The sequence below is a fragment of the Dermochelys coriacea genome, chromosome 13, assembly GCF_009764565.3.
Source record: "Dermochelys coriacea isolate rDerCor1 chromosome 13, rDerCor1.pri.v4, whole genome shotgun sequence".
In the NCBI taxonomy this organism is placed as follows: Eukaryota; Metazoa; Chordata; order Testudines; family Dermochelyidae; genus Dermochelys; species Dermochelys coriacea.
Genome location: NC_050080.1, coordinates 13,443,745 through 13,587,923, shown reverse-complemented (window position 1 = coordinate 13,587,923; position 144,179 = coordinate 13,443,745). Strand labels below are relative to the sequence as shown.

Below are 144,179 nucleotides of genomic sequence, written 5' to 3'. Positions count from 1 at the left end.
GGACTGATGGCCCATCAGTGAGGACAATGGACTTTGAAAAGCTTGGCCTTCCTGCTCCATACTGCCACTGACTCATGGACGCTGTGATACTATAGAGTCAGATGGTCTTGTCACCAGATACTAAACATTACCTGGGACTTCTTGTAACTTTCCACTGGAAGGGAAGGGGAGTCAAGTTTGGGAAACAAAGGATTCCTGCCATATGTAAATCCTATTTAAGGGTGGGGAGGAAGGCAAACAGGACTCCTCCTCTCCATGGCCTATCTGCCCAAGAAGAAAGACTGCAAAAGCCACCTGAAGGGAAGGCAAGAGGGAGTCCAGACTGAGATGGGGTCCAGTCTGAAAAGGAATATAACTGGAACTCTGAACCACAGAAACTTTCAACCTGCCTAAAATGACATTTAGGGTGAGAATTTATATTTTGTAACCTGTTTCTTAAGTATATTGAGCTTAGCTTACTTATTTTGCTTTATTTGGTCAGTAATCTGCTTTGTTCGGTCTGTTATCTCTTATATTCACTTAAAATCCACCTTTGGTAGTCAATAAACTTATTTCTTTATAATAAAACCCAGTTTATGCAATTTCTAACTTGGGGGGCAAGAAGTGTGCACATCTCTCTTCACATTGAGGAAGAGGGCAGATTTTTATGAGCTTGCGCTGTGCAGATTTTTCTGTATAGCGCAAGACAGTATTGTTTTGGGTTATCTCATGAAAAGTGGTGTGCACGTGAGTCCTCACACAGAGCTGACTTCAGGCTGTGCCTGCAGTGGGGTGTGGCCTTACCTGTGGGTGTGTGCTGCAAGAGGCCAGAGAGCCTAATTCAGCAAAGCAGGGAGAGGGAGCCCAGGCTGATTGAGCAGGGGAGGCTCAGTGAAATCCCAGTACATCAGTTGGCATCCCAGAACGGGGGGTCCAACCCATCATACTCCCAGCTCCCATTGAGGACAAGGACATTGATCTGCCTCCAGCTAACTGGTCCTCTATCACAAGCACATCCGTGCCTTACTACATGACATTTAATTCTACCCACAAATACACTGCATGTGGGATAGAGAACTTGTCTGAGACTCCTCCCCATATATAACCCAAAGCAGTTCGATAGGCAAGCCCAAGTCCTAGGGCTAGCCCTACATTTACCCTGAATGCTTTTGTTTCCTTATGGAGAAAGTTTTGTGGATATGTAAATGGGTGGGGAATTTAGTACAGTCTTTTACAGTATTTTTAAATATGTTGTCATGCTGGTGACACACCGAACAAATCTGCCAACCAAAGAGATAAAGAGCCTGTTTAGTTAAAGGCATTTTTTCTTATATTTTCACATTCATATCCATTCCTGCATTTACATGTAGTTATGATGATTCTATACACAACCTTTCTGTCTACACAAGTGTGGCAATTGCATGCAGAAAATTCGGGGTGCTTATTTTAACACACAAGCATTCATATAAATCTCAGGTCTCTGTCAATTTGTAGCTGGCCGATATGCCATCATGTCTGCTTTAAAGGGTATACAAGAGCAAGACTTGTGCTAAACTCAAAACATCTCTCTCAAATTACATTCCTTCTATAGTCCTCACCACTTTTACTTAGGGTGAGCCCCAACCCTAGAGCTATACTCAACATAAATCAAATCCATCACAATAATGTCAATGGGAGTTATTTATGCCCATAGAGAGGAGGATACCCCTTCAGAGGTCTTCTCATGCACAGAGAGATCTTAAATTATTATTTTTAATGCTTTGATTGAACGACACATTTCATTTGTGTCATCAGAGCCCTTTCCTCTTGCCTCTTCTTTCAAACTGTACAACTCTGTCAATGCTTGCTTTAGGAAGAGTCACGTGGAAAGCAGTGTGGCTTTGGGAGTATAAGTGGGTTTTCTGACCAAGTACAATGCTTTAGCAATGCCACAAGGGACAACAGCTTCTTGCTGTGAAAATAACACAACACAAAAAGTCTCCTATTACAAGTATTATTTTGGCGTGGGCCTTAATTTTGCTACTAGCCAGAGTTATGAGCAAAATGGCGACACTTCCATTCTTCACTGAGTTGATTCAGAAAAAGATTTGCTTTTTCATAAAAACAGTGGACAATATGGTCCCTTGGTTGGAGGAGGAAGAAAATGGCAGTCTGGCTCTGACATTGACTTGCTGCATGACGTTGGATAACTCATTCAATCTGTGTCTGTCTTCTCATTTGAAGAAAGGGAATGAGCCCACCTATAGATGTTGGGGCCCTTTCTTGCTCATTCAGTGCTACTGGTAGTTCTTGTGGCTCCTGACACAGTGTTCAGGGAATGCAAGGAGCTATGTTATGGGTATAGAAAGAATGAGTTCCATATCCTCTTTCCAACCTGCCTATTATGTGTCTATACAAATCCATATTTTAACTTTAAACAGGTATTTGTACAGATTACTAAAGGCCTAATCCTTTCTTGCATTGTATGGGGTTATTGGAGGGAAAGAGGTTTGCTTTGAGTCATCCTGCCCCAAACCAATGAAATAGCTCTAAGGGCAAGATTTACACATTAGCATTATTGAAGATGCAGATAGGTGCCTAATAGGATTTAAGTGCCTGCGCAGGTTAGCACCTAACTCCCATTAATATCATGCTTACTCAGTGATAGCACTGTTCTAGTTCAAACTCTCTTCCTCATGCCGCTTCACACATTTGACCTACTACATGGATAGGGTGACCAGATAGCAAGTGTGAAAAATCGGGATGGGGTTGGGGGGTAATAGGTGCCTGTATAAGAAAAAGTCCCCAAAATCGGGACTGTCCCTATACAATCATGACATCTGGTCACCCTATACATGGAATATTGCTCCAAACTAAATTGCTAACAATATAATTAACGTTTGCCTTCCCCATCACATGTACATGGTATCTTTATAGCAATGATGCTTAGTGAGTCAAGAGTACAGTCTACACTTCCTTCTACTTTGCAAAATCTAGGCAGTCCCCATTCCTTTCTGCAAATTCCAACTAGCTGTTGGCATCCAGGTTACTCTATCCAGCCTTGAAAGCTAATCATATTAGCTGCCCCTCTGTGAAAATCCTAGTGACAGTACTAGTTTCATTGTCTCAGATAAGAAAAATGTGACCCTGATGGATATTGTCCACCTCCTCTATACGAACAGGGTAAGGTAGCTCTGTTATTGAGACCAATATAAACAGCTTTTGCTTCACAATCTTTCATGAAAGAGAATCGGCATAATGAAATAAATCAGTATGGCAGCAGAGCAGCTTTCTGTTAAACCTTTTATTTGCATCATTGTGATATGAATCTCTATCTATTTGCTCTGATAAATATTTCACTCGCTCCCTCCCTCCTGCTCTAGTTTCCATTAGCACTATCCCAAATCCCTCACATTGTATTACAGGATGTTTTATTTATAATTAAGCAGTGGTGCAGACATATATATTGTTGCATTTGATAAATACTCTCATCTCCCTCAGTAAGTTGGGGATTCTAAACAGAGTGCATTAAGGTTAATTACCTAGTAATTTACATCACAAAATGCATCCTCAGACACTTTGATTTTCACTAATTGTGGCATTGAACAAAGTAAACAAGAGTTTGCTCAAATTCCAGTAGCGTGAATGTGTTGAAAGGAAGCTTTAAAGGAATTTGTGATGCCCTTTCTTTGTCCTTGAGTGCAGTTGCACATGAACAGCCTTCTGTAGGGCATGAGCTAGAGTACTAGAATCTCACCATATTGGTTTTATAATGATGTTATTTTCTTAATACAATTCAGATGTCAAATATAGACCAACTAAATGCTATTGCGTTTTAGTATATCAAAAATGTCAATCTACAAAAGCAATACTAATAAGGTTTGATGATAATTCCCGGGGTCTCAGATCTAAGTGGAAGGACATACAAAAAAGGAGCTGAATGGAAAGAATGCTGAATGGCAGGATCATGCTTACTGTTCTGTTAATCTGAGACTTTGACCATGAGCCAGATCTCCAGCTAGAGTAAACCATTGTAGCTCCATTGACTTCAGCAAAATGTTCAACATACTAAATGTTACAAGAGAAATGCTTAATGCTGGTAATATATCTGTGTCACTCAACCTGTAATTCCACTCGTCATAGTTTGTTTTATATAACTAAATAATTATTTCTGTCAAATAAAGGCTGAGGGGCCCAAATCTGCAGCCTTTGCTCCCATGAGTCTCACTGAAGGCAAAGTAATTTACTCACAGGACCAAAGGATTCAGGTCAAGCCTTAAGGATTCAGTGCACTAGCAATCACATTGGTCTGAATTTTCCAAGGAAAGCAAAATGGGTGTGGCTTTTGCACCTGCAAAAGCATTAATTTGTATGCACAGACATGCATTTGCACATGCACCCTGGATAACTGCACACTTAACCACTCTCTTTTTCTAACATGTATGTCTTGCATGGACAAATGCCTGTTTGTTGGCACAACAGGAATGTATTCAACTATAAAGGTGCACCTACTGCTTTTTTCCTCTAACATCCTATCCCTTAATGTAGATGGGTTGTATGTCTAGTAATCAGTCACTAGGAGATATGCAAGTGACTTCAATGGGGCCAGGATTTCATTTTTAGCTTCTAATTCCAGCTCTGACACTGCCTTGTTGTGCAATCTTGGTGAAAGCATCTATCTTCTCCTTGCCTCAGATTTCATATCTGTTAAAATGGGGCTGATTCTTACATTACTGACATATCGGGAAAATTGTGAGGATTAAGCAAGCAATTGTTGTGAACTGCTTTGATGGATGGTGATTAAAAAAAAGGTCATGTTATTAGGCTGAGATTTCTCAGTGCTTACGGGATTTGGATACCTGATTCTCTTTTAAATGGTATACAGTATTTAAAAGACATAAAAATTATAACTCATTTGCAACTGGAACTAATAGTAGAATTAAGAAAAACCTTAAGTCCCATCTACAGTTTTGTTTCTGTGTGGAAAAAAATCCCATATTACAGTTTTTTTCAATATCCATATGAGCACAAAGGAGTTTTTGCCAGGAAATTATATATTGTTTGTTTTGAGAAGCAATTAGGAAATTTTTTGTATGGGTTATAGAGGAAATGGATCTGAAAATCCAAAATGTCAACTCTTTGTTTCTTTCGATGTCAAACTCAGAATGCATTATAATCATTAATTGTGAAAACCATTAGATTACTGTACAGCTTAAAAAAAAACACCAAGTACAATGGAATAGAAGTTGAGAGCAGAGAAAAAAGTTAAAGTATTAGAATATACGCCATTAGACATGGAGAACACCACAGCTGTTCACTCTACTACAGAAAGGGTATTTTTCCACTGGCCAAGGTTTATCCTAATGGCAACAAGATGATTCCAGGTAGGCTTCAATGGAATACTATCATAGGAGCCCAGCCAAAAACAAGCCCGATGGGTACAGAAGCAACTCACCAGCCAGTACCCTCTTGTGACTGTATGTGGGGTTCCTGGGCCTTCCCCTTGGTCGTTGCCTCCTGTTGGTCACTCCATCTGGGTCTTCTGTGGCCAAGCCTTCCAGCCAGGAGCCTTAAAAGTTCCAGTCCCCTTCCAGGGTACAGGAATCCCCAACTCTCCTTCTGGAGCAGGGTGTACCTTAACCAGCTAGAGGGCCTTAGCCAGCTTCTCCCTCAGCAGGCCTCTTTTCCCCCAGTTACTCTTAGGGTCAGAGGATTAGGCAGCCTTCTCCTGCTGGTATCTGTCCCACTAGTAGAAAGGAGGCAGCATTTATACTGGTCCCCTTGTCCTAGTTTGTCCCCAGTTGGTTGGGTTAGAGGGGAGCCTTGCCCCACCCTCTCTGCAAGGATCTAGGCTCTGGGCACAACCGCTAAGCCCTTAAGGGGCAGACTAACCCATCACAAAGACAGTTAATAGATAAATGAATAATATTATTAATATTCGTCACTGCATTTATATTGCATACTTTCATCCATGGATCACAAGGTGCTTTACAAAGGAAATAAGTATTGTTTCTATTGCTATACAGTATATTTTGCAGCTGGAGTTCTTGAAAGAGAAATGAAGGGACAGATTTTTAAAGGTAAGAGATGCAGATATGTGCTGGTGGGATTTTCAAAAGGGCCCAGGCACTTTTGAAAATTCCACTGTCTCTCAACAGCTTTAGGCATTTAAAAACCTTTAAATATCTAGCCCAAAGTGACTCATTGAATGCCACAAGACAGTGAAGGTCACAAAAGAGTGTAAAGTAGATCTCCAGACTATAGCTGGGCAAAGTTTTTTCAACCAAAATTTTTTTTGGAAAAAAAGCAGATTATTTTTCAAAAGGAAAAAAAACTTTTTAAAAATTCTGAAAAAATCAAAACATTTTGTAAACAAAACATTTCAATTTTTCCATTCAAAATTATACTTAATTTTGACATTTCTTTTAATAATCATATTTTTTAAAATAAAAAAATCTTAAAAAGTGCTTGAAATCACAATGAAATGTTTTGTATTGGGTTTAAGGAAATGTTTCCTTCGACTCAAAATGATTTTTTTTTCAACTTTTTGATTTCCTGAAAATTTTGAAAAAAATTTTCAGGATGACACAACATGAAATTTTGATTTATTTTTTTTCATTACCAGTGAACCAAAAAAGCTGTTCACTCAGGTCTGTTCCTGATTCCCATACCATATCCTCTTTGCCATAAGGCTGCCATTTAAACAGGGGAAATATCAGTATATATTAACTGTCTTACATGTAAATTAAATGACCTTATTTCAAAGACACAGATTGCATTCAGACCTTGACATAAAGCCTCAAGACTTTTCTGTGAGTTTCAAATGGAAAAATATTAATCTTTCCTCATTGGATAAGTGGGGATTTTAAGTTTACCCTCTAGATACGGCACTATCAAATGCATGCTAGAGATATAGAGAATACATTACATTAAAGGAAAACTCTTTGTACCGAGGAAGCAGCTATAGTCTAAAAACTTGGAAATTTAGTTGTACTGAATATGAAATTGTTTTACTATAAAGTTAATAAATAGATTAATGTATAAATTACCAAGGATGATGGCTGAAGCAAAGATTATGAGTTATGAGAGGGAGTGAAATTGATATGCTGAATAAACATGGAAAGATTAAATTAAAATCATCCCCAAACCATGTAGGCTTTTCTTTAACTATTTATGCATGCCTGTTCTTTTCTTATTCCCGTATCATTAGCATTGAAAAAGAGAGATCTTTGCAGAAGAATTTATTTCCACCTCTATGAAGACCATTTGTTTACTTCTTTATTTAAAAATAGTGGACCAGATTCTCAGCAAGTATACATTTATTAACTGACCCATTAAGTCAACATTCAAGGAAGTAGCAATTCACAGGTTCTGTTCTGCCTTGTATCATTTTTTGGAATACTACTGTTCATGATAGACTTCCTGTTGCTGCTTTACTTAACTTCTCTACTGAACTGCACAGTAAATAATTCATCTATATCTATATGTAGATATAAATTACATGAGTTTCCCAACATTAAACACAGACACAATACATAGGAATGATGTAGATTATTTACAGATTCCTGTGAACATACTACATTAGTCTTTGGAATAACTGTGGGAAATCTATATTGTAAACGATGGTAACCCACTGACCATGCACTACTTACTATTTGTGCCATGCTATCTCCACAGAAATATTCAATAATTCATGTCACCATGGTAAATATTTATATCTTATCCTTCAGAAAGTTGATATTCAGGCTTCATCATTTAACTACTATTATTTTTGATTTAGATCTTCTCTGGCATTTTCCAAAATGGTTTTTCTTTACTAAATTCATTGCTTTATATTCCCTCTATGTATATTCTTAATGCTCCTTGGATGAAAATCACCCCTGCACAGATTCCTGCATCTGCCTTGTACTAGCACTTAAATTCCTTTCAATCCTTCCCTCTGTACAGGGATGAATTTCACACAGTTACCAGATGTTTTATAGCTAACTTTTTGTGACATTGACTATAATAACAGTCTGACAATCCATTAAAATACAAGAAGGGAAAAGTAGCTTATTATTCTCTAGGGTTAGATAAAACAATTCATACATTTTTGACAAATCTACAGATTTGAAATCACTTATTTCAGGTGTAAATTGGAAGCGAATGCATTAATTGCACTGAAGAATTCCTCTCCAGCTTCCCAGAGTTCTTTGACAATGGTATACAGGACATAGGTGGTGAAAGAACTACCCTGCACCAGGTATGTCATCCTATATCTAAACAAAGGATAAAAAGACCAAGCACAGGCACCTGCTTGTAAAAGGATGCTACAACCAGAGATGACTGAACACTGTGTTTTCTTTTTCCCATGAGAAAATGTTTTCATTCCATGTTCATTTTGAAATTTTCCATGAAAAAATTTGAATGAAAATTTTTCACTTTCACAGCAAATTTAAAAAAAATGGAACAGTAATTTTAGTTTCATTTTTGTTTGTTTCAACTTTAATAACAAATTTGGTTTCATTACAATTTATGAAATCTAAAAAAATTAGTTTTTCCTTCAAGTTTTGGATTTTTGTGGGGGACAGGGGTACCTCCTGTCTATCCCTGTTTTACTTTTTTCTGGGGGTGAAGCATAAACAAGTACAATAAAATGGTAAAACCACAGTTTTTCAGACTTTTTTACCACTTGAAAAAGTTGGGGGAAAGAAAAAATCTTCATATACATTCCAGTTAAAAAAAAGGGGGGGGGAGAGAGAATCATCAAGAAAGTGTTTTTCCCATACTTTATCAGACTTTTTTCCCCAAACTTTTTCCAAAGTGTTGAGAAGAGAAAGTGCTTTTTTTCACATTTCTTAACTTTCCCAGCCCACCTTCTTCCAGTGAAAAAAGGAAGGTAAAGTGAAGAAAGGAGAAAGTAAGAGGGAATAAACCCAGAACAAAAAATTGAAAACTTGAGATTTAGACAAAAAAGAAAAAAGGAAATAGTGCAATTTGAAACTAAACAAAAAAAGTTTTTATTTCAAAATTTTCTGTTGAATAATTAATCGAAAATTTTCATTTAAAATGACATTTTTGTCAAACCCTCATTTTTCAGTAGAAAAAATTTCAGCCAGTTGTAGTCACTACTCACTTCCTCCTCAAAGCAAGGGTAGAAAATACGAGGAATTGTGTCCTTTTGAGTCATGAGATCTTCCTGCTACATGCTAACCTTATAGCTCAATCTCTCCCACAGTAAGTTCGTGGAAAAGCTGGTTATAGCATTCATGAATGAGTGCCGGGCATTTCTGAGTTCTCACACCATCTCCGATATTGACTTTTTGTGGCTAAACTTACCACTTAACCTTTTGTACCTCATTTTTCTCCATCTTTAAAATAGAGATAGTGCTTAAGTAGCTACTTCCTTCAGAAAAGTGTTGTGAATATGAATTAATCAAAGCATATACAGCATTTCACGGATAAAAGTCATAGATGTGCTAAGTAGTAGTATTACGAGTTTGTTTTCCAGTACTGTGCACTAAGCATTAGACCTCACTCTTTCCACCACACACATGCATACACTCAACATGAACCTGATTCCATAACCCTACTCACATTGAGCAATACTTCCTTACCAACTAAACTCAATATGACTACTTACATAAATGTTACCCAAAAGTGTGAGCATAAGGTCCTAAATGCGTACATACAATATTGGACCTGTACAATTATGCTTTAATTAAAAGAAAGATCATTAGAAAAAGAATATGTATACATTTGGCATTGCAAACTGATTAACTCTTTCTTTTAACACATACTAAAGTTTTCATTATTAAAAAGCAAAAAGACATTAATTTATGAAGAGACACAAGGTGGGTGAGGTAATATCTTTCACTGGAACAAATTCTGTTCATGGAAAGGACAAGCTTTCGAGCTTCACAGAGTTCTTCAGTACTGGAGAAGAAAACTAGTGACCAAGCTACATACAAGGTGGGACAGATTATTAAGCAGAAGGTGTTCACATATGTTGTCAGCAACTACTTGAAGTGAAATAAAACAGTATTGTTAAACCAAGGGTGATTTATTAAAGAAGAGGCCTTAACGAACCAGGCAACATCTTTTTCTCAAAGATACTGTTGTTGCAACTGGAGTTGAACTGTGCAGTCTTTATATTCAAAGGAAAATCAGTGTAATTGATTAAACAAAATAAAAGCTGCTCCTGAAGAACCTATTATTAAACCTGTCCGTTGAAATAACACTGTTTTTAAATCAAACTGATAAAAATCAATGACAGTTTCGTATGGCTAAACATGATAACTAAAATGGACAATGGAAAACAGAATTACGCATTTTATGAAGAAAACATATGCCACGAGTTTGAAAGAGCTTCTTATGTTACTGCTTCTTTCACATGTAAACATCATCTCTGAAGTGAGCAATTTGCTGGGGGCCTTTAATTTACTGTAACATTTTAATAGATTTCTTTTTCTTTTTCAGGAGGATGTATGCAGCAATCAATCAAATTATCATCAAAGCCCTATGCACAATAAAAAATGTCTGGCTTAGAATGGTCTTTGATGGCACAGCCCACATATTTAGTTTTGTACACCTTTATAGTGCAGTCCTTAATACTTCAACCTAATGCCAGGAAAGAGCTAAAAGGCTATTTTTCAATTTTAGTAGCACTGTTCTAGCCTGGCACTGAATTTCAGTTTTAATAGTATTATCAGTCTTACAAAGGCTGACATTAGATAATTAAATTGGCATCAAGATCACCAATGTAAATGTACAATAGAATACTTGAAGGCATGGAATGAACTAAATTGTGCCCTAGCCTGATGTAAAACATTTTTTTTTATGACAAGCAGAGTTTCTGCTGCATAGATTTGTTTCAGATTGTCTTTTTAAGAATACCATCATTTAAAAAAAATCAAAGTAATTGTCAAAAATACTATTAATTTTACATTTTTTCCCCTCTGGTAGTCATGATAAACATGCTGTTTTAAACATTTTCACACCTGCTAATAAACTCTTTGGGATTTTCAAGCAGAATTAATTGTGGAAATTAAAGAAAGGATTTTTAAATTGAAAATATGGGTTATGTCATTTGTTATTATGGCTAAACTCTATGTGGCTTATGTCATAATTAAACCCGGGGTAACATTTTCAATACATTATTAAGATTTTCATTAAACCTCATGTAGGGAAATATGTACAACAAAAGCTAACACTTCAATAAAAATTATGATGTAGTTCATGATTATGAAACAGTAAACAGTAAAACTCAGATGGCTATCTCATAAATATGTTTCCTTTACATTTGCCAGAAGAGCTGATTAAATGAAATTTTAAATGAAATTGAATGCTGTACACTTTGTGAAAGAATAACAAAGATACCTGCATTTATTAGACAGTCAAAGCAAAGTATTTTTGGTCCTGATTTATAAAACAATTAAATGAAATTAGACAGTTGCAAGGCGAGAGTTTGTTCTGGCCTGATATACAAGACTGTGCATGGGGGGGCTGGGAAGATATTCCTGAAGTTGTCATAGGAGACTTTGCTTGTTAATGAATCACCCCAAAGGATCTCAAGAGTGAAATAGCATAACGTGAGAGAGCTGTTACATTATATTGACCTGTCTCTGCTTCAACAGATGTGAATGCTGCTGTTGCTTCTGCTCCGCCACATACAATAAGATGCATTTTACTAAGGTCTGGAAAAGCTGCTCACTGATAATAGAGGACTAGATCCTGAAGTTCTTACTCAATTATTGATTCAGTTTCTTACTCAGGCAAAACTCCCATTGACTTCAGCAATTACTGAGTCAAAATGAAGTAAGGACTTTGAGATTTGGTCCAGTATTTGAAGGCGTTCTTAAGTAAATAGTTAGACGTCACCAGTCAGTGTTTTTTGACCTATGGGTTAGAGATGTCTACTGATTTTGATTCCAATAAGCTTTTCAGCTACATCCCTAGGCTGGTCTTCTTAATAAAAAGTTCTGAGCTACTGATCCCGCATTTTTCTTCTTTCACTTTTAATTCATTATTTCTATTCCTTTAAGTCAGTGTTCACATAGTTTTTGTATTAGTATAACTATGTCTGTTAAGGGTGTGTTATTTTCATTGTATAATTATAGCAGTACAACCCCTAGTGAGGTCACAGGTATAGCATGGTATAAAGGTGCCTTATGCTAGTTACATTTAGTACCCTTCCCAGATGGGAGAAGTTATACCACTCTAAAGCATTTTTATACCTGTATAACTGTAGCCACATAAGGAAGATTGTACAACTTGTATATGTAGATTAAAACGTAGCACTTAGAAGCTAGCTAATTCCCAGCTATCTATCTGCTTGGTACAGGCTCGTTATTAGGGCCTAGATCCTCAAAGGTGGTTAGGCACCTAATTCCCATTGAAATAAATTCAATTAAATCATTTCAATGGGCGTGGCATACCTAAATACCTTTGAGGAGTTAGGCCTAGAGTCCCATTAACTAGGGCTCCATTACTTAAAGTTAAGCCTATGCTTGAAGTGCTTTCCTGAATCAGGGTCTATTTTTTGGCCACTGGAGCCACTATCACAGGGAGCAAGGAAGGAGGGATGCCTAAATTTGACTGTTGCCTGGAGTGAGTCACCAATATCTTACTTCTTCTTGCCAGGACGCCATCTGACTTGCCTTCCCACGTGTCTTGTCTAATCCCTCTGTTAGTCCCAACCCATTCTTCAGGCTGAGAACCAGCAGGTGGGAGGCCTTAGTCTTTGTGGTTTATACGGTACAGTTTGATGTCTTATTCAGTTACCTGTTTGGGACACTGACTGTATTTTCAGTAGCACACCGAGCATGGAGGAAAGTGGAAATTATAAATACAAATATTGGGACAAAATCTCTAGACATCGCGCTCACACAACTCGGTTTGGCTTTTGATTTTGATATTTATCATTGCAGGAAACTCACTGAACAACACTCCATTCTCAAGAGCCATCAAACTATCTCAGCTTTATGTTCCTATTAGTTAGCAATGTGGATTTCCTATGCCCTGACCCTATCCTGGGTGTGTAGCGTGTGGTTTCTGATCCCTATAAGGCAATCACTGTGAGAATAATAGAGCTTTCTTTGTTGTCATCTCATACGAACCATAAGTGTCTTCCTGAACACCCACTGTAGAGGTGGTCTTTTACAAGCAAACAGGTTGCATAAGCCAAACTTTCTTCTCTGTGTCCTTGTTTGCAAAATCCATACCCTTGATTTTCAGTGGCACTGCCAGGAGTGAACCACAGGTTCTACAGGTTGTCATAAATATAAAGGGAAGGGTAAACACCTTTAAATCCCTTCTGGCCAGAGGAAAAACCCTTTCACCTGTAAAGGGTTAAGAAGCTAAGATAATCTCGCTGGCACCTGACCAAAATGACCAATGATGAGAAAAGATACTTTCAAAGCTGGGGCTGGGGGGGAGGGGGACAAAGGGTTCTCTCTGCCTCTGTGTTGCTTTTGCCAGGACCAGAGCAGGAATGCAGGTCAGAACTCCTGTAAAGAGTTAGTAAGCAATCTAGTTAGATATGCGCTAGATTCTGTTTTGTTTAAATGGCTGATAAAATAAGTTGTGCTGAATGGGATGTATATTCCTATTTTTGTGTCTTTTTGTAACTTAAAGTTTTGCCTAGAGGGATTCTCTATGTTTTGAATCATGTCTACTCTGTAAGGTATTTACCATCCTGATTTTACAGAGGTTTTTCTTCTACTTTTTCTTTAATTAAAATTCTCTTTTAAGAACCTGATTGCTTTTTCATTGTTCTTAAGATCCAAGGGTTTGGGTCTATGTTCACCTATGCAAATTGGTGAGGATTTTTATCAAGCCTTCCCCAGGAAATTGGGGGGATATTTTGAGGGGGAGATGTTTCCAAGTGGGCACTTCCCCTGTTATTTTTGTTAGATACTTTGGTGGTGGCAGCATAAGGTCCAACATAAGGTCCAAGGACAAAAGGTAAAACAGTTTGTACCTTGGGGAAGTTTTAACCTAAGCTGGTAAAAATAAGCTTAGGGGGTCTTTCATGCAGGTCCCACATCTGTACTCTAGAGTTCAGAGTGGGGAAGGAACCTTGACACAGGTCTTAGCCATGCAGAAATGATATTTACCCAAATAGCAGAAATGGTATGAGAAAATATCCATATTTTAGAGGTGGACCAAGGAGGAACGGTTCAGATCCAGATAAGGTATAGGCTGGGTGTCAAGAATAAAACAGAGATAAAATTCTGGTGTAGATCTGATTGCACCAAATTCTCACATCCTTGTGAAATTTCAGGTCCATATCATGAAAGATTTGGGGCTGAAATCTACTGAGAATAACTCATGAGATTTCAACCACAGGGGTATGAATCTACCCTATTCTAGCCATGTTTCAAAGAGGACTAGATCAAAGCTTGTTAGCAAACTGTTAATGCATGTCAGCAAGATCCACATGGACATTTAGTCCATGGCAGGCTAGTGCAGGGTAGGTTCAGACCCCAGCTTGCAGCAAACTAATTGTGTAGACAAACCTTAAATCTCCTACTCCTGCACTAATATGTGACAAAGAGAGGTCTAGTACATTTAGGGCAGGAAGTGGGGGCTATGTATTAGTGGCTCAAATACATATATTTGTTGTCAAATACCCCATTCAACCAAAGTCTCTCAGAGCTTTGCAAAGTTTGCAAATACTAACAGGTTTGAATGAGTCAAACTTAAGCCCCAGTATTTATGAAATGTTCATGATTTTTTTCCCAGTAGCTGACCATCTTTAAAAATAATTCCATTCTAATTTTGATATCACTTGTATCAAGGCCAAAGGGATGAATTTGGAGCCTGTGAGTTGAATCCAACTCCACTATCACCTAAAATGTGAAATTCAAAATTCTGGCTTGACCCTATCTTTCTCTTATCGCTGTCACACAGAATGCTTTCTAGTGGAAGTTTTCTATTTCGAGACAGAATATTGTATTTTAAGACTCTGCATGTCATTTAGATCATCCTTTGAGTGGATTTGTTCTGGACAGACTATTATAATACAGCATAAGGTTTCTTGTTAGTGCTTCTCTAGGTCACCATGCAGAAAAAGGTTAGCAAAGGCACATTTTCCCTTATTCATACATTTAGTTGTCTTTATTTCAGCGCTCAGCCCTGTAACTCAGCCTGATCAGCCAGACAGCCAGCCCAGCTCCTCTGATACACAAAGACCCTGAGATCTGCAAATTCAGTAACCAAGGTGATGCTGAGACCACCACTTTACTGTAGTCCCAACTAAGCAACTGTTGATTTTCCATAGTCCCCCTCACACTGCAGGTTTTTGAAGCTATCAGTTATTCAGCATTGTGCTGACGGGGATGCTTTTGTAGTGAAGTAGAATATTGCACACTGATTCTAACGTATATAATCTCAGAACCTCAGTATATACAAAATGCATTAAAATATATTTATTTAATGTATTTATTGGCATTTCTATAGCCTATGGCACCAAAATAATGAGAATAGGATGAGGCTAAAATATGCATAACTGTACTGTAGAAGGCTCTCATATTTTTATAAAGATAGTGGAAAGACAGCAAGACTGGGAACTAGGAATTACTCCATCCTAATCCTGGCTTTGATACTGAGTTATTCTGTGACCTTAGATGAGGTGTTTAACCTCTGCTTCCTCAATTTCTCGAACTTCCAGAAGAAGCATAATACTTACCTTTTTCATATGGCTATGAAAACTAGATTCTGTGTCCATTTCTGATATTGACTCACCATGTGACTTGAGGCAAAATCAATTAGCTTTTCTATGGCTCAATTTCCTCTTCTTTAAAACAGAGATAACTCCTTCTGCCTTCTGCACAGTGTTTTGAGATGTTTCAGCTGCTAAGAGCATTAAGTATAGTGTTGTTATTGTCATGTCTCAATTAGGGAGAGTCTCGTTTCTTTAGAACCTGTTCACCTGTTTGAACCATTTACACAGAAAGAAATAAGAGGGTCAAAACACCTACTTTCCGTCTGCTAAAAGGAATCCTTTCTTTTTCATGTTTTTTCTAACCAAGTGTATGTAAAATGATACTTTTGCTCTGAAACACTAGTTACTTTGCTGTAACAGTCCATTTCCCAATGTTTTGTCAGAACAACACTTTTATTCCCGGACACAAGTATACTACATAAATAAAGCAGCTAAGATTTTCTTTTAGGGAGTGGCACATCTGGTGGTGGTATCCAATGGCATGGCAACACACTGCTTACCTCAGTGAAGACATGTCTTGGTGCTGTGGCAGGGATGCAGGGTCTCTATGTGAGGAGAGTGTTAGAAATTCTGGCAAGCACGAACGTTAAGGATATTCCCCAGTTGTGTAGGGAGTATCTAATGCAAACCTAGTGATGTTGCTCCATCCAATCAAACAAACAAACAAAAAAACACCAGCACAAGCACACACTTAATCCTAGAGAGAATATACTAAAGGCCAGTTTCTAGAAGGCTTCTGGTGGGATTTTCAGAAATGCTTCAGTGATTTAGCACCCACTGAAAGTCAATTGGACTTATGCTTTTGACAATCCCACTTTCGATCTTCCCTAAGTGTGGGCTTTGAACAGAGGAAGAAGGAATAATTGTCTTTACAGACAGATTCCTGCTGGGGATTCTGCTACTTCAGCACCACCCTTTTCACAACCCCTAGAACAGGAAAGTTACTGAAAATGGGAAACGGAATGGCCAGAAGGTAATACTCTCCTCAGGAATCATCCCCCAACTAACACAAGTTCAATCAGCCCCCAAGAACCCATGTGGTGGGCTGCCATTGCAAAGAATTAAAGTTATAGAGCAGACACAAAAGGACAAGTTCTGTCTTACAACAGGATCAAGTTTACCTCAAAAAATGGATGGCATTGTAGCTAAAGTGTTAATGTGCATGTAGATTTTGGATTAAAGCAGGTTGAATGTATTTTTGCACATCATGTTTCCTGGAAAGACGGTATGGTTCAAATACCCACTCCCTGACCATATGTGTACCTTCAGTAACATAGCGTATGCTCATGTATCAGGGTTTCAGCTGGTCATCGGTAGGGTCAGGAAGGGATCCACCACACACAGTGAATTCTGGTAGGGTTTTTAATCTCCTTCCTTTGAAGCATCAGGGTTGGCCACAGGTGGAGCTGGGACATTGGGCAGGGTGAGCCAGGGCACCAATCATTCTCTCTCTTCATTTCAGGTGCTTGAGTGGCTGGTTCTTGATCATATGCTCAGGCTCTGACTGATCTCCTTGTGTGGGGTTGGGAAGGTCTGATTGCCAGTTTCTTCCTCTGCAGCATGTGGGTACAGGTCACTTACCAGGATTATCTGTATATATCTCATTTAATTATTTCCCTGACTTTGTGGGGGTCTCGGGGACCGGTTCACCTCCATCCCTCCTATTCACTGCCTGTGGCCCATAATTGTCTAATGTCCTGTGGGTCTCATTTACTTTGATGTCGTTTCAGTTGTTGGGTGTAGTGTGTGGGTGCTGGGTGGCATTGGTGGCCTGGCACAGGAGTCAGACTAGATGACTGAATGGTCCCTTCTGGCCCCTCTGTGAGGCGTGTTGCTTATACCTGCCCACTCATGCAGTGTATTTTGGTCCAAGGTGGAAGAGCAGGTGAAATGATACATTATCCAGTCAATTGGCTATAGATAGCTGCATTTTCAGAATTAGCACAACTCCTTTAAACGTGGCCACACACAGATCATGAAATAGGGCACTCCATGTATTTTGAAGAGGCAAGGACTGGAGTACAAATATTTCTACAGACCTTTTTGCACATGTCTTTCTTCTGTATACACAAGTGTATACAGTGAGCCAGGAGTCTGCCTGACTTACAAAGGCTCCTGCAAACTGGGAGAAGCCCTTCATCTTTGAGGAATGCTCTCAATTTACCACAGCTAATGATACGATGTTTATTGAAATTAAAATACCAAATTAATTTCAAAGGGCTATGGCCAAGTCCTGCAAGGCGTTGCTCATGGGGGTAGTCCCATTTAAATCAATAAAAAAAAGAGGACTACTTGTGCCATCTTAGAGAATAACAAATTTATTTGGGCAAAGCTTTTTGTGTTTTTAAATCCATAACAGTGCATGCACGGCTTTAAAGCATGGAATCAGCCCCCATTAAAATCAATGGAACTATTCCTATGTTCAAAGATATACAGATGCTTAAGTGTTTTGCTGGATCTGGGCCTACTTATGTGTGTAAGGCTTATTTGTGTACGATACTGCAAGATCTGACCCATAATTTTAACTAGTTATGAGTTTTTACATTTCTTTACTGTCTTCCACTCATACTCAAGAGATTACCATTCACATAGGAATTCCTCCAGTAGGCTTGTTTGCCTTGCAGAACCCAAATACCATAAATAATGTTTATTCTTTTCAAGTTAATTTCAGTTGGAGTTGGTATACTATCAGTTCAAATCTCTCTCCCAAACTGAATTAATCTTTATTCAGTTTTAAAGTGTGCTAAATTGTTCAGATATTCTAAAATGCCTCTTCCCTAAGACTTCTGAGTGAAATACTACATTTATTCAATAAAGCAGCCTGGATTTACTAGACCAGTAGAGGTAAGCACTTTTTACTTTCCTCAAGATAGATTAGAGGTGACTGTATACTTTTTTTTTTTTTGCTACAACTGCACAAGTTTACAAGTCACAATTGAATTACCAAACTGAGGAAAAGAAAGATTATTCCTGGGGGTGCTGTGCAGGTTGCAGACTTGTTTTCTTTTTTAAGAAGAGTTTAAAGAATTAGCAATAAATGTTATCAACTGCAGCTAGAAAATGATGCTGACTTATTACTTTGTGTGGGCTCTAAGGGGGGTCATGAAAAGCAAATTCTTTAGCTGAGCTTTCCAAAGGAAAGCAGAATAAAATATAACATATAATGACTATGAACATCTTAAACTCAGATGTATTATATAGTGAAAAAGATCAAGCTCATAGAAGTCTGTGGCTTGACCCAGGAATTACATAACTCTCCAATGCTTAAAGGGTTAGTGATATTTTTTTAACCCTCATGTTTTCATTTTCACTAACAACAAGGTAAGGACTTCTATTGACAATACTTCATAATACTGGAAAGCACCAGCTCTTCCTCCTTCCACCGGAACCACTGTAATTAAATTATATTAAATTATTAATATAAATAAATATAAATAATAAATATAATATATTAAATTAAATTAAATTATATATTAAATTATACTAGGAAGGTGCCCAACTTTATTTTATAAACACATTGGTCAAATTCTCTGCTGATCTGGGCTGTTCTGAGGATAAATACCTTAAAGACTGTGTGCTGCTTTGACACTCTGGTGAGGGAATAGTGGACTTACACACACGTATATTTTCTGTGCTCTAGTGGCAGGCCTACAATGGGGAAATAACCCCTCAATGGCAATTTTCCTTTAGCTCAAGTGGTAGAAACCCGTGCTTCATGAAATAAAGATCTTGAGTTTCATCCCCTAATTCAAATACATGAGGTAAAACTTGACAATGTAGCCCATAAAAACAAATCAATTAACATTCCCACTGCCAAGCTTAACCTTTTTTCCTCTTGTCTGTTTCCTCGATTCTACCCAGGCTATCTAAGACTCCACCCAACCTCTAATACCTTTATACTTATTTCCTGGCCTTTTATGATTCATGATCACTCCCTTGTGCCCGCCCAGTGTTCTTGACTTTTTTATTTTTTCCTGAAAGCTAATAGTCTAATAATCAGAAAACATAGCACAAATATTTGTTTGAGCTGTTTACTTAAGAGTTAGAAGTAAACAGTAGAGCTGGTTGAAAACATTTTGATGAAGCTTTATTGCATCAAAACCTAAATGTTTCATAGAAATGTAGACTTTCTATTACAATTTTGTGAACAAGGTTTTTCAGGTCCAGGATGAAATCTGAAAGACTGAGACCTAGCCCAGGATAGCCAGTAGCATGAAGGTTAGGGAACTCACTTAGATGCGTGAAACCGAGATTGACGTCCCTGCTCCAAATCAGGGACTTGAATCTGAGTCTCCTACATCCTAAGTGAGCAATCCAAATTCCACCATGTTGCATATTATATGAATGCACTCGCTCGTGTTTTTTCATTAACATTTTTCAAAAGGTGTCTTTTTCATTGAGCATCAGAATGAAAATAAAATTTCAAAAATCCCTCCGCCCAAAAAATATCGCAAACCAGAATTGTTTTCTGGACAGTTCTCGTAAACAGGTTCTGCACACTTTGAGTCTCTTAGAATATGTAAATGATAAAATTTCTTATATCAGGCTGGGTATTTTTAACAACACATCCAACCTTTGAACTAGGTTGGGTTGCTACCTTGAATGATATCACTACAGGAAACCCCATTTTACAAAAGCTGTGGTTTTTTGCAGTCAAATGGACACTAACATCACTACCAGAAGTGCACAGCCTTTTGCACAGTTGTTCTAGTAGATGTATATGCACGATAATGTGCGGTGTTCAGTATAACCTGGATAAATCATGGGCTTGGATCACAGATGACCGGGGAGTCGGACATCTTAATCCCCCCACACAAACTGTTTCTAAGATTATCACTCAACCAAAGTTATATGGCTTCAACTATCTCTCAGTAACCTAAAGGAAAACATCTTCCATACTCATTCAGTTAAGTAATTCTTTTACAAAAAATACATGACAGCTGAATCATGCCCAGTGAATCACTGTTTACAACAATCTAAACCTAGACTATCTTACTTATGTTATGTTGAATTTGAGACAACTAAGATACATGATCTTGGAGTTATCTTCTTCAGAAGATTTTATTATTTTTTGTAAAAATTCATTTAAACAATCAGGTCCACAAAAATAGAAATGCATGATGCCATTATAGAGTTTATTTCTCTTATACCACAGTGCCTGTCCGAATCTTCCTGTATTCCAAGTAATCATTCTTCCAGTCTTTTAGTTATTTGGCTCATAGATTTGCTTTCTAGAAATAAACCAGAGCTTCTTTCCCCCTAAGAAATATACTGTAAATTAGGAGGTGTTCTTGAAGCCATGAAATAAAGTTTTTAAAAGGTATTTTCTTTTGCATAATTGACTATAAATCTCTGTCACATCAATAGCTGACAATCTTTGGCACTGACAATAATGCCTGGAATACCTACTCTGTGTTACTAAATGTATGTCTATTGCCAATGGAAGATTCAACCTTCATGGTTCTGAGTATCCTCAAAGTCCAGTTTTTTATGAAATTTTCAGCACCAGAGCAGTTTTGTGAGCACTTACAATATTTAAAACAAACAACTGTGGAATAACATAACATCAGCTAAGTGAACTGCCCACAGAATAATAATGCACACAGCAGTAATTGCTGCACTAAACCCAGCCTATTGGTCAGTATTTCAAACCAGCTCCACTCCCCAACTACCTGCTCCCCAAATGTCTGAGAAAATAATTTAAGATAATGCTTCCTATTATACTAGAAAATGCTCTGTGCGACTGTATATACTGCAAAAATAATGAAGTCTCAGTAATGTGAGCCCTTACTACCTCACTCTGCTCCTAGTTCCAGAAATTCACTCATTCTAAATCAGCTCAGATCCATTGACTGAGACAGAGCCAGAACAGTTAACCCCAGCTGAGATTTGTCCCTTTGTTCTTTGCTAAAAAGTGTGGAGAGATCATTTGATATCATTATTATTTATTTGTGTAACATTAGCACCTAGAGACCCTAAATCATGGCCACTGTGCTAGGCATTGTACACACACTTAGTAAGATACAGTCCTGTTTCAAAGAACTTACAGTCGAATAGACAAGATAGATAAAAGGTGAGAGGGGAAATATAGGCCCTGAGAGTTGAAGTCTTTCCTGAGGTTACACATCACACTGTTAGTTCACCCTATATTTAATTTTCCATATAGTCTGTATGTAGTGTTGATATCAAGTACACTTTGCTACAACGAAGTGTAAGTTAAAGGAAGTACATAATGGTTCTGGACCCTAAACTCAACACCATGTAAAGCTATAATTTATGTAAGTAGAAGACCATGACTTTCCCATTTAAATTATGTGAATTCAATATTCAGCCAGCTAACAATCTGGGGAAGACATGGAATATCAAAAGAAATAAAGGATTTCAGTCTGCAACCTCTCACTAGTTCTTACTCACATGAGTGTCAATGGGACTAATCATATCAGTATGAAATATTCATGTGAGCAAGGGGATTTGCAGTACAAAACACTTATTAAGAATGCCCTGTAAGAACGAGTGAAACGTTTTATGCATTTTAGTTCCAACAACCAAGTGGATTTATGTTTACAACTGTAAGGGATAGACATTGGTTTTCTTAACTGAAAGCTTGCATTCTGAAGAATCTGAATCGTTCATGGTACCTGGATAAATACATAAAGTGGGCTGGTTGTTTAATGTTAGGTGATTTGTAATAAACAAAAACAGATTAAGTTAAAGGCCACAGTTTTCTATGCCAAATACAATCATGCGTGCCTTTCTGTTATACCTCCTGAACTAAAAATTGCACCTGTTTCTGGAGTGGTTTTGTGATTCTGTGACCCAATAGCCAGTAAAGTCTTGGAAGAAATGGGCAAACTCATTTTCATTTATTAACTATATGAGAATCAAATTCAGGTTCCAAGACAGAAACAGTTGCTGTACTGAAAGTTTTGCACCACTAAACCCTCCATTAGCAATCATTTCTGTTTCTATACTCCATAAACTTAATGGGTGCCTAGATACTAAGGTCAAAAATATAGAAGAATCTCAAACACAAGATGTAAATTGCTGAATTATAAATAATATTTCATAAATATGCAAGATGTGGATTATGAGCCAATATCTAATTGTAATGTTGATTACTTTCCTGGTGATATGTAGCAATGTCTCAGGAATAAAACAAATACTGACCAATTTTTTTGCAAACAAAATAATTGTCCCTTAAACCTTTCTCACTAGAGTTTGTTCTTCTGATCCTATTGTAATTCCAAATTCCCACTAAAATCAATAATCCATACAACATATACTACAGTATATGTGTGGGAAGAGAAAGATGTGGGAAGGAGGAAGCAATTAGACTTCTGGGGTACCCAGAAAGAGAAAACATATGCACTAGTAGGGATGGGCAAACTCATTGTTTCTAACTTTGCACCCCCAGGAACATCAGTTCTGATAATGACATAAGCAGTTGAAGTAACTGCATGCACAAAATGCACAACTAGGCATACATTTTTGCATGTATCATTTTTCTAAATATTTGGGGCACACTTCATGGAGCCCTACTATCTCCATGTGGGTACAGAGATTACCTCATTTCAGGAATGGGGGCTTATACCATATTGAAACATCCTCACCACTGCAATGTCCTCCCAAGCCCAAGCTCAAACATTCCAACACTCAGCTGTCCTCCACACCAGGGCACCCCCAAAGGGATATATGTTAATTTGGGGTTTGCAGTATCTTGTGGGAGTAAATCCAGGCACACGCATTGGCAAAGGATTAGTGGTCTTTTATTTTCAGAGCTCCAGCAAACTGTTCTACACTCTTACAGCTGCTTTCTTCCAGCACCACTGGGGTGATCTGATTACAATATGGTGTCCATGTAGGGACCATCATTATATCATTCACTGTAGAAAAATATTAAGCATACATATTACTATATATCTAGTCAATCTACTGCATTTGACAATAGGTCAAGAATGTAGTGGGTCAACTTGAGTTGCATGGTATAAAGCGTTTATACTTGTTTTTCTCCCTCCCCCCTTCTTTCCCTCATCAAACACAAGTAAAAAGATTTACTCTGCACCCCCCCTTTAGAAATGAAATTTTTTTGAAGATTTAGCTCTGTTTATGATCACATATTCTTACAGCTAAGCTGAACTGCAAGGCAAAAGAAAAGAAAAAAGAAAAGAAAGAATCTAAAAAAAAAAATGCAACCAGTTTTTCCCTCCCCCAGACTGTGAAGATTAAAATAGTGATTGCTTCCATCAAACGCCTTAGATCACAACTTTCACTAAACAGACTATTCAAGACAGATTTCCATTATTCTCATCATCACTTATATAACAGTGGCTGATTTTATCACCACTCTTTGTATGCTTTTCCCTTATGCTTTAGAGTAGGAAGGATATCTTCCCCCCCCCCATATTAACCAGCAACAGATAAATAACTTCTCAGCCCAGTGTCTAAGACAATGTGTTTTCTCAAAGGAACTCATTCAGTATGGACAAGAATAGTGCAAAATATATGCTGATATAGCCTGTGAGAAACCATAAATTCTGTCATTGGGGATCTTCTTTTATGCATAGAGCACCTTCTGTTTAACATTGTCTTTAGAAGACAAAGAGTTTCAATATTATAAAGATATGTTGCTATATGCAGAGTAACTATGGAGAGAACTGCTAAGGTAAAGTATTAGCAACTCAGGCCCGGATTCTCAAAGATATTTAGATACCTAACTCCCATTCATATGAAAGTAAGTTAGGCATCTAAATACTTTGGAGGATTTTGCCTACAGCAACCCTTATAAAAAGGGTAGATCATATCTCATATTCTTGTTGCAGACTATATTTCACGTTAATGGGTCAGCTACTTGTTGTTATTATGACATACTGCTTCTTGCATTTATCTTCTCTATCCTTAATCCTGTGTGCTAAGAGTACTGTCTGCACTGCATATATATCATTTTTAAAGAAAAGAGTTGATAACTAATTTTTAATTTCTCTAAGTACTTATAGGCAGCATAACCTAGAGCACTTAATTAGGAGTTAGGAGACTTGCCTCTATCACTGGCCTGTTGGGTGATCATGGCAAGTCATTTCAACTCTGTTTTCCCACCTGTAAAATGGGGATAATGATATTGGCCTCCTTTGTAAAATTCTTTGAGATCTTCTGACGAAAACCACACTATAAGAAGGAGGTATTATTATAACTGATCTGTTTCAGCTGATTTAGCTTTCTGGACACGGAAGTATAGATGGTATAAAGATGAAATACCCCTTTATACCATTCATTCTGACACTGTCCTTTAATGAAGAATGCATTAACTCAGCAAGGGGTGATCCAATGAACTGAGCATGGGACTAGAAGTAAACAGCTGCCAAGTTCTAAGCCCAGCTTTGACACTGATCCCCTGTATGGCCTAGGGCAAGTTTTTAAACTTTGATGCCTCCATTTCCCAGCTATAAAATGAGAATATCTACACTTACCTACCCACCTCCTAGGGGTTCCTGGGAGGATGAGTTAATTGGCACTTGGAAAATGCTTTGACATTGCTAGGGTACAATATGAATGTAAAACATTGCTTCAGAGCAATACAGAAGTTAATGCAAGGAATTACACTTTGATCAAGTTTTCATTTTTCTTTTTGATACCTTAAAGTTAGTTTAACAAGTTTTTTCTGTGAAAAAGATAAGTAAAATTTACAAATATCCACCTAAGTGATTTAGGAGCCTACATCCCATTTTCAAAAGTGATTTAATAACAGGTGCTTTTGAAAATTGTATCGTTAAACTCATAAATCACATAGGCATTAGCCCACTCACTCCTCCATCATAATGGAGGTGCAGTTGGACCAAATCTGAGTGGCACTAAGACCCCATGCACCATGTCACAATGCCATTTGCTCAAATTTAGCTCACCCACCCCTTTGTCATGATGGAGGGGATGGAAGGGCCAAATTTGAGTGGCATGCAGGGTGCCAAACTGAAGAGTTGCCTAGGGCAGCAGATTGTGTTGAGTGGCCTCTGCTTGGAACCGAGGGATAGATACATTAATCACATATTTCTCAGTGTTTATGACAGATGGGCAAGAAAGCTCTCCAGAACCCTAACATGCTCAGACTTTCTATATAAGCAATCTGACTATAAAATGCATATTTGTATAGAGAGGGAAGATAGGGAATACCAAGCTTAAATTCCTACAACATATTGCAGCTTGGTTGCATATATAGGGTGAAATTCCAGGGTATGTCTACCCTGCAGTTACAAACCCACCACTGACCCATGCTAGCTGCCTCTGGTTTGCAAGGCTTGGGCTAAGGGGCTGTGTAGACATTTGGGCTTGGGCTGGAGCTCAGGCTCTAGGACCCTGCAAGGTGGGAAGGTCCCAGAGCTCAGGCTACAGCCCAAGCCTGAATGTCTACACAGCAGTTAAACAGCCCCTTAACCCAAGTCAAAGTCAGCTGGCATGGGCCAACCACGAGTGTCTACTTGCAGTAGATATACCCCAGTCTCCGTGAAACCAATGAGAGTTTTGCCATTGATTTCAATGGGATATCGCCAGAATATCACCCCTAATCTTTAATAGACAGCTCAATACAGCATACACTATAGGACAGATTCATATTTTCTTCCATAACCAATTTTTGCCTTTATTAAAATGCAATATTTGAAAGCTTTAAAAAAATACTAACCTTAGATAACAATTGAGCAGAGACAGTCTGTCTCTTTATCTTTTTTTCTCAACAATATAAACATTAAGATGCATGTGAAAGAAAAAAGAAAACAGTAGATGCTAAACTCTACTTTTCATAGACTAGACCACTACTCTGAATGCCTTTTTCAGTCAAAGCTCCCATTGATATCACTGAGAGCTTTGTGAAAGAGCTGAGTAAGGCCATCAAGACTGGGACAATACTAAGAAAACTTGATAACTTTATCCTATCCCAGTTTTTAGACCCAGGACCTTAGTTATTTCCAGTTGATAAAGATGTACCAGGGTTCTGTGCCCTAAAAGGTTTTTCACAATTGGCCATTTTTTATTACCACTTTGGCTATGCTGCTAAAGTTTTCATTGCTCTTGTTAAATTATGAAATATGTTCAATGGTCCAATGTGCACCCTTCTTCCATCAGTTCAGAGGCCACCTTTGAGTTCCTCAGATTATAGATCATATAAAGATAGATGTGTCTACACTGGACAGGTTTTAAATAAGAATATAGTAGTAAAAGTAGGTTTTCTGTGTGCATTATTTGGAGCTCGGAGAGGAGAGTACAGGAACATCTCATCAATACATACCTCCATATTTTAATAACTGCTTGGACTTCCTCGTTAAATTTTAAATGACTGCTAATGACTCTGATGCAGTTGGAAATGTTTTGCCAAGAGGAATTATTTGTATATTAAGGTGTTTTGGTATCATTGATGAATGCTAAAGGCAGCCTTAAGAAATCATCTGTTCATAAATTAAAACAGTTATATTTATACAGGGTCCTTCTCAAATAAGGTATTGGATGGGGTCTAAACACCAGACTCACTTTACAGCACATTTAAATGCATACTGCCAGTTTTATCCTTATTTGTTGCATAAATCTGAATGCAGTGTTTTCCTTTATATTATTTATATAATGATGGGTAAGATGAACGTTCAGATTTTGCAGATTTTATTCAAAATTTGTATGTACCTCTCTGGAAACTCCTGTTGCAATGAGACAAATTACCATTCCCATATTCCATACAAATTAGGCACTGCAGTCCCACTTTTTAATGAATATATATACTTGTTTTATGTGGTGATATATTCTGATTAATTGTGATGACAAATATGTTCATATTTTTACTAAATGTAAATCAGATACCTCCTGGCCATATCTTCCATATCTGGAAACACTTTACCATCCCTAAAAAGTGATACTCTACACACACACACACACACACACACACACACATACACACACACAATCTTGAATTGTGTATATGTTGGCATCACTTCTGAAAGTATTTTACATTTATGCACAATCTTGTTCCATTAAGACAATGGAAGTTTTATCAGGGACATTAATGGGTTTTGGATTAGGCCCCAAAATGAGTGAAATTTCTGAAATGCCAGGCAATGATAGTAGGGAAAATGTGACATTCTGTACAAGGTGGCAAAAGATTACTCTAAGGGAGAACCCGATTTAAGTCAATGGGGCTCTTTTCCTCAACTTCAATGGGCTTTAGATCAGGACTTCAATGCCTGGACATTCTCATGTTCATGAATACTCTTATGTTCATAGTGTTTCTGCATTCTCTCTCATTTTGGGTCAGATGCTGCATTCCATGCAAACTCAAAATTCTCACTGAGGTCAGTGGGTATTTTAGGTGCACAAGGAATGCAGGACTGGGAGCTTTACTGACAGCCTGTGTAAAAGCACTTCCACTAAGAAGACCATACACTCTCTTATTCATTAGATTTTTTGTGTGACTGCATTGGCTCTTACTTCACAATGGTAAAATCCCACTACTAAGGCCTCAATTCAAAACGCACTGAAGTCAGCAGGATCCATTTACTTCAATGGGTTTTAGATTAGATTCTAAGGGTGAAGTCAGTGGGACTTTTGCCATTGACTTCGATGGGGCCAGGATTTTACTCTAAGCCCTGGTCTACACTAGACGTTGAGCTCGAATTTAGCAGCGTTAAATCGATTTAACCCTGCACCCGTCCACCTGATGAAGCCCTTTTTTCATCTTAAAGGGCTCTTAAAATTGATTTCCTTACTTCACCCCCAACAAGGGGATTAGCTCTGAAATCAGTTTTTCTGGGTAGAATTTGGGGTACTGTGGACGCAATTAGACGGTATTGGCCTCCGAGAGCTATCCCAGAGTGCTCCATTGTGACTGCTCTGGACAGCACTCTCAACTCAGATGCACTGACCAGGTAGACAGGAAAAGGCCCGTGAACTTTTGAATTTCAATTTCCTGTTTCGCCAGTGTGGCAAGCTGCAGGTGACCATGCAGAGCTCATCAGCAGAGGTGACCATGATGGAGTCCCAGAATCGCAAAAGAGCTCCAGCATGGACCGAATGGGAGGTACGGGATCTGATCGCTGTATGGGGAGAGGAATCAGTGCTATCAGAACTATGTTCCAGTTTTCGAAATGCCAAAACATTTGTGAAAATCTCCCAGGGCATGAAGGACAGAGGCCATAACAGGAACCTGAAGCAGTACCGCGTGAAACTTAAGGTGAAGGAAACTTAAGGAAACTTAAGTTGAGGCAAGCCTACCAGAAAACCAGAGAGCCAAATGGCCGCTCCGGGTCAGATCCCCAAACATGCTGCTTCTATGATGAGCTGCATGCCATTTTAGGGGGTTCAGCCACCACTACCCCAGCCATGTTGTTTGACTCCTTCAATGGAGATGGAGGCAACATGGAAGCAGGTTTTTGGGGACGAGGAAGACGATGATGATGAAGAAGTTGTAAATAGCTCACAGCAAACAAGGGAGAAACCAGTTTTCCCGACAGCCAGGAACTGTTTCTCACCCTGGACCTGGAGCCAATACCCCCCGAACCCACCCAAGGCTACTTTCCGACCCGCCAGGCAGAGAAGGGACCTCTGGTGAGTGTACCTTTTAAAATACTATACAAGGTTTAAAAGCCAGCATGTTTAATGATTAATTTGCCCTGGCATTCATGGCTCTCCTGGAAATACTCCCAAAGCCTTTACAGAAGGTTTCTGGGGAGGTCAGCCTTATTCCATCCACCATGGTAGGACACTTTACCACTCCAGGCCAGTAGGACGTATTCGGGAATCATTGTAGAACAAAGCATTGCAGTGTATGTTTGCTGGCGTTCAAACAACATCCGTTCTTTATCTCTCTGTGTTATCTTCAGGGCAGTGATATCATTCATGGTCACCTGGTTGAAATAGGGTGCTTTTCTTAAGGGGACATTCAGAGGTGCCCATTCCTGCTGGGCTGTTTGCCTATAGCTGAACAGAAATGTTCCCCGCTGTTAGTCACACGGTGGGGGGGAGGCAAAATGCGACCTTGTAACGAAAGCACATGTGCTATGTATGTAATGTTAACAGCAAGGTTTACCGTGAAAGAGTGTACCCATTGTTCTATAAAATGTGTCTTTTTAAATACCATTGTCCCTTTTTTTTCTCCACCAGCTGCATGTGTTTCAAGGATCACAGGATCTTCTCCTTCCCAGAGGCTAGCGAAGATTAGAAGGCGAAAAAAACGCACTCGCAATGAAATGTTCTCTAAGCTCATGCTGTCCTCCCACACTGACTGAGCACAGACAAATGCGTGGAGGCAGACAATGTCAGAGTGCAGGAAAGCACAAAATGACCGGGAGGAGAAGTGGCAGGCTGAAGAAAGGGCTGAAGCTAAAAGGTGGCGGTAGCATGATGAGAGGAGGCAGGATTCAATGCTGAAGCTGCTGAAGGATCAAACTAATATGCTCCAGCATATGGTTGAGCTGCAGGAAAGGCAGCAGGAGCACAGACCACCGTTACAGCCCCTGTGTAACCAACCGCCCTCCTCCCCAAGTTCCATAGCCTCCTCACCCAGATGCCCAAGAACGTGGTGGGGGGGCCTTCGGCCACCCAGCCACTCCACCCCAGAGGATTGGCCAAGTAACAGAAGGCTGGCATTCAATAAGTTTTAAACTTTTAAACTTTTAAAGTGCTGTGTGGCCTTGTCCTTCCCTCCTCCACCACCCCTCCTGGGCTACCGTGGTAATTATCCCCCTATTTATGTGATGAATTAATAAAGAATGCATAAATGTGAAGCAACAATGACTTTATTGCCTTTGCAAGCAGTGATTGAAGGGAGGTGGGGAGGACGGTTAGCTTACAGAGAAGTAGAGTGAACCAAGGGGCGGGGGGTTTCATCAAGGAGAAACAAACAGACCTTTCACACCATAGCCTGGCCAGTCATGAAACTGGTTTTCAAAGCTTCTCTGATGTGCACCGCGCCCTTCTGTGCTCTTCTAACCGCCCTGGTGTCTGGCTGTGCGTAACCAGCAGCCAGGCGATTTGCCTCAACCTCCCACCCCACCATAAACGTCTCCCCCTTACTCTCACAGATATTGTGGAGTGCACAGCAAGCAGTAATAACAGTGGGAATATTGGTTTCGCTGAGGTCTAACTGAGTCAGTAAACTGCGCCAGCGCACTTTTAAACGTCCAAATGCACATTCTACCACCATTCTGCACTTGCTCAGCCTATAGTTGAACAGCTCCTGACTACTCTCCAGGCTGCCTATGTATGGCTTCATGAGTCATGGCATTAAGAGGTAGGCTAGGTCCCCAAGGATAACTATAGGCATTTCAACATCCCCAACGGTTATTTTCTGGTCTGGGAAGAAAGTCCCTTCCTGCAGCTTTTGAAACAGACCAGAGTTCCTGAAGATACGAGCGTCGTGTACCTTTCCCGGCCATCCCACGTTGATGTTGGTGAAACGTCCCTTGTGATCCACCAGTGCTTGCAGCACTATTGAAAAGTACCCTTGCGGTTTATGTACTCGCTGGCTTGGTGCTCCGGTGCCAAGATAGGGATATGGGTTCCGTCTATGGCCCCACCACAGTTAGGGAATCCCATTTCAGCAAAGCCATCCACTATGACCTGCACATTTCCCAGGGTCGCTACCCTTGATATCAGCTGATCTCTGATTGCGTTGGCTACTTGCATCACAGCAGCCCCCACAGTATATTTGCCCACTCCAAATTGATTCCTGATTGACCAGTAGCTGTCTGGCATTGCAAGCTTCCACAGGGCTATTGCCACTCGCTTCTCAACTGTGAGGGCTGCTCTCATCTTGGTATTCTTGCACCTCAGGGCAGGGGAAAGCAAGTCACAAAGTTCCATGAAAGTTCCCTTATGCATGCAAAAGTTTCGCAGCCACTGGGAATCATTCCAGACCTGCAACACTATGCGGTCCCACCAGTCTGTGCTTGTTTCCTGGGCCCAGAATCATTGTTCCACCGCATGAGCCTGCCCCATTAGCACCCTGATGCCCACATTGCCAGGGCACGTGCTTTGAGAGAAGTCTGTGTCCATGTCCTCATCACTCTCATAACCGCGCTGACGTCGCCTACTCGCCCGGTTTCACTTTGCCAGGTTCTGGTGCTGCATATACCGCTGGATAATGTGTGTAGTGTTTAATGTGCTCCTAATTGCAAAAGTTATCTGAGCAGGCTCCATGCTTGCCGTGGTATGGCGTCTGCACAGAAAAAAGGCGCAGAACGATTGTCTGCTTTTGCCCTGATGGAGGGAGGGGCGACTGACGACATGGCTTACAGGGTTGGCTTACAGGGAATTAAAATCAACAAAAGGGGTGGCTTTGTGAGAAACTGAATGGCCCCCTCAAGGATAGAACTCAAAACCTCAAGGGCAGAACTCAAAACTGGGTTTAGCAGGCCGTTGATTTCACAGAAGAAGGGAGGGAGGAGAAAATGAATACAAAACAAATCTGGTCTATTTCTTGTTTTGAGCCATTTCATCTATCTTTATACATCTTGCTGGCAGTAGACTGTGCAGTACGACCACCAGCCATCGTCACCTCCTGGATGCTCGACAGAAGATGGTGCAGTATGACTGCTGGCCATCATCTTCTGTTGGCTGCAGATTAAAAGACAGTGCACTGCCAGTAGGACTCAATCGCCATGCGACAAAACAAGGGAAATGACCTGGCTGAGTCACTCCCATGTTTGCCCAGGCACCCAGTTAAAAGAGCACCCAGGACTACGTCAACGACGGCTACCAGTCATACTGCACTGTCTGCTGCCAAAAGGCAATAAACTGCTGCTGTGTAGCAATGCAGTACCGCGTCTGCCAGCACCCAGGAGACATACGGTGACAGTTAGCTGAGCGGGCTCCATGCTTGCCGTGCTTCGGCGTCTGCACAGGTAACTCACGAAAAAAGGCGCAAAACAATTGTCTGTCCTTGCTTTTACGGAGGGAGGGAGGGAGGGAATGGGGGCCTGATTATATTTACCCAGAACCACCCGTGACAATGTTTTAGCCCCATCAGGCACTGGGATTTCTACCCAGAATTCAAATGGGTGGTGGAGACTGCGGGAACTGTGGGATAGCTACCCACAGTGCAAAGCTCCGGAAGTCGATGGTTGCCTCAGTACTGTGGACACACTCCACCGACTACATGCACTTAGAGCATTTGTGTGGGGACACGCACACTCAACTGTATAAAACGCTTTCTACAAAACCGACTTCTATAAATTCGACCTAATTTCGTAATTTAGACATACCCTAAGTGTTTTATTTGTAAAACACATAGGTTGTTTCTAGCTAATGCAGACTACCTTTAGGATTCTGCCAGGCAAAGCTAACTCACCTCATAGAACAGTTTCTGTGACTCCAAAAAGCTTAACTTTGCATATAATAATTATAACTAATTAAAGAGAGCGTGTGAGCGTCATAGTTTGAAAACCCAACCGTGAAAAAAATCCAGCTAATATATTAACTTTTATTATGTAATGCAACATAATAAATAAATCTATGAATTCATATGACCTGTACAAAAAGACAAAAAAGTTAGATACCAGCTATTTGGATGGAATATTTGCTAAACAGATGATTTATAATTATATACACATTTGTGGAGTTAAGGCAAAAACATATGATACCTTTAACAAAACAGAAGACTTGAAAAATAGACACAATTAAAAACAAGGGGTCTTATCTCCAGCTAATAAAGTAGTTATGTCTAAGGAAGGCAACCCTTTGGTTTTTAATAAAGTGGATATTATCAATCATGTTAATTAAAGTTGAAGAACAAATGGGAGCTTTCCTGCAGGGCAAAGCTGTTTTGCAGAGATATGCTGGACTGATCACTTTTAACCCTGATAAGCACTTTTTTAGTATTATAATCTGCACTATATGTCCAATTAACATACAACTTCTTAGCTTTCAGTAGGGTAGTCTTCATTATGATCATTGACTGAGAGTAAATATCTTGGTGAACCATCCAACCCCACTACATGTAGAGGAGAAATAAAGTCAATCACTTATCAATAATAATTTGAATAAATTATGTCTATAGTGTCCAAAAGAACAAAAATATGTATAACCAAATATATCAATATACAGTTCTTTGGCAGCAACACACTAACTCTTGATTGAAGTCTAAAATCAAAATCTCCTAAATTATAGACCCAGTCGCCAGTCTTTTAAAAAGAAAAGAAAATCCGCTTCTCCCACGAATCCAATAAGTCCAGTAAATGAAATCTGAATAAATCTTGCAGGCAGCTTTAGACTGTAACATTAAGCATAGATATTTATGGTCTGCTTTAAGTCTTAATCCAAATATACTGTATTTAAACACACAAATTCTGTGAAACTTCATAGTAGTTCAGATAGGGCCAAAATCCATAAATAGAATCCATATTCACCCATGAGAAACCAATAAAGAAACATCAATCCCAATGATGATAAAATGATCTTCAAATAACAGAGGCAATGACTGGTCCACACCTGGATGGATGTCAGAGGGAAGTTGACTTTTACAGAGGGAAGACCAGAAACCCAGAAAATGTAGAGTACTGCCATCCACCAACCAGATTACCTTTCTCTAGTTTCAGGTAAACCTTATCCTCCTTGTCTAGATAGAGCAGGACTCCATTAGTTGCAGCTTCACGAGTGACATCTTTGTCCCCAGCAAAGGCAGAAATTACTGGTTTTCCATTTAGCATTAAATTAACCTGCAAGAAAAAAACCCACTGAGAAGTTGTAGTTAACAGAGAAGCATCTGATGACATCAAGTATCTAAAGGATGGTGGGGCCTGGTTAAAATGCCATTGTGCAGCATGTATACTTTATTTCCTTTCAAATGAATAATTAAAGTTAATATGATTGTTTGCTCTTTTGTCAAGTGTATTATTGTTTATGTGCCTATTGCAAGCTCATTGGAGTCAATGGGATACTGTCAGTGAACTTCAGTGGGCTCTGGCTCAGATAATATGCTAGTTCCTCTAAGTAATGTGGACTTTCAATTCATGATTATATACAGGCTTTATTTTTTAAAGGTCTATAGGAGCTCCCTATCCACTGATTATGATCTGGGAAGGTGACACTGTAAGACACTTGCATCACCATAGCCCTCTTTGCATGCCTGGATTGCATAGGTCATTTAGATATCTAACTGCATGTACATATCAGTAGAGTAGACAGATTTTCAAAGTATTTAGGTACACAAAGATGCAGATGATGGGATTTTTCTAGTGGGATTTTTCAAAAGCCCTAAGTAGGTTAGGCATCTAACTCCCACTGTAATCACAATATATGGCTCTTCGATTTTTGATTGCAATTTGGTTTTAAAATCTAGAACAAATCATCATCTTTATATGCCACTCCACTGTATTTCAGTATTGATTCTATTCAAACCTTTGTCATTCACAAATGCCTAGGCTTCTGAACCTACACAGATGCAAAGCTGGTCAGAAAATGGGGGAGAAAACACAAATATTTTCTAACTTTTAAATAAATTGGAGAAATGTATTTTTTGCCAAAAATTAGAACATTTCTTAGAAGCCTTAACCGTAATGCAGTCACAGAGGGAGAGATTATGAAATGATTGTTCATATTAAGTATTCCCTCCATTAATTTTAATAGGAGCACTTGTAGAGTAAGGCAGCAGGATCTGACCCTTAATTGGGATTTGCTTATCTTGGAAATCCACTTAATCAGATGTCTCCAGGGAACCAATTTCACTCTAATGATACTTAATGGCACTAACAGATGTTTCAGGGACGTGGTAATTCCAGTTATCTGGGAAGCCTACCGGTGATTTAGTGGTGTTCAAGTCTGTGTGGGTCTGAGACTCAAACTGGTTTAGTCTGTTAGTGCTGCTGCAATAGCATCCAGTCCCTCCTTAGCTGTGATACATGCAAAAAGTGCATGAGGGGTTTGATCACTGCCTGTTCCCTGCTACTATCTTACTCCTTGTGCACTAGCTCCCATATTGGGCATCTCACAGGTGTCCTTGTCACAGTACTGGAGAAATAGCAGGTTTAGTCCCTATCCCATTGGAGATAATGCGTCCTTCCAATTATTTGGACTTTTAACATGAAGGGCTTATTGAAGTTCAACAGTTGCCTTGGATGCCAGCATTATTACTGGCTTAAGAATGAAAGGCCATTTACCAGTACAACCTGATTGAAAGGGTCTATTGTATTTAATTAAATAGAGCTAAAAAAGCAGCTATGCAAAAGATGCAAACTTTGGACCTGTACTACTCATACTTACATTGGTATATGTCCACTGGATTTAATGGAGCAATTCCTGATCTAAACCCATGGAAGTGAGTGGAGAATCAGGCCCTATCCATGTAAATATCATAACATTATTTTAAAGTGATAAAAAAGAGATATTTTAAAAAGTGACTAGTGATTTCAGGTACCTTCGCTTTGGGTTGTGCTGTTTGAGACACCTCAAAAAGGGATCTAATTTTCAGAGAGTGGGAGAATTTCAAGGGATCTCAGGTTGGGCATCCAAAAATTGGGGCACTCAAAATCTCTAGGCACTTTTGAAAATCTTGGCTTCAGAAATTACTCCTAAATACATAATTTTGTTGTGTTTCACAGTTGCAGGCCTGAAATCCTCAGTTCTGAGATTTTAGCTCATATACATGAAAAAACATGAAACTATGAACTGAAACTCCATGGGAAACCATGCTACAATTGGCCCTGCATTGTCCCATAACAAAATTTACATCATATCTCTTCCTTTGCCAACAGGTGTGTTAAACACATAGAACATTAATGGCACAGTGATTCTAGAACACATTTAATCTTCCATCAAATACACATTTAATAGGGTAGAAGAACAAAGGTATGAGCTAAATATATAGCCTTTAAATAGATTATGGATGAAATCCTGACCCCACTGACGTCAATGGGAGTTTTGCCATTGACTTCAGTGGGGGCCAAGATTTCACTCCATATCTTTAGGATGAAATTCACTTGTGATGCAGAGGATTCTTGCACCAATCTGCTCCATTGAATCCTGCACAGGGAATGTACAGGCAGTGTACAGGCAGAGCAATCACCCAAAGGTGCCCATGTTTCATACACATGCTGCAGAAAAGTCTCCCCGCTCTCACATAGGCCAGTACAGAAAGCCATGTTCAGGGAAGACGAGAGTTAGAAAAAAGGCAAATTAAAGAGAAACCACAGCTCATGTTCTCCATGGATCCAGTGGTCTCAATGGAAGCTTCAGTCACTATTCCAGCCCTGGCATATCAGCTCTGTGATGAGAGACTGCACTGTAGCCCCACAGTCTGACCCTGGGATGAATTTCACTCTTTAGGAGTTTAGCTCGTGGCTTAATGGGAGGACGCTCAGGATCCTAGAAGTTGGTTCTCGGGGCTGGTGTGTATGTCAAACTATGAGCTCAACATTGCTATTGAACTGCAAAGAAAAGTATAGTTTTCTGTGTTTTTCCAACATAACACAGTAAAATAACTGCAAACCCCTCTAAGACAGTCACCACCACCACCATCACTGAAGATTTATAATATTATAGTCATGGTCCAGTGAAGTTAACCTAAATAGTCCTGGCCCACAGTAAGGCCATTTTTTAAACACCTACCTGATGTCATCATGTGGTTTCTAGAAGTTCAAGTTAGAAAAAATTACCAAAAATGAAGATGACTTATTTATACAGAATGTGTCCCCAGAAAACTAGACATCATTGCAATGGATTGCACCTAGTTTCTAATTAGCAATATAAGATTGTTATGAGGGATTCACTCAATTGAATTAAATTAAATTAAAAAGTGTATTTTAGTCACAGATGACCTTTATATTTATTATTTTAAACAGTCTAGCCCAGATCTTCATCTGGTGTGAATGAACAGAGCAATGGAGCTATGAAGGTTTACATCAGCTGAGGATCTGGCCCTACGTTTTTACATCCATTAATTTCAGATGTATACACTATACTGTATAATTAAGGAATGTAATACAATAAAGTCACTGGGTTTCTAAATGAACCAAAAAATGCTCTTTTTATGTGAACTGTGTGTAATAATATTTTGTTGTCATCATTTTAGTCTCATTCTAGAATGCAAACAATTTACATATACATTTCTCATATTAAATCAACATACCTGGATTGTTTGACTCTGATAGACTTTAATTACATGAAAACTGAAACTGTAAATTCCTTTTCTTGGTGCTACAAAGACAGACTCCAATGTGAAAAAATTGCCCACATTTACTAGGATCTACAAATAAAAATACGTAATGGGAATTAATACAATTATTCAATATAAAAGAGCAAAGCATCCAATCACATTTTTCTCCATCTAACTGCATGACTTACAGAATTCTGTTTTTATTCCTATATTCACTGACATTAAAATATGGCATTTAAAATTATGGGTTGGTTTCATTTGTAAGTCATATTTATCAGTATAACTTAAGTAAAAATCAATTGGCATAGAAATATGTGTCCAACATGGCTGCCTGTAGATATCTCCAAATATTAGACCTATCTGTGGGTATAGTAGATATTAGGGGGATGGCATATCTTCCCATTAGTCCCACAATACCTACTCAAAACACCAATAATTCCCGGAGTAACATATTATCATTGGCCAATCAGTACTGGTCAAGGCAATGCCATCATCCCTGAAAGTATCAAGCTATGAGGCAGTATGTATATGAATGACATAATTCATGACACTGGGTTGAAGGTGGATTGAGTTGCCAAAATACCTGACCTACCTATTTTAAACAACCCTGGATTTACAAATATGTGCTGTTTCTCTTTTCTGTTGTATCTCTAACTGTAAACACTCTTCTAACACCTTAGACTTTCTTAAATGGCTAAAGGCAAGTAACCAAGGAGAAGACATTAAACAACTACAGCCTTCACATTTTAAATATCTTCTATAATGAAGTGTTGTCCTTCTTCTGAATTATTTATCCTTTATTTTAATTCATATTTTCAAGTTCTCTTAAAGAAACAGACTTCTCAAAGAGTCAGTGGGAATAACCAGGAAGTTTGCTTAATTCTAACATTCTAAATTACATTATGTGAGGTATCTTGATATGACATAGTAAGGAAAATAACTCTCAGTCTCAATTATTTTGGATCTGCTCTACCACAAGGCTGTTATATGAAATAGGAATGCAGATGTGTGTGTATTCATAGGTATGACTGAGATGAAAATAGTAGTATTACAAGTTGTGGATTTTAGAGGGGAAAAATCATTTGAAATTTTGTGAACTAATACCCAAGAATTAATGAAACAATGTTGAAACTTTGAGTGCATCAGCTGCATCTGAGAAAACACCTTTTAACCTCTCCCTGTCTTTCCTTTCACTTAAAAAGGGCTAACTCTCAGATGCTTTGCACATTTCCAAGTCTCCTACACATCCCCATAGCTCTTTCTGTATCCTGAAAAGATTATTGACAATGTGGTGAATAAAACTCAAGAATTCCAAGCACATTTTGTCTTTACTTTAGTGCAGAAAAGCCTAGTTATTGCCCATCTCTAGGCTGAGTATAGGAGTCTGTGGACCTTAAAAAGAGTAATTTAGTAGGATCAATTAACCTAGCAGCTAATCATTCCAAGAAGCAAACTAGGCTTCATTAACTATTTTATATACTATCCAAGGGCTGAAATAAGTCTTTCTGGTTCCAGAGTGGGAAAGGCAGCTCACAAGACTTAAAGTAAATTTCTGAGTGGAGTTGACTTCACATAATGACTATGTCTATCTCAGCTATATTTATCATTTATCCTAAGACACTTATTTAAATTGTGTGTGCTCAGATTTCTGTGAAGGAGACCTCCCTTCTTATAGATAACTGACACAAAGGTTCTAGAAGAACAGCATGATCTCTTTTAAATCAAAAACCCCACAGTGTTTTGTGTTTGTTTCTGGTTTTTAATTTAAGAGGAATTTTTTCAAATATGATTTTATTTTGTCTGCAAAGACTGCTCATCCACTGAGGGGTTATGTATTTGACGGGGGTCATTAGGGTTGTAAAATATTTAAAAATTTAGACAAATGATTTTAAATATTGTACTGATACAACTAAGATGTGATGGGTATTTTAGAAAACTATATATGTGTCCTGTGTTTTCAGTTTTAACTAAATGTAATCCATACAAATGATAAATTATTGGCACTGCTTTTCCTTTTCACCTTCTCTACTGCACATGTATATTCTGAAATAAGGGGACCCAAAAGCTAGTCTGTTAGGGGTGTTATTGAAACTGTAGGTAGGCTGCAAACCTCAAGGTAGCTCCCAGTCTCCTTGAATACTCCCCTCTGGCTTTACAGTACTAAATGAAACGATGTTTCATAAACTTAACTGAAATACCACAGGATCATAACATTTGAAGATCGTCCACATCAACAATGCGAGCTGAAGGCTTTTTAAAAACGTGAATAAAGTCTCGGTTCCCCCCTCAGCTATCTGAAAACCTGCTGCTTGTCTACATTGCCCTTAGTCGAGCCTTGAGAGACATGCAACTTTTTAAAAGCACTTGAAGGCTCAATGCGAATTAGTCTTGGCTGCTGCTTTGGACTTCAGAGCAAAGCAAAAATACTCCTGCCTGGCCTGTGCCGGGCTGGCATTTAAATGAAGACAATCTTGATCGGGTGAAAAAAGAAAAGGAGTACTTGTGGCACCTTAGAGACTAACAAATTTATTAGAGCATAAGCTTTCGTGAGCTACAGCTCACATCCGATGAAGTGAGCTGTAGCTCACGAAAGCTTATGCTCTAATAAATTTGTTAGTCTCTAAGGTGCCACAAGTACTCCTTTTCTTTTTGCGAATACAGACTAACACGGCTGCTACTCTGAAACCTGTCATTGATCGGGTGAGATGACTAAAGTATCAGACTCCAGGGAGTGCTGGAGACCCAGAAAGTGCGGGTTTGAAATACACAGCAATGGCCAAGGCTGCCCCCGAGTAACTTTCCAGACGCTCACTTTCAGCGGGGACCCTGGATTTTAACAAGTTCGCAGCTTTGCTCGCACCTGTTGATGAGCCCCTTCATTAGCCGCTGTCTAGATCCCGGCTGCCTCGCAAGTCGAAGTGGGTGCACCCTTGAAGCAATGGCTCCTTAACACTTGGGCAAACACGGGCTCCCTGTCGCCTCTCCTCCCCTCGCCTGCTTGGGTGGGATCGATTCAAACCACGCGCGCCCCGCAACCACGGCGCGGGGGGAGAAAGTTCTTTACCTGGTCGAAGTAGATGATCCGGGTTTTGTTGCTCATTTCCGAGGGCTCGTGGTTGGTGCTCCTCACGGCCGAGAAGGCGACCTTCGAGTTCGCCGCCCGCACCGAGATGCCCAAGGGAGAGGAGGACGATCCCTTGGCATCGGCGGCCGGGTTGGAGTCACAAACCACCAGGCATTTCCCTTCCAGCACGATGGGCTCGGTGTCGTTCTGCGCCCAGACCGGCAGGCTGGGGAGCGCCAGGGCCAGCATCACGGTAGGGACCATGGACAGCGCCCTGGTTGGAGCGCCCATGTTCAGCACCGTCGGCAGGCAGCGCAGCCTCGCTTGGAGCGCCCCAGCCTCTCCTTGCACCTCTCCACACGAGCCCAGCGGCAGCGGGGGAAACCAGCACCAGCCGCACCGCCCGCAGCCGCTTCCCAGGCGCGCGTCCAGCCACGCTGGGGGTGAAGTCAAAGTCTTCCCAGCTGCCTTTTTAGAAACAACCAACAACCAGCACCGCCGCCGCCGCCCCCCCCCCAAAAAAACCCAACCCCAACCCCCAAACCTTTGTCCTTTAACGGTCGCCTGAGAATACCCCAGCAAAGCGAACAAACACCATCCCCGCTTCCCAGCGCCCTCCGCCCGTTTGGCTTCCCCACCTCCACATGTTAAAAAAAAAAGCCCGCAGGTGAATTATTGATGAGCGAGAAAAGCGCGAGAGATCACGAAGAAATAAAAACATTTGCCGTGGCCACGATTCCCTCCGTCCGACCCTGCTCGCCCCCCCTGGCGCTGCTGGAGGCGGAACGGGGCTGTTGATTCCCGAGGCGGGCGCTGACCCCCAAAGCTGCCCAAGATTCGGTGTCTGGTATCACTGCCGGGCCGCTGGCAGCGCGGAGCTCTCGCTCTCTCTCTCTTTGCCACACTTCCCAGAAGAGTTATGGCATAATAACCCTGCCCTGCTACCACCTGTCGGAACAGAGAGACTACGGTAATACATGAGCCACACACACACACACACACCTGTCCCAGACCTAACTTCTTTCAAGAGACTATGAAGCTTACGGGAAAACAATAAACATTTGACACCCCTTGAATACGTGCAAGGTATTTTTATTATTCGTTATTATTATTCATTATTGTTTTCAAAGGGAGAAAGGGAAACTATTGACCTCAAAAACAATGAAAAGCTTCCTGGAATACAACTTCCAAAGAAGGGGGGGATCCGCCAGGGCAATGGTCAAATGATGCTGTGAAAGTGCAAAAAGAAAAGGAGGACTTGTGGCACCTTAGAGACTAACAAATTTATTAGAGCATAAGCTTTCGTGAGCTACAGCTCACTTCATTGGATGCATTTGGTGGAAAAAAACCAAATTTTCCACCAAATGCATCCGATGAAGTGAGCTGTAGCTCACGAAAGCTTATGCTCTAATAAATTTGTTAGTCTCTAAGGTGCCACAAGTCCTCCTTTTCTTTTTGCGAATACAGACTAACACGGCTGCTCCTCTGAAACCTGTGAAAGTGCGGTGGGTCAGGAATTTATAGCACAATGGCATGACTTGATTTTCACGAGCATCCTGGAGTGCACGCTTCTGGCGAATACACCAGGCAGATGTACACACACTTCTTCATCGCAGCATGTGAAGGAATGCAGCCCTACTCAAAAACAAATGAGGACAAATGATGGGCTAGAAAATTAACGTATTCTTTTGTATTTCCCATCTCTGAAGATTAACGTCCCTGGATTTTACTTGATGGCGCTGCCAAGTGGCTCCTTTTGGTAATGTTTTTATAAGAGACACTGCATATGAGTTGAAGGGTATTTCTTTTTAGTGTATCCTGAAAGGATGATCATAGGGATGCTAGAGGAGTAGGCATTGCCTCGGATTCCCTATTTCAAGGTTGTTTTAAACCTGGCTGGGTTTTGTTTCCTGGAGCACATATTTCCTTGCACTTTCCTGCAGCAAATATTTCCTTCGTTGATATTCTAACTGCACGACCCCCTACCTATTCTGCCCATTGTTTTTTTTAAAAAAAGTGCAGTCCTTCTAAAAGCTGAACATGATTAAATAGATTTTCTTCCATAACAATAGCACACAAACAGTGGCCATTGTGTATAAGGTAATACAGAACTATTTTGAGAACATCGGCACAGCGTATTTCTATGCACTTAACATTATGGTAGCACACCAGTCTTTGATCAAATTGTTATAAAACAATAGAATTCATTCCTTTCTTGTTCAGTAATAATATTTTTTCTGGCTCCATCTTTCCTATCTCCTAAATGCAGGGGACCCCTGGATTGGATTTTGACTCACATGTCAGTGGAAGATTTGATGCCATTGTGTTGAGCAAGATGGTTGGGAAACTGACAGCTCAGCTGTTGGATCAGCTCAGTTTGCAAGCAGAAGCTGGCTACATTCTTGTGACAAAAAGACAAAATAAAAGGGTTCAAGAAGCAAGAAGCATTTCAGGAGTCTTAAAAAGGATTTGCTGAGAAACCTTCCTAAGTCTGAAAAACTCACTATCTGCTGAACCTTAAGGTCTTCTCAGGGCAAACACTATGGAGCAGTGTTTTAGGAAAACATTTTGGGTGTATTGAAGTCAATGGGACATTAAGTCCACAATTGTTTGCAAAGTCTTTGAAAAGCCATGAGCATATAAAATGCTTAGATTTTATACTCCTGAACTTTAATAGCCATCCAGGAATAAATGTCATTCTTCATAAACTACAGAAAGCAGGACTCAGATTTAAAGAAGTCTTAGCGTTATTCTTTTCAAACCACATGTGGATACCTTTTCCTTAACCTGACACTGACAGAGATGAATAGGACAGTCAAACTGAGAAGAGCCAGAAGCAGTAAGAGACAAGAATGAAAAGGAGATGAAGAAGACTCATACTCTTTATGTACAAAGTGTGCCTGCAGCTAAAAGGTTCTTACCACATGACATCATCTGTGTAGTAGATTCTTTTGCCAAATACTAGAGCTGTGTGAAATATTTTTTCTGTGAAATTATGCACATGCAAAAAAAAATTACAATTTCATTCCACACCATTTCACCACTCCCATGAAAAAGTTATCTACTTCATGCCAAAAACAATGTTGTAGTTCAGGAACATACAGAACTAGTCAAAAATATAGTGGAAAAGTTGTGATTTTTTTCAAAAAGAAAGCTATTTTTAAATTCTGAAATTTCAAAATTTTGAAAAGTTTGAAAAATCCATCAAAAATTTCCAAATATTGAAAAAATAGGAAAATATCTTCTTTTTTTCCCATTGAAAATCAAAATATGTTAACAATAATTTCCATTGGAAAAAATCAAATTGAGAAAATTTTGACCAGCTCAAATGGAGAGATCAGAAATAGGAAAAAGGGTGGACAGAGAGGAAACCTTGTTTATTGTACTGGTCAGCATAAGTAAAGACATCAAGAGAAATAAGAGAGTGAGGAAGATAAAATATGACCCAACATTTAAAAAGTTGGTTTCCTTTTCCTTTTCTGAATCTGCAAGTTGCAGGCACAAATATTTGGAAGCTCAATTTTGGAGCCACAATTTTCAGATTTAGCATATCTCACCTTGGATGTCTAAATACGTAATCAGACAGAGACGAGCAAGCACAAAAAGGGAAGCTGGGTTAAGGTTGATCTGAAAAACATAGGCATAATTTACCTTCTATATTGGGGGGGCAGCTCCGGTGAGGCCAATGGGGCTGTGCATGGGGAGGGGGGGAGAGAATTCCATGCCTACCCGAGGCTTGCAGAGCTCGGCCTGCTATGGGGTCGCCACTGGTCTGTGGGGCCAGGCACCTGCCCTGGTGTTTGTTCAGGTCTCGCACACAGACACGGGGGGATTTAACCAGGACCATAGTATGGTTAATGCAAGAAGCCCCCAGCTGTGATGGAAGGTGGCTTCAAAAGACATGGCTGGAAATCATGCAGCCTCCAGGGGCTCGGGGCAGTGCTGCCTCACTGCTGTGTATGGGTTTCCTTTTGATTTAGAGCTGGCCCCATGCTCGGTCACATGATGCCACCGGGCCCCCTCCCTGCACGGCAGCTGGCAGAGCCAAGCCAGTCGAGTGACCTTGGAGACCGGAGGAGTTGTGCTACAATCTGCACCCTGTGGGAAGAAGCAGGAGCAACAACTGGGCACTGCAGGGAGGTGCCACTGCTTTTCAGGAGAGGAGACTGAGGGCAAGGAGGGGGGTCATTGCCTGGGGGCAAGGGGGCATGACTCGAGCTGTTCAGTTGGTGGCCAAACCTTTAAATTGTGCCCCCCCACACACAATGTACACAGTTTGAGAGTGCCCCCTCCCACCTCATCCGCCAGGCAAGCGAGTCACCTGGCTAATCAAATGGGAAATCAGGCAAGGAGCTGCCGAGCATGCAGTCTGGCCTCTTCGGGCCCCCACGCATCCACCTGGGACAGGGGCCCCACGGGGCATGTGCAGCCCCACACCTTAGCAGGGACCAGGGCAAGCAAGAGGGCAAAGAGGTCAGGCCAGTGCCACAGCCAGCCATCACCAACACCCTCCACCTCAGCAGCCTGCTGAGTGCCTTGAGCTCATCACCTGGCAGCCCTGCCCCAGTCACCCACCCAGCACCCTGGGGTGCCTCACAGGCACCCCTTGCCCAGGAATGAGGGAAGGGCCCAGGGGCCCTGGTTGCCAGTGCCAGGCAAAGGCAGGTGCTCAGCCTGGGCCCAGCCATTACCTGATCATGGCATTGTCCAGGTGGAAAAGGAGCAGCACCGCTGAGCCCCGGTCCCTAGGACCCATACTTCAGGGGGCCCAATAGCCACAGATCATGAGATGAAGCAGCTCAGAGCAGGAACGGCCATGAACCCTCCAGCCTCCTCCAGCTGCACTGGGAGCTGCCACCTCTTGGCACCGGCCTCTTCTCTTCACCTTCCACCTGGTGACTCTGCTTCGCCTGCTGCCACCTGACACTACACCACCTGTGTGGAGCTGCTGGCTGGCTCCCAGCATGGGACTCCTCATCACTGACCACTTCCCAGTCAGACGTGGCAGTGGGGTGGGAGGGGGTCTGCCTGGGGGGGACTGACTCAAGCTGTACAGGGAGCAGCTGAACCTTTACATTACCCCCCCACACACACACACACTAACACTGTATACAGTTGCAGGGGGGCAATGCCCTCCCATGCCCCCCCCCAACACACAACTCCACCCAGGCTGAAAAGCAGGCCTTACTGGTCTTTTTTTTTTTTAATTGTGCCTATGTTTTGTGCATGCAGATATCTTGATTGCACATGCAAATCAGTAGCTGATCGTGCAGATAACTAATTATGGCAATTTGTGTGTGCAGTTATCTAATTTCACTACCTAATTGTGGTAAATATAAATGCAAATTAGGAACATCTTGGATATACTTTTTGCATGCACAGCTATATGCGTAACTTGTTTAAAAATCAAACCCTTTATAAAGTGCTTCAGTTCACATAATCTATTCAGAAAGAATCATCCAAAAAAGTAACAAAATATAGCTAAAACTGTTTCTCAATTTGCACAGTAAATTCCAAGTAAGAAATATACTAATAATTGATTTTAAAGCCCTTATCAGTTCCTGTCGTTTTGTGGACAAATAGTGAGACATCTAACTTCAGTTTCATATTTCACTTGAAAGATGGCACCTCTGGCATCATCAAGGCTGTTACAGACCCTGGAGGTGGTGGGGTCTAGTGGCTCGGCTGTTAGAGCCCTTGGCTTTATTCCTGGCTCTGACAACTGGTGTGTGTGCATGACCTTAGGCATGTCCCCTCAGTTTCCTCATCTGTAAAACGGTTCTGATAGAATTTACCTGGCTATATGAAGCACTTAGCGATCTCTGGCTATAATGTGCTATTGACTTCAATGGGCATTGGATCAGACCCTGTAACAGCTCATTATTCTGAGCAGTATTTCATGTCACTGGTAATATATTGACTCAGTAAGAAGTATCAACCACCACTTCCTACAATACCTGGGTTTTCCTTCAGAGTTTGCAGCCCACTACAGAAGAACCTCAGGATTATTTATCTTAATCTGATAAGATCACAGCCAGGAGTTTTATTTCCAGTTAAGAATAGAAAAATACTAATAAGTTTTCAAAAAAGTACTCTGCTAATAAAAGAGAAAGTGAAATATTGATGACCCAAGTAACATTACTGAATAAGACAAATTCAAGAGCTCAGGACCAAAACTAAAATCTTTTTTTTAATAATATCCCACCTGCAGGGTGGAAAAAGGGGAAAGAGGAGAAAGGAGCAGAATAGAGGACCAAAAAAAAATTCCCACATGGCAACAAAGCTCAATAACTGAAGGAGAAATGGTACCTCTAATGTTTCCCCTACCCCAGGCAAAACAGTGGAGAGGTCATCCAGGAAACTCTAGTGCAGAACAGTAACATGAAGTAAAAGTCAAAATGCAACATGACGCTTTCTGATTTTTTTTAATGTTTCCCTCTAGGAAAAAATACTAATCAGGTTAAGAAAATGTTGATACTAGTGCACTTGGCAGTGCAAAAGCAGATATAATATCAACATCATCAACAAAACAAAGCAAACTCTTTATTATTTCAATATTTGCTCACGGCACCAAGACCCTCCAATTTGGCACTCATGCTGGCAGTTAAAATAGATATTTGGGTGCCTAAGAACTAATCAGCCCATCTAAATGTGGAAGTGGGCACACTAGTTTAGATTCACAAGTTTCAGAATTGGGCCTTTGTTACTTTGACCTTCATCCTGGAAGTAGTTCTATGCAGGCAGACTCTTGCATTCATACTAAGCCCTGCTGACTGCAAAGGGACTCCATGCCAACACCAGGGGCCTATTTTTGAAGAGCTGCGAGCTGGGTCACAGCCTTTGAGATTCTATGAACATTGAAAGTATTCCCATGATGATCTATTTAGTTAATAAACGACAATTAGCATAATCCATCCTCCTATACCTATCTATGAAGGTGCTTATTTGAGCACTCTATCACCATGGTATTGCAATCACTCCCACAAGAATCAAAAGACAAAGATACTCTCTTTCTTCTAGCCCAGCCAGTAGGGAGCAAGCTTAAAAGTTATTGGTAATTGTAGGATGCTGGTTTGGGTGTTTTTTATTTAGTAACTGTCTGAGGTATCTCTGAGGTGGGGTTTGCTTTTAGTTTTGAAGCAGTAAGGTCAGTGGTCATTCTTATTTCATCTGGCAGGGAGTTGCTTAGTCATGGTATAGCTCCCTCTAGCAGGGAGTTTTTTCTCCCTTAAAAAAAGAAAATTAATGGCAACAGCATTACAATAATGGAAAGTCAGTGAGACTAAGCGAATTTATTATATAGAGAGAGAAAGGCCAGCACCCATCTTTAATTAAAACCAACAGTGCTTTAGAGCTCTTTGCACAATGATTTTTCTCTGCCAGATAGGGCATGCTTCATTAGTCAGATGGAAAGGAATGAGCTAAGGATGGAATGGCAGACTTAACTTTAAAATCTTTCTCACAAGTTGTCTTGTAACCTTACATTAAATATAGCTTGTGTCAATACTGCACACAGTCTATTCCAGATCACTAGGGAAATACCGGTAACTTTGAATAATTACTTTCTTTGGCTTACAACAGGGACAAGGAATCCACCCAAATTTCTTCTCTGTATTCTGAAGTGCTAATTTGTTCCCAGAGGTCCTAAGAATCCTGCTTATCTTTGGATAACTGAAGCCTTACTTTCTTTTACCTTTTTATTAGCTACACTTGCTTAATCTTTATAACATTTTTTCTTCTATCAATCTGTAGCTTTCTGGAGTTGCTGAATTTTTAACTTTGTTTTGTACATAGTTGGTTGCTTGTCTACTTAGCCACCTTATAGGCTTAATAGTCTGTCTTTTGTTCTACCTATTCTTCATAGTTTGTTGATTTTAAGATAATGGGCAGCCATATAAAATTAGATTTTTGGGTAGTGAAACAGAGGGCTATAGATATAAGAATGGAAGGTGGAGATGTAAGAATGTAGATGGTGGCTCTAAAATATAATGTGATGGCTCCTGTTCTAAATGGCTAATTCCTTTACTGGCGGACAGACTCTCAAGCTAACTAGACTACTGACAGACTTGGCTCTTTCCCTATCTGTTGATTGGCTCTTGTACAGACTAACTTGTCTTTTAGACAACTGGCCCTGTGGCTTTAGCTGGATAAACATTTTGTTGGCTGAATCTAAAACTAATTCAACTGACTAATTATGAGCTTAATGGTTCTTTTAAAAAGTCCATAAATACACAAGCAACTTCCTCCAGAAATTCTGCAATATTAACAACCTCCCTCAGAATACCATCCAGAATTGCCACCATAGAGGTTACTTCCCTATACACCAACATTTCTCACGATAATGGCATCACTGCACCAAATATCTACAAGACAATGGATAACAACACTTAGATATCCACCCCAAACTTATCCATTTCATCCTCACCCATAACAATTTTACATTCAACAACAAACACTTTGTCCAAACCATGGGAACAGCCCTGGATACTAGGATGGCTTCTCAATATGCCAACCTCTTCATGGGCCACAATGAAAAAGAGTTTCTGGACAAATGCACCAGAAAAATCAATGGTATACCTGAGATACACTGATGATATTTTCATCCTCTGGACAAATGACCTAAACTCCCTCACAGATTTCCACCACAATTTCAGCAACTACAACCCATCCATTAAACTCTCTCTCTCAAAAACTCCCAAACCAGCATCAACTTCCTGGACACCACAATCAGCTTCAGCAATGGAACCCTACAGAAAACTATATACAAGAAATCCACGGATCACCACACCTTTCTTCATAGATCCAGTAACCACCTCAAACACACCAAGAACAGATCTTAATATTTTGGGCCAAATTCTGCTACCACTTATGCCAGTGTCAATCTGGAGTTACTGCATTGGTGTCAGTGGAAGTACTCCAGATTTATACTGGTTATAGTGACACCAATAGTTATTTTGGATTTATACTCATGTACCTGAGAGCAGTTTGTGACTTATTTCCTCCTGGCTTTAAGACCTGGGTGAACAACAAATAACAAATGCGACAAATAAATGGAGTCATTGACTTTCATCATTTTTTCCAGTTTGTGGAAAGTTCATAAATAATTTGAGATATTTTTAAATTTAAATTTGAGATATTCAAAATATTTCAGCTAATTTCTCACTAATTTACATAGTTCACTATTTGTAAGGTCAAAAACTTTGTTTGGGCCAAGAATGTAAAATCAAACTACACATTAATTGACGTTATAAATTGTAGTTAATCTTGTTACAGAACAAAATGCAATTCCCTTTTACATTCCACCTCACCGTTAATTTTTATAAAAATAAAAGTCTCCTTTCCTTTGGTCTTTACAACTAAATTTTACCTGATACATTTCAAAAAGGTCCATGAAATAATTAACTTTGTGAAGTGCTGGCCATTTTGCCAGATTACACAGTGGAGACATTTTACATGACATTTTAATGAAGGAAAAATGGGAAGTTTCACCCAAGTGTAACTAAAACAGTTGGTGCTGCCAAAAACAAAATCAGGCAGGACAAATACAAAACCAGCATGGGAAAACCATTTCCTCTCAATATAGCATAAGGAGGAGCAATAGGCTCCTCCTGCTTGGATTGCCTTTTGCTACATGCTCAGAGACCATTTAGCTGAGCAATGTATGTGCCATACACTCAGAACAGATTCTGTACGGACCCTAACTCAGCACTCTCTTGGTCAATTTAGTTTTACTTCTTGAATACGCTGGAGGATTCTATACACTACCAATTCATTGTCAGGGAAAACAGTTGATATCAGAAGGCCAGATGCTCAGCTGGTGTAATTTGGCATAACTCATTTGACCCTGATGGAGTTATGCAGATTTACAACAGCTGAAGATCTGGCCCAGATACTGCTAGAATTCAAGTTTTTGCATAGATCTCTCCAGAAGCTAATGGTCACATAAACATTGTAATGGTAACACTTGCAAAAGTGTCATCCTCAACGTGTGCTAAAACTCCAGAAGTGGGGATATGGAATTAGCAGCACATATACTGATCCTAATGCTTGACGGATATTTAAAAAGAAAGACGCTGTGTAAATCTTCCATCTTAGAAGAGTAATTTTGAGAATATTCAGAAGGGAAAGCCCAGGAGGAATACTCTGTCTTACGTTTTTTTGTAAACCCGCATTGACGTATACCAGGGGATCAATTAAAAAAGAAGTGAAAAAATGAATGGTGAATTTTACAGCTAAATACAGTGTACAAGTCAAAATTCACATTTGAAGACTATTAGATCATTCAAGATGAAAAAAATAGTATCCTAGGTATTTGTACTACTGACTGAATCAATAACGGATGCATTTTAATAGGCCATGGACGTGGCTGAAACAAATTCATTTCCAGATATCAAAGGAAAGGTTTTTTCATTGCTGATTAAGTTCCACCAACAATCAACACATCTGAGATGGGACAACACCCAGTCCTCTATGGACCAAGGACCACAGGGTTTTGTGTGTTTGTAGAGCACATAACACAATGATTATGATTGGATACTGCTGTAATTCTAGTAATGATAAATATCAACACAATAAATCTCATTTGGTCTCATTTTAATTTCTGGGTTTAATGTGCAGGTGATGGTGGTGGTGTGATATAGAGGGGGTGACGCTACATTGGGCAGGTCTATGCTACCTCTCATGTCTATATAACTTACGTCGCTCAGGGGCATGAGAAAGCCACTTGCTTGAGTGACGCAAGTTACACCAACCTAAGCACTATGTCGGCAGGAGACACTCTCCCACCAACATAGCTACTGCCTCTCATGGAGGTGGAGTAATTATGCCAACAGGAGAGTTCTCTTCCAATCAGCATAGAGAGTCTTCACCAGACTTCTACAGCAGTGCAGCTGTGCTGATGTAGTGCTTCTAGTGTAGACTAGCCCATAATCTGGTGGCCCCTTCTGGCCTTAAACTTTGTGACTCTAAATCTATTTTCTAAAGCATTAAGAATAGTAATGCATTATATGATAATGTTTCATTTGTATTATAAGCGGTCCATCATGGACTAGGTCTCTGTTGTGCTAGGTGCTATACAGTCCAAACACAGAACAGCCCCAAAGTATTCACAGCCTAAGTAGTGTGTGAGAGTGATTTTTTTTAGCAAATATTAACTTTCTTTAGCAATTGGTAAATTATGGAGCAGGTGTCTTTAATATACACAACTGATCATTCTCCTTTTTTTACATCTTATTATTTATAGTAATAATTTTCAGCCAATAGGTTAGCAACATTTTTGGACTAAAATAATAAATATTAATAAGTAGTCGAAACTTTGTAGCAAATAGAAAGTGAGAGTCATCTGGTCAAATATTGTAATGACTTTTTATGAAAGCAAAACAATGTGAGATTTTTTTTTCATGGTTTATTAGCCTCTGGTAGACCTCAATACTGGCAGCCCTGCATATCACTAGAACAGAATAATAATAGAAAAAAATACCTTTCATTTAGTGCCAAGGCAAATATTATGCATATTTGAGCTTTTCATCCATATGCTCCCCCTACAAACTTTCAAAACTCCTCTACTGATATAAGGACTTTGGTGAGAAGAGCCGGGAGGATCACTTACAATTTTTGCTTTTTCACAGAAAGCAGCAGTTAAAAACTCAAATATAAAACAGCATTTTGATGTATCCCTGTTGAAGTATATTATGTGTCCTGGATGAAAAAAGGTGTACACAGATTCCGAGGCCTGAATTAAATATGAAGAAGGTCATGCTAGGAACGTCCGTATTATTTAGCAGCTTCACCCTATTTTATGACACTGAATAAGGCACAACGCCATGTGGACTGCTTTTCTCCTGTACTGTGCCTACATCATTTCCTTGGCAAACGTTATAAGAGGTATTTTTCTGGCTTTGTTCCTAAATCATTTTACCATTTAAATAGTGCATCAGCAGTACATTAGATAAACCATGTTCCTAACATGTCTTGCCATTCCAGTCTATAAACTCAATAAATAAACTCCAATCATTTTTCATTATTATTTATAGACTACTGTAAGGATTTGTGACACTTTACAGACAGACCCGTGGTAAATGTCCTTGGAGCAAACAATTTACAATCGAATTCCAACCAAGACAATACAAACAATGATCAGCCACTCTAATGGAGACAGATACTGTACTGGAGAGATCAGTAGTGAAAGGCTTTGAAGAAGTGAGCTTGGAGGAGGAATTTCAATGAGGACAGGTTCATCTCAGAAGACCCCAAAACAGTACCAAATTAACTATATATAGTGTAGAATGCTTCTCCTGCTACTTAACTACAGATCCTGTTGAGATGAAAAAAAAAATAGCAATTTAACAGCAATTTTCCATCAACTTTGGATAATTTTACCAAATCTTCCATTCTGTAATTTTCATGCAAACCTTTCTAGTTCAAAGAAAAAGCTGCCAAGTACAACAAATATCTGTTACTTAAACTGTGAAAATATATGCTTTTAAAAGGAACAAGGAGGAAAACAATAAATTCATCTAACAATTAAGTAGTGTAATGTTTCCATTCATTCAAATACTGTCCATCAAAATCACTAATTTCTATCATTCAGAGGACAGACATCTTTGTCTACTGATATACCCTAGTCATTTTTCTTCTCTTAAAATGTCTGTCTGAAGATTTATTGAAATACAGATCATACAATAGTTATTGGTGTATTTTATGCGGATACCCAAATAGTAAAGACAAACTACTCAAGAAAGAAAGGAGTAGAAAGACTAGATCCAAATTGTGAGTACTTCTGAGGATATCTGCACTGGATTTACAGGGAGAAATCCTGGTTCTGTTAAAGGCAATGGAAAACATCCCATTGACTTCAGCTGGGCCACTATTTAACTCCTACAGTGCTTAGAGCAGGGGTGGCCAACCTGAGCCTGAGAAGGAGCCAGAATTTACCAATGTACGTTGCCAAAGAGCCACAGTAATACGTCAGCAGCCCTCACCCCTGTCAGCTCCCATCCCCAGCGCCTCACACCCAGCAGCAGCCCCGCTGATCAGCGCCTCCCCCTCGCTCCCTTTCTCCCACCCTCCTTCCCAACGCCTCCTGCCCGCCGCGATCAGCTGTTATGCGGTGCGCAGGAGGCTCTGGTGGGGAGGGGGGGAGAGCGAGGGCATGGCAGGCTTGGGGGAATGGGTGGAGTAGGGGCAGGGCCTGGGGCAGAGCAGGGGATTGAGAACTGAGCACTCCCTGGCACACTGGGGAGTTAGCATCTATAGCTCCAGCCCCGGAGTCAGTGCCTATGCAAGGAGCCGCATATTAACTTATGAAGAGCCGCATGTGGCTCCGGAGCCACAGGTTGGCCACCCCTGGTTTACAGGGTTTGTATAGGACATGCTCAGCATGTCTGATGCTGCTAAGGAATTATCTGAACCCCAGTGGCCTAAATAAGATTTAAAAACTTCAGAGAACAGAGTTTCTTGCATGATTTCAACACGTCTTGTAAATCATTCAGAAACAGACTTTCTGGTGATAATATGTCTACACTTGGTCCCACTCTAAATCAGGAAGGGCTAAAGCATATACAAGCATCCAGAGGTAGACAGCACTAGATACCTACTCCTTTTTGCTCTCTACAGGCCTTCAGACAACAGAGTAGGACGTCCGGTTGTATTACATGGCAAGACTCCAAATAACAAAGCTCAATTTCAGCATTAATGACAGACTGTTATTAGATGATGGGAGTTAATGTTTTGAAGAACCATTGAAGAGTCTAACAAATTTCTATTTTAAATCACTTTTGTGTTTTCTGTGCTAATTCTGAAGTAATGTCTTAGGCAAAATTTAAATTAGCTACACAGAGAGTTTTGCCTGAGTAAGCACTGCAATATTTAATCATAGAATCATAGAAGATTAGGGTTGGAAGAGACCTCACGAGGTCATCTAGTCCCTGTTCAAAGCAGGACCAACCCAACTAAATCATCCTAGCCAGGGCTTTGTCAAGCCAGGCCTTATATTTTATCCTGTGCTTTTTTAATTTTATTTTAAGTGACTTTTTTAAGCAGTATGTTAAGGCACTGTATGATATAAAGATGGAAAACAACTGAAATAACCAATAAACCCAAACAAATATAGGGGATGATCATTGAGGGGTTAATGTTTGGGATTGGAAATCAGGATTCCTAGAGTCTTTCCCTGGCTCTGCTACTTCCTAGCTGTATATCCTTAAGCAAGTCACTTAGCCTCAGATTTTCATATACCTATACGCATGTAAAGATCCCATATCGCATGCACAAATTTGGAAATCTGGACATTAGTCTGTTTGTGTCTCATTTTCCCCAGTTGTAAAAAAGCTTGTAAAACCAGGTTTACTACCTTGTGGGAGTTTTTTATAACTTAATTGTTGCTGACCTTGACTGAAATCAAATTCATGGGTGAAATTCACCCCTGGGCATGCAGCCAGCACACGGCCTGCTTATACCGCTGCAGAGGCAGGCATTCACCCTGTAAGTGAAAGGTATAAATAAAAACCAGCAACAGAGGTATTTTCAATTACAATATAGTTATGCAGAGTACAACTCCAGTCATTTTACTTTATTTTGCTTCAAATAGAGGTGCAGTAATGTTCCTAGAGCATATTTATGTAGTGTCAGCTACATTAATGTAACTGTTTTTAAAGTATACTGCCTGGGCTCAGTGCTGCAAACTGTTTCACACACATGGACCACACATATGTGAGTAAGAGCTACATGCAGGAGTAGGAGGAAGGGATTTCCAAGAAGGGGCTCCTTGTTTGTTAGAAGTTCCTTGAATGAAACAGATTGTTCAACTTCATAATATTGTGGCTGGTTCTATTTACAGTATATAACAACCAGTAATATTGAAAGAATGGAAGTGTGAATTTATTTGATCAACAGAACTTTTGGCAATAGAGCTTCTTATTACCGGTGAGCATTCTGGCAGTTAGGAAATTAACATACAATCAATCTTGCCCTCATTGAAGCAAGTGGGGAAGGACTTCACCCAGAATTTCACCATTTGAATTTACGCCACTCAGCACTATGCAGAATCAGCGCTTGGACTGGATTTTTTGCTGACGTATTCTTTTTTTAAGTGAGCAACTTGAAGTTGGTTTGTGGTTCTGCTGAGGCATCAGCAGCAGTGACTTTTTGCATCAGAAAGTAAGCATTTTCTAGGAATACTCACCAGCCTCTTTATTGCTCTACAGCAAGGGCACAATATTCTCCCTTTTAGAAGGCCCATGGTTTTATTCTCTTTGATATAATTTCCCTTCTGCCACACTTTGCAATTATATTTGAATTATAGTAAATCAAACTAAAAGGCTAGCATACATTTCTGACTACTAAGGTGTTACGCTCAGAATAATCTAAGAATGTTCAAAACCCATATTGTATTTTTGTTTACACTATATATTTGCAGGGCCACATTACTAACTTTGAAACCTGCCTTTCCTGCGATTGGTGACATGTTTGTATAAAAGGGGTCACATGAAGGAGGACTACTTTCACGAACTTCATGAGTCCATTGGCAGAAATGGACTCTCAGAATCTTATGGAAGTCATCTTCTATGAGCTCAAAGATTAGGAGTCCTTAAGACTTAGAACTGCTCAAAATGGCCAGGAATGCCTATCCACGATCAGTAAGTAATCAGAAAAGCAAATGAGGACATGGATGTGGCAGTTCTTTATCTTTCCAAGTAAATATTACATTATTGCAATATTTTTGACTTCAGCAGACATTAAAAAACTGTCAGAGAGATGCAAAGCCAATAAAGAAGAAGGCAGTGGAGAAGGAGGGAATTTCTGAAATTAAATCAGGGAGAGCTCTGAAACTCCTGGCCACTGATGTAGTAGCCAGTTTGAGAAAATTGAAACATGTCTTCATATCAAATTCCACTCAGCAAAAAAGCTTCATTCCCTCTACAGGGGCTAGAACAATGAAGTACTTGGATATTATTTTTTGTAATTAATGCTCTAGTATATTCACACAAAGATGTAGATATTGACTACAGAGTACGATTTTTTTTAATTGGAAGAGACCATGCCAACTGAGCCATAAAACAAGTGAAAGCTGTTATTATTTCTAACAAAAAAGGCTATGGGGTGTTGCGGGGGGAGAAGCATCTCTCAAAAAGAAAACTATTTAGTGCTAACTTAATGGAAGAAAAACATGAAAATTATCCTGGCCATCACGGATGCTGTTCAGGGACACAGGAATCTGGATACCAGGGAAATGGCAATTGTATTAAGGGTTGTTTTACCTGATTCACATATCAATGAAGATGATTCAGATTTGAGAATTTAATGATCCACAGCAAACCAAGTGGCTGTAATAACTGTATATTGTTGACTATAGAATATGTGGACAATAATAATGGAGATGCATAAAAATTACAGGGGATTGACTTATGTAGAAGAAATGGTGATCTAGACCCAATTCAGCAAAGCATTTAAGCAACATGCATAAGTCCCACTGATTCCAACATCAACCTAATTGCAGTGCCCTAATGCTGATCTGAGTAAAATGAAGCACATACGTTTGTAGATTTTTTTTCCCTAGGGTCATGTTCCTTTTCCTTGGCGGGGTGGGAGTGTTTCAAACCTTCACTGTTAATCCCCATCTCCTGAAAATCCTTTTGCCTGTTCTTAAATTTAAGCATGAGTAGTCCCAGGCAATAGGTCTTCCAAAAGACAAATGACATGCCAAAAGCTAAGCAAGTGTGTGTTTTCAGCTAAGCAAGTGTGTGTGTGTGTTGAGCTTCTGCTAATTATTCAAATTCAAAACTGTACTTTCCCCAACTAACGCACCCAAAGTGCTTTTCATGTTGAAAATCATGGATGATCTTCTCCAGGATCCGTTACTTAGATACCTCATGACAAGTTTTCATTCCCCTTTTCTGATGTTGTACCCTGCTTGCCAACACAACTAAAATCTCAGATCTTCAGTCACTCCAATAGCATGTCACCTGAATCTACAACATTAGTCTTGAAAAAAGCACAAATTTTATTGTACTGCTTTGTAAAAAAAAAAAAAAAATTATGGAGCCTTGCGCTTTTCTCATTATTCCTTCTTAGTTGCCAGGCTGTAATAAATGCAGATGAACATGAATTTTTGCTAATCGTTTTCCTCTGTGGGTAAAAAGAGTCCACATTTCATTACAAAGCAGATGATACTTTTACTAAATAATGTACAGTGAAAAGAGTAAAAAATTAGAACACCACACAGTTATTTTTTCCTTGGGAGGAATACATAAAATTCACTTGAAAGACTGAGTATCAAAGAAAAGTATTAAAAAGAGAATTTATAATATGCTGAGATTTTCTCCCCTCCCAATGTACAGACATTTCAGTGGATAACATATTTTTGTCCCTCAAAATAGATGCATTGGTAAGACAGTTAGAAACAAAACCAGGCAGATGCACATAGATAATCTGGGATTTTGAAGATCAAATTTTAAAACCTTGTAAGTGTATAGAATCTACTTTAACTATACCACACAAGGCAAAATTCACCCCTGCTCAGAGAGCAAGTACAATTTCTATGTGCCATCTTAGTACCCCTAAAGCCCTCCAGGCAACAAAGTTCCATGGCACAAAATTTAAGAAGAAGTTCTTTTCCTTTAACATTACATTGGTGACCTTATGACGTAATCTCTGCAGAAACCTTCCTGAATTCCCTAATAAATACAGAAATCCAGCCAAATAGCTCTTGAGAGTCTTGATCTGGTGATTCCCCAAATTTTACCTGTGAATTTGAAAGAGAAAAAAATACTAAATGTTTAACATTATCCAAATAGCTTGAACAGCATCCAAGATTTTCATGATCAGTGTCCAATATTAAATGAATTCATTGTTATTGGTATTACGATTATAGGAACATCTAGAGGCCATAGTTGAGAATTTTGTTAGTCTCTAAGGTGCCACAAGTACTCCTTTTCTTTTTGCGAATACAGACTAACACGGCTGCTACTCTGAAACCAGTTGAGACTGGAGCTCCCTTCCACTGGACATCATCCAAACGTATAATAACAGATGGTCCATGCTGCAAACAGCTTAAAATCTAACATGACAAGTCAGAGAATGGAAGTACAATTAACCGTTTTACACATAGGTAATACAGAACAAAGGGCTTCCTCCTAAAAACTTCCATTGACATTAATGGTGTAGGCTCAAGCCCAGAAAAATTAAATGACTTGTCCAAGGTGATACAAGAATCTTTGGCAGAGCTGGTAACTGAATCCAGATCTCCCATGTCTCAGTACATTGCAGTTAGCTCAAGATTATCCTTCCCCTCAATTTAGTATTATTCTGTGGTTTCAACGCATACATCACCAAAATTCCAGGTTCATCCACAAATCATCAGAGCTTATCACTGAACCATAGTGACAACTGAGAAAAGAGATTAAATAACCACAGAACCTGAGTTATCCCTACCGCTGATTATTTCATGTCCCAACTGAGATGTACAGAGGGAGAAGTGTGGCTAAAATTATATAGCTGTTGCCTATGATTTGGCTAAATGTATAACTTTGTGTTCCAGGAATAGCAATTTAACAGATTACACAATAAACACATTAAATGTTAAGACTATTTTTAGTCTATATTTTAATTAAATCAATTAGCCAAACCACAAAAAATAGAGCTGTTCAAAAAAAAAAAAAGAGGGGGGAAATCATGAAAAAAGGAAATCTTTTCTTGTTTTTTACTTGAAATTTAAAAAAAAAATCTTTTTAAATTGACTAGTTCTAGATTTGATAAAAATAAACATAAGAATAACAAAGTTTTATCTACAGTTTTCTTGATTTTTTTTCAAATTATGACATTTCATCATAAATTTCAAAATTCAAATAATTTCAACCAGCTCAAGTAAAAACAGTAAAGTTCTGGGATGGGTATCTCTCAATGACTCTTGCTGAAACTGTTTTACTTTGTGTAGAATGCTTGAATAATCACTGTGAGGAACAATGAGACAGAGAATTACTCTATGGCAGTGGTGGGCAACCGGTGGCCCACAGACCAGATACGGCCCATGAGGGTAAGCTGATTGCAGGCTGCGAGACACGTTGCTGACATTGACCGTCCACAGGCCTGGCCCGCCGCAGCTCCCATTGCCTGGCCACTGGGACCACTGGGAGCTGCGGGGGGCTGTGCCTACAGATGGTCAATGTCAGCAAAATGTCTCGTGATCTGCAATCAGCTTACCCTCATGGGCCACATGTGGCCTGTGGGCCACAGGTTTCCCACCACTGCTCTATAGCCAGGTGGTAAGGGCACTCACCTGGATTGGGGGCAGAACTGGATTTCAGTCCCTGCTCCAATTAATATTTAACTATTTGTAAAATACAGAACAGTTTCGGCAAGAGAGATTGATGGACACACAATCTCCTGGGAGAAAGGATTCAACTACCTGCTCCAGAATGCGAATTCAAGCCTGGGTCTCCCAAATTAGTTCCCTAACCACTGGGGTTCTGAGTAGAAGCAGGGATGTTGTTACCTCTTCCTTTGTTTTCTTTCTCTAGCCCTTAATTTCCTTTCCTTTTGTTAAAACAAAACACTGAGTTTCAGGTTGAATGACACAGTTGGTTCAACCTGAAACTTTTTTCTTTTGAGTCACCAGAAATTCTGAAAAAAAAGCAATTTCAGTTAGACCAGAACCAAAATTTTTCTTCCTATTTTTTTTTAGCTGTTAGCAAACTTTTTTTTTTTTAAATCCCTCTTCACATAGCTCTCCCCATGCTCCCATTATCTTCGATAGCCCCAGCACCCTGATCAGGCTGCATCTCCTGCAATGCTCCATTTTCTCCCCTCTAGCAGCACATCCTGGGAGCTGCCAGACCTGGTTCATCACAGGAGGTGTAGTCCAGCAGGAGGCATAGTCCTGGTACATAGAAGAAAATGGGGACATTTCTGCTTTGACCCAAATATTTCTGTTTTCAGCCATTTGGTTTTCTAAGGAAAAAAATAATAAAAAAATTTCTGTGGAAAGCAGACACTTGAAAAAGAATTTCATTTCATTAAAAACAGAAATTCCACCAAACCAAAAAAAAAAAGTTTTGGGGGAGGAATTTTGATGCTCTCTAGAGATAAATCACACAATGTGCAATCTATTAGAAAACAACAAGTGAAAGCAGACAGACTATAAAGTCTAGAGCTGGGGAAGGGATTCAAGATTCAGATCATCTACAGCCCCCGCATAAGTTCTCCGGCTTTAGGGCATATGATGGTTCTTAGCTTTAAATCATTTACTGGGGTTTAATTAAAGAGGTTTGTCATCATTTTCAAGGGCAATTCCTCAATGCCATCAATAAGTTAAGATCCTATAGTGTTAGAAATGGCTTTTCTAACAGATCAGGAGAAATCTAGAGAACTAGCTCAACAGGTTCATAATAAGAGAAGTTTAAGAAGGCGTTTTGTAATTCTTCTTCCATGCTTTATCTTGTCTATAACTGAGAGCTACAGTCCTCCCAAGACTGAATAGCATTCTAGTAGTATTACAAGCTGCAAATGAAACAGAATGAATGATCTGATTAAGGAGTTATTACTTGTTCAATTGATTAACAATTTCCTGTCTCTCTCTCGCTACATTATCACTCCAATAATCAGATTCCTAAGTGTGACCACGGGTCTAGCATCTAGAGAAAAGGAGACGGACCAACGAAAACATTATCGGTTGGTATCAGCTCAGTAGTTTTGACACTGCGCTCCTAACTGCACCTCTTGGGTGCTTGAAGCCTTTGGTCTTTGGCAGGCCTCCCAACAGGCCTATTGCTTATGAGTTCAGTTTATAGCATAGTATAGTATAATATAGTATAGTATTCATGCAAACATACACAGTTGTCTGCTTGCTTTAGACACTGTCCGATAAACCCATGTTCCAGAATAGGACCCTCTAGAAAAGAGCACTCCTTTCCTTCTGTTTGAGGGAGTTAAGCCAAACTCACAATATTGAAATATCATTATAAAACCAAATCCTGAGGCACCTTTTGTCCACAAGACAGCTTGAAACTGTGGGTCTCCTGTGAACGGGGGACAAAGAGGTCTTATAGGTCTTCCACACTCCACCCTAGCATGGCTTGTTGGTGCATGTGTATAGGTTAAATCCAGATGGTGGGGCCACAGAGCAGCAGTCCACATGCAGCAGCAGTTGGACCAGGTGACATGGTGCAGCTTCATGGGTAGACTGGCTGCAGGACAACAATTCTATTTTGCGGCAACTTTCATGGTTTCAAATTTTGATTTCCTTTGGAACAAAACCAAATTCTTTTGAATGTTTTTGCGAAAATGGAATTGTGCCAAAATGTCTGTTTTCCAACCAAAACTTGGGCTTTTCAGTTCAGGGAGGTGCATGCCAGGCTGGGTAAGGCATGGACCTGGAAGACCTAGGTGCAAATCCTTGCTCTTCCTGATTCATCCCAGATCACTTTGAAGCAAGCAGAGCAAGGACTTGAATCTAGCTCTGTCCCATCCTAAGCCAGTGGCCCTAACCACGAGGCTATAACCTCAGAGTTGCTGTCGCTGCAATTTCACTGAAAATGTTCTGACCAGCTCTATCCATGAGTGACCAAAGCCCTAGTTCTGAGGATAAGCATCCTTCCTACTTTCCCCACTTCTCTACTGTTTTCTTTTTACACAGGTTTTGGCTGCAGGCTCAGGATAGGATCCTTAGTGTATGTCCGATAGTTCACATTTGGCTTCTTACACTATGTCGAGGCTGTTCTTCTGTTTTTAAAAAGCAACAAGAGATACCAAGGAACCTTTGTACTCTGTCAAAATGTTACAGCTAGTAAAACATTACTAATTAAAATTTGCTGGTCAAACATCTCTTTAATCTTCTGCTGATGCTCAGACAGGGTCCCCCAAGGTCACTCAGATGTCATCATATATTGTAGTATTTTGCCTACAACCTCGTTGAACAGCAGGAAGAAACATACTTTTAGTGTTAACTGTTTTTATACAACCAATTTTTTTAAAACAAAAAAGATTTGGAGGTGTTGGCCCTGGGATCTGAGCACAGGACTGGGAACAAGATCTTATTGTTCCAGCTGTTAATGTTGACCCTGTCTGTGGTCATGTTCAATGTATTGTGGAGTCAGATATTTCTTTGATGCAAGCCTGTTTATTTACAAATGAATGCACACAAAGTGCTGTTTCCCTGACAGAGTAGGAAAAATCAGGAGGCAGTTTCCTTGTTCAGAAATCCAAACTTGATTTCCAGCCAGTCGTGTGCCCAAGAAGCTTAACCTCTTCTCCCTTTCGGAAGACATGGTCTGCTTCTCTCATGGTCTCCTGGCTTTCTCTCTCTCTCTCTCACACACGCACACACACACACCCCTGAAACTTTCAGTCCCAGGGATCCCTTTTGGCCCACACAGTCCTGCCTCTGCCCTGGGCTTGCATGTAGTCTAGTGCCTTCGACTGTAGCTTTTATTGTTTCAGCTAATACTAAGAAAATGGCATTTAATTGCTTCCTCGTTTCACCTGAATGAAAGACAGCTGGCATGCTCAACTTGTGAGGTTTGTGATAGCTCACAGACCAAAGATGTTTTCAGGCAGTGACTAATAACCTCCAGCATAACACCACTATTGCTACAGCCGGTGGAGCTGAGCCAGTTATACTGCAATGCCAGGAGATTTTTTTTTAAAATGTCATTGTGCAGAAAGCTTTAGAGTTTCTGCCTCAGTTTCCTCTCCTGGACAACTGGGATAACAGCCTATGGGTTATGGGTGCTATGTGCTTCATATGGGTGCTATGACTTAAGTTTTGGAAAGACCTTGAAGATGAAAAGTCTATGCAAGTGCTAAATATTTATTCTTTTGTTTACCATGAACCTTTAAGCCCTGTTTGTTATATAATAATGGTTTGAATTTTGAAGGTGAGTACCTGCATTTCCTGTTGTCATCAATAGTAGCTGGAGGTGCTATAGTACCTGGTGCATAGCACCTGGTGCATAGCACCTGGCTATAAATCTTCAGAAAAAAGAAATGGCAAATGCTTATTCAAATCATTCTGACACTGATCTATACACAATGTGGAATATGAAATTTCTTACCAGAGTTACACATAAATCCATATTTACTGAGGGAAGTGTATCTAAAACATGTGAGAGTTGCATTTATGGAAGACTGTGCATTTTTAGAAAACAGCTTTTAAAAAATGTAGATTTCTTTCAATTATGTTTTAATATAATATGTACCAGTGTGTCACCGTAGAGCTTCTTCATTTCATCACATCTTTTTGACAATTGGGAAAGGTGTTCTTCATACTTCTGAATTAGACTCTGTAATAAATTTTTTTAAAAACCCCACAATATTGAGTAGATACAAGGATACAGTATGAAAGCAATATTCGACAGCAATCAGATGATTCATTGATAACAAAAAAGGAGAATGCAGGTCAAATTTTCCATGTGCCACCAAGACTGTGAGATATGCAAAATATAAGCATACCCCAAATCTTCTGCATTTCCATACAAATATCAGATTAACAAAGACAATGAGAGAGTTTCTGAACTTGAGAGCTCTCAGGATTTTGTCCACTGAGATGACTTAAATCTATTAAAAATAATTAAAGTAAAAAATGCAAGTTAAAAATTGCAGGGTCCTGATTTTCAGGGGATTTGCGGCTTGAGCTTTATTAGCCACTGTGCATGTGCACCTGCATGCACTGTTGCTGCATTCTAACACTTGTGCATATGGGATTTAGTGCATCAAAAACATGCCTGGCTTAAGCTGCACGTACTTATATCCAAGTTACCTGCTGGAAATAAAGCTACAGAAATCTAAATTTTGAAACTGGGGATGTTTCTTAACAGTTGTTCTCTTCTAATTAATCTTATTAAACAATGTATATTATTACAATAGCTTAGTATTCATTGATGGCTAAAAGATGGCACTTCAATCTGCCCAGTCTAAGGGATAGCATGTAGTTGCGTTGCTTCTGGAGAAGCCAGGAGGAAGACAGTGATGTGGGAAATCAGTTTCTCTGCCGGTCTCCCTGCTGTTTGGAGACAGAGTATTCCTGGGGTAGTGTACTCCCTACCATGTCAGCACAGCCCTGACACCATGTGCATTGTGAAAGAGGAGCAGGGCTCTACCACCACACCTTACCCACCTGCTACCTATAATGTGAGTAGTAAAGCTGGTTGAAAAAATGTAGACTGAATTTTTTCAGGTGAAAAATGCCTTTTCATCAAAACCAAAATGTTTTGGGACGGTTTCTCGGGCCCAGGATGGAATTTCTAGTCAGAAAAGAGAGCCCTCTGTGAGTATAATCAATAGTCAGGGAGTTACCAAACTCACCAGCGATGTGGGAGGCCCAGATTCAAATTCCTTCCCTGCTGGATTAGGAGTAGGATCTTGAATATAGGTTTCACACATCCCAGGTGAGTGTCCCAGGTACCAACCTTTCAGCTATTCTGGGGAAGCTCACATTCCCCTTCCTTCTCTCATGATAGGACAAGAAGCAATGGGCTTAAATTGCAGCAAGGAAGGTTTGGGTTGGACATTAGGAAAAACTTCCTAACTGTCAGGGTAGCTAAGCACTGGAATAAATTCCTTAGGGAAGTTGTGAGATCTCCATCTTTGGAGATTTTTATGAGCAGGTTAGATAAACACCTGTCAGGGGTGGTCTAGCTAATACTTACTCCTGCCATGAGTGCAGGGGACTGGACTAGAGACCTCGAGGTCCCTTCCAATCCTATAATTCTATGGGTTTTTTGCAAAAAATTTCACAAGGTCTCATTTTTGTTCTGCATCAGAACAAAACCAGATTCTGAAATCTTGAGAATTTTTGTGTAACAGAAATATTGGTTTCCAGCCAGCCCTAGTAAGTAGCCATCACAGAGACATAACCATCGGTTTGTACCCTATTACACCATGTGTCAGCTGGAAAGCCAGGTTATATTGAGCCCTAACCAAGTAGAATATATTATTCATCAGCTATCTCCAGTCTAAATAAAGTTCTGGTAAATGTTACCTTTAGTTCCTTGTAGAACTGTGACTCTTGGGTTGTTGCCTTGATAGTCTTGGACTTGATAAACTTTCTGTACTGAATAACATTTTCCAATTCTTTCTTTAACACTAACCACAAAACAGAGAGGAAGTGAAACATTTCAAGAACTTCAATAACAGTAACACTCATTAAGTTGTGTAAAGGCCTGCCTATGCCTCACAGAAAATCATACAAACTTGAACGTCCAGCTCCATAGCACTGGCTGCTACCATTTGAGCTATAGGACCAACTGCAGTAGATGGCAGCAAGAGAAGGCTATTATTCCAGAGGTGGAGTAGACCACTAGATCCAGGTGCTGAGTTCCAGAGGGCTGACTGGGAGTGCAGTCCAGCCCTCTTTCTCCTCTACCCCAGGAGTTGGGAAGCTCCTGCCTTATGTGGTGTCCCCAGGAGGTAGGACTGGCCCCTGGGGCCACATGCTGGGGATGGGATTGGTTGAACGGGGAGTTTGACCCATCTCTCTTTCTCTTCCCTCCACCTCGGGAATTGGCGGAGCTACATCTGGTGCCCCCAGAGGAAAGGGGAATGCATCATGTGATGGGTCCAGGTTGATGGGTGAACCCAGTCCAATTCTCTTTGCCCCGTCCCCCAACACTACAGATAATCTGGCAGCTCCTAGTAGGTCCAAGTACACAGTGTCTGTTGTTGCAGATTTGGCCATGGCAGCATTTGCCTGGCCTTAGAATGGCCAGTGATTTGGGCAGGCTGCCAAAATGCTCCCAAGGAACACAAGTGGCAGAAAGGAAATAGTGATTTTTAATAGTTTATAGCTCAACAAAAGCTGAGTGCAATTTCATGGGACATGCTAAAAAAGCACTTCAATAGCCCAGGGGTGTATGCCTGATCAAAGGCCTGCTGCAAACAGGAGCAGGAGAGCTTCTCTGAGAAAATCTCACAATTGTCCTTTATAAAAATGGCAATCTAAATATAGGAGTCACTACCAGCTCCCCCCATAGTTAGTGCTTTTGTCATTTTGCCTAGCATAGAAGATAGACTTCTTGGTCAACAGTTCCATTTATCATCCTAGCACACTTTTTTAAAGGTAGATAAAACGTTTGTAAGCCTCTTGCTTCTGATAAAATTGAAGTACATTTGTGTTTGTTTTTTATGCCTTTGTTGCTCTGCAAGGGCCAAATCCAAAGCCCATTCACTTCAAAGGTCCTCAAACCAATGAATTCAATCACCCTTTACCTCTAGCCCCAAATTCCTTCAAAACCCTCCCAATTGCTATCTTATATTTGACCTCCCAGTTTTGCTCCTTTATACTGGCTTCACTAGAGGTGCATTTCCACTTACTGAAGATACTGGTTTAGCTCAAATGGCTTCTTGAACTTCATTACTTAACTATATTGAGTTTTGCCTTGCTTTTCTGCATGCCTCCTAGAAGTAATTTTGATAGATCACCTGTATCACTTAACATCTGAATTTAAGGCAAACTTAATGGATTTTGCTATTATCAGACAGTATATTTTGAAAGATCATTTCTAAACCATATGGACACAACGAATATTTCTCTTTAAAATTCCACATGATAACATGATGGTTATATATAGGCATGGCAACCTCTTACCTCAATATTTTGAGCTTTTGCCTCTCTTTACAAACTACAAAATAAGTGTAATGAAAACCTGTTTCGAGTGACTGCACAATGTATGAAAGTCTTTCTGTGAATTTAAAAAACGTATTTACATACCATCAACTTCAGCACAGAGACCTTTGATGGAAGCTGGAAAGGAACAGAATGGGAGATTGGAGGGAGGGAAACAAATGTTAATAAAAATTATGCACATAATGGGAAGATGGGGACTTTTGCAAAAGGGCTTTTTTATCCTCTTACCACCAGGAACAGCTTCAAATTCTGTCAACTCCTGAGAAAATTTAACCAAATCAGGCTCATGTAAGAAGATCTGTTCTACAAGGGCATGAAGCAAGGTGATATTCCTCTCCTTACCCCGCAGCAGAGATAACTACAAATAGAATACAGCAATAAATTGACAGTCTAGGTTATTAGACATTTTTTAAAAATTGGAAAAGTAGGGATGTTGATAGCTCCTAGGTAAATTTGACAGGAATAGAAAACACAATGGAATTAAACCGCTCTTTTCAATCTGCCACCCCACATACATTTCTGGTTAAAATTAACTTTGCATTTTCGCAGGTCCTTTCTTGTTCCTTTGAAATGTCTCATTTTTCTTTTTTAAAACTTGATGTATCTTAATTGACTGCAATTGATTCTGCATCTCCAAATATGCTCCTATCCTGGTTCCCATTTAAAAGCACTATGTGGTGTTCATGTAGACCGTAAGGTTCCTTAGTAGAATCTGGGGAGATGCTTTGTGCAGAAAATGATTTTGAACATATTTTTCATTATAATAGAGGTTGCATTACAGTACTTATAAAAAAAATAAACTGTCTCAGAACTGTCATTTGCATTATAAATTACACACTCGCATACTAAAGTCTCCTGTGGGAAAAGAAATCTGAATAATTAAAAAAAACTCTTCTATTTACAGATCAAGCAAAATCTGATAATATTCTTAAAAGGTTCAAAGCATCTTATAGAATATGCATTCAATTCCTAGTTCTGGGATCAGATCAGCTGAGTGGCGTGAGGAAGGGGATGCATGGACGGGAACTGTGCTCAGTGGCAACATTTACTGCTGGCAAATCTTGATGAGGCAGGGAAAGATGTGATGGAAAAGTCAGTTAAGAGATTGTTTAAGAACTAAGGGCCTAATTATGGTTGTCCCATGGCAAGCGTGGCAAGTGCATAGGATTGATATGGCTGTATAGGGTTAATGTGCCTGGTGGAGCCAGTTGGGTACTAAGATGGCCAGCAGCTTTGAATAGCCCAGAATGGATATATCAGGATGGAGAGATACCAGCTTGAGCCTGGTGAGCTGTGCTTGGGGACTGAATCCTTTGCCTTTGAAAAGATGTAGCAGGTACCACTAGTGAGCACGGTGCTTCCCCAACCAGCTCTGGGGCTTTTCTATCTACTTCTGGACTCTGCAGGCATAATGCTTCCAGTCACCAGTGCTCTTCCCCCACCCGCACACCCCGCCCCCCTCACTCCACGCACAGCTCCGCCACACCTGGCAGCTTTCTCACAGCCCTTAATTTAAAAAAATCCTCTAGAACCTTTTTAATGTTACATGCCAGCAGTCTGGTATGTTTTGGTTTAGGTGGAGCCCATCTTTCCTGCATAGGTTCCTTCTTTCCCAAAAGGTTCAAGGTTCCCCAGTTCTTGATGAACCTAAAACCCTCCTCCCTGCACCATTGTCTCATCCACACACTGAGACCCTGCAGTTCACTCTCTCTCTTCCTGGCTCCGCATGTGGGCAATTTCAGAGAATGCAACCATGGGGGCTGTGAAACAGGAGTGCTGCAGCTGCAGAGGTTCACACTAAGGGGGTGGTAAGGCCGCATAGCCTACCCTGTGCAGGAAGAGTCAGACCCTTGGAGGTCTGGCACACTGAAGGGGTTCCTCCTAGAGACTGTCACAAAGCTGGGGGCATAGCACCCATCCTGTGGATCTGTGACAGGCTCTCTATTGTGTCCCTGAAAGTCTCCTCTACATACCTGTCTGTCTCCCTTAGCTCCTCCAGTGCAGCCACTCTGGCCTCAAGAGCCCATACGGTCTCTCTGAGGGCCATGAGCAGCTTGTACCATATGCTCACCTATGCCACCAGCCCATGAGGAAGGTAATTGTACATGCTGAATTCAGGGCAGTAAATTGGATAGCCCCACTCTGCTGCTGGGCTGCATTATTTTTACTCTTGCAGGTTTTTGTGCTGGGGACAGTTATTGACCTAAGTTTAGAGTATGTTTGTTAGACGTATGGGGAGGGGGGAGTACCACCCCCCTTTTTCTCCTTCCTGTGATGCTTTTCTGGCATCCGTCTAGTGCTTAGGTTATAGTCCATCAGCCTCCTCCCCTGCTGCCAAGCACTCAGCAGCCAAACTTTCCTTACTTTGTTAGCTCACTCTGTCTTATGCACTCTCACTCTGTCATGGGGCTCCTGCTGCTCAAGAACTGGACCTGGAAGGAGTGCCTCTTGCACTAGCTTTCTAAACTTCCTGGGTCAGAAACTCTTCTGGTCAGTTAAGAGCTGGCTTATTAAACCACTGCTCTCCCTGAGTTGGCTCTGCCCCATGTCAAGGGATCCTAAAGGGGTTATGGATCAAGGGACAGCAGGCTACAGCCTTGTTAGTAAGCTCTCAGAGATTAATGACAATTAGTTAACCCATTTTTAAACCCAAATGTGCTTGCACAGGGCTAAAGGAAAATCATGATTAACATTATGTTAGTTAATATGTGCTGTAACACAGTGTTTTCAATGCTAGGAAAAAGTGTTAATTCACTTTGGTCAAAGAAGACAATCGAAATCCTTTGGCCATCTCTCTTCCAGCCTTTTCATTTAAGTAGTTCCCAATGGCTAAGATGTACTCCAACACAGCAACAAATTTCTGGCTGGCTTGCAGCTCTTTGCACGTTCGGATCTTCTGGTTTATTAGCTGAAACACAAAAGCCTGGCTTCAGTTCAACCAGAAGGTGTGAGTAAAATGAGATCTTTACCTCTCTCTCTTTGTTAGGTCTAACTGTTCCTAGCTAAAGTATACAAGCAATATTTTAGCTGTTGTAGGCCTGTCTTTACGTTAAATTTCTTTTGGAGGACAGGCCAGAGCTTCTCATGAACCCCTTATTAAAATTCTGCCATCAAGGTAAAAGGAGTGTTGGCATGATTTCCCTGCTTCTGATGAGGACATGCCCTTCCTGAATCCTGCCAAATTATCCATGACAGAAAGGATTTATCCCTAGTCTCATAAAAATGCCATGAAGAACAAATATTTTGCTATTGGAATACACCAGATTGCACCAACTATCAGGGGAAATTGATAGCCTAGAGTCCAGCAGAATGTCTCTATCCTTCACCCCACTCCTGCCCATTTCTAAGTCTACCAGCTGAGCACCGTGCTATTTTATCAAAATACTCCATACACTTTTTTCCAGGAACAAACCTAATCATTTCCAGCAATCAAATTTAATATCACTGTTTGCCCACTGATGCTGTCTTCTTTCTATGGTTAGGGATAAGAGATTTTTTTTAAAAAATAGGAAAAACAAGTGAATAAATTCTCCAGTGCCTCACACTTCTTGTGTACAAGATACAAAGTATACAAAGTTTGTAGGAAGGAGGAAAACTATACATCAGAGTCAGGCACGTAGTAAAGTATATTGATAATACAATACTATTTTATGTATAAATTCTACACAAAACATATCTATGTTATTCAGCTCAAGTAACAAGACACCTAGGGAACTAATATACTGTGCAGTGAGTAATAAATCACCCTTTATTTTATTATAACTTCAAAGCAATCATTAAACCACATTCCACAAATATTCAGTTATTTGGTTTCAGTGTGGGAGGGCAGGAGTGCAACACTGAGCTAGACAGGGTCAGAAATGTGTGTATCACCAGTGTTCTCTCTCTAGTCTTGTTCTGAATTGTGCTCAAAGTTATTATGGTTTTAATTAGACCTAGGGAGTCTCCAGGAATTAAAGATTAGGTCATGTGATGGAACCTCCAGTAATACGGGCAACCAAAATTGGCAACCCTAATTAGAATTGACAGGGGACAACAATTCCATCTTGTGGCAACTTTCATTTGTTTTCACTGCAATGCAGAATGAAAACAAAATCTTTTCAACATTTTTGCAAAAAACAAGTTTGTCAAAATGTTCATTTTCAGCTCAAAGTGTGTGCGCAGCCTGGTGGTTAGGGCTCAGGTCCGGGAGAGGGAAGACGCAAATTCCAGTGCCTGCTGTGCCTGATTCAGCATGGGGGGGTTTTCCTCAGCTTACTCTGAACCAGAGAAAAGCAGGGACTTGAACTTGTGTATCCCACCTCTTTGGCCAATACTCTAACTAGTCCAGGGGTTCTCAAACTTCATTGCACCACAACCCCCTTCTGACAACAAAAATTACTACACAACCCCAGGAGGGGGACCGAAGCCCGAGCCCACCTGAGCCCTGCTGCCCTGGGGCAGGGGAAGGCAAAGCCACAGCCCTCGGGGCAGGAAGGCCAAAGCCAAAGCCCGAGCCCCAGCGCCCCGGGCTGAAGCCCTTGGGAGAACCTGAGGAGGTGTGCGAGGAGAGGCCCAACCCAGCCTTCACAGGCATGTACTCTCCCCTTGCCACTCTACTCTGGGCTGCCCTTCCCACTGCTAGTCCAATCAACACCAGGGTCATTCAGAAGAGGTAGCATTTTAAAAAAAATGCTACAGTGTTTTACCATAGCAGCTCCCCAAACACTGCAATGTCACTAATATATGCTGTTCTAGTTTGGGCTTTTGGGGAGGGGGGGAGTGACTATTATTGTAGACTACTGTGGCTTTTTAAAAAAAACAAAATAAAGGATTCACCCATCTAGTGCCTTACAAATATATTCCAGGCAACATCCACAAAATGTCAGATGCACTGATTGGTTTAAACTGTGTCTCATGTCATTCCTGAGGTCCTGCATTCTGCAGGTGGCATTGTGTTAATAAATGACCTCAAGTTTTGGCTTATCCAAGGGTATTTTAAACAAACCAGCAGGTAGTACATATTGTATTTCAAATCTAGACCACCTCTAATTTAGTTTCATACTAATTTTGACTCCCTTGGCTATAAAAGCCATGAGCCATATAGATCAAAACCCTTTTGCACATTGCTTTTGAATAATGCAGTGAAATGACATCTTATACATCAGGCTGCCTGCATTATAACAATATGAGCCGTCAACATTATGGCTGGTGAACTGTTTTCCCATTGAAAAGCTCACCTCACATTCACCGACTTTTAAAATTTGCATCAAAGGCATCTGATGCTTTAATATGTAACTGGTGGATTTGAGTTAAACACAAACCATAAGCAAGTCATGTCACTTACAGGCTCCAGATCACCCATGCACCTGGGAAGTTCTCGTATCGTAAGCAAGAGATTCAATCTTTTGCCTAAATGAGGAATTTTACACATCTGCATAGGACAGGATAGAATCTGAATCAGTTGTGAAATGATCATCCAGCAATTATTGTGTTAATCAAACATGTACTTTTAATAATGGGTTTGTCAATTCAGACCTAGACACAGATTTTTATAGCACTATTCTCATGTATTAATTTTGCACTACCCCTTAAAAATTTAGTCATGCAATTGCACACATAAGGCACATGTGCAAATTAAGCACACAGATACACATGCATTTGGGGCCAGATGTAATTAAAAACAATGACACGACCTCTTGGGAATAAGAATGGGTTCTTTCTACACACTATTCTGTGTCTAAAGTTTCTGGAAATCTGGCCCAAAACAATCCAATCCCTCCTTATTTTTAGTGGGAGCAGGGAGGATCATAAGATATGCTTAACTTTTCTCCATATGCTCTCTCTCCTGAGTGCCTCTCCATATCCTGACTCTGGCTGGCATTAGAAATATAAATGCCAAAATATCATAGGAAGGGTAGTTTCTTGAAGTGTTTTAACCCATGCTAGAAAAGGGAATCCCAGAAATCTCACATGACATGTTTTTAATCACTGCTACATTGGCTTACCTCTAGCATAAATTGATCAACCACATGAAGCTCTGAAGGAGATCCCTTGAAGGACTGATACATTTCTAAATCTTTTGGAGTTGGCAGATATCTGAGAAATAATGAATGAAAATAAGAAATTTGCTTTTCCAGAAAAATATTGTATTATGATACAGTTTGTCCATTCCATATATTGTACCTTTGGTATTTTGTATTATATTCTACTTGTTCTCTTTCAGATTATTTAGTAAGCATACTTCCCAGGAGTTCAGTCCAAATACAGGGGAAGCTATCAGTAAGTGGCCACATACATATCTGGTTATCATAGTAATCAGTTAAACACATACATGTGGCCTGGGAAATAATAATAACATGCAGTACTTAAGCAGTGGCTTTTCATTTGTAGATCTAGTAAGAATCTTCCCAGCGATGGAGAGGAGGGCAATGTCTCGACAGTTGCCACAGACAGCTCTGTCTCCCTTTTTGAAAATGGTGACAATGTTAACATTACATAAGTTAGCAGGGATTTCTTCGGTGTGCCAGATTTTGACAAGCAGCAAGTGAAGCTTGTTAGTCAGTGTTTCTCCCCCCACTTTCAGTACTTCAGCTGGTATGCCATCAGGACCTGGTGCTTTATTGTTCTTCATTTGTTTAATTGCTTTGCAGACCTCCTCAGGTGTTGGTAGGTTGGCAAGAGTTTCCCAGATTGGGTGCTGAGGGATATTTTTGGTTTTCAGCCAAAAGTACTCAGTTTTAGGTTTTCTGATTTAAAAAATCCAAAAAAATTGAAAGAAAGATGACACTTTCTATGAAAATGTTTGTTTACTTGAAAATCTGATTTTTCCCCAAAACTTTTTTCCAATGGAAACTTTATACATTAGTCTAATATGTACATAGAAAATTGAAAGTTCAAAGCACCAAACAATGAAAGCCAGGAGTGGGAAAGTAAAGATTTACCTTAACTTTTCATAGATTCAGCCACACAGCTCCCAATGGGATTTATATGATTAAACCCTCATAATACTGTTTGGAAAAATCAAAGTCACTATAGAGACAGGAGGCAAATCCATGTGTTTTGCTACTGATTTCAAAACATTAATAGAGAATTCACTCACAGAAATCAGGAATGGTTTCTGAATCAAAATAAGGCCTATGTTTGCCCAATAATATTCAGCCAGCTCCCCTAATGCAATTGGTTGCAATGAATTTATTTCATATTTACTCCAAAATAAAAGCAGAATTTTGCCCACTAGTCATGACCTTAATATTTTAATGTTGCATTTAGCTGTAAAATGTTGTGCATTTTCCTTTGGATAGTAGGCTTTGGATTTTCCATTGATGTTTTTATACTGTAACAGGTTCATTTTACACAGAGGAGGAATGCTTCAGAAAAAGTTTCCTGACTCATTATAAACATGTACAGTGTTTAGGCTCCTAGAACATACATCAGTTTTCCTAAATAATTGGGGCCAAGTTTTCAAAAGTTCCCATTTCAGCACCCAGATGTAGTGGGCAGATTCTCAGAAATGATCATTTTCTTGCATCTTCTGTTGTTCTGAGTCCAGTATTCTGAAGAGAAACTGCTAGGTACCGAACACTTTTGAAAATCTGCCCACTTCATTTAGGTGTCTAAACGGGAACGGAAGGACACTGAGCTGTTTTGAAAATTGGGCTCTTGATTCGGAAATGTATATGAAATCTATTTTATATAAGGAGAAAAAAAGCTCTCAAACTCTTGCTGAAATTTGTAACTACATTAGACTCTGACAATACATTAGCACAGAACAGAATACCTGCCCTCATTTAGAATCTAACATTACACACAGCTGCATCTATTAACATCATCATTACATAAAAGAGCACTTTTAAATCTTGAAAAAATCCTTTTCCATTTTATATCATTGCTTAATAAGCTAGTACCCCAGCTGGTGTAAATCAGTGCAGCACCACTAACTTCAATGGAGTTGAACTGATTTAAACCAGTTGAAGACACTGGTGTAAATATAGAGTGGTGTTTTGAGGTCTGAACATGGGGTATATGTTTAGGGAGGATATGTGTTTGCACATACAGGGTAGGTCTAGGGCAAGAGCATTGTTTAATATCCAGGGTCATAAGGATTGTTTAATATCTGAGTTATTCCTGTAAAAAAATGCTCCCTGAACACCCTCGTTTAACTTCAATGAGAGTTCCCGTAACTAGTGCTTTCTCTCCTAAAAGAGAGTTTACATAATCGCCACCTGCAAGTAGGGTTGAACTTGTCCTGTGCACTCTGCCAAATTATGTTATCAGTAGCATTTGTTCACTCCTATTAGCTCCACGCACCTGTTTGCTTGTAGACTGCCACAGATTAACAAAGTATTTCAGGAGAGTTAATTCTGGCCAGCATGTATTTAGGTCAGGATAGTTAGGAACTAGAGAATAAAGTCACTTTTTGTAACTAAGGCTTCGGAGTCAGAACCTATGCTGGTGTAAATCAGCATAGCACCATTATCTTCCACAGAGCCAGGCTAGTTTTCACCAACTGAGAATCTGGCCCACAGACTGCATAAACTAGTAATTTAGTTGCACCCAGGTACCAGGAAATCTTTCACCAGAATATCAATGCCTTTAAAAACATTAATATGACTTTGTTTGTGCCTATGATAGTGGAATTATTGAATTGTCTAAATCCTCTTCTATTGCACGCAGGTTTTTGTACAAACTTCCCCCGCACAATACATGCAATACTACTGATCTTCCAGTTCTGGTCATCTAAGCACAGATATAATTCCAGGCATTTTATAAGTGGTGTGTGATGTGGACAAACGCCTGGTGGAGAGTAGAGTCAGGGATCCAAAATCACTTTTCAAAGGGCAGATTTAAACCTACCCTCTAAAGCAGAAGGAGCAGTGTTTTAAAAAATTTTTTAACACCTGCATCCTTCACCTCCCCAACAATATCTTCATCAAATAAGTTGAAGATGTTCTTGACTGGGGAAGAGAGGCAGCTGCCTGACAATTTTTACATGAGTATTTTAAATTTATGGCAAAGGTACCAAACCCCTGGAATAGGCACATACACATCTATATGTATTATGGGGAAGATTTTCAAAGGCAAAAAAGGGCAGTTAGGCATCCAGGCTCACAAACTATTTAAAGGGATACTACCCAGTTCCTATACACTGCAGGTGGTTATGTCCTACTTGTACCTTTGAAAATCTGTCCCTATGGATATAACTAAGAACAAATTTAAAAGTTACAGAAACTTCAAATTCGGTGTTGGATCAAAAAATCTCTACCCCTAATAAATACTGTGTCTGATGTCCATAACATCCCATCTGTCCAAAAAAAGCTTTTATAAGACCTGCCCACCTTGCCCCTCTCCAAACCAGTATTCAAAAGGGAAACAGGATTCTCTTTATTTGTCTTTTTCTCAAACAAATAACTGATGGCATAACAAGCTAACACTGTATTGGATTGTAGTGGATTTTCCCCATAAAGATAATGCTGTCATGGACATGGGAAATCCCACTGACCTAATGCATTCTCATTTCACTCACTTTGCACTACACATAACCACTAGACCTAAAATCATGTCTGACTTACTGTCATTTCCCAAACTCCTGCTTTCCGGAAGCTTGCACTAGCTATAGCAAGGTGGCTGCTGGTTTCTTTGGGGAACAATGAATAGCAGACTATGACATTTATACATGCTCCTCTAATTTTCATTGCAGCGGTCAGGGTACATCAGATGCCTGGGTAAATACTTTCCCTGAATTTCCCTTTATTTGCAGAAAATGAATCTGGTAATAGATATCATAAAGAATTCAATCCAAAAGGTTACCTTCTTAGGGCTGTAATCTGCTCATCTGTAAGTCCGCCACCATCTTCATGTAGAATGTATAATTTTTCTTTCAGCTGGTTTGGTTTTATATGAAAACTTTTCAAAAAAATGTCTAGAGGGAGAATGATTTTTTGATTACTTGGAGATAAATGTACAAGAGAGGGAAAACACGGGAACATTTCAAATTCACTTCCCTAATAAAATTAGATTTCACTTAGAAGCCACTAAAAGTTCAGGTGGCTCTGTCTTTATAGTCTCTTCAAGTACAAACAGCTGTACAGCATCAAAAATCCATATTATTTTTTGTTAGAACGCAGTTGTTGCATTAGACAGAACTATCAAGATACTGTCAGCTGAAGGCACACAAGTGCTTACTATTAAATATTCCTGTTGAACTCAGCCTAGTAGTCAGAGTACACTTTCATTTGTTTGGAATAAAAAACAGCATACAATTACACACTGATCTTTATTTTATTTCTTCTGGTGCTTTGAATATCAATGATATTAAACCTTCCATTTATTTTTGTTTTTTTTAAAGCTCATGAAAGGTACCAATTGACAGCCCTGGAGACTAGTCATCTGTTTAGCCAGAAAATAAAGGCAGCAGCAATGCAAGCTTCCGTTACACTGCACTTCAACCCTCCCCTGGAAGGGCTACCCCTAAGGGTATGTCTACACTGCAAAAAATGTGTTCTTAAGTCAGGTAGCTGCAAATAGCATTGAATGCAATGGCAACTCAGCTTTGCAGCTAAAGTTCAAGCCCAGCCTCTACTATAGGCTTTAACTCAAGCCGCTAACCTGAGTTGTCATGTCTTCACTGCTATTTTAACTTGGGTTAGCTAACTTGAGTTAAGAACACACCTTTAGCAATGTAGACATACTCTAAAGGGACACGGTTTCCTGGGGTTCCATGCTCTGAGTATGGTTGTTTTGGGGGTTTTTAAAATGTGCTAGAGACAGCCTGGCTCATATTAGAAGCTACAAAAGGGAAATGGGAATAATCAAACAGGCTTATTTGTCTGCTCCCAATGATGGGTTAAGATCCTGCATTCTAAACCAACTACCTGAAAAAAAATGACTGCCAACCTCTCTGTGAATATCAAAGTTCAGCCCCTAAAGGCACAGCCCATAATACCATAACCTGTTTGGTATTGAGTTCTCAGCCTTCAGCATCATCAACACAGAGCAAAGGGGAAAATATATATAGAAACAGAAGGAAAAGTGAGAAGCTTAATCATGCTTCTAAATGTTGCTATGGACTTTGGCTCAGATTCTCTGCTGGACTGCAGCTCAACAGAAGAAGGAGGCTGTCAGGAACCGCACTTATGGGTCACTGATTCTCTGCCTGGTCCCAACCCAGGTTACAGTAGCTCTGGGGGGTTGCACCAGCTGGTAATGGACCCCAAGGGACCGTCTGCCAATTGGGAAGAGATGGAGTATATCATGTTCAATCTGTGCCTCCTCCCACACCCTGTTCTGCCCACTGCATTGGTGTCATGGAAGCCTACAAAGGATGAATCAGGATTAGAATATATTCCTGTTCCAACGCTCTCTTAAGTAATGCTGTTGGTGTGAGACCTGAAATACAAATGGATCAGAACTGTGACATTTCATACACATGCTTGGCTCAGAGTGAATCTGTGGAGACCGGAGAGCAGATGGGAAGAAGAGATGAAATTCTATGCACTGAATGATTTAGTCAACAAATTTAGCCTCTTCCTGATCACAAACTGTCCTCAAACAGTTCATGATTTTCTTGAATGTATTCAGACTTTGAAATTAGTCACTGACTAACTTTTACTCTGCAAACGGGTGAAATTTTTCAACTCAAACATTTTTTTCTGGTGAAAAATGCACATTCACCAACACCATAATATTTTGCAGATTGTGTTGATTTCACCAAATTGTTTTGGTCAAAAAATTTTTTTTTTAAATTCTAAAAAAAGTTAAACATTTTTGTTTTGACATTTTCACAATAAAACATTTCAGTTCAAAATGACTTTGTTTAGAAATTTCTTTTAACTTTAAAATGTTTAAAACCAAAAAATTCTCAAAATTGAAACAATGATTTTTTCAGTTGCCAACAAACCAAAAAAAAATCCATTATTTGCCTAACTTTAGTCAGGAGCCGTCCAATGAAAGTATTTAACAGCTAAAATTCAAGCTGCTGTATGTTGGTTAGTCACACAGGTTACCTGGGCTTGCTTCAGTTTCTAGAACTCATCATGAAAGTTTCTAGAAATCATGACAGATTTCAGAGTAGCAACCGTGTTAGTCTGTATTCGCAAAAAGAAAAGGAGTACTTGTGGCACCTTAGAGACTAACAAATTTATTTGAGCATAAGCTTTCGTGAGCTACAGCTCACTTCACCGGATGCATTTGATAGAAAATACAGTGGGGAGATTTATATATGCACACAGAGAACATGAAACAATGGGTTTTATCATACACACTGTAAGGAGAGTGATCACTTAAGATGAGCCATCACCAACAGCAGGGGGGTGGGGGGGAAGGCGGAAAACCTTTCATGGTGACAAGCAAGGTAGGCTATTTCTAGCAGTTAACAAGAACATCTGAGGAACAGTGGGGGGTGAAGTGGGGGGGGAGAAATAACATGGGGAAATAGTTTTACTTTGTGTAATGACTCATCCATTCCCAGTCTCTATTCAAGCCTAAATTAATTGTATCCAGTTTGCAAATTAATTCCAATTCAGCAGTCTCTCGTTGGAGTCTGTTTTTGAAGTTTTTTTGTTGAAGGATAGCCACCCTCAGGTCTGTAATCGAGTGACCGGAGAGATTGAAGTGTTCTCCGACTGGTTTTTGAATGTTATAATTCTTGACGTCTGATTTGTGTCCATTTATTCTTTTACGTAGAGACTGTCCAATTTGACCAATGTACATGGCAGAGGGGCATTGATGGCACATGATGGCATATATCACATTGGTAGATGCGCAGGTGAACGAGCCTCTGAAAGTGTGGCTGATGTGATTAGGCCCTATGATGGTGTCATCTGAATAGATATGTGGACAGAGTTGGCAACGGGCTTTGTTGCAAGGATAGGTTCCTGGGTTAGTGGTTCTGTTGTGTGGTGTGTGGTTGTTCCATTACAATCTACATACCACACAGACTATGCTGACAGCTTGTGCCACACACTCTCAAAGAAACTGCGGAACCACCTGATCAACGTCCTCTACAGCAAACAGGGAAAGATTAAGAATGAGCTCTCAAAACTGGATACTCTCATAAAGAACCAACCTTCCACACAAACTTCCTCGTGGCTAGACTTTACAAAAACTAGACAAGCCATTTACAACACACACTTTGCTTCTCTACAAAAGAAAAAGGACACTAAGCTATCTAAACTACTACATGCCACAAGGGGCCACAACAGTGGTTCCCGTAACCCACCCAGCAATATTGTTAATCTATCTAACTATACTCTTAACCCAGCAGAAGAATCTGTCCTATCTCGGGGCCTCTTCTTTTGCCCTTCCACCCCCACGAACATGATACAGTTCTGTGGTGACCTAGAATCCTATTTTCGATGTCTCTGACTCAAGGAATATTTCCAACACACCTCTGACCAACATATTAACCCACAGAGACCTTCCTACCAACACTACAAAAAGAAGGATTCTGGGTGGACTCCTCCTGAAGGTCGAAACAGCAGACTGGACTTCTACATAGAGTGCTTCCGCCGACGTGCACGGGCTGAAATTGTGGAAAAGCAGCATCACTTGCCCCATAACCTCAGCCGTGCAGAACACAATGCCATCCACAGCCCCAGAAACAACTCTGACATCATAATCAAAAAGGCTGACAAAGGAGGTGCTGTCATCATCATGAATAGGTTGGAATATGAACAAGAGGCTACTAGGCAGCTCTCCAACACCACTTTCTACAAGCCACTACCCTCTGATCCCACTGAGAGTTACCAAAAGAAACTACAGCAATTGCTCAAGAAACTCCCTGAAAAAGCACAAGAGCAAATCCGCACAGACACACCCCTAGAACCTCGACCTGGGGTATTCTATCTGATACCCAAGATCCATAAAACTGGAAATCCTGGATGCCCCATCATCTCAGACATTGGCACCCTGGCAGCAGGATTGTCTGGCTATGTAGACTCCCTCCTCAGGCCCTACGTTACCAGCACTCCCAGATATCTTCGAGACACCACTGACTTTCTGAGGAAACTACAATCCATTGGTGATCTTCCTAAAAACACCATCCTAGCCACTATGGATGTAGAAGCCCTCTACACCAACATTCCACACAAAGATGGACTACAAACCGTCAGGAACAATATCCCCGATAATGTCACGGCAAATCTGGTGGCTGAACTTTGTGACTTTGTCCTCACCCATAACTATTTCACATTTGGGCACTGCGATGGGTACCCGCATGGCCCCACAGTATGCCAATATTTTTATGGATGACTTAGAACAACGCTTCCTCAGCTCTCGTCCCCTAATGCCCCTACTCTACTTGCGCTACATTGATGACATCCTCATCATCTGGACCCATGGAAAAGAAGCCCTTGAGGAATTCCACCATGATTTCAACAATTTCCATCCCACCATCAACCTCAGCCTGGACCAGTCCACACAAGAGATCCACTTCCTGGACACTACGGTGCTAATAAGCGATGGTCACATAAACACCACCCTATATCGGAAACCTACTGACCGCTATTCCTATCTACATGCCTCTAGCTTTCATCCAGATCATACCACACTATCCATTGTCTACAGCCAAGCTCTACGATATAACTGCATTTGCTCCAACCCCTCAGACAGAGACAAACATCTACAAGATCTCTATCATGCATTCCTACAACTACAATACCCACCTGCTGAAGTGAAGAAACAGATTGACAGAGCCAGAAGAGTACCCCAAAGTCACCTACTACAGGACAGACCCAACAAAGAAAATAACAGAACACCACTAGCCATCACCTTCAGCCCCCAACTAAAACCTCTCCAACGCATCATCAAGGATCTACAACCTATCCTGAAGGATAACCTATCACTCTCACAGATCTTGGGAGACAGGCCAGTCCTTGCCTACAGACAGCCCCCTAACCTGAAGCAAATACTCACCAGCAACCACACACCACACAACAGAACCACTAACCCAGGAACCTATCCTTGCAACAAAGCCCGTTGCCAACTCTGTCCACATATCTATTCAGGGGACACCATCATAGGGCATAATCACATCAGCCACACTATCAGAGGCTCGTTCACCTGCGCATCTACCAATGTGATATCTGCCATCATGTGCCATCAATGCCCCTCTGCCATGTACATTGGTCAGATTGGACAGTCTCTACGTAAAAGAATAAATGGACACAAATCAGACGTCAAGAATTATAACATTCAAAAACCAGTCGGAGAACACTTCAATCTCTCCGGTCACTCGATTACAGACCTGAGGGTGGCTATCCTTCAACAAAAAAACTTCAAAAACAGACTCCAACAAGAGACTGCTGAATTGGAATTAATTTGCAAACTGGATACAATTAACTTAGGCTTGAATAGAGACTGGGAATGGATGAGTCATTACACAAAGTAAAACTATTTCCCCATGGTATTTCTCCCCCCCCACTTCACCCCCAACTGTTCCTCAGATGTTCTTGTTAACTGCTGGAAATAGCCTACCTTGCTTGTCACCATGAAAGGTTTTCCGCCTTCCCCCCCCCCCCCCCCCCCGCTGTTGGTGATGGCTCATCTTAAGTGACAGGTTTCAGAGTAGCAGCCGTGTTAGTCTGTATTCGCAAAAAGAAAAGGAGTACTTGTGGCACCTTAGAGACTAACAAATTATTAGAGCATAAGCTTTCGTGAGCTACAGCTCACTTCATCGGATGCATCCGATGAAGTGAGCTGTAGCTCACGAAAGCTTATGCTCTAATAAATTTGTTAGTCTCTAAGGTGCCACAAGTACTCCTTTTTTTTCATCTTAAGTGATCACTCTCCTTACAGTGTGTATGATAAAACCCATTGTTTCATGTTCTCTGTGTGTGTATATAAATCTCCCCACTGTATTTTCCACCAAATGCATCCGATGAAGTGAGCTGTAGCTCACGAAAGCTTATGCTCAAATAAATTTGTTAGTCTCTAAGGTGCCACAAGTACTCCTTTTCTTCTTAGAATCAGGTTGCTAGTGCAAATATTTGTGGTCTGAGTTCAGAATTGGCTTTCCACTAATATTCTCTAAATAAAGGTGCTTAAAATTTATCATGTCCATAAACATTGGTGGCATGAACTTATTTTCTAGAATAATCATGGAAATTTGACACAAAAGGGATGTACACAAAGGTGAACTGAATTGAGTTGTTTATTCAAGGGAATGGCCACTATTTTTTTTAGGTTTTCCCCTAACTTGCATAGTATCTGAGCCGAAATCTCCACTTTATTTCTCCTTCCCTAACTCTAAGTCACCTTCAGTAACTTTTACAGTTCCTTCAAAATTAAATGTGTTACCAACAGCTCCTTGGAATAATATTTTGCTCTCCTTACAGAGCTTTCCATTTACAGATCTCAAAGCATTTCCAAAGTCAGTTAAGGATTATCCCCATTTTGCACATGGGAAAATTGAGGCTCAGAAAGGTGAAGAGGCAAGCCCAAGGTCACACAGCAGAGTCTCGTTTTCCAACTCCTACACCAGTAATTTATCCATTAGATTAGACCACACACTTTTCCAATACCATAAATTTTTCATTGAGGCCCTAGACCAGTGGTTCTCAACCTTTCCAGACTATGGTACCCCTTTCAGCAGTCTGATTTGTCTTGCGTACCCCAAGTTTCACCTCACTTAAAAACTTGAGCTTTGACTTCAGTCCCATGCAGCAGGGCTTAAGTTTCAGCTTTCTGCGTTAGGCTCCAGAGAGTCTAACACTAGCCCTGGAGACCCCATTAAAAAATGCACTTGCCCTCAGTTTGAGAACTGCTGATATAGTACATAGAACAGGATAAGCAAATCATTGTCTATATGAAATTGTAGTTTGTACTGAGTTTACTAGTGCTTTTTATGTAGCCTGTTGTAAAACCAGGCAAATATCTAGATGAGTTGATGTAACCCCTGGAAGACTTCTGTGTACCCCCAGGAGTACATGTACCCCTCATTGAGAATCTAGATGTCCACTTCCCTGGTTGACTGACAGTACTGCTCTTGTCTCTGTCACACTGACACATGTAAGCAGGTTCTAGAGCAGTTTATTTCTTGTACATGAAATAGCTAAAAATAAATTAAATAAAAATTTAAACTACATTAGGCTATAATTCTAGCTATATTTTAAGCTATATTGTATGCTTTCTTGTTCTTTTTTCTCTTCCAATTCCTCTCCAACTCTCTTTGCTTTGAAAAACATGCAAATTTTAAAGAAATTATAACCTAATGACTTTTTGAGACTCATCTTGTTATTCATTAATTTATTTAAGAACTGTGGTTGCTAGAACTTACTATGGGATTAATCTAACTTTCTTTTTAGAATTAATTTAACTTTTGATCAAAGTTTGATCAGCTTGTAAGAGAAATCAAAATAGTCTCTGAAAAACAATTATTCTTGATACTTTTACAACTACCACTCCTCATTAGAGTAATTGAAAGTGTTTCCCATCATCTTACTAGTAAGGTCAAGTTAACCCATTGATCTGTTTCATTAGCTGTGAGAGTTCATTCCAGTTTAGGTCTTCTGCAGAGCCAATGAGTAGTACCCCAGATACAAGGAGCAAGACTCCAACTGATGATCTGTCATTCAGACTGGTAACTTACATTAGTAGTTTGAACTACCTGTGCCTGCATGGGAAAAAAGCCAGTGCTCTCCCTGCAGGGATCTGTAAATAACCCAAAGCAGTGGTGGGCAACCTACAGCCCATCAGGGTAATCCGCTAGCGGGCTGCCAGACCATTTGTTTACATTTGCACAGCTGCTCGCAGCTCCCAATGGATTATCCTGATGGGCTGCAGTTCGCAGCCCGCAGGCTGCATGTTGCCCACTGTAACTAGATTACTCCAGCTCTTCGTGTGTCAGTGTTTTAAATTCAACAAAAGAAAGACATTGTACATTTAGTGCACTTGGCACATCTGAAGAGCATAAGTGTATTTTATTAGAAATTTAGAGGAAGTTATGAACAATTTCTGCTTCTCTGAGGCTAGGTATGGAGGCAGCTCCACAAATTGGCACCTGTGCAACCTTGAGTATGAGTTACATTCTCACATTTCCAAAGCACTCAGAATATTAACTGCACCACTGTTTTCCTGATACACTGTACCTCACTCTATCCCCACCACCCCCTACCAGTGACATGTGCCATTAACCTCATGCAAAGCTCTTTAAAGTCAATGGGAGTCCTGCCACTGACTCCACTGGCCTTTGCATCAGGTCCCATATGCCCATCTTCTGTGACATCATGGGACCAGGTGCAATATATCCACCAAAGCACAAAAGAGGAGTACAGCCCTACCATACAGAAATATATATTCACTCTTAGAGAAAGCCAGGTTCTAAAAGTAAAAGGTCAGTAAGCAACAACTGAGTTTGCTTTGTGACTTTTAAAGATAGCTTTTGTGGCCGTGGAGGTCCCTCCTGAAATAGGGCCAAAACCTCAGCAAGCAGGGCAACTCCAGACATAGGAGCATAGAAAAGAGAGAGGGAAAAGCCTTGGATCATCAGTCCATCTCCCTGTCAAAGAAGGACTATGCTCTGCAGGACATGCTCACATATTTTCTCCAGTCTAGATTTCAGTGTCCAAAGCATGAAACTTAAAACTGCTTCCCTTGGGAAAACAATCTACAGCCTAATAGATCTCACTGTCAGGAAGCTTTTCCTGATATTTAGCCTATATTGCCCCTTTTTTCAGTTTCATCGCACTGCTGCTAATTATACCTCAGCACCCTAAATAATTCTCCTCTCATTTTGGTGCTTCTGCCCTTCAAATATTTGTAAACTGTGCCCTTGTCCTTCTTTCCAAAGCATCTTTGGGGGGGGGAGGGGCACACACACACAATCTTTAGGAGTCAAATTTAGAGAAATTGGGTCATGCAGTCCTAAAATTTCTATTTAGACATTTACATGTGAACCTACCTGATTTACACACGATATTGTGGTAATCGTAAATACAAGCTGCAGGCAGGCTTTGCCTTATGCATTCAGAATATGTGCGCACAGTTCATATTATTACACTTACTGAAGGTATGTGCAATTTTTTGATTTAACATAATATGCCGATTCACTGAAGGTTCGTTGCCTGAAAATACTGCCATGTCCTGGATATGAAACTGGTCATAGATTCTAGATTCATCTATTTTTTTCTTATGTAGGCTACATGATGCCCAGATCGATTTCTGAATCTAAAAATACAAGATCAACAACATAAATTTAAGTCACAGTAACATTACCACAAAGTTTCCATGCAAATAGCTTCTTTAAATTACTGTTGTTCTTACAGTGACAGACCCATCATTTGAAAAGACAAAACCAGAAAACAACTGGTAGGAGTACCAACTACATGGAAATATAAAATCACTCTGTGCACGCCAGGGTATAGCTGCAAACAATCTGCACATGTGGTAAGTGGCCATAATGTACTCTCCTATGGGAGGGTATGCATTGAAACTTGCAGAATTTCTGACACATCCTCCCTTTAGCTGGAGACAGGCTCCAAACCTCCCTGAAGGTGATGCAGGTATGCATCTGATGCTAGATGCTATCTAGACAACCACAAGATTCCCAGAGCAGTGTTCTACAGAGAACAGCTGTTCCCAAGTTCCACTTTCACCCAAGCTATGTTACCCCTAACTGCATGGTATGTACTGTGCTCTCTCATTCTCTCATCATCCATCCCCCCTCCACACACAGATCTATTTTAGCTCACCTCCGACTACGTTGCTGGAAAGCACAGCACCAGACTCTGAGTTGGGAGGCTTTAGGTCAAAAGTCATGCATATTTCCAGGGTTTGGGGCGGGGGCACTAAGACCAAAGGAGCTAGCTCAGAATGGATGAGTTGTCACAGGTGAGGGCAAGGCCTGGTGTTTCAGCTTGAAGTGGAAGTACAGTGCCAACAATACAGAAGGAGCATTCTCTGTGTATCTGCTGGCTTGCCGGAAGCAGGAAATTCTGGGCATCTCACAGGAAAGCCTGTTCTCATCTTGCGAGCTTCAGGACATTGGCTCCAAGCCAAACAGACCCAGTCAGATAAAGAAAATGGACGGAGTAACCAGGCTTGATCTGCCCAACGCTGTGTACATAGTTTTCCTCAAGGAGGAAATAGCACTAGCAAGTGTAGGAAAAGCCTTCATGTATTATCAGGTGCAGCCTTAGGCATAGACTATGTGGCAGCATAGGGTGTCACATCTAAGGAAGTGTCTGAAGAGTACTAATACTGCTGTTATCATTCAGCAGGAGTCTAGTCCTAAACTGCTTTTCTCCAGATATGAAGTTTAATTCCCACCAATACCCCCCTCCTTTCATTTCTGGAATAGGTGGCTTGGTAGGTCTCTTCCCCATCTGTTATTTCTAGGGGCAGCTGGGGCTCTGATGGGCCCCAGAACATTGAGTGCAGCACTGCTTTCTCTGAAGCACCTGTGTCACTCAGACAAAGGATTCTGGAGCATACTGGGGAATTCAAGGAAACCACCAGTTGTGACTGAGTAACTGGCTGGAAGAAGTGACAGAGAAAGCAGAGCAGGTGGGCTAAAAGATGCCATTAAGGATGTGCATGGGATGGGCAAATCCCATCTTTGACAGATATGGCAATCACCTGTCATATCCTTGGGAGACCTTATTGAATTCATTTTAAGTATCTTTGGGGTCCACTGTATTAAATGAATGGTTTATGTAATATTGTGGGCCAGGACTGTGTGTAACCTTGACAGAGGGGAGGCATCACAGATGTGAAACCTGGGGGTTCAAGGGACTATATTGACCAATGAGCCAGACAAGAATGGACTTTTGGAACAGAAAGTGTTAAGAGATTTTGCAGGGGAATATCTGGAGGGAAGTGAATGCAAATTCCCCCTCTACAGTTATGCAAAAGCCCAGCCTTTTGAAACTATGCCCGGAGGAGTGCATAGTCATTGTCTGCTGATCTCCTGTTATGTGAGGCCAAGATCAAAAACCCAAGCTGTATAATAGAAAAACATAGTTGTTCTGCTTCTGAATCTGAGATGGCTATGAACTTGAAACCACAGAGAAAACCCAGTTGTGGGTTTTGAAGGACTGACACTTACCACAGCCCAAGGCTGGAGTTGGGGTGATCTCTGGTATGCTTTTTAGCATGCATGTTGGTTATTTTATTGTTTTGAATATGTTCTCTCTGTAATGCAGACAATTACGCTGTTCTTAACTCTGAAGAGAAACGAAATCAGACGCTGGCTGAGAATATCACAATGTGGGCAGGGAACTGGGCAGCCTTTATAAAAACCCCGTCAAGAGGGGAAGAGATGAAGGTCTCGGCCCAAGAAAGGTGATGGCTGAGGAACAGTGAGCCTAGAGTGGGTGCTCTCGAGGGACCATGAAGGAGTAATACAGGTGCAGTTGCCCTGAACTGTGACAACATCTTCAGCTAATGTGCCTGTGGATTTTGCCTATTTTCAACATTTAAGAAAAAAAACTGGCATGATAACATTGTCACGTTCATTCCCTGGTAACTGTTAAATATATTAACATATAGATTTTCAACCAAAGGTACAACTGCCTATGCAAAATATGTGTGTACAACTTTACAAACTATGTGAATGAATATTTACTGCAATTCCACTTGCAAAGTGGATAATTGCACATGCAATTAGGTGACCAGGTTCTTTCATGGAACAATTACTCCACTTGCATGGATAATTACTGCAGTAGTACATGCAACATAGCTGCATGTCCTGTCATTTTTTAAAAAATGTTTCCCCTTCCCACATCAGCTACTTGATCATGATGAAGAGCAGTTACTTTTTATCCTGACCTTCTCTTGAGGAACAGCATCCCAGTGAAATGCTTTTGTTCTTTTCAATGCTGGCAAGAGGCAGGAGGGTGGCGGGAAAGAAGGTGGTGGCAGCACTCCTGCCTGAACTCTGGAAAGTGGAAATGATGATGATGATGATGATGATGGGGTTGCTTGCTCTGTGGGGGGGGTTGATCGGGGAGCTGCTTCAGAACCCAGAGCAAGGCAGTGGGCTCCTTCTGCCTGCTTATTTGGAGAGAAGATGAGTTTTTCATATACAGCCTCTGAGGTGCCTTCTCCAAAGCCTTCCTGAGGTTCTGAGCGTTTCTTCCACAGCAGACAATACCTGTCTATGAGCGATACCCATTCATTCTGGAGCTTGCTAATGTCCTCTGCCCTGTTATTCTGGACAGTAAAGGGTATTCGAAACCTAAAATTTAAGAATGACATTATATAAACCCAAGTTAGTGTAAATAACATGCTGACTAACACAACCACAAGTATTTCTGATTTAAGCAGAATGGTGCTAGACAGCTTTACTGTCAAAGGAGACTAGCGCTGCTGACTCTGACCTTTTCAGTCAGAGTTAATTGCTTAGGTTTCTAAAGTTAGAGAACTAAAGCTTTTCCATATATTGACTCTATGGTACAGTTTCCTCATAATTCCTCTTCTCCTCATGGGGGAAGATGAACAATCCCCTCGGTATTATCCTTGTGCTTACTCTACAAGCTAGTCAGAAACTATTTACAACAACTAAGATAGCCATTGAAGGATAAATCCCTCCATGGCCTCTAAAGTGATGACTAAACAGCCTTTGTTACCCAGGTTTAAATGTAGGCATTTGACTTCATTCTGTGGTACTTTGAGACCCACTTATACAGCTCAGTTACCCAATCATTTATCCACATGGTTTTGACTGCCTGATTTTTCCTCTCCAACACCACTTTCTACAAGCCATTACCCTCTGATCCCACTGAGAGTTACCAAAAGAAACTACAGCATTTGCTCAAGAAACTCCCTGAAAAAGCACAAGAACAAATCCGCACAGACACACCCCTGGAGCCCCGACCTGGGGTATTCTATCTGCTACCCAAGATCCATAAACCTGGAAATCCTGGATGCCCCATCATCTCAGGCATTGGCACCCTGGCAGCAGGATTGTCTGGCTATGTAGACTCCCTCCTCAGGCCCTTCGTTACCAGCACTCCCAGCTATCTTCGAGACACCACTGACTTCCTGAGGAAACTACAGTCCATTGGTGATCTTCCTAAAAACACCATCCTAGCCACTATGGATGTAGAAGCCCTCTACACCAACATTCCACACAAAGATGGGCTACAAGCCGTCAGGAACAGTATCCCCGATACTGTCACGGCTAACCTGGTGGCTGAACTTTGTGACTTTGTCCTGACCCATAACTATTTCACATTTGGTGACAATGTATACCTTCAAATCAGCGGCACTGCGATGGGTACTCGCATGGCCCCACAGTATGCCAACATTTTTATGGCTGACTTAGAACAACGCTTCCTCAGCTCTCGTCCCCTAATGCCCCTACTCTATTTGCGCTACATTGATGATATCTTCATCATCTGGACCCATGGAAAAGAAGCTCTTGAGGAATTCCACCATGATTTCAACAATTTCCATCCCACCATCAACCTCAGCCTGGACCAGTCCACACAAGAGATCCACTTCCTGGACACTACGGTGCTAATAAGCGATGGTCACATAAACACCACCCTATATCGGAAACCTACTGACCACTATTCCTACCTACATGCCTCTAGCTTTCATCCAGATCATACCACTCGATCCATTGTCTACAGCCAAGCGCTACGATATAACCGCATTTGCTCCAACCCCTCAGACAGAGACAAACACCTACAAGATCTCTATCATGCATTCCTACAACTACAATACCCACCTGCTGAAGTGAAGAAACAGATTGACAGAGCCAGAAGAGTACCCAGAAGTCACCTACTACAGGACAGGCCCAAGAAAGAAAACAACAGAACGCCACTAGCCATCACCTTCAGCCCCCAACTAAAACCTCTCCAACGCATCATCAAGGATCTACAACCTATCCTGAAGGACGACCCATCACTCTCACAGATCTTGGGAGACAAACCAGTCCTTGCTTACAGACAGCCCCCCAATCTGAAGCAAATACTCACCAGCAACCACACACCACACAACAGAACCACTAACCCAGGAACCTATCCTTGCAACAAAGCCCGTTGCCAACTCTGTCCACATATCTATTCAGGGGATACCATCATAGGGCCTAATCACATCAGCCACACTATCAGAGGCTCGTTCACCTGCGCATCTACCAATGTGATATATGCCATCATGTGCCAGCAATGCCCCTCTGCCATGTACATTGGCCAAACTGGACAGTCTCTACGTAAAAGAATGAATGGACACAAATCAGACGTCAAGAATTATAACATTCAAAAACCAGTTGGAGAACACTTCAATCTCTCTGGTCACTCGATCACAGACCTAAGAGTGGCTATACTTCAACAAAAAAGCTTCAAAAACAGACTCCAACGAGAGACTGCTGAATTGGAATTAATTTGCAAACTGGATACAATTAACTTAGGCTTGAATAGAGACTGGGAATGGATGAGTCATTACACAAAGTAAAACTATTTCCCCATGGTATTTCTCCCTCCCACCCCACCCCCCACTGTTCCTCTGATATTCTTGTTAACTGGAATTAGCCTACCTTGCTTGTCACTATGAAAGGTTTTCCTCCTTCCCCCCCCCTGCTGCTGGTGATGGCTTATCTTAAGTGATCACTCTCCTTACAGTGTGTATGATAAACCCATTGTTTCATGTTCTCTGTGTGTGTGTGTGTGTGTATATAAATCTCTCCTCTGCTTTTTCCACCAAATGCATCCGATGAAGTGAGCTGTAGCTCACGAAAGCTTATGCTCTAATAAATTTGTTAGTCTCTAAGGTGCCACGGGTACTCCTTTTCTTTTTGATTTTTCCTGTTGCTGTATTCTACTTTGGGGCATCTAGAGACATGGTTATTCAACCTTATTTTTAATTGCCCTGTTTATCAAATTATTAATTACTAGCTATACTTACAAGTAATTGTGTTCCTGGGTCTGGATGGAGAAAGTATCATATCCATTCTCTTTAATGACACTCACATTTCCATCTGACAAATTAATTGTCTTTGGTACAGGGTCTGCATTCTTGTTCTCTTCATTGTTGCCGATGCAAGATAAACTCAGTTCTCTTTCACTTAGCTGCACCAAATATCTCAAGGACAAAGGAATAGAGGTATCAGCACAATCCTTGCTTAACTGCTATCACCACTAGCCTTGCCTTCTGCTTTAAACAGCAGAAGATATGTTCCTTTATCAAGAAGTCTTCATACTCCCATTAAACCTTTCATCCAAGGATCACAAAGCATCTAACCAACATTAAAGAATTAAACCTAATACCACAACCATAAGGTAGGCTTTATTACCCCCATCTACTACATGGGAAAATTGAGGCAAGGGAGGTGAATGCCTTGCATGATATTACAGTGAACCAATGACAGATCCAGGAGTAAAACCCAGGAGGCTTGACTAAAGGGCTAAGAACTGTACACGTCCTACTATTTTTCTTACCCCATCTTCCCTCCCAGCCCCAACTGCTTATTTCTCTCATCTGCCGACTGTGTCTCATCTTTTAGATCAGTGGTTCTGAAAGCCGGTCCACCACTTGTTCAGAGAAAGCCCATGGCAGGCTGGACTGGTTTGCTTACCTGCCACATCTGCAGGTTCGGCTGATCGTGACTCCCACTGGCCATGGTTCTCCGCTCCAGGCCAGTGGGGGCTGCAGGAAGGGTCCCTTGGCCCATGTGGCTTCCCGCAGCCCCCATTGGCCTGGAGTGACGAACCACGGCCAGTGGGAGCCATGATCGGCCGAACCTGTGGACACAGCAGGTAAACAAACTGGTCCAGCCCACCAGGAGCTTTCCCTGAACAAGCGGTAGACCGGCTTTGAGAATCACTGTTTTAGATTGTAAACTCTTTGTGGCAAGGACTGTCATTTACCATACTTCAGTACAGCACCTAGCACAATGGGGTTTTGAGATGCTTGGTTTCTAGGTTCTACTGTAGCATAAGTGTTAAATAATAACATGAGGCTCAACTTCCTCTACTCTAAATACTAGCCACGTTTCTGACCCACCTCTCCTTTCCCTGACTTAAGAACTATCTCCTTTGCAATGTGGAGGAAGAGAGAATACGAGTGAATGCAAGCTAAACTATATAGAAGAAGGACAACACTTTGCTGAATTAAAGGCAGACAAGGAAGTGTGGTCTTGTGGTTAAGGTACTGAACTGGGAGTCAGGAGACCTGGGTTGTAAACCTAGCTCTACTACTGATCTGCTGTGTCACCTTGGGCACATTTCTTCACCTCTCTGTGGCTGTTTCCCCTTTCTCTTGTATATTTAGATTGTAAGCTCCCAAGGACTGTCACACTACATACAGCCTCTACCACAAGAAGGCCACAATCTTGGTTGGGTCTTCTAGCCTCTACTTTAACAAAGGTCCTTCTCTTGAGGATTATTTTGCTTCTTTATCACTCTGACACTATTTTCATCAGTGTTCCCCTCCCACTCCTCCCCAAGGTGTGGCAGGTTGATTAGGTAATTATGAATTACACTCATAGACTTTAAGGTCAGAAGGGACCATCATGATCATCTAGTCTGATCTCCTGCACATTGCAGGCCACAGAATCTCACTCACCCACCCCTGTAATAGACCCACAACCTCTGGCTGAGTTACTGAAGTCCTTATTTAAAGACTTCAAGTTACAGAGAATCCACCATTTAAATCTGCAAGTGACCCAGGCCTCATGCTGCAGAGTAAGGCGAAAAAACCCCAACGTCTCTATCAATCTGAGCTGAGGGAAAATCTTTCTCAAACCCCAAATATGGTGATCAGTTAGACCTTGAGCATGTGGGCAAAACCCACCAGCCAGACACCTGGGAAAGAATTTGCTGTAGTAACTCAGAGCCCTCCTCATTTACTGTCTCATCACTGGCCATAGGGTATAATTTAAACAAGTTTAGTTACTATGGAAGAAGAAAACATAAAACATAAAACATAAAACGTAAGTTACAGCTATGCCTACATGCTGAGTCAAAGTGATAAGAATTGTTTAATGGATCTGGCAATTACATTGATTGCTCCTTCCTTTAAAACGGGGACTTATGGCTTAATAGCATCTCCGGGTGTCTCCGCCATTATTTACTTTGCCAAAAAAAAAAAAAGAGGATTAATATTATGTGAGAAGCAACCAGGGCTTTGCTTTGCATGATAAATAAAAGTCAATTTTTGTTTGTTAGCAAAACTGTTAAATGTAGCACGGCAGCAAATCCTAAGATGCTCTTGAGGATACTGTTTACAAGACATACAGTGGTAGCCTTTTAAAAACAATTAAAATCATTTCCTAGACACTCTGAATTCTTTTGAGATAATTGCTATGTGCAGATAATTACAGTGTTAAATGTTTTCTTTCTTTCTTTCTTTCTTTCTTTCTTTCTTTCTTTCTTTCTTTCTTTCTTTCTTTTTTGCATTATGAGGGGTCCCCATAGGCCTCTTTCCCCCCAAAATCTTTTGACAGGATGAGCTGACATAACAACAGAACAAACTGAAGAGCCATTTTAAAGCCTTCACTGAGAGGTTCCTAGTTCAATAACGGCTGAAGGGGTAACAAAAAGTCATTGTTACCAGCAGATAGCTATTTAGTGGCCTATGTAAAATAATTGGAGGTTCCAGTCTAAATCCTAGCACACCATTATTCATAGCTCTAAAGTTACCTCCCTTTAAGGCAGTGGTTGGTCATCTCTACAGGAAGGCCAAGAGGAAAACAGAGAATGACTTATTGGCTGCAGAACAACTATTTGTCCAGTGACAGAAAACTGTCCTCTAGCAGAGAACCTGCGGTGGACACTTACCTTCTTTAGCTGCTTTGACAGAAGTTTTACTTCTTTTCATTAGTGGTTGAAAATGGGGTGGTTAGGAAGGTAAAAAGAAAAAAAGGTGAAAATGAAGGAGAAGGAAATTCTCCAGGCTCACCCATTAAAATCATTGTATTATTTATTTGCATTGCAGTAGCATCTAGAAGCGTCTGCCATGCACTTGGGACTTCACTGTGCTAGGTGCTGTTGCAAGCCTACTAACAATACTTACCTTATATGTTCTTCATTTCAGACAGACTGATTCACTAAATTTGAATCCATAAAGTGAACCAAAATGACATTTCTTGATCCACAAGTTAAAATCCTGGTGTTAGATAATTATCAGAGTTTGTGAAACATCCACCCCCTTCCTGCAGTTGGGAGATAGAAATTACTGCTATGAAAAGAAAAAGATATTTCATACTTCACCCATTTAATGGATGCAAAACTGTCTTCCTGCAAATCCAGTAGTCCTTCATGTATCACATCACATTTGGCAGGTCTTCCAGAGCAGAACTCTATAGGTCTCCTGTATGAATTACTCTGGGTAACTTTGTTCACCAGGTGTGATATCTGTATAATAAGTGACAATAGCCTGTGTATGTTTTACATACCAGCACCCTTGCAGCCTATGTTAATGGGTTAGATTTTTTAAATGTATCCGTGAACAAAATGGACATCTAAACAGGCAGATTAATTTCATTTTACATAAACTAAGTAAGTGATGTAGCTCAGTGCAAATTTGCTGGTATGCCTCTACCCTTAAACATGTAGATGTGTGAACATGGTATATCCTCCTCCTAAAAAGGCTTATTGTCAAACACAGATCTCTCTGTTACTGTTCTCATATTGTTTCCTTACTTAATGTACAATTCGAGTTTCTGCAAATCTCCAAGCACTCAGTTAAAAAACAGGTAACATTTGACTGGGTTGAGGTCTCATTCCAAACTCTAGACTTAAAGAGGCTTCATTGACAGCCTTGTGACCCATTTCAGCTGAACCCAGGCCTAGCGTTAAATGAACCTGGACAGAAAAATGAGCAAATCTAAACTAATATATGGTTTTGTTGGGAAAACCTGCAAACTCTCATAAGCTTTGCAAGGTTCCAGTAGAGACGGGCCCAAACGAAAACCCAAGAGCCAAAACCCCTCCACATTTTGGGAGAGTTCAGAATCAGACCTGAACTCTGTAGCTGGCTCGACATCTACATTTGGCTGAATCAGAACACCCCGGGGCATTGTGAAAGTTTGAATCCTAATCCAAACTTTGCAGGTGGCTTTAATGCCTCCCATATAATGGGCTGAATCAAATCTCCAGACCTCAGCATGCCTGTCCTTATGGAGACTTTGGAGCCAGATGCTTCAGTCCCTATCTATCTAGACCCAGTGTGAAATTTGGTGAAATTTAGGATTTGTCTGAGCCTGAAACTCAAAGGGAAACTCACCAGTTGCAGGCCTCCAAACCAAAGAAGGGTTCACATGAACCCTTGCAATGTTACATTGCCGAGTTACTGCAAGCTTCAGTAACTGTATCCAAGTTGGTTTTCAATTATGTTCTGTCCCCACTACTTTTATCTCCTGCCACTCACTGTATTTTACTGGGGAAAGACTGAAACCTCTGGCTCTTTCTGCAACCCAAGGATGGCCTCAGTTCATTTTTCTCATAAATATCTACATATATATTTTTTCTCATATAAAGAGGAAATAGCTGCCTGGAGAAGTTTAGGCTTGAGTCTGAGTTAAAGTACAAGCAATGGGAGAGAAGTGAGTTGATTTGTTTAAATAGTTTCCCAACCCAGCCACATTCCAGCTGAAATTAGGGAAATGAATCCATCTTCTTTGTGCTGGACCTCCAATCACAAAGGTGGACATGTTTCTTTAACACTAGAGTGAGTTATAAAAGATAACTCAGGTCTCATTTATGGTATGCTTTCCCTACACTAAAAGCAGCCATTTACTTAATGACTTTTGATCTGGATTAAGGAAGAGAACAAAACAGGGAAATAAGAAACGTGATGTCTCCCTGAAAGAGCAAAGTGTGTCTTCTTGCTAGCATGCTGCACAAACAAAATGGCAGCTGCTCCTATAGACAGACAGCTCCTTGGTAATTTAAAGATGCAGCACACAAAATTGAAATACATAACAGCTACATGATTACATATGCCCCTGCGTTAAAGGAGGCTGACGGGGTGCAACTAAGAACACAACTGTACCCCTTACTTAAGAGAATGTGTCATCTATTAACTTGGTGGAAAATTGTACCTACTAATTAGTTCTCATCATGAGGGACTCTCTCTCTTCTGTTCCCCTTTCCAATGGGCTGCCTTACAGGTCTGTCTGAAAATAAAATTCTGCCTTACATGTTATATCCTTGGGGAAAACAGTTTTAGGAAGAAATTACTGGAGACACAGAGAGCTGTTTACCTTAAAAGCAGCCATTTATTGCCACACACTGAACTAACCAAAAACCAGCCAAAACTGGCTGGGCTACCTCCTAATAATCTAACTCAGTTGCCATAGCAACAACAAGGTTCTATTACCACGACAACCAAATACACAATATATTCCTCCCCCTTAATGAGAACGTCCCATAAATAAAACAAACACAAAGCTAGAGAAGGAGGGTAGACTGCCTCCATGCCCAGCTAAACCCCGGGATTATTCTGCCCGATAACCATGGGTTCGCCCTAGCTGAAGATCCAGCCAATGAGGAGGCCTTCTGTCTCTAGGTGGATTACGGTGGACTTCTGGTGTTGTTGTTCCCAAAAGTGTCTTGGGAGCAGGCCTGATAATGGGCTCAGGGCTCAGAGGGTGAATGGTGAGGATGTGATATTAGCTCATTCCGGGCAGGAGAGTATCTCTGCTGCCAGCAGTAATGGAGGGGGAAACTCAGGAACAGGTGACTCTTGATTCAGTGTCTCGTCGGAAGTGGTGAAGTCAGGCAACTCAACTGAAGATGTGTCCTGAGGACAGGTAAGACCTGGCAGCAGCTGATCTACATGTCGCCGCCAGGTGAGATCCTCTGCAGTCCGGACTGTCTAGGAAACAGGCCCTGTTTGAGCGATGACAGTGGCAGGGACCCATTTAGCTCCAGATGTATTATTCTGGGACAAAACCGGTTGTCCCGGGCTAAAAGTTCGGTCTTTTGCACTGGGTGCACACTTGATGACTTGATCTTGCTGCTGGCGTTGCACAATTTGTCGGGATTCAGAAGGTTTCAGCAGATCAAAGCAAGTGTGCAGCTGTCATCCCATCATTAGAAAGGCCAGGGATGCCTTGGTCATAGCATGAGGGGTGTTTCTGTAGGATAGTAAGGTGTCCAGATGCTTTTGAATGGATTATTGTCCCCTTGCCGGTTTCAAAGCTTGTTTCATTGTCTGCACAAATTTTTCAGCTATTCCACTGGTGGATGGATGATATGGTGCTGAAGTGATGTGGTGTATCCCATTTGCTTTCATAAAATTTTGAAACTCCTGAGAGACGAACTGCTGTCCGTTGTCGCTTGCAAGTTGCTCTGGCAGCCCGAAACGACTAAAGAGTCCTCGTAGTTTTTGGATAGTACTCTCTGCAGTAGTGGACTGCATTATAGAGACTTCTGGCCATTTAGAATGGGCATCTACCACAACCAAGAACATGCTTCCTTCAAGGGGGTCAGCGAAGTCAATGTGAATACATTGCCACGGGTTTTCAGGCAAGTCCCATGGGTGTAGGGGTGCCTACTGGTGTGCATTCCTCACACCCTGACATGACATACAAGCTCTTGCCTTCTCTTCAATAGCACTGTCCAATCCAGGCCACCAAAAATAGCTTTGTGCAATTTCCTTCATGCGCACTTTCCACAGTGAACAGAATGTAACCGTTCTAACATCTATGATCTCACTGGTGGTGGGATAATGGCAAATCTCCCCCACAACAAACAACCAGATTGGATCGATAACTCCATCTTCCTGGACATGTAGGTAAAAAGATCAGGTGAGACTGGAGAGGTTCATAGAGACGTTCCATGCATCACCAGGTCCATAACTTGGGACAATACTGAATCAACTCGAGTTGCCTTCTTTACCTGAGTAGTGGTGATGGGTGTATTCTCTATCTGTTCAAAGTAAAAGATTTCCTTCTGGGCAATATCTTGACGTTTTACTGGCAAAGGGAGCTTTGAGAGACCATTCGCATTGCCGTGCAGAGAGGATTTCCAATATTTGATATCATATGTGTGCACAGAAAGCAACAATGGCCAACATTGCATACAACTAACAGCTAATGGGGAAATGCCTGTGTGGGATCCAAAAATTGAAGTCAGAGGTTGATGGTCTGTGAGAAGAGTAAACTTCTGTCTGAACAGGTACTGATGAAACTTCCGAATTCCGAAAATGATTCCCAATGCCTCACCTTCAATTTGGGCATAGTTAGTTTCTGCTTTGCTTAGAGTGCGTGAAGCAAAAGCAATAGGTCTCTCTTCTCCCGAAGGCATAATGTGTGACATGACTGCTCCCACTCCATAGGGGAGGCATCACAGGCCAACTGTAGAGGTAAGGATGGATCAAAATGCATCAGAACTTCAGAATTTAGCAATGCATCCTTAGCTTTGTTAAAAGCAACATCACAGGCTTCAGTCCACTTCCAGGCCTTGTTCTGCCCAAGGAGTTCGTGAAGTGGTTTTAGCAGTGTGGCTAACTGTGAGATGAACTTTCCATAATAGTTTAATAGTCCTAGAAACAAGCAAAACTGGCTAACATTTCAAGGAAGGGGAGCCTCCACAATAGCCTTAACTTTTGCAGGGGCCTTATGAAGACCTGTAGCATCAATGATGCGTCTCAAATATTCAACAAAGGGCTGGAAGAATTCACACTTGTCTTTGCGGACTCATAGGCCATATTCTTCCAGTCTTTGTAGGGTAGCCTCTAAATTCGTTAGGTGATCCTCCTCATTCCTTCAAGTGACCAGGATGTTGTCCAGATAGCACTGGACCCCTGGCAAGTCACAAAAGATCTGATCTATAGCCCTCTGGAACAGGGCAGGAGCAGACGTTATTCCGAAGGGTAGACAAAGTATTGATAAAGCCCCTTATGTGTCACAATAGTCAACAGCTCTTGGGACTTTTCATCAACATGCATCTGTAAATATGCTTGACTCAGATCAATCTTACTGAACTTTTGTCCCCCAGACAGGCCTGCAAAGAGGTCATTGATGCGGGGAAGCAGGTATTGCTCTGCACACAACACTGGGTTGACAGTGACTTTAAAATCACTGCATATCCAGAGGAAGCCATCTTTCTTTACTATTGGAATGATAGGCGTTGCCCATGGGCTACGGGTAACTGGTATTAAGACTCCATTTGTGATCAGGCGCTCCAGGTCCACTTCAACCTTTGGCCTGATGGCATATCGCACAGTTCTGGCTTTCTGATATTTTGGTTGACTGTCAGGTTTAATGTTCAATGTCACAGTGATTCCCTTCACACTTCCCAGATCCTCTCCAAAAACAGCAACATGTTTCCTTAGTATAGCGGGCAGACCAGTTTCTTCTTTAGTCATTCGGTGCACTTCTGCCCAGTTCAGCTGGATCTACCTAAGCCAAGACCTACCCATTAAGACTGGGTAATTACCTCTCACCACAAACAGTGGCAATTTAGCAGCCTGTCCATTGAGCTCCAGCTTAACATCAGTAGTGCCCAACATGGGCAAAGCTTCTCCTGTATAAGTCTTCAGAACTGTTTTTGTTGCCTTAAGCGGAAGATGCTGTAGCTTTTCTTTATACACAGTCTCGGGGACCAGTGAGATGCGGCACCGGAGTCCAGTTCCATGTGTATAGGTTTGCCGTCCAACAACGGGATTACTCAGTGTTCATGTGAGCCCACAGCCAACGACAAAACGTGGAGTGGCTCTTCTTCTTGTGATGAGGTGTCTCCTTGGTCATCCTGGGTCTGCTCTAGGGTGTGCAGATTTCCCTTTTTGGTCAGCCAGACCACAGGCCTCTTTTCCTTTTGTTTACAGGCGCACTCAATGTGTCTCTTCTTGCCACACTGTCGACACACCAGGTCCTGACATCAGCATTCTGAGGCCTGGTGACCCGGCTTACCACAGCAGCAACATTCCTGACTCTGCACAGTTTTGTGGTTAGGTTCTTGTTACATCTCATGCACCCTAGGGGATGCACTGATGGATTGCGCCTCCTTTGTAGCCAGTTCCCTGGAGACCGCAATATCCACAGCCTTCGGTAAAGTAAGCTGAGCCACTATCAATAGGCACTTGTGTATCGCTTCACTGTGCAGGCCACACACTAACCTGTCACGTAGGGTGTCATTTAATATCTCCTTAAATTCACAGTGTTCCGCAAGCTTTTTCAAAGTTGCTACAAATTGTACAACTGTTTTGTCTTCTTTCTGGTCTCTTTTGTGGAACCTATATCTTTCCGTAATTACCAATGGTTTTGGAGAAAAATGGGACCCCAGGATTTCCACAATGTCACTATAAGATTTGGTCGCTGGCTTAACAGGGTGTAGTAAGCTGCGTAGCAGGAAGTAAGTCTTAGCCCCTACAACACTGAAGAACATTGGCACCTTCTTTTCTTCTGTAATGTCATTTGCAATAACAAAAAGCCCAAAATGCTCAGTATATGCGTGCTATTGCACTATAGTCTCTTCAGAAGGTACTAGTGGCCCTGTAAGTGTAGCCATGGTTTTAGTTTCAGTTTGTAGTCACTGCAAACAAGCCAGTTCTCACCCTCTTCCTGCAGCAAAAAAGGGGGGTTTTTGTACCGTGACTTCTACTTCCTTCTGTTGCTGGATCAGCACAGACATCCCACCCTCGTAGCCATGTTGTTATATCCTTAGGGGCAACAGTTTTAGGAAGAACTCACTGGAGACACAGAGAGCTGTTAACCTTAAAAGCAGACATTTATTGCCACACACTGAACTAACCAAAAACCAGCCAAAACCGGCTGGGCTATCCCCTAATAATCAAACTCAGTTGCCATACCAACAACAAGGTTCTATTACCACAACAACCAAATACACAACACTACTCTTACATTCCTATGTCCCATGTACACCCAATGTAATCACTAAAGTGTAAATCGGGTGAAAGTCTGTTAAAAAAATATATTAAGGATATATCAATCTCTCCATTTGCACAACACATAACACATCCTAATATTAAATTGATAATAATAAATAATTTATTACAACAGATTAACCTACTTTTCTTTTATCTTCAAGAGACATTGCTTCCAGCTCATAATCCGGACGCCCGTGAAATGCGATGCTGAAGCGCCTCCCTTCACTGTCTTCACAGGATTTAATTTGTGGAAATGGGAACTGTTTCTTGATGATCCCTTTCTCAATGTTAAAAATGGTCTGTGTGTTAAAATCAATCTGGAAGAGAAAAATCTTTCTCATTTGATTTCACCTCTTCCCTTCATTAACAAGGAAGGGCCTAGCACCAATATTAAAATGAAATATTTTGGTTCCTGGCTAAGGGGCCAACTGAGAAAATGTATCTGTTCTGTTGACAATTAGAATCAAGAACAAACTTTTTCTTATCCAACCACTGTCCTGTATTTACTGTAGTTACCAAAGAAATATATATTTCTTGCATCTGCGTTTTCCTTATCTCTTTGATAAATATACATCAATTCATCATTCTGAAGCATTGTTTTCTTTGGAATTTTCCACATGTCTTGTATAAACCAGTGTAAGAGCCTTGTTCTACAGCAGCAGCACAGGCTAGTGGAATAATCTTCTCACTGGAGCATTAATTACTGGGCAAAGAACGGGTGTCAAAGCTGATTGGCAATCACCAGTCAAGTGGCCATTCTTTAACAAGGGAGGGGAGCAAAAACAGATTGATCTGCATTTTAACAAACAACAACACGGAACTTCTTTCACCATGAGGCTCTGTGTCTCTGTCCTCAGGGTGGGAAGGACTTTATTTAGGGGTAACCCTCAGGAAAATACATTTCAAAGGGTGACTGGTCTATAAAAGTGAGGGACAAGAAACACCCCAAATATGCTCTCTGTCTATCTCTCTCTCTCTCTCTTACACTTGCTCTTATACCTAAGAAGACAAAGGAACCGGCCCTTTGGCCTTTGAGGGCAGATCCTAACTTGAGAATTTGGTCAGCTATATTGCCGAGAATAGGTGGAAATAATTTTACTTTGATCCAAGTCTTGTTTGTTAAGTTTTAGTTACTAGGAAGCATTTTCATCTTGTTTCTCTTATAAGCATTTCTTACTTTAATACCTTATACGTGTACTCATTTAAAACCTACCTCTTTGTAGTTAAATACATTTGTTTTATTCTTTAATCAGAACTAACCCAGTGTTGTGTTTAAAGTGAATTGTTTGGAAACTCCAATTACAGTAGCAAAGTGTTGTACTTTGACCCCATACAGTGACAATGGACCTCTAATATCGGAACTGGGCAGGAGAGGGCTGGACAGTACAGAACACACTTTTGGGGGGAAACTCAGGACTGGACATGTGTTGGGGTTGCCTGGCAAGCAGTAACCCAGGCTGCTGGAAGCCAGAGTGTCACTGGTGTGTTGCTGACAGGCTGCTAGATTCAGTGTCACTGGACCAGAACTGCAGCTATACACAGACATTCAGGAAGTGACCAGCATGCTGTCTGACTGTTTGTGAGCAGCCCAGTGTGGAAGCTACAACAGCAAAGCATTGCGAGACACCCAAGATTGCAGGGCAGGTGGTGACAACCCCTCACTGGTTTGGATTGCACCCTGGAATGTGATATGTCTACACTTAAAACACCAGCACTTCAGTGAAGACGCTACCTACGCTGATGGGAGGGCTTCTCCCGTCGGCGTACATATTCCCCCTCCCCAGGATGTGGCAGCTAGCTCAATGTGAGAATTTTCTGGGGCTAGGCCAATTTAACTGTATCACTCAGCAGTGTGGATTTTTCATTCCCGAGTGACGTCATTACAACTGACCTAATTTCCTAGTATAGACCAGACCTCACAACAGCAATGGGTGTAGTTCTCCCTTCACTATAGTTAATCCACCTCTCCTAGAGGCAATAGCTAGGTTGACAGAAGAATTCTCCCACTGCTATACTGTTTTAATGTAGACATCGCCTCGGTTATTATCCTTCCTGCACAGGAATAGAGTCTAGTTAAACCAGTATAATTTGTGTGCAGACAAGCCCTTGCTCTGACTGGGCTCATTTCATCCAGGACATTATGTTTCATCCAGAACATTCTGAGAACACAGGGTTTTGCTGGTTAAATGAGGTGTGAATTAGACCTATGTCAATTTACACCAGATGAGGTCTTGGCCATGTCAAGGGCAGGGGCAGGAGGGAAGAGTGGTATAATTTGCTGTGTTACAGGGTTTGCGAAGCTGTTGTAAACTTTCTAAGATAATCAGGAAATCAGGTTTATGATTTGAAAATATCTGAATGTTTTAGAAACTAAGCAGCTAAATCTTAACCTAATGGTTTGTAGATCAGAACTTTGGGCAGAGATTTTCAATAATGCATAAAGCATTTAGGAGCAACTAGACCCACTGACTTTAAATAGGACTTGTGTTCCTATGTCCCGCAGGCATATTTGGAAAATCTCTCCCTTAGTTCTAAAGTACACAAGTAGGATTTATAGATCATTACTACAGAGACATGCTGTCAAAGGAAATTCAAAAAGAAAATAACCACTTTTATAAGTGCCAACTTGTAAATGAAGAACAGCGTGCAAAGGGAAACCATCGCAATCAAATATTTTTGTCATGGAGCACAATAGCTAGAGATGAAAGATGTCTTAGATCTTCAAGTCCATCCTACAGCCTGCTGGTTATAATTCCCCAACAGAGGAGGTATCAGATATTAATTGCACAGAAGTTTTGGTCTAAAAGGCAGAGGATTAGTTTAATATTTCAAACATCTCCACTGGATTTTAATTCAGGCAATATATTGGACTACGGAGTATATTAAACCCACATTCACGTTTATGCAAAAATATAGTAAGTGCAATATTTCTCCAGAGGCAGGAATTTGTATTCATGAAGTTACCTGCAAAATTCGTTTCTGCCACCTATATCGTTTGTATTTGTAGACACTGAAGTTGAACTGTGAACCAGTCAGCACATCCTGCGAATCCTGGAAAACATTATTGATATCAACTAAAATCTTATGTTCTTTCAATATATTAATATGAAATTAAGACTCTCAAGTGAAGTCTCCCTCTGTGCAGTATGTCAATGGTGTGAGAGGCTTTATCAGGATCTCTGCACTGGGAAGAATTGTACCACCATAATGGCTTGATTTTCACATGAGCCAAGCATACACGAATCCTACTGCAGTAACTGAAGCTAAAGGTGATAGCATGAGAGGGAGAAGGATTGAGCAAGGGAGAGAAAGAGGAAGAAACAGAATTGAGAACGGGTAGTAAGGTGGAAAGGGAGACCTCAGAATTGTACTAAATGCATTTAAAACAACATACATGCGTAGCCAGTCTATTATTCAAACTAGCAAACTAAAAGGGCATCAACCTTTGTAGAAAGACACTTTCATCATCAGATTATTGAACAGGATGAAGTAGAACTAGAGATATAGGATTTGCCCGTGCCCATAAACGCTGGGGTGCACAATTTACCACCTGGCTTGTAAAATTGGCTATTGGACTTTCACATGCACTGATTTTGCAAGCTACAGGATAATGTGCTCTGTATTTGTGCACCACTGTGAGGATATAACTGTGTTAATGTTTGATTTAGCTCTCAGTTTAATTATCACAGACTATAGTACCGTGGGCAGTAGCCAAGAAACTACTTATAATGCGTTATTTCTAGAACACATCATCCATATAAATGTCCTGTTAGTGATAATATACTATAATAGAGGGGATTTCCTCTGCAACAAATACTTATCCTTTGTATTAACTCACATCAACACATCCTCTTTAGTGTTGTAAAATTAAAGAGAGGCATTCATACAGCCTGAAATTTTGATACAATCATCCTTACTGCTCTCCCATCTCATATCACAGAGCTCTAAAGTCTAAACCACCAGCCAAATTCTGAATTACTTACCCTCCATCTGAATTTTCCATACACAAAGAGCAACCATCTACTTACAGTATGAACTGCTTTTACTTTAGATTTAGGGAATGCAGAAAGACTCACAAAATGCCAGCTGCCTCTGCTGACAACTGTCCAAAAATGTTAAGCTGCAGTACGCAGAAAACAAAATGATAATATCACATAACTACAAGCACCACAAGTCAGTTCTCAGTCACTCATTGCTTTTGCCCAAGTAAAAACTTAGTAAAAAAGTGAGTAAGAACCATCAAGATCTGGGTCCATAACTGCTAGTTCTAACTTCACTGTGTTTCATCACTTGAAGAAAATGATGTCCATGCAGCCCTCTATGTTCCTGGCTAATCTCCAGTTGATAGACTGTTCAGTTCTGTGTTGCAAGAGGACACCAAACTGCTGCTTAGTTTTTTTCTTCCTTCTAGATTAACCTTATACAAGCAGAGCGCTTATTAAGCAGTGTAGGAACTTATTAAAGTGCAAACCCAAAAGGAATTTAGAAGAGGCTTGATGACCCCCATCTCGCAAAAATCACTAACAGCTTCTCTGGCGTGAAACATTTTCAAATGGTGCTATTATCATTGTGTGAAGATTTCTCATAGACATTCCGATGGGGAGGCCAGTTTTCAAAATCCAGCCCTAAGGGGCTTGCAGAGGTTGAAATATTAATGAAAGCTGATGAATTCTGATGGTGACGGGAGGGAGATCATGGGATAAAGATTGGAGAGCAGAAGGAGGAGTTGGAGATACCTGGAAGAACTGAAGAAAAGTAAGAAGGGAAAGGACCAGATTGAGAAGTAGGAGAAAGGAAATGCCCACTGGAGGAAGAGGATGAGAACCGGGGGCTGAGGGAGGAGTGTCTGGGCTCAAACCCACACTTTACATGAAACTAGCGTAGAGCTTGTGCTTTTGCTCCATTTCAACTCACTTCTACTCCTACCTGAGCCACATGGTGTCAGCTTATTCCATGTGTCATAAACAAAAGGGGAAGTTGTTAATCAGCTATTTATTGCTTTTCAATGAACCTAGTGGAGGTTTTAATGGCAAAAAAATCCAGTCTTTGTGCCAAGTCAAATAGAGCATGCCACGTCATGTGGTTCAGGCCTGGTCTACACGAAAAACTTATGTTGCCATAGCTACAGTGCTCAGGGGTGTGGAAAAACCACACACCAGAGTGCCATAGCTAGCCAACCTAATCCCCGGCATGGACACAGCTGGGTCAATAAAAGAATGCTTCCCTCAACCTTGTACTGTTGTTCGGGGAGGGAAAGTTCCTACAGCAATTGAAAAACCCCTTCTGCTGGTGTAGTCTGCATCTACAATACAGCCCTCGCTATGCCACTGTAGCACTCAGATAGTGTAGAAATGGCTTTGGACACCTCCCTAGGAACTCTACTAAAATCAACTGAAATTAGGAACCTAAATACCTTGGTCCAGGCCTAGATTCCCTTGGCTCAGCTGACCTGTGCTCAGCACAAGATCCAGGTATGGGGAAAGGAATCTTTAAGCCACTGTTGTGCTCCCCTTATCCTTAATGGGCCAGGGACCAAGCCAATCCCGAGCATAAGTAAAAGTTGCTCTAACTTACACCAGACTACCCTCCGAGGCTGGGGACCTGTCCCTTTACTCCCAGCCATGACTCCTCCACTAGGTGCCACCCAGACTGGCATCACAGGAGTATCTATGGTGGCCATACCCCTCTCAAGGACTCTTATACTGAGGGAATCCCCAGAAAGTAGATCCATGGCATTTGCAGTTGGTGTGCAGCCAGAATGCACAAAGCAGCTGGAGAGGGACCCAAATCTGGCCCAGAACATATGAGTGTTAGACACACAAACAGTTTGAAATTATTGTAGAATATATTTTAAAAGTGAGCAGTCTTACCATCGGGAATGCCAAAGTCATTGCTTCCTTTTCTGCGTGCATCTCTTTCTGTGCCAAATCCAAAGCTCCTTCGATGCTCAGTTCTTTATTTTTCACCATGTTCATAATTTTCAGGATTTTTTCTTGGCTTAGCTAGAGCACAAACCAATCAGAAGTGCTTTTAAGAAGTGTGTCACTCAGCTAGTGAGGCTACAGCAGAACCTGTGACAGTTACAGCTACAATATCTGCCATAAAATGTCTATGTCATTCACATTTTGTTTTACTGACAACCTGGGTGGTGAATATAAGCTCCCACTGAAACAAAGTATGAGCCAGTAAGATATCAAATATACAAGGGCTTGTACAATTTCAGAATACAGGGTTGGTCGTATATGGAGCTGAAATTGCTGGGAAGAATTTTTTTTTAAACTTAGAAAATTTAGCAAGAGGTGAGAATATTAGTTTTATGTGCATGCCTGTGTCTTAGCCATGGTGCGGAGTATTGCATACTAACAGTATGAAAGCAAATCAGAAATTTGCAGGGGGGATGGAAAAAAAGAGTTTGAGCTGTGTATCACCAGGTCTAACTGTCATTGAAACTTGTCAAAATATGTTAACAGCAAAGCATTGTGCAGTTGTACATAAACAAAAGGTAACATTGTTAATAAGTCTAAACATAAATAAAATTGCTTTTAAATGAACCTAGTGGAGGCTTTACTATCAGATAAAACTCAAGCAAGGCAAAAAAGGAAATTGGAGTAAACAGACACCTTAAATTACGATAGCTTATGTTGTTAGCAAAGCACTTTCACGGACTTCATTTCTCTTTGTAGCAGCATGTATACTTGCCATGTCAGATCAGATCAGTGGTTGATCTGGTCCAGTATCCTCTCCCCAGGAAAAAGTATATGCAACAGCACATACATGGGGGGAAACTGTTTTCTAACGCCAGACAATTAGGCCCAGATTTGTAAAGATATTTAGGCATTGCTCTGCTCAGCATTACAAGACCTAACTGACTAGCCTGAGTCTCATTTTCAAAAGTGATTAGGCTCCTAAATTAGGCCTTGCAACACTGAGTGATGCCTTATTATCTTTAAAAATCTGGGCTTAGTCTAATGGTCAAACTAACAAGTACGAGGAAACCCCAGGAGAGATCTATTTAGATTTGAGAGGCACTGTGGAGTAGTTCGCCCCCACCTCCCTCCCACACACCTGTTTTTTCCTCTTCAGTTAAAGCATTTTCCTGACATGCTGGAAACTCAGAAACAATGACATTGTGCTACAGCAGGTACCCCAGGAGTTAAAACTGATCGGGTCGTTATCCAAACTGAATGAAATGCAAAAGGCAAACAAACAGCTTAAGTGAATTTGCTATTTAAAATTCTAGGGGATTATTAATAGCTCAGGTAAGGATTTTGTTTCTGAATGCAACTTTTATCTTGACAGTGTTCCTTTAAAGGACAACAAATACTTGAAGTCTCATTAGAGTTGCTAGAGAGAGAAAGAAGGAGGGGAGTAAAGCTGATAATTCCAACTGCAGTTTGCTGTCTCATTCATACTCCCATTGGCGCATACTGTACGTCTCCAGGAGGTCTGAGTCTGCCACACGCAGCAGTATGGAGGGTTTCACTCTCAATTTCTCTCCAAATATCGCTTGCTTTCAGGAAAAGTTAGGAAAACAGCAGTCACTTCTTCCTCTTTCCTGCCAGGATCCCTCCCAAGGATTCCTTTGTTCAAGTTTTTGGGATTCTGTGTGAGGCCTCCAGGTGCTGTACAGAAGGCACGGTCCAAGGCAGGGTCACTTTCAGTTCTGGCTGCTCTTGGGGCCAAAGCAGCACTTTGCAGGGGCTGCTAAATTACAACTGTTTCCCCTTGCAGCATAAGCCAAAAGACCATAGTGCCACAAACTAAAGTCCCATCCCTGAGTCTTGTGAGGGTCCAGTATATACAGTCCAATACAACATCTGCAGTGGGAAGTTCTCCCCCAGGCCCTTATAGCTAAGTATAGGGGCAGAATGGGCCATAAGAATCCCCCCCTCAGTTTTCTTCTGACACTGTGTAAGGCAGTGGCGGGCAACCTGCGGCCCGCAGGCCACAGGCGGCCCATCAGGGTACTCTGCTGTCGGGTCACAAGACAGTTTGTTTACATTGACTGTCCGCAGGCATGGCCGCCTGCAGCTCCCAGTGGCCACGGTTCGCAGTTCATGGCCAATAGGAGCTGCGGGAAGCAGTGGCTAGCACGTCCATGCAGCTCACACTGCCTCCCACAGCTCCCCATTGGCCAGGAATGGCGAACCGCGGCCATTGGGAGCTGCGGGCGGCCCTGCTTACAGATGGATACTGCAAACAAACTGTCTCGTGGCCCACCATCGGATTACCCTGATAGGCTGCGTGCGACCCGTGGGCCGCAGGTTGTCCACCACTGGTGTTAGGTGTTTGGGTTTTATTTTTGTTTTTTATTTCGCAGCCCTAGCCATCTGACACGGGCCTAGGTTATAACAGGTCAATGCCCTGTCACGTGACAGATGTCCATCTCTGCTCCTGTTATGCATGGGCTGCCACACTCTGGCTATTTCATAGTGATGGTGACTGCAATGTACGTGTAGCTCCATGCTGCAGTGAAAAGCAGGCCTTGTCCACACTGTGGTGTGTAACTGCATGTGTCAGAGAAACCCCCTTCAAGAGCTTTCTCCCATGGCTAGAGTCTCTCTCTGTTGTAGGAAAAGGCTCCAGCTGCCTGAGCCTTTCCCCACCAGAGCCTTTTCTTACAGTGGAGAAAGGCTTCGGCAGTGGGGAGAGAGCCAGACATGACACTGTTAAAAATAGCCATGTAGGCGGGGAGGCTCATCTTGGGCAAATAGAGAGTCATGTAAGGTATGTATTCGCTTACATACCCACTCTCTTCAGGCATGTCTTTATCTGCCTAAGCTGCGTCTCATAAGCTACAATGCTATTTATATCCATGCTGGGAAGCTACATGCATATGTACAGGTTTCAGAGTAGCAGCCGTGTTAGTCTGTATTCGCAAAAAGAAAAGGAGTACTTGTGGCACCTTAGAGACTAACAAATTTATTAGAGCATAAGCTTTCGTGAGCTACAGCTCACTTCATCGGATGCATCTGCATCCGATGAAGTGAGCTGTAGCTCACGAAAGCTTATGCTCTAATAAATTTGTTAGTCTCTAAGGTGCCACAAGTACTCCTTTTCTTTTTGCATATGTACAGTACATGGTGCTAAAAAAAGCGTGTAATGGAGACATACCTTATGTTAATCACCCTTAGCATTACTGAATTTGTAGCATGTAAATCAGCTTCTGGATCAACAGGTATTGTATAGAGAGAGTAAATAAAACTAATGCATATTTTTTTTCTTCTAAGACCTTGGCATTTTTCATGCTAAATGCAAAGGTATTTTATGGCACAGCTCCAAATAGTAATACAAACTGTGAGGAGTGAATAAAAGTGTGATAATTCTTTCATATCTGCTGAGGCACGTATGGTTCTTACAATAACCTCCACATTGTGTATTTGAATTTTAAATGGTACATATAGTTACCACACACATATACAATTATCTCTTAACAATATGATCTGCCCACTGAACAGTTTCAATGTAAACAAACAGGAATTTGCATATATTTGAATTTTTAAAAATGGTTTCCTTAAGGCTAAATGCTGCCAACTTTTAACTAACGTATCCTATTTGCAAAGCAAACCATCTCCCAATAAGGAGGTGCTTAATGTGACCAAAATTGTTATGAGAAAAAGGTGCAAAAATTTTGCACAGGAATGAAATACGTATATAGTCCAAAGGTAATATCCTGGCCTTATTCTAGTCAATGGCACAACTCTCATTGACTTCAACAGTGCCAGGATTTCAGCTCACTTGTTCAAATCCCAGTTTAAGTGGACAAATACCTTAATATATTTGCACTGGTCTGGATTTGTGCTTATAACCATGTTGTATGCCTGTACAATGCATGTGTGTAAATCCTAATCAGTGTGCATGCATTGGGGTATTTTCTCACTTAAACAGGGTATACAGAAAAGATAAACATTCGTGCATACAAAAATCCAGCTCTGCATTTTGTCTCACCAGTTACATTTCGCTGATGAAAGTCGTCTTTAAATTAGGAAAACTGAGCCTCTAAGACATGAGAACAACATAGAACGTCTTTTAATTTTCTTAGTAATGCAAAAAGACTAATGGTTGCAGTAGAGAAGCAAGCAGTTTAGCGAGTCAGAAGTTTCAAATTACTAATTGCTAAATTAGGCTGCTGCCATTTCACAAATTCCCCAGAAAGCACAAAATATAATGCTTGTTACAGTTCTTTTTAATAGCATGATAGTTTCTAATGCCATTACTTTGCTCCCATTGTAACTGTCAATAGGGGGGAAATGTTTTAAAGACAAAAGAGGAAACAAGGTAACTTTTCAGTTGGTGAGATCTGTCAAAATTATTTGTCAGAAATCTGCCTGGGTTGTTGAGGTTTTTTGACAGCCACAGGGTAGCATGCTATTTTACTTGCAAACAAGACTTGAGTAGCAGATCCTGACCTTTACGGTTTAGTATTGAAAGAGGCTTTTCTCTCATCATGTCACAACTTCTGTAATGCTCACGCTTTTATTTGTTTGGGAGGGGAGTCATTTTCTTAAAAAGAACACAGCTTTCCTCAGATTAACCACTAAATGTCTCCAAGTCAGATTGTTTTATATTGTCTAACAGAATGTGACTGGTGCAACCAGAAGGAACATTCTAATACAACATTGGGCAACAAAGCAGCTTGAAAAGAAAAATTAAACTGTATTTATGATAGAAAATCACATTATGGAAATAAATAATAATTCCACTAATAACATATGCCTGCTACTGCCAGGTTAAGGTTGCTTGTTCACTACATCATCTACCTGAAGGATGGTCCAGTGGTTAGAGCCATAGCATAGGACTTGGAACACCTGTGTTCAATTCCCTTGCTCTGCAACAGACTTCCTGCATGACTTTGGGCAAGTCACTTAACCACCCTGTTCCTCATCTATAAAAATGGGGGTGATGATCATTCTTCTGTACCTCACAGGGTTTTGTGAGGGTAAATACATTAAAAATTTGTGACATGTTTTGAGATATCCTACTGAAAAGTGCTACATAAGAGCTAGATATATATTATTAATGTGTTTAAAGACTTAGGGTGATTTGAAAGTAAAATCCACTCTCACAATTGAGGAAAGGGTGCAGGAACTCATCACATATCCAATACTTCTGCCTACAGGTTGGAATGGTGGATAATGTGCTTATATACTACTTGGGTATGATGATAATGGATCTTTGTAATGGTGGGTTGTGTGATCCCTTGCTTTCTCTGGGCAGCTGGCATGGATAGCCCTAGATGACCTCTTGCAAGATTTTCCATCATTCTCCCCTCACCCTTGTGCAGACCCACACAGGGCCTTAAGTGTTATAGAAAGCTTTGAGCCAGCTCTCCACATCAGGATAAGTTTTACTTGAATCTTTTCAGACCTTATATGGATACACTGAAGAGAAGAAGTTTAATCCTTTTACTTGTCATGTAAAATTAAATTGAAGAAAGCAATAGAAAATATACACAACTATGAAACAATCTGGGAATAAAATGGACTAAGTGACCTATAATTTTTTTCATCTCTAATCTGTAATATTCATTTAGTTATAAACAATGGGCATTTGCTATGTATCTACAGGCAAAATGCAAAGGGTAACTGACTCTAGTTCCCCTTAGGAACATTCCATGCAAGGTCTGATGCTCATGTTATTTCATTCCATGTGAAATCCCATCTCACCAGGCCAGTATTTGGATCATAACAAAAGTGGGGCAATCTGACAAAGAAAATATCCAGAACTGTAGATTATTTGCCATACCAACACCAATGCAAAACACAGTAGGTTGTGCAGCAATGAACATGTCCAGCTAATTGATGGGTTTAGTCAAATGTGTGTGATCTCAGTTAATTTACTACAATCAATGGGGATACCCATAGTAAGGTATCCTTTCAAGTTTAGTTAGCTGAAAATCACATGCACACACTGAGCCACATCATTTTCAATGTGAAACCAAATCCTGTTCTCCATATAAACAGACCAAACTTTCATTCTAATCCAGGGAAAATGTGGATTATTATCAATGAGAGATTTTGCTGCCTTGATTATGGGCTGAGAGCAACATTCCCCTCTTCATTTACACAAAGGAAGAGGACCAAAACAAGTGACCCTTGGCTGCAGGGGCCTCCAGAAAAGGGCAACACTGACTCTGAGAACTTGTTCCCTATCCTTGGGACTAAATATAAGCCTCTCTTTCTGGTGCTCAACAGGATCAGTGCTTTAGGGATGAATGCCCTCCATATTGTCCCTTACACACATAGGTGCTGGAAATAGGTCTGCTGGGGGTGCTGCCACACCTCCCCAGCTTGAACTGGTTTCCATCATATACAGGGTTTACAGTTTGGTTCAATGGCTTTCGGCACCCCCACTCTACAAATTGTTCCAGCACCCCTGTTCACATCCCATGAATTTCTGAGTGGAAGTTTGATTGAGTGTCAGTAGACAAGGTGAGGTAATATCTTTTATTGGACCAATTTCTGTAAGAGGTATTAATACCTAAGGAGAACGTCCTGCAATTGCATCTATACAGCATCCGGGGATGCTGCCACCACTTGGTAAGGGGAGAGGGAAAATCAAGATGGGTAACATTTCTAATTTTACTAATAAGAAATTAAAGTAGAGCCTTACCTCTGGATTATTTCTTGGATTCTCGAAATTTGCCATTACAAGGGAAAAGAAAATCCCAATCTTGGAAAATGAAATAAATACAGGAAGGAAAATTATCTGAGCACATCAGCCTGATTCTTTATATCCAGCATCTGGTTGCACTTTCATTCATTTTAAAGTCTGGTGCTTCAAAACTGAATCTTTAAGAAACAATAAAAGGGTCTGCTCTTATCTGGCAAAACAGGATAAAGTGACTTTGAGGTAAAGCCTTTAGGGGATTTCCTGTTGACTCAGTGCCTTCCAGCTACAGGGCCTTCTGCAAAACAGGTTTAGTGGGCAAACTTAAAAATAAATGCCAAGATGTAGTGCAGTTATTGACTTGTGATTAAATTTATCGTAGCAGCTTCTGTGTTCCAGCCTATGCCTTTAACAAAAAAGAATAGCTTGTTTCAGTATGTTTTTAAGGGAGCTGGCTTAGTTTGTGGCAAAGAAGCCTAGGCATTTCCAGACCTCATCATAATATGTTGCACTCCATTCTGCTGGGGAATCAGAGATGGTATTTAAGTGAATTTATGCACATATGGCCAAATTCAGAGCTGGTGGATAGGGGTTCAATTCCACTGCTATCAGCTAAGTAGCACTCACTTACTCCAGTTCTCAACCTGGTGCAGAACATCCATCCCTCTGCCCCTACACATTCATTTCTGGCATTTCTGAGTAGGGGATATTTGAAATCCATCCATTTCTGAGCTAACTTAATTTACAATGAATATCAGTATTGATGATTAATGTGCTATTCCTCACTGGTACCACCGTCTTCTGTAAAAATATGAGGAGCTGGTCAAATGTTGTTTTTTGAACAATGCTTCTATTCCTCAAATAAATTGTCTAATAATATTTTGCATTATTTGACCTGCTCTTCAACTGGCTGAATAATATCTGTCAACATTTATTCATAGAAGATATTCATCAAAATATATTCCACTCTCAATGGAGTCCCTGGAAGCTTTGCCATTGGCCTCAGTAGGAGCAAGAAGAGGCCCAAGGATATATTATTATAATTTTTTCCTTTCGTGGCATAAAGGTGTATGGTACGTAAAAGACAACAATACACAGGGTCAGATTTCCAAAGGTATTTAGGCACTTTAAGATGAAAAATAGGTGCCTAGTGGGATCAATGGGAGATAGCCACATAACTACTTAGGCACTTTAGTAAATGCATATGCATCTTTAGGCACATCAATTCCATTGTAAATCCATCCCACAGTCCCTACTCTGAGAGTCTAAAGCATGCATGCAATCATGCAAGCACCAATCATGCAAACACTTAAGTATGTGAATAGCTGTACTTATGCAAGCAGTCCCATTCAAGTAAACTTTATGCAAGTGAGTAGTCACATTAAGTAACTGCATAAGCATAAAGTAGCTCCTGTACTAGGAAAAGGGCCCCTTTGCTCTGACATCAGCTAGGGTTGATTACAATCAGCCGCTTGGATAGACAGGACCAAACCATTTTCAACTCCCAAAAAACACGGTGGACTCCTGCTGAAACAACAATTCAATAAGGGCCAGGAAGTAACATTCTGGATTCCTTTTGTCACCACTGGGTCACTTTCTTCATATAAACAGACACTTATAAATCTGCACTGGGAAAGCCCAATGGAAGCCTTAGGATGATAGATCCCTTACTGATTTTGCTCTGTGCCTGCACCTATTGTTACCTTTGCTTACCATACTATTTGCACATGTGCATGTTATACACACACACACCACAATTTATTTGTTATAGCTTTTGCATATTTATTTTGCATATTAAGGCCAAAATCTGAACATGGGGGATAGACAGTCTCATTACTTTTTCCAATGAGGAGCTTCTAGGAAAACTGCCTGGAAGATAATCAGATTAACAAAGATAACAGCCTTTGACTGCAACAAGCTCTCATAGCCCAGAAAGAAGGATGTTCTTTAAAAATCCCTTGTTACAAGGGAGCATATGCTACTTCCTCAGAACTGACTGTGCTTGGTTAGTTATTACACAGCCTCAGCATTACTGTTATGATCAAGTGCAAGACCTAGAGAGAGAAGCCCTTTGCAGCAAGGAGCTCAGCATAAGAAATATGCTGAAGTTTCATGGACTCTAACTTCACACAATCTGGATCATGTTTGAGATGGCATGAAAAATGGCCTGGGCAATGTGAGGCACGGGAAGGGCCCCAAAACTTTTGAAAAAAAATGCATTTTGATGTGCAGAATCCCAGGCAACCCCGCTTTGCACTCTGATTAAATTGGCTTCCCTCAAAAATTTTTCCACTTCCTGGAGGGTGAGAAAGAGGATAGTGAGGAGGGTCAGGTGCACTTTCCCAAGTGCTCGTTAGAGACCAGATATCACCACATTAATGGTCAGCTTACTTTTCTGCTCATGTCCATTAAGAGTCAGTCATCTATTAGCTCTTGAGAGATTAGGCCAACACAGAGGTTTTATGACGTGCTCTTCAGGAGCACTGAGGAGTAATTTTTATACTTATTTCTTCAAAGAGAAACTTACCAAGGCCTCTGAATGGAGTAACTCCTCTCTTTTGTCATTCCCCTCTCCACCCCCAACTATCAGTTCAATTGTTTACAAAAAGAAAGAGATATGAGCCATCAGCAAATTCAAACACTGGTGTCAGCAACTGAAAATCCATGGATTTAACTGGAGTCACACTGGCTTACATCAAGCTTAAAATTAGACAGGATATATCAATTGCCTTTGAATTTGCCTTGATTAATTACGCTCCAGTTGTTTCTCATGTGTCTGCCATTAGAGGCAGAGTTTATTTCTAAATGGCCAGTAGCTGTAACCCTTGGTGGTAAGTTTCCATAGAATTTTTAGTGCTGAGCTTTTCATTCATTTCATATTCATGCTGGCGCACCACAGCACTCACAGTGACAGCCTGCTGTGGGATCAGCTACAATCTCTTTGTTCCTGAAGCCAGTGCCATGACTTAAAAGACAACTGCATCTCCTTGGCTCAGGCCACCAAAATGTCTGGTCAGAAGGCCAGTGTGAACGGGTTGTGAAAACATTTGTTTAAAGTTTTTAATTGCAATTGACGCTACCAAGCCAAGTGCTGAAGGCAGCCATCTTGATAACAATGGATAGCATGGCAGTAGGGGTTCCCAGTGTGAATCAATTTCCAGCCCACTTTAATAGCAGTTTCTATGCCACACATACACACACACATTAGTTTGAACATTCAGCAGAGAAATCTGGGCTAACTCACTTTTGTTTCACACTCCACCTATAAACCATTATTAAAACATGTTGGAAAGTGGCTTACATTCTCTTTGCTTTTCTTCAGAATCACAAACTATCGGTAAAAGCTTAAATCAAACAAAACCCAAACATCTGAAAGTTTGTTCAAGGTGAAAAGAGCTTCTTACTTTGCTGTATGTTTCCAGACTGTTGGGATATGCTGCATGCGTGACGTCTGGTTTAACCAAATTGATGTAGATTGTCTTTAAACTAGACACTAAGGTGGAATTTTCAAAAAACACTCTGCAATAGTGTAACTGCTCCCACTGAATCTATATTATAGGATTCCAGGATTGTCAGTCTGGCTTTGTGTGTGTCACTCTTGAAGCCTGGAATGTCTGAATCAGTGTCAAGTGATGACAGCAGTTACAAGCATGGTTCAGAGCTCTCTTTGTTCAAAATATCAACAGTTTCAATCATCACTGGAATTCATGGTCTGTTACCATCCAATATTTATATTCTCAGCCATTTTGGGCTTCTTCTTTTTTTTTGTTTACCCTTTACAAATTACACCCAAATGACATCATGGGCTTTTAACTAGTTTGAAGGTAAAACTCCCATTGATTTCAATGGGAGTGGAGTTAAGCCAATGCTGAGTACTTTTGAAAGTCCCACCATACAGTGCCTTCAGTTTGTGTCTGTGTTGTTTGTTTGTATAGCACCTAATACAATGGGGCTTAAATCAGTTTGGGTCCTTAAGCACTACCGCAATAGAAATAATAAGAAAAAGATGTATGTGTCCTGCATATTTTAAAGGGTATTGTATGGGCTTATCTTCACTATGGGCTAAATTGGCGCTGCTGCAATCGATGGAGCGGGCATCGATTTAGCTGGTCTGGTGAAGACCCGATAAGTCAATGGGAGAGTGCTCTCCTGTCGATTTCAATACTCCACCTCCCCGAAAGGCAGAAGCTATATTGACAGGAGGGTGTCTCCCATCCACATAGGATGGTGTAGACACCACTGTAAATCGATCTAAGCTATGTTGACTTAAGTTACATATCTTACATAACCTAACTAGCATAGCTTAGATCAACTTACCTCGTTAGTGTAGACCAGACCTATGATTTCAAAACAGTGCATAGGAGGTCTGAACAAACTTACTTTTAATTTTCTCTATACAGTTGCATAGATCCCAGGTGCAACTTTCAATTTTTACTACTTAATGGACTGAAAAAAAATATTATAGAAAGTGGTTGATATTTCACTACATCAGTTCATTACTAAAGTAATAATGCCTTATGTCTTTTAATTACAGTAATTCAAATAATCCACAGTGATAAGAACTATAGAGATTATAATATTTGCTTATTAACATGATAGTCCACTTAGTTCTGTGATGGAACAATGATTACTAGGCTATTATGCAGTAACATCTAATTATTCTGGAGAAATGTATGAGTATTTCTGTTTGCAAGGTTGTGTGCAATCATATCTCATTCTATCATATCTTGATAAAGCAAGGATACACATCAGGGAAGAATCTGGTTGCCAGGTGCCAGACCTCTGAAAGGCTGGTCAAACCAGGGGGTTTTCTTAACTGAAATTTAAGGGTGTGTTATTGGAGCATATTAGTTAACACATTCTAACTAACATGATCCCATAGTCTAACATATATAAGGCAATGGAGACTTTCTGATGTGGTTGACTGAAGTCTAGGCTATAACTCAACCAGTTTAGCATATTTTAAAGTCAATACTCCCTTGTCTCCAGGAGTTTTAGAGCATGTTAGAATATGCTACCCATTTGTTCTAATAACTTACCTTTAAATCCTAGTCAAGACAAGGCCCAAGGAGTTAAGGTTATCAACTGACCTGTTGTTGTTGACAAATTTGGGGACTAGTTCTTAGTTCTGGCCTTGTGAGTTTCTCCTCTCGAATGCCTCATTTTATTGACATAAGACTAGATTGTAACTCTACAACATGCCTGCACAGTGCTATCTCTTTCCTTTTACTCTGAGTCAAGTGTTTTGACAAAGTTATGTCACTGATTATTCAAAGTCAATGTAATTCCAGTCATGGGGTGGTCCCTCTTTAAATATCTTCTGTTATTTTACCAATATTCCCTATCCATCCACCAAACTATGTGTGAGAAGAAAGCTGGGAAAGAATTTCTGGCCAACCTGTTCATTCTGAATGACACATTGACAGGATTTGGTTTATTAATTGATAATTTTCTTAAATAAAATGTTTCTCTCATTTATTATTTCAGAAAAGGAGAAGGGATTTTTCTCTTTGCTGTTCTGCTTTTGCATTTTAATCATATTATCACAAATTATGCATATTAGTTATGCTTTTACTGCTTCCCTGCAAGTAAACTAGAAATAGCCATAAAGTGCAGTAGTATAAGCTTTCTCAGGGTCATTTCACTAGGGTTATCTGGTTTCTGCTGTTTGATTTGGCCCTTTCCTAATTTTAAACCACTGGCATTTCCCTTCTACGACACCTGTGCTATGTTCATTGGGATCCAAAATTCAGGATCTTGTACAGTGCTGTGGACAAAACACGGTCCATTAATAAGTCTCTTGAGAAGGCTCCAAAGGACTCAGTGACAGGAGGCTTCAGGAATTCCATGTTAATCTGTACTTTCATCTCTAGCTTGCCCAAAGGGTTTCTTCACTACCTTATCCTTTATGTTGGATAGCAGGTGCATGGAAATGCAACTTTCACAATTATTTTTCTTTTAATCATGCTCAAGGAATCCAATGTCACTATCTTTTAAAATGGGAGAAAAGGAGGTTGAGGGTGGGCCATATGACAAACCATTTCCAAGTAGATGTGTTATCTTGTCTGCAGGTGGTTTGGTGTTCAAATGCTGATGGAAACCCAAAACATTTCACACTGAGACAGCAACTTTCATCCAACAATCTCAAAGTGCCTTGCAAACATTAATGAATCTGAACAGCACCAGAGGGAGCAGAAAAATTGTTCTACCCTATGCTATGTTTGACATTTGGTAGCAGTTAACTGTAAAGAGTTGGTGGTGCTGCATCACCATCTCTAGTCAAGTAGTAGGTGATTAGAAGTCCCAACTGAGCAGGATGACAACAGAATGCTGAATGGGTTTCTAATGAAAATAGTCCATCTTTCAAGCTACCAGAACTACTCCAGAGGCCAGGTACATGTGCATGAATATGCATATCATAAGATATGGATTCATTTGGCCTTATTTAAATGAAACTGATCCCTTGATAAGTATACAGTAAAAACCCACCTTAAGCAATCTTGCAAAGGACCAGCAAAAAAAAACCCACACACCCAACAATCACGTAAGAGAAATGGCCTTTAATTAAAGATTTAACAAAAATTGTGTGGGGAAGCCTTGGGCATATGGCACTTTAAAGCGGTAAATTAAAGCAAAACATGGTGTGAAGGCAGTAGGGGAATATTTGACCTACAATCATGCCACCTAGCAATGTGATCCTATCAGCTCTCACAAGACAGGTACAGTTAACACTTATATGAGAGGCCTTAAGGGAGATTTAGGGCCAAATTTTCAAACACTTGTACAAAAAAGCCTTGTGCATTTTTGCAGGTTTGTTTTATGCATGCACATACCTCAGTTCACAAGTTGGGATTTATGCACTTGCATAATTATGTGTGCATGCAAACCCTGACTTGTATTAAGCATCAGGATATTTGCATGTCAACTCTTTGCCCTCCACTCTTCCCATATTAAATGCTGCAAGAAATGCTATTAATGATTCACAAGATACTACTCTGGCCTCTGAGGGAAAGCCTACACAGCACCAGAGCAACTTCTCAGTCCAGGTGAACAGATTCACGCAGGGGTGCTGGAACAATTTTTATAGTGAGTAAGTGAGAGTGCTGAAAGCCATTTAACAAAACTGTATACCCTGTATATAACGAAAACCACTTCAAGCCAGGGAGTGTTGCAGCACCCTCAGCATCCCTAGTTCCAGCTCCTATGTACTCAGGTTCACAGGGCTCAGGCAAGTGCTCTAAAAAACAGCTATACAGACAGCAATTTGAAGTTGCAGCTCAGGCTGCAGCCCACCCCGTTCCTTGGACTTTGGAGCCCAAACTCCCGCTCTAGCTGGTAGCTGCAACTTCAAAGTGCTTTATACACAGCTATTTTTAGAGTGTTAGTAAGGAGCCCTGCTAGCCCAAATCTATTGATCCAGGCTGGCAGGCTGGCTCCCACTTGCTCCATAATGCTGCATAGATATACAGTGCTGAACAACACCACACAGATGGTGGACAGTGAAGGGAGAGAATGTTGCTAAGATTCGATTTGCGCCTTCTTGACATCATTGTCAAAGCTTTTCTAGACGAAGCCTGAAGCTTCAGCACATTGTTACACTGAGCAGTGCAGGATGGGACATGCAATATGACTAAAGTTGAAGTATAATTCTTAGGGCTTGTCTACAATTAAAACACTACAGTGGCACAGCTGTGCTGCAGTAGCGCTTCAGTGTAGCCACTACCTACATCAACAGGAGATATGTCGATCAGTGTGGGTAGGCCACCTCCTGGGAAGGCAGTAGCCAAGTTGACAGAAGAATTCTTCCGTCAACCTAGTGCTGTCCACACAGGGACTTAGCTACACCACTCAAGGGTGTAGATTTTTCACACCCCTGACCAACATAGTTAACCCAACCTAATGTTCTATTGTAGATCAGGCCCTAGTGTGCAACAACTGACATCTGCAAAGCTGAATAGCTCAGCCTTTGGTTGATCAAGTACACATCCCTCTGCAAAAGCTTTGAGGACCAGACTCTGCCCTCAGTGACACTGATGATATTGTATGGGTGTAACTGAGGTCAGAATTTAATCCTCTGCCTCTCGTTCTCTCCCATGAGCCAAATGAGCAATAAAGGGAGTCTTCACTCCATTCTGCCTAATGTGATTTGTTTTTTAGTAAGCCTATCCAAGGGTCTTCTCATGTTTCCCAATGGAAGATGAACTAGCTTCACAAACAGGACTCAGACTTCTGATTTTGTGCTGGCCCCAACTCAACTTAGGAGCTACTTCCTCCAATTTATGCCAGTGGAGGGCTGGTATAGCTCCACTTCAACATGCTACTGATACACCCATCCCCTCCCCCAGCATGCTCTTTAAACCAGGAAAGCCCCATGAGGATACACCATCACTGTCCCTCTCCACAAGGGTAATTCTCCCCTGGCCATTTATGGCCTGGATCTGAATCTGGCCCAATCCAATTAAGCATGCAAGTTCTTGTAACTATAACATCACTTGCTGAACCCAATATTATGCTACAGAGATATATATCTGGCAGACACTATGGGATAATTCAAACCTGGTGTCTGTGGTGAAACCTCTTTGCCTTTGGTGGAGTTGCAGCCACTTACACCAGGTAGGACTCTGGTATTGAGGGAGCTTATCCACTTTCAACAGGAACCACTTTGATTCATATGTTCCACTTTCTCTGTATATGGTCTTTAGTGAAAATATCCTACAGGTTCTATGTTAACAAGGAATCCTCCAAAGAAATTATTTGGTAGAGAATCTTTCTCTGTTTGCACAATGTTCATTACATTTAACAGTTATTTTTATAGCAATAGAAAGTTACTTATTTACTTTAATATTAAAGAAGCAGAGTTCCTGTGACAGGTGTTACATACGTACTACCCCTAATGCATACAGTCTCTAATATTACATATTAAGCAGTGAAGGTTGGTATCACATACTAATCAATGAAGCTAAACAGTCCTACTGCAAATTCCCTGCCAACACAATACAAAGTTGTTCTCAGTTTTTGCAAGGCTGTCTCTTCAGTTATGCACAACAAACGCAACTTTTGCATAAGCACTAACAATTTCTGCCTTTACCTGTGGAATAGTGTCTTGAGTTCTTGTATTATCCATGGCTGTGAAACTTCTATTTGTTTCATCAGTACCCGTAGGGTTACACTCTATAGTTTATTCATGAAGCACACCTGCTTTACAGCAACACAGCTCTCTCTCACTCTCTCAATCTTGCAGCGAGTGTTGATTATTAACAGTTACTTCCTTGTACACTGAGACCTCACAGAAACTAGAATGGTGCAGTGCTTCCTTATGGCCTGCTCTGTGAGAAGAGAAAAAGTAGAAGTTGATTGTTTGATTTCTCTTGAATTGATACTTATCTTTTAGTTACTTCCTGAAATCAGTGAATTATACTCTATTATTAGACACTGATTCCATGTGAACTCAAAGCACGTATGTTGCTAAAACAATGCTCAAAACTAAATACAATAAAATCTTCCAAAGAAATTTTAAATGTTACTGGCACCGGGACTGGACTTTCATAAGTATGATTCAGTGCATACCCAGCAACCCTAAGTGCATGTGTTCAAACTGCAACTTGAGCATGTGCATACTGGGCAAGGACACAAATGCACCTACATTGAAGCTGTAATTTCCAGCTCAGGTAGAGGTACATGTACTATCTTTGATCAAGTGTAGAAGCCCTACAGTCCCTCACTCTGAGGTGGGTGGCTGTGGATCCTAAAAGCCCTGGCATCCCCAACCCCATAGCAGGTTTCAGAGTAGCAGCCGTGTTAGTCTGTATTAGTCTGTATTCGCAAAAACCCCATAGCATTCATCCTGGTCAGCTGCCCCAGAGCCGCGGACCCTGAAAACCTAATTTTCCCAGCAGCCCACTGGGCAGGCTTTCTTCCTTAGATCCCACATCCTCCACATGCTTCCAAAACCTGTGTTGGATCCATTGGAATTCATCAAAATCATACTCCGTAAACATTTCAATTTTGACAAATTGGCAACTTCTGACAAAATGTGTTTCATCAAATTTTTTCTGAGCAACTCTAATAATGAAAAGGATGCAACCAATGAAGTGAGCTGTAGCTCACGAAAGCTTATGCTCAAATAAATTTGTTAGTCTCTAAGGTGCCACAAGTCCTCCTTTTCTTTTTGTGGATACACATTAACACAGCTGCTACTCTGAAACCTGTCTAATAATGAAAACCTTCCTCATTGCCGTGTGGCTTGATGGCTGTACAACACTTGGAGATCCTTGGAGGAAAAGCATAATAGAGGTGCAAATAAATGTTGCTAAAAACAAATTTCCTAATTTGAACAGACAAAGCATAGGGCCTTGTTTTAGTAAGGCTGTTAACTTGGACACGGGCTGTTGACTCAGTAGCTCTGGCAAGCACTGCTCTGTTGCAAGTTTAATAAAAGATTTTCTTTCTTCACAAACGCTTTTGACCCATGTTGCTCTGATATCCAAAGTGATGGGGTGGAAGCTGTCTATTATTTTAAAAAGTGACAGTTTGGCAATATATTTACACATTTTTATGGGATTTGTTGGAACATTTTGATACATTCAATTCAAAAAGTACATTATTCATAAAATTAAATATCTAGACATCTGATTTCCCTTTAGAATCTTTCCAGTTCCTGAAGAATTTCTATTTTCTTTTTGAATGAAGGAATCCCATGGAATTTGTCTATAATCTGATTATAGCACTACAGAACATTTTAGTATTGCACAATTATCGGTTTATTTTATAAAAATTCAGTGGAATCATTAGACATGTTCCCTCTACAGTCTGCAGAACAGCACTTTTTGCAACGTTCATAATATCTGAGAAAGCAATTAATCAGAATGGAGTTCAATTGCTACTTTTAGAGCAAACATTTTCAATTAATCTGAAGTCGATAATTACACCTTCCTTTAATAGCAGCTCGTGTGATTTTTTTTCCCAAGGTCTTATGTTAATTGACTCAAACATATGCCAGGATTGTGGGTTGCAGCAAACACATGGGAACACTCTTGATTTAAATAAACTCCTCTTCCAATCTCACTTATGAGCAAGAGCTTCATGAAGAGGTGGGACAACAGGACAATACCACGTTTGGAGTTCAGAGTGCAGTGGCTGACTGGAGGGATGACAGGTCGATGGGGCAAACTGATTCTGTAGGAAGTCTACACTACAATGATACATGGGCGCAGCTGCACTGCTGTAGCGCATTTGGTGAAGACACGCTATGCCGTTAGCATAATTAGTCCACCTCAGCAAGAAGCATAAACTACCTTGGTGGGAGAGCATCTCCTGCCGACATAGCACCAGTGTGGACAACGTGAAACTTGTGTTGCTCATGGGTCGGTGGGGAGTTTTTCACACCCCTGAGCGACGTAAGTTAGATTGGCTTAAGTGGTAGTGTAGATCTGCCCTAACGCTCCTTCACTCTTCACAATGGGTGAAATCCAGAGAGTCACCTCAAGGACAATGCATCACTAAACACAGCTTAGTTTGGACTTAACTGATGCTTAGGAATTGTGCTGACTCTGTGCAAGCAGAGGAAAGGGAAATTTTACCCAATATCGTAGAATCATATACTGCATCACTTCCCCCTCCCTCAAAAGATTCTACAGTTTCGTTGAGATTGTTCTTTAACAAAATAACAGCCTTTCTACCCGGCTTATCCACAAGGCCCCTACTCCATCAACCGTTAAGTCCCTCTTAAAACCCATTTTTGCCATTCTGCCTACAGTAAACTTAGCTGAGTTTTATATAAATGGCTTATTGCTGTTCCCTAATTTCTGTCCAGGCTTAGCCTCTGAGCTCCTCAAACTAAGAAGTGTCTTTGTATATGTTTGGAAAGCACCTCACCCATAGTGCTGCTACCATTAACAAAATATTGTTACCTCTTTTGGACCCTGCCAGTTAATATCTGTAAGAGGATAAATTGATGCTTTGATGAAAAGTTGCTATTTACAAACAATGTACAGAGTCCTGTTTTCCTGAGCACAGGAGCACTAACAGCAGGAAGCCATAGCATAGAGTTATAAGATCTCACTGCTAGCCCCCTACCCTGAAGCCAATGGCAAAAAACTCCCCTTGATTTCAATTATGCAGGTTGAGGCCCTGAGACAATACAAGTAGTACTAACTATAAATATAGGGCATGAGTGGAGCTAATGACACCTAGAGCCTTCAGTTCATGACAATGGAAGACCTGGGTTCAAATTCCCCCTCTCTGCTTGAGAGACACAAGAACTCGAACCTAGGTCTTCTGCTTTTTCAGTAAGTGTTCCAAACACTGGACTAGGAGGAATCCTGGGACAGTGCTCTCATCCTCTGCTTTTGAAGCTGTTCCACTTTGTATAAAATAATTCAGGGGGCTAGAGACCGAGCAACTGTATAGCCCAGTGGTAGAGACACTCCTGTGGGATGGAGAGGAGTTAGGTTCTGGTCTCTATGCCAATCAAAGTAGAACAGGTTAGACCTGCAATTATGAACCTAACTTCCTTTGAGAAGTGGGACTTAAGTTACACCCAGCATTGTAATGCGTAAGTCCCTTTTGTGAATCTGGTCCAAAGTGTGCAGTGTATTTATCAAGTTCTTGCTTTGTGTTTTCTCACTTATTCTTTGCATTACAATACCACCTATCAACCCTACCGTGCATGGCACTAGTACAAATTCCAGGAACAAGCGTCATACACTAGTGGTAGCTTTCTTATCAACTTTTCAATAAGTGTATCCTACACCTTAGGTGTGTTCTTCTTTAGAGCAGCCTCTGAAAAGAGAAGACCAAAATTCCTAATGATGCTATATGTACTATTATTGTTTTTAACCTTGTACAATGGAAACTGTACCAGGACTATCAATGGGAAAAAAGATGTAGGGAGACAAAATCATAATAAACTAAGAAAAAAAGAGCTGGGAAGATATGGAGTGTAATGGAAAAGAAGGCAAGTCAATTTTCTGAGGGAAAGAGAGAAAAGAAACGTTCGCTGACCTCCCCTGAAAGGATCAGAAGAGGTGGCATATGTATTCCAAAGGAAATATATTGCAATTGAAAATACCATTCTTCAGCCTTAGCTAATGGGTGTGTCAGGGAACTAACTAAGATAGATAAGAAGCACCATGACATTAAGGATTGGAAAGGAGAGTGTCACAGTGAAAGAGTGACATGTACAGTTCAGCTACCAAAGCAGAGATTTTCCATTGAACTGCAACAATCAAAAGATGAAAATGATACATTTAGTGCAGTTATGGATCTTCAGGGCAAGATGAGAAGACAAGTTGAGAAACATTTATATAAAAGGAGACCAGTAAAAAAATAAATAAAATAATAAATAATAAATAAAATAATAATAATAATAAAACTTACAACACTGGAACAGGTTTCAGAGTAGCAGCCGTGTTAGTCTGTATTCGCAAAAAGAAAAGGAGTACTTGTGGCACCTTAGAGACTAACAAATTTATTAGAGCATAAGCTTTCGTGAGCTACAGCTCACTTCATCGGATGCATTTGGTGGAAAAAACAGAGGAGAGATTTATATACACACACACAGAGAACATGAAACAATGGGTTTATCATACACACTGTAAGGAGAGTGATCACTTAAAATAAGCCATCACCAACAGCAGGGGGGGGAAGGAGGAAAACCTTTCATGGTGACAAGCAGGTAGGCTAATTCCAGCAGTTAACAAGAATATCAGAGGAACAGTGGGGGGTGGGGTGGGAGGGAGAAATACCATGGGGAAATAGTTTTACTTTGTGTAATGACTCATCCATTCCCAGTCTCTATTCAAGCCTAAGTTAATTGTATCCAGTTTGCAAATTAATTCCAATTCAGCAGTCTCTCGTTGGAGTCTGTTTTTGAAGCTTTTTTGTTGAAGTATAGCCACTCTTAGGTCTGTGATCGAGTGACCAGAGAGATTGAAGTGTTCTCCAACTGGTTTTTGAATGTTATAATTCTTGACGTCTGATTTGTGTCCATTCATTCTTTTACGTAGAGACTGTCCAGTTTCTACTATATATATATACTATATATATATATATATAAAAATATATATATATATATATGGAATAGTTCTACTATATGCCACAAGGGGCCACAACAATGGTTCCCGTAACCCACCCAGCAATATTGTTAATCTATCCAACTATACTCTTAGCCCAGCGGAAGAATCTGTCCTATCTCGGGGCCTCTCCTTTTGCCCCTCCACTCCCACGAACATGATACAGTTCTGTGGTGACCTAGAATCCTATTTTCGACGTCTCAGACTCAAGGAATATTTCCAACACACCTCTGACCAACATATTAACCCACAGAGACCTTCCTGCCAACACTACAAAAAGAAGGATTCTGGGTGGACTCCTCCTGAAGGTCGAAACAGCAGCCTGGATTTCTACATAGACTGCTTCCGCCGACGTGCACGAGCTGAAATTGTGGAAAAGCAGCATCGCTTACCCCATAACCTCAGCCATGCAGAACACAGTGCCATCCACAGCCTCAGAAACAACTCTGACATCATAATCAAAAAGGCTGACAAAGGAGGTGCTGTCGTCATCATGAATAGGTCGGAGTATGAACAAGAGGCTACTAGGCAGCTCTCCAACACCACTTTCTACAAGCCATTACCCTCTGATCCCACTGAGAGTTACCAAAAGAAACTACAGCATTTGCTCAAGAAACTCCCTGAAAAAGCACAAGAACAAATCCGCACAGACACACCCCTGGAGCCCCGACCTGGGGTATTCTATCTGCTACCCAAGATCCATAAACCTGGAAATCCTGGACGCCCTATCATTTCAGGCATTGGCACCCTGACAGCAGGATTGTCTGGCTATGTAGACTCCCTCCTCAGGCCCTTCGTTACCAGCACTCCCAGCTATCTTCGAAACACCACCGATTTCATGAGGAAACTACAGTCCATTGGTGATCTTCCTAAAAACACCATCCTAGCCACTATGGATGTAGAAGCCCCCTACACCAACATTCCACACAAAGATGGACTACAAGCCATCAGGAACAGTATCCCCGATACTGTCACGGCTAACCTGGTGGCAGAACTTTGTGACTTTGTCCTGACCCATAACTATTTCACATTTGGTGACAATGTATACCTTCAAATCAGCGGCACTGCGATGGGTACCCGCATGGCCCCACAGTATGCCAACATTTTTATGGCTGACTTAGAACAACGCTTCCTCAGCTCTCGTCCCCTAATGCCCCTACTCTACTTGCGCTACATTGATGACATCTTTATCATCTGGACCCATGGAAAAGAAGCCCTTGAGGAATTCCACCATGATTTCAACAATTTCCATCCCACCATCAACCTCAGCCTGGACCAGTCCACACAAGAGATCCACTTCCTGGACACTACGGTGCTAATAAGCGATGGTCACATAAACACCACCCTATATCGGAAACCTACTGACCGCTATTCCTACCTACATGCCTCTAGCTTTCATCCAGATCATACCACTCGATCCATTGTCTACAGCCAAGCGCTACGATATAACCGCATTTGCTCCAACCCCTCAGACAGAGACAAACACCTACAAGATCTCTATCATGCATTCCTACAACTACAATACCCACCTGCTGAAGTGAAGAAACAGATTGACAGAGCCAGAAGAGTACCCAGAAGTCACCTACTACAGGACAGGCCCAACAAAGAAAACAACAGAACGCCACTAGCCATCACCTTCAGCCCCCAACTAAAACCTCTCCAACGCATCATCAAGGATCTACAACCTATCCTGAAGGACGAGCCATCGCTCTCTCAGATCTTGGGAGACAGACCAGTCCTTGCTTACAGACAGCCCCCCAATCTGAAGCAAATACTCACCAGCAACCACACACCACACAACAGAACCACTAACCCAGGAACCTATCCTTGCAACAAAGCCCGTTGCCAACTCTGTCCACATATCTATTCAGGGGATACCATCATAGGGCCTAATCACATCAGCCACACTATCAGAGGCTCGTTCACCTGCGCATCTACCAATGTGATATATGCCATCATGTGCCAGCAATGCCCCTCTGCCATGTACATTGGCCAAACTGGACAGTCTCTACGTAAAAGAATGAATGGACACAAATCAGACGTCAAGAATTATAACATTCAAAAACCAGTTGGAGAACACTTCAATCTCTCTGGTCACTCGATCACAGACCTAAGAGTGGCTATACTTCAACAAAAAAGCTTCAAAAACAGACTCCAACGAGAGACTGCTGAATTGGAATTAATTTGCAAACTGGATACAATTAACTTAGGCTTGAATAGAGACTGGGAATGGATGAGTCATTACACAAAGTAAAACTATTTCCCCATGGTATTTCTCCCGCCCCCCCCACCCCCCACTGTTCCTCTGATATTCTTGTTAACTGCTGGAATTAGCCTACCTGCTTGTCACCATGAAAGGTTTTCCTCCTTCCCCCCCTGCTGTTGGTGATGGCTTATTTTAAGTGATCACTCTCCTTACAGTGTGTATGATAAACCCATTGTTTCATGTTCTCTGTGTGTGTGTATATAAATCTCTCCTCTGTTTTTTCCACCAAATGCATCCGATGAAGTGAGCTGTAGCTCACGAAAGCTTATGCTCTAATAAATTTGTTAGTCTCTAAGGTGCCACAAGTACTCCTTTTCTTTTTGCGAACACTGGAACAGTTTTGTATTTATATAAAAGGAGACCAGTAAAAAAATAAATAAAATAATAAATAATAAATAAAATAATAATAATAATAAGACTTACAACACTGGAACAGTTTTGTATTTATATAAAAGGAGACCAGTAAAAAAATAAATAAAATAATAAATAATAAATAAAATAATAATAATAATAAAACTTACAACACTGGAACAGTTTTGTATTTCAGTTGGCTGCTTAAGCACTGTAGAACCTTGCTTCCCACTCAATCCTCCACTCACTGAAATCTGTAAGCTTTTGGCGTGTTTTAGTTTTTATTTTTAGTTGCTATTTTAAAGCTGCCAGCTTGGTGGTGGGGGAGATTGATGTCCTTTATAAATAGACCAAGTGTACTATGGGCCCTGTAAGCTTCCACACACACTCTGCCCTGCCTGTGTGGCCTCAGTCCCCAATCTGGAACCACCCCAAGTCAGATTCTGCATGACTCCTTTGAGGTCAGTGGAGCTTTGCTGAGTAAGACCAGTTATCTCTAGGGGTGACAGTCGTACAGCTTGCAGGTCCATTCAGTCCCAGCCCCTTTGCTGAGAATGCTGACAAATTATATGTAACTCCTTTATTTTAATAGTTTAGATACAAAGATTGAAGAGGGGCATACAGGGAATGAAAAACATCAAGGGGAGTATATTACAGTGGCTTGATGAGTTCAGTTTTCATGACTAGTATGGCTGCCTCAATACGTGGCCACCTCCATAGTTGGTCACTGACCAAGGGAAGAGGAGGCCAGGGGGTGCCACCTACACAGATTTGCAGTTCAAGTAAATAAAGCCAAAGAGGCTCTTCACACCCAGACTTCACTGGGTATTATATTATCTACATTACACCATTTATCATGCATCCTATCCTGTAATACTATTTGATAGCAATAATGATTAGTATTGTGGCAGCAGCCAAAAGCTCCCAGCAAAACCTAGAATCCACTAATGGGCTTAACCCCACAAGAGGTTCCATTGACTTTGAAGGCACCACTCATGTAAGTGAGGCAACAAAGATCGGGCCCCATATGAAAACAAATGGCTAGTGCACGCCCTTTCCTCAGGGGAGGGGTGATTCCCAGCACAGTCCAAACGGAGGTGGAGAGCAGCTCACCTGAGCTTCCTCTTCTTGCAGTCCCTCCACAGAGAGTACTTCCCTCCAACCAGGACTGATTACATTCCCGTCATGGCTAGGTTCACCTGGCAATCCCCTCACTGAAGGCAGAGAGTAGCCATACATTCCCTACTCTGGTGGGAGAGTTACTTTTACTCCTCTTCCTGCTAGCCTAAGGAGGGAGTCCACATATCCCAATGAGCAGACAATTCATAAAAACCGCTTGCCCTTGTATCTTTACTTAATACTATTATCTCACATCGTGATGATGCTTCATTGCACCAGGTGACACCACATAGTCACTGGCCCCTCTCAGGGCTACAGAAGCAGAGCCACCTGGCCATGCCTCCATGTAGGAGCCAGAGAAGGGACATACCACTGCTTTCGGGAGTCGCTTAAGGTAAGTGCCGCCTGGAGCCTGCACCCCTGAGCCTTCCCCCATGCCCCAACCCCCTCTCAGGGCTACAGAAGCAGCACAAAGAAGTTGTGTGGTATCTCCACACAGAATGCCTGGGGCTGTGAGAGGATGAGCAGCTTTCAACTCCCAGGAAAGGCAGTGAGAATGCTGTCTACAGCCACAAGTTGTCTCTTATCTTATACTTAGATTGCACTCTCTTTGAGGCAGGGACTGTCTTTTTTTCTGTGCTTTTACAGTGACTTCCTGGTCCCTTACAGGGGGGCCCAAGTACTATTGCTACACAAACATTACGATCATTCAACATCTGACAGGGGTGGGTCCACTGGGAAGAAGGTGCTCAGTACATGCTAGGAGGTACACACCGCTTATAGGATTGGCCTCAGAGCCAGTAAATATTTCAGTAGAGTTGGTGGCATTGCTTGGCTCACTTTTGGAGGTAACATTCAAGGCCTGCATTCACAAATGAATAGGAAACAAAGTAATTCAGCCACTTCCTTCTCCTTTGTCAGCCCTGGGGTTTGGGGTTTTTGTTTGTTTGCTTGTTTGTTTGTTTGTTTGGCGAGTGTGGGGAAAAGGTAAGAACATAAGAATAGCCATATTGGGTCAGACCAAAGGTCCATCTAGCCCAGGGGTGGGCAAACTACAGCCCATGGGCTGGATCCGGCCTGCCAGCCATTTTCATCTGGCCCTCAAGCTCCTGCTGGGGAGTGGGGTCTAGGGCTTGCCCCGCTCCGGCACTCCATTTGAGGAGCAGGGTCGGGGGCCGCTCTAGGCGGTTCCTGGAAACAGCGGCCTGGCCCCTCTCTGGCTCCTACACATAGGGGCCGCCAGGGGGCTCCACTCTACACGCTGCCCCCACCCCAAACGCCACCACCACAGCTCCCATTGGCCAGGAACCGCAGCCAATGGGAGCTGCAGGGGTGTCGCCTGAGGACATGGCAGTGTGCAGAGCCACCTGGCCATGCTTCCATGTAGGAGCCAGAAAAGGAACATACCACTGCTTTCAGGAGTCACTTAAGGTAAGTGCCGCCTGGAGCCTGCACCCCTGAGTCTCCCTCCATGCCCCAACCCCTTACCCCAGCCCTGATCCCCCTCCTGCCCTCTGAACCCCTCAGTCCCAGCCCAGAGCACTCTCCTACACCCCAACCCCTCATCCCCAGCCCCACCCCAGAGCCCACACCCCCAGCCGAAGCCCACACCCCTTCCCACAACCCAACTTTCTGCCCCAGCCCTGATCCCTCTATCATCCTCCGAACCCCTCAGTCCCAGCCCAGAGCCCCCTCCTACACCCCAAACTCCTCATCCCCAGCCCTCAGCCCTCATCCCCAGAGACCTCACCCCTGCCCCCGCACCTCACTCTCCCACCCAGCCGAGAGCACCCTTCCACACCTTGAACTCCGTATTTCTGGCCCCCCTGGAGCCCACATCCCCAACCAGAGCCCTCACCTCGTCCCACACCCCAATTTTGTGAGCATTCAGGGCCCACCATACAATTTCTATTCCCAGATGTGGCCCTAGAGACAAAATGTTTGCCCGCCCCTGATCTAACCCAGTATCCTGTCTTCCGACAGTGGCCAATGCCAGTGCCCTAGAGGGAATGAACAGAACAGGGAATCATCAAGTGATCCACCCCGTCGCCCATTCCCAGCTTCTGGCAAACAGAGGCTAGGGACACCATCCCTGCCATTCTGGCTAATAGCCATTGATGGACCGATCCTCCATGAACTTATCTAGTTCTTTTTTTAACCCTGTTATAGTCTTGCTATAGTCAACATCAGGTATTTGTTTTGTTTTGGGTTTTTTTGTATTTTCAAGACCTTCCGCATCCACTCAGGAAATTTTAGTCACAAGTAAACAGTGGATCTCAGAGTGAGACAGAAGTCTTCTGAACTTTGGATATAGAACAAGAAGTTTGGTGCAGCACAAAATCACGGACCATCAAAATACAAACACTGTGCATTTGAAAGGAAAATGCAATGAAATACAAATCACATATTATGGGACAACCACTATAATCTTAAACATATGCAAAAAAATTTCACTAAGCAGTAAAGCTGAAAGGCATTGTGGACTGAGAGGGCCATTTTGTCTCTTTATTTCCTTAACACGTTACATTTTTGCCCTTATCTGCCTATATATTATAACAGCTTCAATTAGTTTTGGAAGTTATGAAAATCTATCCAGAGGTATTAAACGAGATCCTCCCCAGCCCTTTTTTTTTTTAAACAGTTAACATCCCAGGCATAGGCCGGAAAGACTCAGATGCTTCTATTTGACCTGATTTTGCTCCTGATTTTAATTAAGAAAAATATTTATGAACAGATTAGATATTGGAGGGTCCCTTGTCCATCACATACAAAGAAGGAAAAAAGTCTGAGTTTATTCAAAATACAAACTTCTGATTGTTCCATCAGTTTTATACACACAAGTATAGCAGGTCAACAGGGACATCTAGTGGACATCATTAATCAGTACAAAATTCACAAACAGCATGCAGCACCCTACATCAGAGAGCCTTAGGAGCATGTACAGCTAACTAAGACAGGTATCATACATACATCATTGTCACAGGCCCCATAGCCTGTGGGTCTGGTCTCTGTCTGGTCAAGCGTGGCACTGGAGGAATTCCCTTCCTCCATTTCCCCTCACCAAGGGCTGCCATCGCTCCCAGGGAGTCATGTAGAGGCTCAGACCTCTAGCTAGGTCAGTCTCAGAGTTCAGCCTCTTTCCGGGGTAAAAAAAGTCCAAGCATACAAAAAATTTCTTCCATCTGGCTTGGGCTCCTCTTCAGCTCACCCTCGGGGCTCCATTCCCAGCCCCTTCTGTGCTACCTTTCAGTCTTCTCTGCTCTAGGTTAGAGCCCTGACTCCCAGACTGCTTCCCTGGAGCCCTACTTCAGGACCTTCCATAGTAGCCCAGTTGACTCCCTGTGGTTCCTCCTCCTCCAACCAGTTCTTTGCCCTTGTATGAGGGCCGCGTATTTATCAGGCTGTTACCTCACCCCAGTTAATCCTGCCTCCTAATTATGCAGCCAATTATGGTATGGGCAGGCAGAAGCTAATTATGGTACAGGCAGGGCCAACTGAATAGGACTGGCTAGCCCCAGGTCCCTGGCCATTAAAGAGGAATGTCACCCCATTACAGTCATCCTTGGTTATTTCTATGCTCAGCCTCTCTTTTAAAAACAGAAATTATAAACGGTGTCTTTAAATACAAAAATTCCTTTTTGTTATGTTCAGCCACCTAATTATCATTAGATTAGGACCTGATCCAAAGCTCACTGAAGTCAATGGGAGTTTTCAGTCTTTCCTGTCACAGTGTATATGCAGTCATGGAATAGCAAACTTTAACGTTGTGAGAGCTGGATTTTTATTAAATGGTGGATGGGGTTTTACAGGAAGTTCCAGGGCCAAATCTTAGTTGGCAGAAGGCAGGTGTGAAGGTCAAAGGTGCATGATAAATAATGAAGAAGACAGGTCACTGCTGCAGAGTCATCTGAATCACACGGCAAGCTCGGTGCAAGCAAACAATATGTGTTTTAGTGTGACTAAATGTAAATGTACACATCTAGGAACAGAATATACGCCTTCCTTACAATATGCAGGTCTCTATCCTAGGAAGCAGTGGCTCTGCAAAAGATGTGGGGATTGTGGTGGAACATCAACTGAACATGAGCTCTGGGGCCAAAAGGACTAATATGATCCTTGGATGCATAAACAGGGGAACCTCAAACAGGAGTAGAGAGGCTATATTACCTCTGTTTTTAGCACTGGTGCAACAGCTCCTGGAATACTGTGTCCAGTTCTGGGGTCCACAATTCAAGAAGGATATTGATACACTGGAAAGGGTTCAGAGAGGAGCCACAAGAATGTTTAAAAGGATTGGAAAACCTTCCTTAGAATGATAGACTGAAGGAGTTCTATCTATTTAGCTTTACAAAGAAAAGGTTAAGGGGTGACTTGATTACAGTGAAGTACCTACATTGGGAACAAATATTTAATAACGGGCTCTTCACTCTAGTAGAGAAAGGTATAACAGGATCCAATGGCTGGAAGTTGAAGCTAAACAAATTCAGACTAGAACTAAGACAAAGTTTTTAACAGTGAGAGTAATTAACCATTGGAATAATTCACCAAGAGGTGATTTTAAAATCAAGATTGTATGTTTTCTTAAAGACCTGCTTTAGCAATTATTCTGGGGAAGTTTTCTGGCCTGTTTTATACAGGAGGTCAGACTAGATCAGGATGGGCAAACATTTTAGCCCGAGGGCCACATCTGGGAATAGAAATTGTATGCTGGGCCATGAATGTTCACAACATTGGGGTTGTGGGCTCCAGGGTGGGGCCATAAATGAGGAGTTCAGGGTGTGGAAGGGGGCTGTGGGCTGGGGCGGAGGAGTGGGGTGCGGGGGGGGTGAGGGCTTTGGGGAGAGGTTGGGGATGAGGAGTTTGGGCTGTAGGAAGGTGCTCTGGGCTGGGACTGAGAGGTTCAGAGGGCAGTAGGGGGAATCAGGGCTGGGACAGGAAGTTGGGGTGCAGGAAGAGGTGCAGGCTCTGGCTGGGGGTGCGGTCTCTGGAATGGGGCTGGGGATGAGGGGTTTGGGGTGCAGGAGAGTGCTCGGGATTGGGATTGAGGGATTCAGAGGGTGGGAGGAGGATCAGGGCTGGGGTAGGGGATTGGGGCATGGGGGGCAGCTCAGGGGTGCAGGCTCCAGGAGGCGCTTACCTCAAGCGACTCCTGAAAACAGCGGCATGTCCCTTCTCTGGCTCCTATGTGGAGGCATGGCCAGGCAGCTCTGCACGCTGCCACATCTGCAGGCGCCACCCCTGCAGCTCCCATTGTGGTGTTAAGGCCGTTAGCCGGATTAAAACAGCTGGTGGGATGGATCCGGCCTGCGGGCTGTAGTTTGCCCACCCCTGGACTAGATGATCGGGGTCCCTTTTGGCATTGGAATCTATGGATATATTGATTTTATACAAAATGGCTCTGCAATTTTTACTATATTGATATTACCTCTATGGGTTTGTCTGCACTGTAGAGTTAACTTGAGTGATGCTGGCCCATCAGGGGGTAGAGAGACTACAAATCAAGTTAGCAAAACTCCTCAATTGATAATCCAGTCACCTTATGCAGCTCAGTGTGGCCACTCTCACTCAACCTAGGTTAATTTTAAAGGATTTAATTGTACAGTGAAGACAAAGCCTCGGTGTTTATGTATCCATGCCAGATTCTTAAAGCTAGAATAACCCCAAAAATTAAAAGCTAAGAGAAGATGGATCATAAGGGCAATGGGCCAGAGTTATAAGAGAAAATAGGGAGATAGTGTAGCAAGCACATGTGATGTCTATTCATTACAATTTGAAAGCACGTAAATTTTTTATTTATGGCTTATTTTGTAAATACCAAATGTTCATCTCTTCCACGCTATTCTTCTACATTCTGCCAAATGTAGTTGCATTTGGTATAAAGAAAATCAATAATTAGCAGAGGGATTATTAGTTATCCCTTTTTGAATTGGTAATGCATAATAGTGCTATTTAGTCATTAAAGTCTGCAAAACAAAAATATTTCCCAGTTTCCTGCCGTTGATAGTGGCTCATTGTTGTTGTCAAGTAGAGAAGGAATCCACCTATATGTGTCTAAAATTAACAGCTCTTTGTACATCTAGTGTAATTTCCATTTTATTGGGGAACTCATTACTGCAAAATAAACCTGTGCAGGTGTGTCACGACTGAGCCCAGACCCACACTGGACAGACACCAGTCTGTGGTGAGTGGAGCCAACCGTTCGATCCCAAGTGCTCCTAAGCCAACTAGGTCTGGGCAGAACTAGGTCACTAATGGTACATCTACATGGCGGGGAGGGGGGGGGTGGAAAAACCCACCACGCATCATGCCAGCAAGCCTTTAGGCTTGTCTACACTATGAAATTAAGTCGACTTTATCTCATACGACCTCCAGCCCCCAAATTAATGAAGTCAGGTGTGCATGGCCACACCATGCTCATTGTCTTGATGGAGTGCATCCTCACTAGCAGCGCCTGCATTGATGCACAAAGCAGTGCATCGTGGGTAGCTATCCCAAAGTGGAACTTTGACGCAGTGTGTTTTGGGAAGTTTGTGCAGTGCCTCATTAGACCAAAACATTGTTGCAGGGGAGAATGGGAATATTGCGTTGGCACCCCATGATGCACTGTGCTCCCTCCCTCATATCAACGGCAAACAACCCAGTGGTTTTCACACCTTAAAACCACCACGCGTATGCCATAACCCCAGAAGCATGGAGCCTGCTCAGTTGTGCACTCTTGCTGTGAACGTCTTCTCCTTCTCCTGCAGTATTTCCAGAGCCAAAGTAGGGCCCGCCCCATGGAACATACCGATTTCCTGCAAGCAGCCCTGCTGCAAGCCATTGAAAAAAATAATTCACAGAGCAGCTGCACTTCGTAGAATGCTGTTACTGGTCCTGTGAAACAAGCACTGACTGATAGGACTGCATCATTTTGCAGGTATGGGATTACGAGCAGTGGCTGCAGAACTTTCGAATGCAGCAGGCCACCTTCTAGGAACTTTGTGCAGGGATTTCTCTTGCCCTGAAGTTCAGCAACACAAAAAGGAGAGCTGCTCTGACAGTGGAGAAGTGAGTGGCGATCGGTATTTGAAAGCTTTCAATGCCAGACAGTTACCGGTCAATGGGTAATCAAGTTGGAAAAGGTAAATCAACCAAGGGAGCTGCTGTGCTCCAAGTGTACAGGGCCATTAATCAACTTCTGCTACGAAGGATAGTGAGTCTGGGAAATGTGCAGGACATAGTAGATGATTTTGCCATGATGGGGTTCCCTAATTATGGCAATAGATGGCACACATATCTGCATCTTGGCACCACACCACCTTGCCAAAGAGTACATAAACCAAAAGGGATACTTTTCAATGGTGTTCCAAGTGCTGGTAGATCACAGGGGGTGTTTCACCGACATCAGCATAGGATGGTTGGGAAAGGTTCATGATGCGCAAATCTTTAGGTCTGTTCAAAAAGCTGCAATCTGGGACATTCTTTCCAGATCACAAAATTAACATTGATGACGTTGAGATGCCTATAGTTATCCTGGGGGACCCAGCCTACCCCTTGCTCCCATGGCTCATGAAGCCATACACTGGCCATCTGGACAGCAGTAAGGAACGGTTCAACTATAGGCTCTGGAAGTGAAGAATGTTGGTTGAATGTGCCTTTGGCCATTTGAAAGGGTGTTGGAGAAGTCTACTATCAAGGTTGGACCTTAGTGAGGAGAACAACCCCACAGTTATAGCTGCCTGCTGTGTGCCTCATAATATCTCTGAAAAAAGGGGGGAAATTTTCCGCCGGGGCGGGCAGTTGAAGTAGTTCGCATGGCAGCCATTTTTGAGCAGCCAGACACCAGGGCAATAAAAACAGCAAGGGGCACCTGTGTATCCGTGAGGCTTTGAAAAGCCATTTCAATAATGAGTCACAGTAATGTTAGCTGCTTGTCTGCATTGTGCTTTTCCAAACCTTCACCTGGCTTGTGTCACCATCCCTGTAAAGCCAACCCTCCACTCCAGCCCACTGCTTCTACTCAATAAAGAACATTTATTTCTCAAATCCATTTACTTTATTTAACAAACATAAGTAAAGAGGGAGAACAGAAAAAAAAAAGGTAACCTTGGGGAAAAGAGGTTGTAAAGTTGGAGCGGGAGAAACATTTTCAGTTGTGTGACATAACACCGCATTCCAGACCATCAAAGTGAGTGAAAGGGATAATGGACTTTTTGCCCACGCCTCATGGAATGCTTGTGGGAGGGTGATTCTGCACCAGGCAATGCTGGCTGGCGGTCCATCAGGGTCTGCAGAGGGACTCTACCCTCCTGCTTCTGTTTCTGCACTTCAACCAGATGCCTCAACATGTCTGCTTGGTCCCTCATAATCCAAAGCATCTCATCCTGCGCTGCACACTCTCGCTCATTGGAAGCTTTCCTGCTCTCCATGTCCACGTCTAACTTCTCAGACAGTGAAATCCTCCATGATCTCAGCTTGGTGTCAGCTGTCCCGGAGGCATTCATTATCTTGGTGAAAATGTCCTCCTGTGTTCTCTTTCTCCTCCTTCTAATCACCAAAAGTCTGCTTTCAGGTGTTGATGACATGCTGAAGGACACATTTCCAGCTGTCAGTCAGGGGAAAAAAAATAAAGGAGCCATTGTACATGAATAAAATGTTTCCATAGAAAGGCTGTTTTCATTAAAAAAAAAAAACCTATTACACTAGGTGCAAGCTGTAACATAATCAGAATCCAAAACTGTTCACTGTGCCGTTTTGCTGCTCCAGCCATGGTGAGTAAGCCCCCCTTGACACACACACACTTTTAATGAAGTTTATGGCAGGCTCATGTCAAGAGCAGAGGTAGCTAGTTGAACAATGGCCCTTCTCCGTAGCACTGCGGGAGCTGTTTACAAACGGGGCGGGGGGAAATGTTTTCACTCCCAAATTGCGGACTCTCTCATGTAGGGCCCCAGTCCCCTATCAGCCACTTTAAACTATTTGCCGACCCATGCCAAGCATAGTAAAGGCACATTATCTGCCACATGGTTTGGCGATCTGGAATGTGGGGGGGCGGGGTGGGTCTACATGCCCTTTTTTTCAGATAAGAGCACTTCTAATGAGAACTTCCCCCATTTCCCCTAGGCAACCCTATGTGATATCAGTCTCCTGAGGGTAACAGAGGTAGAAAGGGAGCAGATGCTGCAAGCATCTGGGTACAGACCCGGTCCTTATGCTGCTATGCTATGTACCGCAATGATGCCAGCAGAATTAATTCAGGAGTTGCATGGGAAAGTGTCCTACCATGGTGGAAGAAATAAGACTGCTCTGCCCAGAAACCTTCTGCAAAGGATTGCAGAGTAGCTCCATGAAAGTTTCCTAGAGATCTCCATGGGGGATTCCTGGACTATCACAGTCCACATAGACAGTCGTTTCCTGGGGCCACCCTCTGCGTAGTTGGAGCGGCCTATTGTAAGCAGAGAACCACAGCACCTCGCTTTTTCTTCACAGTAAACATGTAATACCATCGAATGTGTGTTCCCATTAAAGTTTAACTGGACTTTCATTGTAATTGTCTACTCACCAGAGGTGCCTTCCCTGGCATCATGGTTGGCCACCGTGATGTCCTGTCACCCACAGGGCTCCTGAGTTAAAAATATTTCGTAGCTTTCAAAGAGATTGAATCTACCACTCGCCTGTCTCCCATTCTCCTCCTCCTCCTCCTCCTTTTCCTCATCCAACATATCATCCTCCTTGTTGTCCCTAGACTCACGAATCTATGAGGTGTCCAGGTTGCTTGTGACGGTGCTAGTAGGGTCACCCCCAAGAATAGCATGCGGCTCATTATCGAACCGGCATGTGTGGGGTTCAGCATCAGAATGATTGTTCACCTCCCTTGCTTTCTGGTACGCTTGGCAAAGTTCTTTTATTTTCACACGGCACTGCTGTGTGTCCCTCGTGTAGCCCTTCTCCCCTATTCCACGAACAATCTTTGCATAGATGTCAGCATTTCTTCTGCTGGATCGGAGCTCTGCCTGCACAGACCCTTCTCTTCTCACAGCGATGAGATCCACCACCTCCTGTGCAGACCAGGCTGGAGTGCATTTGGGGTGTGTAGTCTCCATAATCAGCTGTGCTCAAGCTGGCATGCTCCCAGTGCTGATCCAACAGGAAATGGGAAATCAAAAGTTCCCAGGGCTTTAGCAGGGGAAGAGCTATTTCCTGTGTACCTGGCTGCAGTGTAGCAGAGTTGAGAATGGTCTCCAGAGCAGTCACAGATGAGCATTGTGGGACATCACCTGGAGGCCAATTAAGTCAAATTATGCTGCGTCTGCACTACCTTGCAGTCGGACCATGAAAATTGAACTAAGCACCACGCCTTTCGCAGAGGTGGATTACAGAAGTCGACATCAGAGGCAACTTAGGTCGACGTAAAGGACCCGGTAGTGTAGACACATACATTAACAGGTCGACTTAAGGCAGCTTCCTTTGACCTAGTGTAGACCAGGCCTTAGAGGTTGGAGCAACTGATTCAGGTTCGTGGGGCTCACGCTGCTGGGCTAAAATAGCAGTGTAGTGTATATAAGATAGACAAGGTGGGTGAGGTAATATCTTTTATTAGACCAACTTCTGTAGACACAGAGCTCTTCTTCAGGTCTGGAAAAGGTACTCTCATTGTCACAGCAAAATGCAAGGTGGAACAGGTTGTTTAGCATAAGAAGTTAGCACATATTGTAAGGGACCATTCAAGGTAGAGTGGCCCGTTAATACCTCTGCAGTCATAGTACTGAAAGAGGGGGTCAATGGGTTACAGATGGTTGTAATAAACCATAAATTCAGTGTCTGTTTAGTCCATGATTTTTAGTGTCTAGCAGAGTAATAAGTTTAAACTCCCAATGTAGTGTATATTGTCAGGGCCAGGCTGATCTTACAAACACAGCACAAACTGGCAATCTGACAGTTAGCGCACAAAATGGAAGACAACCAGCATGGAGTTCACAATTCAATGCAGACGTGCCCCCCATCGTTCCCCACCACACACACCCCACACACACACTTCACAAGGTGTATGTACAATTAACCCATTTTTACATCTGAAGAAACTGAGGCACGGAGATGTTAAAGTCCTGATTAAAGCCACTGGGAGTTGGATTGGACCTCAAGGGATCAATCCAGTGTAAAGCACAGAACAATTCATGAAGTTGGTGAGCACATTCAACTGCCATTGAAGTTAATAGGAGTCAAAATTTCTAAGCATCTTTCAGGATAGAGTCCTAAATGACCTGCCCAGGCCATCTCTCAGCCTCATGTTTCATTCCCCCTGCCCCCCATTTTTAGACTATTTAGAGGTACATGAACATTCATGAAATAAAGTCCAAAGTTTGAGGTCTCCTGTATTAAATTAACTTCAAAATAAAGCCCTTTAAAAGATTTTAGGTACGTTCTGCAAAACTGGATATTTTTGAGTGGAAGTGGGCCACTTGCTCCCAGAGATTAATTTGTATTGATAACCTGTGGAAAGACATTTAGTATAAAATGAAGTTTGGGGAGATGTGGAATATTACAGATAACAAACATTCTCCCTCAAAATTCT

At 41.3% G+C, this 144,179-nt stretch overlaps 2 protein-coding genes across 4 annotated transcripts; both read right to left on the bottom strand.

Moving 5' to 3' along the window:
• Nucleotides 1–33,090: 33,090 nt before the first annotated feature.
• Nucleotides 33,091–41,352, bottom strand: CBLN4 (cerebellin 4 precursor). The gene is made up of 3 exons (XM_038369945.1): nucleotides 40,843–41,352; nucleotides 37,752–37,868; nucleotides 33,091–34,344 (listed from the first exon to the last, which is right to left on the bottom strand). The coding sequence occupies exons 1-3, from the start codon at nucleotides 41,131–41,133 to the stop codon at nucleotides 34,147–34,149; spliced, it is 606 nt and encodes a 201-aa protein (XP_038225873.1). The 5' UTR covers nucleotides 41,134–41,352; the 3' UTR covers nucleotides 33,091–34,146.
• A 14,844-nt stretch (nucleotides 41,353–56,196) lies between these two features.
• On the bottom strand, nucleotides 56,197–124,125 carry LOC119841987 (formin-I-like). 3 transcript variants are annotated; one of them, XM_043495921.1, is made up of 17 exons: nucleotides 123,909–124,125; nucleotides 108,082–108,213; nucleotides 105,176–105,262; nucleotides 102,355–102,528; nucleotides 95,582–95,730; nucleotides 92,282–92,458; nucleotides 89,201–89,609; nucleotides 86,437–86,599; nucleotides 77,246–77,357; nucleotides 73,444–73,534; nucleotides 72,783–72,869; nucleotides 70,212–70,364; nucleotides 67,685–67,814; nucleotides 67,541–67,573; nucleotides 65,813–65,916; nucleotides 64,032–64,115; nucleotides 56,197–58,582 (listed from the first exon to the last, which is right to left on the bottom strand). In XM_043495921.1, exons 1-17 carry the CDS (start codon nucleotides 123,942–123,944, stop codon nucleotides 58,478–58,480), a joined length of 2,226 nt encoding a protein of 741 aa, XP_043351856.1. In that variant the 5' UTR covers nucleotides 123,945–124,125; the 3' UTR covers nucleotides 56,197–58,477. The 3 variants fall into 3 exon arrangements, with proteins under 3 accessions (XP_043351856.1, XP_043351855.1, XP_038225780.1); XM_043495920.1 differs by lacking the exon at nucleotides 123,909–124,125 and adding an exon at nucleotides 108,878–108,990; XM_038369852.2 differs by lacking the exon at nucleotides 123,909–124,125 and adding an exon at nucleotides 108,832–108,978.
• Nucleotides 124,126–144,179: the final 20,054 nt, after the last annotated feature.

What these genes read in the sequence shown, in the direction of transcription:
- CBLN4 (XM_038369945.1), bottom strand. Translation starts at nt 41,133, where the DNA reads ATGGGCGCTCCAACCAGGGCGCTGTCCATGGTCCCTACCGTGATGCTG. An exon ending in GGATCATCTACTTCGACCAG is followed by an intron (nt 37,869 to 40,842) that starts GTAAAGAACTTT and finishes TTTTATTTGTAG; the next exon opens with ATCCTAGTAAATGTGGGCAA. An exon ending in ATCAGAGTCAAACAATCCAG is followed by an intron (nt 34,345 to 37,751) that starts GTATGTTGATTT and finishes TTTTTCTTGCAG; the next exon opens with GTTAATTTAATGCTAAATGG.
- LOC119841987 (XM_043495921.1), bottom strand. Translation starts at nt 123,944, where the DNA reads ATGGATAATACAAGAACTCAAGACACTATTCCACAG. An exon ending in AAAAATTGCACATACCTTCA is followed by an intron (nt 77,358 to 86,436) that starts GTAAGTGTAATA and finishes TTCTCCCTCTAG; the next exon opens with ACATTTTTTTGAAAAGTTTT. An exon ending in TTGATCAATTTATGCTAGAG is followed by an intron (nt 72,870 to 73,443) that starts GTAAGCCAATGT and finishes TGTCCTATGCAG; the next exon opens with ATGTGTAAAATTCCTCATTT.